This window comes from Anopheles merus, chromosome 2R, assembly GCF_017562075.2.
Source record: "Anopheles merus strain MAF chromosome 2R, AmerM5.1, whole genome shotgun sequence".
NCBI lineage: Eukaryota > Metazoa > Arthropoda > Insecta > Diptera > Culicidae > Anopheles > Anopheles merus.
The window spans coordinates 11,353,652-11,479,920 of NC_054082.1; the positions used below are offsets into that span (position 1 = coordinate 11,353,652).

Here is a 126,269-nt window from a genome sequence, read left to right on the forward strand (position 1 = left end):
ATCCATCCCAGATTGCCTTTAAATTGAAAGGCGAAGCTAATTGCATTAAACCTACGGTGAAAAACTGCTACCATTGCCCTCTCTCAATACGGTGGCAATTCCAGTGAATAAGTGCTTCTGATTTGTAAAACCATTTCTGGTACAATTAGACGCAATAACTGATCTGCCAACCAACAACCATGTACCTTCCATTACGCTTAAGCTACAATTAAACGCAAAATTCCCGTTGCTCCGTTGCTTTGGTAACATCTACAACAACAGGAAGCATCTTCCGATGGTGCCCTCTCTACGTTCAGCCATCCTTCGCCGACGCATCGCCCGCAGTGCAATGTCGTGCAGGCAGGAGGAGCAGCTTAAAGGAAGGCAGCAGCAGCAGTTAAAATCAACCTTCCGCAAGAGCAAGATTGATTGAATCCTATTAGGGGTATTAGTTTTTTCCCTTCCGCCACACCGCCATGCGTGTGCGTAGTATATGGGCGGTCGGTCTCCCAGGACAGGATCGGCCGTTCACAAAAGCCCCTTATCGTTATCGTTCATCACAAATTCAATCAATAATTGCAGGTCTTTTAAGACCTGCGCCACTGAGAGTCGGTACAAGTTTGAGCCACGTTGTACCAGCTGATAGATTAAACGAAACTTGGTCTTGGCATTAGCGTGCTTTATGTGGTTCGACGTTCTTCTGCCTGGATTTGCAAACAGGATGCTTTCGTTTTTTGTGTTGATTTTTGCAAGAAAATGATGCAATTATTTGCAAGAGCAACTAGTTTGCTCTGGCTTGGTATCGTGCTGTATGCGTAGACGTAGTGAGAGTGTTTTACGTTTAATTGAATCGTTCAATCATGGTGCATTGTTTTTTCGAGCCCCCTGCAAGCGGTGTGCTTTCTGCTGCTGCTGCTGCTGCTGCAGAGGAAACTACTCTAATGCAAACAACTGCAGGATGATTGGTACTTCGGCACTTCGGTAAGTGAGGCTTACGCAAAGAATATACATCCACTCACGTGCAATGGGCAAAGTAAATGGATAACTTATTTATTCAATTTTCATGATTGTTTGCCTGCTGCCAGACAGTGCGGAAAGACAGGGGGATCACACTGCGTATCACACATACTGCAAACCATTTAAGACGTGAAAAACTCAAATACACACACACACACACACACACTGCCCGGCTTTTCGCGGAGCGCGGAGAAAGCGTGAAGGACTGTTGGGCAATACGGAAGCATTTTTGCTTCCGTTTTTTTTGCCTCTTCTTCTACACAAGCTGTGTACACCAGCTCCTGTGTACACCCGGTTCCGGATCATTGTGCCGTATTGTGCCGGACTACGGGGTTTGTTGAAAAGCGAAAGCGGATTTGAACATTATCGGATTATTGTTTCTCTACACATATTACCACCGGGTTCCGGGCGGTGGGGCGGAAAGGTTTTGGTGAAGTGCGTTTCGGGAGCGTTTTTTTTTTCTTCTCCCTGTTCTCCTCTCTCCCTTCCCTGGTGGAAGCTTACTGGTGGCTCTCGTACGTCTTTCCTTCCGCTCTACCCTTCGGTCAATCTAAAGCCGTCGTCGTCACCGACCGCTTTATATCCCTGGCGCGCCTATCGGTTGATGGAGCGTATAATAATGGAGATGAATTATTAAAAATAATTCCACACCGATGGTGCGCCCGTCGTCCTCGTCCATTGCTTGCACTTTCTCTTCATTGTGGATTGTTTCCTGTGTGTGTGTGTGTTTTTTTTCTCTCTCTCCCGGTTGGTGCTTTTTCATAATTTCCCTCCTGGCGTTAGCCAGCTCAAACGGGGCAGAGTGCATGGGAAGATTCACCATCGGGAGCATCAAACGACATTAAATTACATTGACAAAGGTGTGGCGAGGTGGCGAGTACCGCCGGGGAGGTGGCACACGCGTAACTGACTCCTCCTGGGCGTGGAACGGAACTGCTCTGTTCCGTAGATTAATTTATGGATATGCTGCATGATTTAGTAGAGCCGGTAGCATAAATTGCATCAACTGCAGCATAATTGAGGATGGGAGCTTTCACGGTGAGATTGATTCACAGTACGCGATACATTTCCATTTTTTATGCCTAATATTTTAAATTAATTTACTTGACATTGCTGTTTTTAAAATGTAAAATCTTGATCGTAGTGTTACAATAACAACATAATAGATAGTTTTATTGATATTGGGCGATCGTTATCGCTGTGATCAATTACTTACAAAACATTACATCTCTTAGTGTGCATCCTTTGCTTTAAAGAATCGCCGAACCATAAAATATCAGCGACCAAAAAGCGACCATAAACCCACCCACCACAGCACCAAAGCTAATAAAAATCGAATCCCTCCCAATTACGCTCGTTCGTTCGGTCACTGTCACAGTGTTCCGGCGTGCGACCGGCGCAAATGTTAAACACCTTCATCAAACCGGGTCGTCGGCGGTTAATTAACAGTGAACCGAACGATCATTAGCTGTTTGTAACCGAGCTTTCTGTCTTTAGCACAGCAGAGAGGGTGTGGTGTGGTGTGTGTGTCCCCCCTATGTCAACAGTGGTAGTTGGCCAGAACAAACTCGTTATTGGTGTCGTTCGATAGGTGCCCCGGCAAATAGCACCGTTAAGTAGAATCGATTAATGAAGCCATTATTTACCACACTGGCAAATGGGGTTCGGGTTAAAGGGGTTCCTTCCTGGAGCGCCCGGGAACCCAAGCAGTAGTGTACCATGTACCAAGAGACGGAAGGCGAACGGGTGCGACTGTGTTGCGGAACGGAAAAGGTTCATTGCATGTTGCTGCTTTATTTGGTGAAAATATAGAGCATCATGAATTCATCTTAACTGTTCGCTAGTTCGAAAAGAGGTCGATTTATTCGTCCCTTGTCTTTCCTGTTTGTCTTGCATCGATGGGGTGTGAAAGAAGGTGGCGTTTCGGATGCTCTCCCACCGGACAAAGATTATTATGTTTCATTAATGATAAAATATTTCCATACTTAAAACGTACCACGTGCGGTCATCACTAGCCAGTACGCACATTGTCGACATGTTTCCTTCTCGGTCAACGTCGGTAGTATCGTTAGCTTAGAGCTTTGATTGGGACTGGGCAAAACAAACCCACAAATTAAGTGGTATTAATGGAAATTTAAAGCTGTGTTATAGTTGATATTTGCTAGCCATTTCTACATGAACTGATTTTTAATGTACAAATAAAAATGTACTGCAAACGTTTCCAATTCTAACCGTCACAATTAATGATGGCCCAATGCATAAGGTGTGTTTGCTTACACTACACAAATAGGCCACCGTACTACGCATGAAATGGTTCACAATTATTTGCTCATCGATTTAATTAGTTAAATGTGTGGGGGCGTTAGTGCCTACGCAACACGCGAGGCGATGGTACAGTTAACGGTTCCTGTCAACATTTGCGCAACCTATCGCCGCGCAAAGCAGCAGCGATAGGGGATGGTTACAACGCAAACAAGATGTCCTGGATGTAGGTTACTGGGCGTTCTCATTGATCGTGATCTTATTGCTATACAGCTCAAGATTTGGGTTTATAGAATAATTGTATATTTGGGTGTTAACAGGTGTAGAGGAGGTATCAAAATAAGTCACTTCGTAACGTGCAGGCGCTTTTTGGAGTTTGTGCTATCAAATGATCCTTGTTGCTAATTGGAATATGAAATAATATGAATTTAGTTTACTATTATCTAGTTTTCATTTAGGAAATTAATAAAATAGATAAAAATAAACATAGCTGCCTTTTCCGTGTAGCAGCGGACCCATTTCATCGAAGTCAAACCTGCTATTATTGTGTGAGTGAACACTTTGTGCTAAGTGGCGGAAAATCGGGAACGCTGGGTATCACCGGAACTGCTCTTAGTGCTTTCCGACAGCCAATTGTTGAAACCACAAACACACATCTCGATGGCGCCAACCAGTCAATGATAGTCGCCACTAATAGCCCCACCCCAACAACCAGTTGCGCCAAACCAATCAGACCAGGCCCCGGACCACGGCGTCTACACACGATAAACCACACCACATCGCAGACATCGAGACACATTGCTTTGCTAGATTGGCAACAGCAAGGCGATGATTAATGTCCTGCCTTTAGCCGAAGCTTTTCTTCGAAGCTGAAAGGAAAACAACGCACAATTGAAGAAGCAGTCCCCCACGTGCTCGCTACAAACAAATAAAAGAAACCCCAAACAGGCCTTACCAAAAATGGTGGATTGTTGGTTTGTGCGGGCAAATGGTTGTGATCACTTAAAGAAATGTCCCACAACCCCCAACTGGGGCAAAGTTTTATCATAATACTTGAGGAAAATGTTTTCCAGTTTTCCTCCGGTCATCATCTTGCTAGTGGAAAATGGAATTTCCATCTAAAACGTTGGCTGCTGGAGGGTAACACAGCACTCTGCACAGAGACAGAGAGAACACAGAAGGACAATGTTTTGCTTTGGTGGTGCCAGTCTGTCGCGCGCCACCGAGTGTATCCAGGCGCACCAGTTCGGCATGGGTGGTCCATAATTATGTTGTTTCATCTCCGGCTGTGCGGGTGCGGGTGTATGTGCAGGGATGATGTTTGTGGGATGATGAGTCAGATAATTATTTCGGTTGCATTGCGGCGCAATGTGTTATTTAGAGCTGTTGTAAGTGGGATTGCTTATTTTAAACTGATTATGTGTAACATGGGAGAAAAATATGATCTGTTTCATTATTTCCACTAGTTAGAATAAAGTAATCGGATTTACATTGCCACTCACAAAAGCACTAAACAATAATCTTCTTCTGTTGTGCAAAAGGAATAAAATCCATCTGCGAAATAAAACCCCCCGATGCACTTTAACGCATATGCATTTACGCCAGCTAAACTGGTGCGAAATCCATACACACACACACGCACTCATACAAATCCCTCCCCAGCAACTGTACAAAGGGGGTTGGGATCGATAGAAATATTAAACAAAAAACAAGCACCTAAGCAACATCGCAATGTAAATACACGTGTGGCAGCATATTTGTGTGCCGCCTGCGGGGGAAAAAAAGCGAAAGTAAAAGGGCAATAGAAAAACACCCCCCAAAACTCAATAAAATATACATACCAAACCGTGTGTCCACTGCCTCACCGTGTCCGTCCCGTGCCACAACCAGTGCCAGTTGTGTGATTTGTTGCATTTCGTTCACCAGCTTGTTTGCTGGATCGTTCGGTACGCAACACACAGCAAGCAGGATCGCAACTATTTTCAACAATTCTTTGTCCACTTTCGGGCAAAGAGGGATGCTTTGTGATCCGAGGGGCGGCAAACAAATACCCCCCAAAAAAAAAGAGGGAGAAGGTGGCAGAAAAATAGTATTAAAATAGTTATTGTTTGTTCGCTCGGTATTTTGTGGTGTGAATTTCCATACGCTGCGCTAGCTTCCACTGTTGGACATGCCTGCGAGAGCTGGAGAATGTCATTGTTTTGTGAATTGTTTCTCTTTCGAAAGGGAGAAAGGGAATACGGAACGGGACGCAAACACACACGTATATATATAAAATGCAATGTTTTAATTTGCATCTCTCAGTGGCGCATCATTTCGGTAGAATAACAGCAACAGCAGTACTAGCTGTTGGCGATGGTTTTTAGCGTTTTCTCGCAAATTCATCCGCTAGTCAGTGGGATTGTTTGTTCATTCTACATGCGCTGTGGCAGCTTTCAGCTTTAGCAGCTAGTTGGATTAGGTGTACTGGAAAGTTTGTTTTGTTTTTCCAGTCCTTTTTCAATGTTTAGTTTAGAGCTATTGTTGTTGTTAGTTTGAGACTATCTAAAATTACGTTTCACTTCAACAGAGCGAGTTTGAGCGAAAGCTACAATAATAAAACCATAAACACTTTTCAATCCACCTAAATCGTGATGCCAGACACTAATCTATGCAGTTGAAAGTTTGATCAAATCACTCAAGCCACTCAAGTGGCTGATGTGTTGAGGTGGTTGCGACAAGCTGCTGTTGTTGTTCATCTGTCAGAGCAACAGCACTAAGCGTTGTTAGGGGAATGGGGTGTGGCAAGTTTTTACAGCGACTTTTGGCACATAAAAGCGTAGTGCAATTGAGATTGAAGTTCAGTAGAGAAGAGACATGGATTGTTCAGACAATAACATGTGACCACTTGTAACAACAAGGGGACAAGTTACTATATCGCGAGTGGATTTACAAATTATTAGAATGCTTCAAAATAATCTTAAAAAATCATGTTTAAAACACTTCCCCCAAAAATACCCAAAACGGATCTATCTTTCAGAACAGCGTTCATTAATATGTTTATAAACTAAAGTGAAGCTGAAGGGAAATGGAATAACTTAGAAAGATTTTTCCATTTTTTAAAGAGCATTATCTTTTAACCCGCAACAGCCACTAGCATTATCCTCTTATGGGCAGAAAATTTCTCCGAATTTCCTTCAAACTGGCAGCAAAAATGTGTAAGAATACTGGGGCACTGCACTGCCACCACCCAAACGATAGGCGATAAAGTTAACCATCGGGTCGGGTCATCGTAAAAGCAAGCTTGCCTAAGCTCGGTACTTCTTTCACGAGCGCCCTGGCCATTACTTTTGCCGCCGCTGGCACTGTCTTGTGGTGGAAATAGGAATGGACGGCAAGAGTGGAAAAGAATAAAAAAAAACCGACCAAAATGAAAGGAAAAGATTATCCTAAAACTTGTGGAGCCTCTTCGCATCGTAGCAGCGGCGGAGCCTGAACAATCTGCTAAGTGATGCGCTACATACCAGACGATGCCTGCCGCCCAGCTGCCACCCACCCGGCAGTGAATCTCTCCAGTGCTTCCTGTAGTTTTGCATCGGAATCTAAGAACCACTCACCACAACATCCTTTCACTTCCGCGCCGTGTGGATGCATGCGTTGGCCACACTCCACACTGTGGAGGAAAGAAGCAGAAATTTTAAACCCCTAAAAAGTAATATGCAAGATGCAAGCATACGCATACGGATATGGTGCATGGGGTTTGGCATGGGTTTACTTACTAGCAAGCCAGCTATTGCCAGCCCAGCACCATCCATAATCGGGGCCAGAAGTTTTGCGCAAAGTTTCCGCCCTTAAAGCTTGTCCCGCTGCAGGCGTGCTCAGATCGTAATCGACGTAGCTTTTTGCGTTCACTACAAGAAATGGCCACATAAAGTTAAGCCAAAAGCTGCAAAGCTTTGAGACTCTCTCTCTCTCTCTCTCTGCCTGTTTTGTGATGAAGCAATGTGGGGCAGTCTTTATTGCGAATTTGCGCGCAAACCGTTAACGCTTACGAAGGCGGAAGAAGCTTCCAGCTACGGTTATTAGTTAACGGATTTGACCCAACAGCATTAAAGCGAGGTTAGGCAAGCAGTTTGGAAAACGGTATATTTTTTTTGGGAAAAGTAGTTCGTAAATGCGACCAGTGGTTGGCTCGTTTCCTTCTGGGAAGGATGCTGTGGTATTGGTAACGACAACGTTTGAAGAGTGTCGTTCTAAGCTGCCAGAAACTGTAACTACTGTGCATACCTGCTAGCTTGGAACCTTCATCGAGCGGTCTATTTAATCCTTGCCGTGCAGAGGCTACAATTTACCAACGACCACAGCAAAGTAAGTTGGTTCGCAAATTGATCAGCAAAATGAAGAGCATTCGGTGGGTGTCTTTTATGCAGGGGTTTTCCATGAATGTTACTGCACAGTTTGTCCTCATTGGAATTTCCACAATTTAAAGCAATTTGTGGGCGGAAGTGTTCTATTTTGTGCCTTAGGGGAAAGTGCAAACACAAGCACAAGATTCAAAAGAAGTTACATCGTCGTACCGTTTTACATTCCTACCATACAATATACACAATGAACGTCTATTTACGTCTCATAGGACGATCATAATTGCGGCACACATTGTTTGAAATTGAATAATTAAAAGGCTTATGAATATATGTATGTACAGGCGGATAGGCTCACTGGCACGCTGCTCAACGCTGTGTGTTGTGTTTGGAATGGTAAGAATGTTACTCCCCTTCCCTGCCGTGCATTATTATTCTGAAGTCAATTTGTATCCTTGTCAGCAGGAAGCACAGTGGCACGTGTACCTAATCAAAGAGCTATTTATTTATAGTACAAAAAACGGGGGGAAAGGACGGGTTCATCATGAAACGGTACCGTTTTTATCAATAACTTACAATTGGAAAGCATTTCCGTCGATCGGGAGAGTATAATATTTTACAAGTGATAGCAATAATCAATATTTGATTCGTTTCACTGTTTAGTGAACCGTGACTCAGCAATGTCCGACCGGGAACGAACTGATCGATGGAGGTTTGTGCCAAACCTACCTATGTGTGCTGTGGTGTGACCTCCAAGAATCCAAGGATCGATCAACAAACAACTTCTCCTTTTTGTGTGTGTTGGTGGGGGGGCGATAGTTTGTGTGTACATAATCACCTTCCATCTCGAGGCGCCACGTCCTCAAGGTGTACCGTACCACGTGCCCCATACCTCGGCCAAACTTGTGTGTGTCATCGGTGTTTAGGTGGACGAGGTGGGTTAATTAAATCGTTTCCCACTTGCTGGTGCTAGCACTAGATGAACGACGGCACAAACGATACACCGCTCCATGACTGGTGCAAGAAACCAGGGTAAAAATTAGGGTAGAAAGGCAGCTGGCCAGCAGTTACTCGCTGATGAAGGTAGCGCGACTGTTTGATTAGGGCTCGTACGTACTTAATTAGTATTGGCCCCGTGATAGCGAACACCCGGGCACGTACACTGACATATCTAATGTATCCGTTGCCGAACACAGCAAACAAAACCGAATCACTGCATTCGGTTCACGGGGGGGGGGGGGGGGGGGGGGAGGGATCTCATGGGCACAGTGCTTTCCTGCTTTCCCTCCTTCTATAGCTCGGGCTGCATCGTAGAGACACGCGTTGTTTGTGTGGCACAGTTTGCTCCCCGCTGGCGGTGAGGGGTGCCAGCCACGAATTTGGAATTAATTAATTAATAAAATTTTGAACTTTCCCCCCCCCCCCTGGAGAGGAGGAGAGGTTGTGTTTACAGATCAAACTAAAAATCCCCCTTCCTCCAGCTCGGAATGGAAAACCGTGTGGCACGTGAAGTCTCGTCCTTCTTCATGGAAGCGTCTGATTGTCCTGTATTGGTTTTGCTTTCTCCCTTTCGCTGAATGTACTTTCAGGTTCAAATCATCTTTACGGGTCTATTTTATGCCCTATTTCCAATTAATTGACTGGCAGGGTAAACAGGATTTTGACGACGAGCGTTTAACCTAAGGGCTCGCACTTTCTCTCTCTCTCTCTCTCTCTCTCTCTCTCTCTCTCTCTCTCTCTCTCTCTCAAACGACAACAACGCAATATGAAGTGAAATCGATTTTTGACCCCATCGCAAAATGGCGTGAAAATGGCACCGGGAGTAGAGATTGACAGCGACACCAATGGTCGGCACCACTTTTTCGGTGCGATAAGATCTAGTAAGCATTATTTCTTTGTTTACACTAGGCTCAAGTAATGTGATTTTATCCTCTTTGCCCCGGTAAAAGGGAAAGAAGGAGGTTAAAGAAAGAACAAAAATAAAAAAAAATACGCCCATACATTCACACTGCCATAGGAATGAGAACCAGGATAATCCACCGATCCTGGTACGGCTGCATGCACCGATGTAAGCCACCTACTTGAGGATTCTTAACGTTTTCGATTGTTTTCACTGTTCATGTGTGTTCGCTGTACAGGAAAGTTCTCGGGCAAGGATTTTCTTACGGCGTGAGGGTGAACGGTCCCAAGCAAGCGGCCCTTTGCCACCTCCCGTGCGGAAGAGCATCGTGCTGCGATGGATTTAATGTTTGCTTAGGAAAAGTATACGTGTGTGTGAGTAGTGAAACCATGAAACGGACGAATGGACTCAGCAGCCATCAAGCAGTTGGTGTGAGGAATGGCTGAGATAATGCACAGCTGCTGTTCGCAAACCGCGGCCCGCTCGCTCGCTTCGTCCAGCCAGGATATGTTTGCAATGAGCCATGGCTTATGTGTGTGTGTGTTCATGTGCTATATGCTCTTGTACTTGACTGTGTTTCTGTGTGTGGGTGCTGGGAGACGGGAAAGGAAATATGATAAAAGCAGGATGTGAAAACGATCATGAGTTCTCACCGTTCGATATCGTTTCTGAATCACCAGCATGCGGTGGGGATCGATTTCAGCTTAGGAGAAAGGATGTAGGGAATAAATATTCGCTTGAATTATATTTTACCAATGGAAGCGATCATCGGCGCTGAAGGTGCTGAAAATGTAGGGAGAGCTTTTATTTGATTTGTAGCAAAAGATTTCTTCGAACTACTGCTACCGGTAAGCTCGTTCGAGTTCGCTGGAAGCATTTTCTGAACAAATCAACTGGAAAGGTATTCTGCTAAGAGAACGTCGCTAAGTAGAAAGTCTTCCCCCCCCCAAAAGTTGATGCTAAACCTTTACCAGTTTGTGTGTCTTACCAGTTGGTATCATTTTCCTTGCCTTGTAAACTTTCGAAAAGAGACACGCAAAAGTTTTAATGATTACACTGTGCTGTTGGTAGTTCCCTGTTAACTGTCAACATCGCGTTGCCTTGTTGCCTGTTAGCCTACAGTGTAATGGGTCTGGTCAGATGCGAGCGAAACGAACGACTGTACTGCACGAGCTTCCCGGGGAAAAGTTGCGTTTTTCTTTCGCAGTGCATATGTGATTGGGAAAGACATGCTGCTAAATGAGCAGAAACGCTTCCTGTCCTGGAAAACAGGATTTTTCTTCCAACCTTCCAACTGTTGTGCTTACATACACAGGTACATTCAATTTCAACCAGCACGTCACATCGTTGCAACCTACCGTTGTGCCGGCAAAGTTTGCTTCAAGGCGGCCCAGTAAGCTTTAAGCTGTAGGGTTTCCCATAGCCTACCGCGATGCACAACGGGGACGAAAGAAGCTGCATCGCTTTCAAGCAGTTTCATGTTACACTTTACGTCCCACTAACGAACGGTGACGGTAGTGCAACCGGTGATGCGGAATTCACTCCACACACCAACCATTTCTCCTGCGTTCCACAGTTCTCGTCCGTTCTACGGACAAAGTTACTCCTGCGCTGCATCATCAGCTGGGTGATGTTTTCCAGCGACAAACCGGAGGATTTCGGCAGCCCGATTGGACCGGGCCCGGGTGGTCCCTCTACATCCCGTTGATACTGGCTGACAGTGGATTTTGCCACTTTTGATATTAAACCTAATCCAACCAGTGCCGGCAGTAGTAGCAGGTGGGCCAGCGAGCCATGGCATCTAACCATGGTGTCGTGTGGAAAGTTCGAACATCGGTCGGTTGCAACGTTTCCGATTCTATTTCCAACAGTGACTTGTTTGGCACAGTGTGATGAAAATAAAATATCAAAACGAGCGTTTTTCAACTGCCGTCATGTCAGGTTTATAATGCGATTCGTAAAGAATAAATCACGTTTTTCAATTAAGCCTTACACAGCCGTACCGTGTTTGTTTTTCACTGGTTGCGTGATGGAAGAGGCGGGTGACAACAATATGCGCCACGCAGCGCTTTTGATAAAGGTGAAACGTGACCACAGAGCATTGATGGGGGAAGACATTTTGAAGGGATCAGGAAGCTTAAAGACAAACATATTATGCTTAAACTTGCTTATCAAATTAACCTACACATCTTCTATCTCAATGCCTAGCTCATTAAAATGTCTTTTCTTGCTATGCATTATCTCATCCATTCGATTTCAACCTATTCGAATATTGATCGTCCGGAAACTACATTATCGATGTTTGCAACAAATGGACCAAAATAATTCAACCCCTTTTCGCGTAACTGGGTACTGGTGGGTACGTGGTGGGTCGATGTCGCAGCGCATGCCACTAAAACGATGCAGATTTCAATTTAGATAGCGGCGCACTCGAGCAACTGCTCATAACTGCTGATTTATATGGGCCATCGATTGTATCTGGTCTGTTCTAGGACGTTCTAGTATTGTGTGTGTGTGAGAAACTAGTGATGTGTGCGTGTGTGTGTGTGTGTGTCTTACCTCTAACGGAAGGAAAAACCATTCATATCCCTATTGGAGCCATGATTGATTTTTGTACCAACAATGACTCATTCCGGATCGATATAGTTGTGCTGTAAGATGCGTTTTTAATATGACAGTATACTATTACACACATGTACACAGCAGCTTTTGCATCACAACGTCTTCAAAAAATCATGATGGTGGTGTCAATTTGGAGTTTGTTTCTCTCTATCCCCCCAAACAAAACACCGACAAATGACTAACGAACCCAATTGTGCCCCATGGCAAGAAAGAGGTAAACGAGCGAAAGTTTGTGCCCGCTCGGCGAACAAACGTGGAGCAGGACGTGGAGGGAAAGGAATCGTTGGCCGAAAACTGTTTTCAATTGGGTAAGATTGCATCACTTTGTTATCCCCCTTGTGGGTGTGGGTGGTGATTGCGATTGTTGAACTTCGGGGGAAGAAGTTTCGGTGTTGCCGTTCGACTTTACAATTTCTCTCCATTCCAAGGGGTCTGGCAGGGCGAAAGAAAGGATGAATTTTGGCGTTTCCTTTCTTGATAATATTTTCCACTGTGAATTGTTTGTTTGGGTGGAAAATTTGCTTCTACCAAACGGTAGAACAAAATAAAAAAAATAAAGAAAAAATCGCTCAGACAAACCAAAAACCATCGACAGCACAATTGACGGAACGGAGTGGGAAAAGTCAAGAAGTTGGAGAATTTTGTTTTGAAAAGACCGTTTCCTAATCTGTTTTACGAAACGGTTTCTGTGCCGCTATCGGGAAAGCAATTGGTGACGACTATCAATTGCGTTTTCTGGTGGGTGCGCAGGGAGATTCCATTCGGCATCATCATCATCCTCCTCCTGCCGGCTGGCAAACGACGATCGATGTCGTCACGGTTCGTTCGCTTGAGGAAGCCTTTTCTTTGTTGAACAGCAGGAGGAACAAAAAAAAACAACAAGCTGATGCTTTAGTTAGATGCTATTAGAACCCTGCTGCCTGTTCTTCGCCTTTTGTGTGTGGGGTTTAGTGAAGGACGTGTTTGTTTGTACTGGACGTAAAAGAGCGGGATTTGTAGGACAAGGCAATCGATCGCCTTCCCAAAAGGCTCTTTGTCAAAGCACAATTGTGAAAAGATTTTTTTCCCATTTTTTCTCCTATAAAAACAATTCTAAAAATCAATCGGCCCATGAATGATGCATGATGCTATATTTTAGATGCTTTTTTTATTTATATCCACAATTTGAAGTGGTTGAGCAGGAGGTTCGGTTGTTTTAAATATTTTGAACCTTTTTATTATAATAAAAGGCTAGTTTTCTTCAGACTATTCAGCCACATATATGTAGCTTTTGTGACATTTCCTTTAAAATGTGATGTTTTATTTTATTTGTCTGTGTTTTTGCTATCGCTGTAAAAGCCAGCAAGCTGCAAACAAACAAACAAACGAACCCTTTTTCCTAAAATGTTTTACAAGCTGCTTTACGTGATTGTGTGATTCTATTCATCGCGCGTTGCGTTGGTGGGAGGGTTTCCCTGTGGACTGCCTCATGGGTGAGATAAAGGTTTTTCGATACCAGCGTATGCGGGCTGGAGCTTGGAGAAAGTATCTCAAGGAAAGTCGGTTGATAAATGTCCCGAGCGGTGTGCGTGTGTGTGTGTGTGTGTGGGAGATAAAGCAAACAGCGAAATGCCTGTGGGGTTTATGGAATCCATTTTGCTTTTGATTTTGAATAATTTTAAATCTCTAGCGCTGTATTTCATTGGTGAAATTGTATTAGAAATTTTAGATTATAAATGTGAATTACATGAAATACTTATGCATGGACACAATTTTATTACAATTTTCCTTTATTAAACTTTGTTACGAATATTTGTTTTGTAAAGGTTTTAGAAAAAAGGCTATATATGACGATTGAATACTTTAACTAACATAAATAGTGCATTCTTTTGTAGGAAGCTCTTTCTCCATTCCAAGTGTTTCACCCTCTGGGGGAGTCGTTAACCAAATTTTGTCCGACATTTTCAATGAAAACTAAAAAGCTTTGCTTTTTTCCTCTTTTCACCGAGACACTAATTTGTTCCACGAATCTCGAAACCGAAAAAAAGCGTACATTCCATAAAAGGCTCCTTCTAGTCCAAACATCACTTCCTTGTTAGAGATATTTTAGTCACTAAGTGGACTCTCTCTCTCTCTCTCTCTCTCACACACTCTCTCACTATTGTTTCTACGCAAGGTATTTGCGAGATAGCAAAAACGCCATAACTCCCCGTTGGCCATCGTACGACTGTTCTTTCCAATGTGCCAGATGACAAAACTGCTACGCAAACGTGAAGAACTTGACCAACCGTTTTCAAGTTTCATCCAGTCCAAACAAAGAATGCCAACCGACCGACCAGCCCCCGCCCGGAAGTCGAGTTGACGGTTCGTGATGGTGCGCTAAATGCTTTGCATCGGAAAATGAGCCTTCCAGGCACTTCGCCGGATGTGATGCGCTGCGGAACAGCGCACACTGTGCAGTGGCCGTAGGACATAGGTACGCAAAAGATGGCAAACGCGGTTCAGGTACACACACACACACACACACACACACACACACACACACACACACACACCGGGATTGCTACCTACCACCATTTCGAGCCGAGTGGCCAGTTGAACCGGATTTCCCGCGGCTGTGGAGAGACTACACTTGGACTCGGTGCTGCTGCCGCCTGCTAGTCGAACGTGAAGCCGTGAAGAGTCCTTTACGGCTGCTTGGAAGAACAATCGTTCGAAACGTTCGGCTGTGGGGACATCCGCTTTGCTTCGATGCACCCGGGGCGCGCGCGTTGCGCACAGGAACGGAGATGACATGCGAACAAAGCAGCAGTCAAAGCAATAGCAGCAGCAGCCGCAACACACACAAAAAAAATGTCACTCGTTATGTCATGTTCTTCAAGTAGTGCGAGTGCTTACCTCGCATGGTATGAGGATCATAATTAAAAGTGGCTCAGTCCGTTGGAGATATCTTATTTTTGGATAGCTTCTTCCCTTTCCCGAAATCTGAGTGTACTTCATGCCACTGCGGGATAGTGGAGAGGACGCAGCAATGACGATTGCTTTAAAGCACAGTTCCCGGTGGCCTTTTGTGCCTTTTTTCGAGGAATTGAAATACAATCGCTTTGGCCGATTGTCCGCTAGATGAATTTTCGGACAGGTAACAATAACCGTCCATCATCCGTGCCTGAAAGCGCCTGGCCATTGTGTGCAAAGAAGTGCAATTGAACTTTCAGAATTTGCTATTTTTGGATGTATGAAATCAGTCATTGAAAGTTTTTAAAAATAAACTAACAAATGATACTAATGGTATTCATGTGGAACGAAAAAAAAAAACATCCCAAATATATCCTTCCCATCTCAGGGTGACGAAGAGACAGGCCCCAATGAAGTCACATCCAGCTGCAGTAGAAGGACTTGCTGCCTTTTCTTATACTCTGCTCCACTGCTTGCTGCTGCCATCATCCCGGGTGGATGACACTGATAGACATTTTTCTTTGTCCCTTCCACCGTACAAAGGCTCGTACCGTAGACATTGGCGCTTCGAGCGCATCATTTGCATACTATTTGCAGCGATGAAATTTTGAGGCTCTTTCTGTATTCCTTTTTTTTTTTTTTGGTTGGTTTTGGTTCAAGTGTTCGAGATGTTCGCTCAATTACTTGCAGCAAACGCAAGGAAGATGATGCAGGGGAGTGTTATGCCGTTGTGTCTCCTGTAGTCCTTAGTTCCTTAGGAGACAATAAGGCTTCGTGCTGGCTTGCATCTTTCATCACGTGCGTCAGACACAAGGCGGGAAGGGCTTCGATTTGGATGGTCTCGTTTCGGGCATAAAGTCACACCCAAGCAGAAGCGGTAGTGAAGTGCAAAATTAAGTGAAAAGTGTGCACGAATTGATGGCTGGTTTGGGTGGATGGAGGTTTTATGAAATAACTGGCAAGCCGCGCGGCACGGTTCCGTGTGGCAATCCCGGGATGGCACGATGGGCTGCAGTTGTAAACTAAATTATGCGTCGCCTTTATAGGCCCATTTGGCGATATGAGCGCGACGATGAAACCGAGTGGTAGTGTGACTTTAACAGTAAGATAAAAAAGGAAGAGGAAGCTGAAGGATAGCAACTCTACCGAGAAGTTGTGGACACGTTTGTGTGCGAAATAGTATTTTGCTATTAGACTGCTGTACCAGGGCACGTAGTTCGCTGGAGGTGAATATTAAGCACGCCGGCGACGATGAGGTTGGGTCGGAGGTTTTAGTTTTATGGCACAATTTCGTACGCAGTATGGTTGGTCCCATGCGTATTAGTCATTGTGTAGAATAGTCCGTTGTTTTATTTGCTCTCAGTCTACAGGACTTTTTTGTATTATGATGCTACAAATTTTGAGCTGTTTCTCTTTCCTTCTCCTTCATAAAACCCAAACTGTAAGGGTAAATCAAATAAACTCATTCCACATACCTCTTTCCGATCGAATTTCAATCACTTCTATTCGATTATCAATTTTCTCCGCACAAATCGCATTCTTCCAAATGCAAATACCGTGTCGTATGTTTCGTTAAATAAGAAGTAATGTACATTATTATTTGGCAAAGATCCATTTTATCGATGAAATTATAGCTCATCGAATGGGACATTTATTTCTTCCCCAGCTAAACGGAGCGTAGTGTACACTCTTCCTTGTTCTGCCTTTCTCTGTGAGCATGCTGTTTGCCCTTTCTCTTGAGAGTCATCGACTCACGAGATATACAATACGCTGGGGAATATATGGAAAAGAGGATTTTTTTTTTGGGAGTTTTTCTTGTGCTTCGCTTAAACAATACAATCAATGTGGCAGCACCAACCACCCGTTCGCCTTGCTATGATGGACCCGCATCCGATACAAGAACCACAGGGAAGTTTGGAAAAGAGGTGCCATACCACCGAGCGGCTGGCTGCTCTTGCTTATAATTTAATGTTCATGTTACGGTAAATCAAATATTGACTGAGCTCTTTATCTTGTAGAATAAAATATGTGCCAGCTGAATTTGGGTGTTACGGGGCTGTCCTGCAGCATCATACGCACAAAGACGCCTACCCGCCAGCATCATGATCATCAGCGTTGAAAGGTGCAACTCGTTCGATCCGTTGTGTGGCCTACAGCCACGCAAATAGGGACACTGGTTACGGAAATAACACACGTGTCGTCTTCGAGAACTAACTGTCCCGTGGCTGCACATGTGTGTACTCTGTAACTAGTTTTAGTTCGGATTGCAACGAATCGAGGCCAAGGGAAGGATGCTGGTCCACAAAGTTGACCCATCGTGCTTGAGCAGCTCGAACCGACTTGACCCGGTGGTGATGCTGTTGCATTCTTGTTTTGAGAACGGGGCCATTCCGAACGGTGACATTTGAGCAGTGGTTCGGAGACACATCCATCAAAGCTGCAAAATCATCGTTCCAGGCAGGCAGAGGCGCCTCACACCCTAATCAATCTTGCTGGCCGATGCGTCGTAAACATTCCATCTACGAAGGGATGGAACGAGATCAACCGGATGTTTGCACTTCTACGAAACGGGAACGTGCATCAAACATCAAGAGGTCACCACAGGCCGTAATGACCGAGTTGTAAGGGTCAGCACCCAGCATCATCATCACCACCACCACCAGCACCACCAACATCGTGTTGCATTGTTGGATGATTTGTTTGACTTTTGCAAAGTGAGTTTGGCTCAGTTTTTGCAGTCGAGAAAATAGACCAACTTGAATCAATTCCGACCCAGCACTTGCCTGTCTCCCCTTTGGCCCGTCGGCTGTTCCATTCCATTTCCGTGGAAAGTGAACAGTTTACTCTGGAGGGCATGAGTCACATGTTTAATTGACAGGATCACAAACAATTCCACTGGCGGTGGTAGGAGAAAGAGAGGTCCAAGTATGCTGTGTGACCTGTGCGATACAAGAACGGGAAAGCAGGCGAACGTATCTAGCAAGCTGCCAAGCTGCCATAATTCATCACGTATTTCATCAAACCAAGTATGCGACGACCCTTGGGCGGTAAGCGGAGCTGTCAAAGAGAATCAATATATTCTATTCCGAATGCTGCAGCCAAACCCTGAGTTATTAGTTTTCGATCCCATAAGGACACGTGAAGAATAAATCTGAGTGAGTGAGTGAGTGTGTGCGTATGTCCTTCTCTCGGTATTAAGTGATTGCATTTTTCTACGAAACGAGATTGTTTTGTTTTGGCCCCGCGGGGAAATTGGGAAGGGAAAAATCGTCCCGAATATAAATAGAAAGATTTAGTTTTTAGAAAATTGCATTACGCAAAGCATTAGTAGGGTAAAAGTTTTTACTGATTTACTGAGCGCAGGGGAAGGTTGCGTTTTGAATACGCAAAGTAGAGGAGAGAGGCAGGAGTAAACTGACAAAAAGCAAGGAAACATTCCCAGGGACAGGGAATATCTAAATTGGAACACACTTACTCTCGCAAACGTCGGATCTCGCTCGCTCGGATAGATTTATAGACCGGAAAAAGGGACGCCAAGCAAAAAGGGTAGATAGAGGTGGAATTATCATTAATATTCATTTGTTGGGCATTCCCTTGGTGGTGGTGGTAGTGGTCACAACAGCAGCAGCATCAACAAGGGCGGCACAGTACGGAAAACGGAAATAATTTCACTCTCAACCCAAAGGACGCTCTACAGCTCTCAGCCGAACAACAATACGCATCAAAACAAAACGTGTCATGAATGGTAAGATAAATGTTAGAGCCCGGTTTCTCTTCCACGTGCCTGCGACCCCCCCCCCCCCAAAAAAACGCGCCAATCCCGCTGTGAATATCCTGTGTTTGCAAAAAGAGGACGAGGATAACGAGCGGTGTGTTGTAGGTAGTCAAAAATTACCAACCATCATCCTTTTGCAATGAACCGAACGAACTGTCCCTCTTCACACACATTCATGCGTGTGCCAGATTTATGGTAAAGATAGTGGCAGAAAGTTTAACATTCGGTTAGTTGTCAAAACACACAAAACAACAATGACAAAAGACAGTTGTCCTCGCTTAAATCACTGCTCACTGGGACAGTGCTCGGACCGGCTACCTGGCCTTTGCGAATGGCTGCTACTGACCGCGGGTGAGCAGCTCACCAAACCCGCAATCCGGAAGCGGAGATTCTTGGCGGATGGATGGGCAAAGAAAATTGCCATGCATCACTGAGTCAGGACCTAATTCCCGCATGCAGTGGTTGACACGGGAACACGGGGCCAAACCGTACGGATCATAAAGTATATCATGGTTTTCGGAGAGGGCGCGGGATTGGTGCGGTTTGTTTCGGTTTGTTTGTGTTTCACCTTCGAGCAATCGCGCCCGCCGAAGCTTTCATATTCCAATTTTGGGTTCAAGTCGATTGAATATTCATAGAAAAAGTGTCCTCCGAAACTGAAACCATCGGTCATCGGTGCCCGTGCGTTGTGTGTGGAATACATTTGTCCACACACACATACACACAGTGTGTTCTTAGGTTGGACAAAAGGATGAGTATGAACGACCCACGGCGCGTAAGGGGTGTTTAGGGTCGCAAGCAAATTGGAAAAAAGTTTTTTTCCGAGGATTCCGGTTGCAATTACGATAATTGAAGCATGGCCGTACGTAAGCACATCCTCAGTAAATAAATGTGAGCATTTTTGGCTATTTTTTTTTATTCAAACTGTTGTTGTAAGTTAGCTCTATAACATCGTTTGTTTGTGATTCAGTTTTGTTTTAAACTAAAGTCATTTATAGTATGTCTTACCCGCAGTGTTCTCAACATTCGCTGCTGTTGTTGATGTTGCCATGTGCTTACACCACCGTCGGCATGGACATTCTCGGTCCCTCTCCCCGCTTGCATGCTGTTTGGCTAGTGTGTCAACGGTTTTCTGATGACTGTGTGGCGAAACGTCCAAACGATATCTAGTTGCCATCGCCTCGCCTCGTGAGTTTCAGCGCCAGGGGGGTCGCCCGTTTTTGCACCACCCTCCTCCAGTCGGTGGTGATGCAGAACCCTAAAATGACTTTGTTTATTAGGAAAAGTTTTCCCGTCAACTTTCGTTTATGTCAGTTGCTTCCGATGACAAACTTTTTTTTTATTATTTCGCTTCAAAACTCCGCAATCTGAACACACACACACACCCGGGTGAGCGCATGCGGGAGTACGCCATCTGTTCACCAGAAAGGTCGTCCCTAACTGCTGCGGTGTGTGGGATGAGTTTCGCGACAGGGCAACAGACCGGCCGCCGGTTCAACACGGTGTCAAATGCCGTTAGAACAGACCCATGGCCTCGCGCTGCTGATCCTGGCAAATGCGAAAAGTTTAATAAGATCAATTTCGTCACACGGCCTACGTGATTGGGTGCAGTGGACGGGCACACAGTGGGCACACAGTTTGCTTGCTGAATAGAGGCAGCACTCGTTGATTGAATGACAGTTTAGCGTTAAGCAGTGGCGCTCTGATTTCATATGCATATGCGACAATGTGCCAAAGTCGCGCACGATTGGCCGTTGGCATAGGAAGCAAAAGGGAAAAAGGGAAGATTTTTCTATCTTGAAAGTTTGCTCCATTGTACGAGCTGTTTCGATCCGATTTATACAACACACCGAGTCTTCACCGAGGTAAAAATTACTTGATAAAAAATATTGGCTAAACAAGAGCAAAAAAAACACACAGTTCTTTTACGGATTGCTTTACCAAAACCCTCTTCAGATGTATTGTAAGCAGAATTGCATCATCTAGCTTCAATTGCATCACTTAAAAAACATGATTTTTCACATCCCGCCAGTGGATGATGAGCTCAAACAGCTTCGCGTCGATACTGCTTGATAGTGCCGCTTAGAGCTTCGTTTCGCTGACTGACGATGATGATGATGATGATGGACCACGTTGGGCGAGGAACACGCACCAGCAAGTTGAACAACTTTTGGCCCCCATCCTTGTACACTTACCTCTACCAACCTCCCCCCTCCTGCAACCGGAAGTGCGAACAGAACGGATTCAGCAGCCGACGCCGCCACGGCAAACAAATTGCTCTCCGGTGAGTTGCCGCTTTCGCTAAGAACACCCATCGGCCCCGGGAAGAGCGTGTAACCTCATCCTTGTTGTTGTTGCGGCGGTGCTGGCGCGAGCACCGTGTTAGCGTGTTTGTTGTTGTTTTTCTCTCTCTTCCTTCTACCGCAACGCTTTTCCGCCTCTGCTAAGACTTCCGCTTTCCGTGCGTAAGGAGCAGAACGCAACGCGCAAAGGGATATGTTACGCAAGAAGCGCGCCCGCGCGCGCGGAAGGAAGGGTGAGGCATTGTTTTTCGTGAGTCAGCAAGTTTTCGACAAAACGCCCCTCCCGTGAAGGTTTGTTGTTGGCTGGTGGAGCGCCAGCTAAACCGACGCATTCGGTGAATGGCGAATAATGGGCTCGTGGAAAGGATTGTGACGTTAATGTACATCTTGGGGAAGATTGTTCGACCAAATTGATGTCGGTTTGGGTAACAATACACTTGAGGGTTTTGGGTATTTTTTTTCGGCTGGCTCTCTCACTCTCTCTCTGTATGTCGGGAAGAAAATTAAGAACCTGTAAAAGCTTATCGGGGGTGGTGTGCAGCACATGAGATCTTTTACGCTTGCTTTCATCGTGCCGGCGTGTGCAAGGAGGCGTGCGAACGGTACATTTATTGCTTAAGTTAGGCATTTCGAATCCTGCGATTCTGACATAATTCTAATTTTTGGGCATGTTTGCTGAGCGAATCAAAGGAATGGGGAATGATTTAGTGTGCGTTTTTGTTTGCTGCTTATTTTTATGTCTATTTTACAAATCATCGTGCGTTGTTTATTTGAACGTTTTTGGGGCATGTTACATTAGAAAAACATGGCCGGCCTTGGCGTGGTCAAATGAGGACGTTACAATTCCGAGAATCTTTTTTTTTACATATATTTCAAACAATTTTGTCTATAAAATCCATTTCGTGCAATTCCACCCCATCTTCCCTGCGCCACTCGTTACGCAACCATATCACGCGTACAACCGAACAATAGTCTGTGACTGCGGTCAGACTATTAATTTATGACTCAATTTTTGTCGACCTTTTTGTCCCCCTCCCAGCGTCAGTGCGGTCATCGCTCGCTTTTAATCTAGCTCAAACCGTTCCCAAACCGCCTGCCATCGTGCGTACAGTATGCTTCATACGCGGTGCATGCAGCCTGTACGGATGATGATGGCCCAATGTACCTGGCCGTCCTTCCGAAAACTTTGGTCCAATGTTTTCGGTGGTCCGATTTTGGCGGGGAACTTTTCGAACCACCACCGTTCTCGTGTCTTCCTCTCTTTCACGTTATGCTATATTTTTCAATCAGTCATCTTCCACCGGGAAAGCCTGCAGGCTTTTTTCCTCCGTTGCTTTTTGGGCTGTCCACCGGGACACGCACAAGGGCTGGGGACAGCAGGTTGGGTCGTGCGATTTATTTATGTGTCTGTGGTCTTTCGCCCGTCCTGCATTGAACAGGCTGTCGACTGTGTAGCTCTATACTGGCGGGAACAACATTAGCCAGAGAGCGTGTTGTTTGTGGGCATCACAATAAAACGATAAATAAATTTGTGCACACACACACCGTCCGCTCCTGTTGGTTTATGTTTATAAAGTTTAAGCTTCATTGCTATTCCGGAGAAGAATAGCAAAAACATGCCTATTTTTCTTACCATAATGGGAAACAGAGCATAATGGTCCGACAGGAGGGAAGATCACTTTCGCTCTCGTTACGGTTAGAGATTGAAATGGGGGAGGACACGTTGGTGCTTATTAAATGATCAACACATAAAAAGCAACATTCATCATGAGTCATTGAGGGTGTGCAAAGGGGGAGTTTGGCAGTTCGGTTACCCTTGTGCCAAAAATCAAATGTTCAATATCAAGGTATTAGATGCAAGCGAACAAAGTCAAGCGACAAAGAGTACAGATTTCATTCCTAACACACCCAGAGCGTCTCTCGTGCGATCGAATAATTGAATAAACTTTGCAATGATTCATGCCAATTCGGTATGCCGGTCGGGACGGTGTTGAATAATTTTTGCCACCAACAGGCGTGCATTGAATGAAGGCAACGAAAACGGAGCGTAACGCGCTTTCCCTCGGACGCGCTTGTTTTGGGTAAATTGCGTAAAATTAAGTGCAGTTTAAATTTTGGGCAGCACAAACAAGAGGGTAAGGAGTATGGTTACAGAGCGGTGGAGAACATTTAGCAAATAATCATAATTCATAATAATGTTGTATGCGTTGAAAATTGAAATTACCATGGCGTGGTGGCCATTTATAGTAAACACCGCAATGGGTGACAACGGGTGAGGGTTGGTGGGCACATTTATGAACTGTTCGGTAGAGGCGATAAATTGTCGAAAGCTGGCCGGTTCAACGGTATGCAAACAGCATTCCCACAATTGCTTTCGGAAAACACTTACTAAACCATTTACCAGTAAACGATCGTAACAAGCTTCTGTGACGAAAAATCGAGCAAATTCTTGCCCATTGCCGGTTTGTAAGCGATAATTAAGATGTGACTTTGTATGCTGATAATCGAACCGAGCTGTAATTAACTAATCTCCCCAATAGCGGAGCTAAAAAAAGAGCCCGATGCGGATGTGCTTCAACGTCCAAGTGGCTGAATGCCTTAGAACACCTGGTGTTGAACACCTGGTTAACGCACTTATCGCAGACTCGTGGCATAGATTTTTTGCTGCTGTTGCGGTTGCTTTATCATGAGAGGTCTCGTGTCGCTGTCGCTGACGCGGCTTCCAAACGGCACACCTGTTCACATATAAATCAAATTATGGATGATACTAAGATAAAAAAAAACCGAGCCAATTGTCAAGATTAAAGCCATATCGATAGGGTCAGTGTACGATGAGTGGCGGTCTGCGTGTGGTATAAAAGCCCGGCGCTTGATAGAGCTGGACATCACTCAAACAGTAGCCAGTTCTATTAACAGCAGCGCTTATAACAGCACGAATTAAACGTTAAGTGAACTGAACAGTGTGACAAAAACCTCTATCAGCAAACATGTTCCGCGTACTGTTCTTGATTGCGTTGGTTCCGGCGTTCGCGTACGGTAATGTGTCCCGCGCGTGCAGTGGAGGACGCCCGCAACCGACAAACGTGGTCATTGAAGGATGTACTGCTCCGCCCTGCAATCTCGTTCGCGGACAGGATGTGATTGGAATCATCGATTTTACCACCGGTAAGCCTCCTTGCCCCTAGAATCCTAGTATGCGCTGAGTTAGCTAACTTTTGGTTTGGTTTGGTCAGATCGTGCCGTTACCTCGATGACTACGATCGCCACCGCGACGGCACTCGGTGTCACTACCAACTATCCGCTAGGCTCGAACGCCATCACTTGCAACTTCCTGCAGGGTAGCAGCTGCCCGCTGTCCGCCAACGAGGATGTTACCTACCGCCTGACCATGCCGATCCTGTCGATCTATCCGCTCGTTAGCCTGAGCATTGAGATCGATCTCGTCGATCAGGATAACAATTCCGTTAGCTGCTTTGTCGTTGATGCTCAGGTTGTCACTGCCAACAAGTGAGTGATTGCATCGTGAAGGATGGAACTGGACATGAGGCTGGGATGTGTGCTATCGATAAGAGTATTAGTTTAGGTTATGGATAAGCCAGCTAAATAAATAAGCGATCGTTTAAAAGAAAATGTCAAAGTGCTTTTTGGTTAAAAACAACTGTCCTATGTATATCATAGTTATAGAGAGACTAATATTTATATAGCTCATAAAACGATTATTTTAAACGATCGTGACAAGAAACAGCCCCATTTGCTTTCGTTGCTGTAGTCCTGCTTCTAGTCAGTAGTACTAAAACGCTACCAATGGCGACCAGCAAGGTACAGGGTTGTTAACCCGGAGCACCCAAACCAAGGCCAGCGCGCGTGTGAAATGCAAGTGCAAGCACATCTTGACGTGATTAAACACTGTTTGGATTACGGGTCAAGTAGACGATCCCGGCAGCCATAACCATACGGTATCCATCCCGTAATGTGATAATTAAGACGGCATAAAACCGCTCCCGTTCACCGCTATTCTACGTCTGCTCTGCTGTTCATCATCTGCACATCATTCCGGTCGATCGGTTGGTAAATTTCACTCGACACAGCAAATAATTGAACGATAGCAAGTGAGGGAAGTAAAAAAAAAAATTTGCAACTTCATCCAAAGCGACCGTTGGCTTGGGCTGAACTGGAGTCGAGCCGAAGAGACGTAGCGGCAAACGATTATCGTAAATATTTCATACGCTAATAAACATGCATGTCTCGTCTCATCGCTGTTCGATAGGGTTCGGGCGTGTATGGTAATCCAACGGTTCGATGCTTGGTTGTCTGCGGTTCTTTGTTTCCATCAGCATCAGGCAGGGATATGGGCATTTCGGGGCAAGAGGAACTTTGGTAGTACCAGAAGAAAGTGGCTTCAGATGCAATGTGCATCAAGTGCTGGTTCATCAGCGGGAAGCTGTTGGTGTGTGCTGGCGGACAGATTCATCTGGCGTTTGCCTTTGGGTAGAGCTTTGCTTCGTTGCTCCGTTACGGCTCGTATTTCATTATTAGCAGCGATATCATTTATCATTTCTCAACTATTGGGGAGGATTGGTACAGTACGGGATGTAGTGGGTCTGTCGTAAGCCTCCCCAAACCAATAACCGATTCTATCTAGCCGAGGTGGTATGAAATTGATACCGGTTCCGGGAGGCTTTCGAGCGCACCTCGTACAAAATACGTGTGCGCCAATGAAAGCGATAGTAATGTTTAAAATGATCTCATTTAACATAAATAATAACCTTAAGCGAAAGGGAGAACATTATCATTTCCTCCTGCCTATGGCTGCTCTTGGAAAACATAGCCCAGCAAATTAGTGCGTGAGGATATCGATCCGTGGCAAGAAGACGCACATTGACGCTACAACGCTGTTGGGCGTTTTGTACGATGCGCACGGGTTGAAAAACGATGAATGGCCACGCGATTGTAACCATCTGCGCACATAAAGCATAAATGCAAGGAAAGGGCAAACAATCTCAATCGACTCGCATTAGAAGGCGATTGCATTTCGGAAAGCCATTAACGGGTGGCTTTTGTTGCATCGATTGACGACGGCCTCGGATCGAACAATTGATACAACGAGCGAGCGAACGTGCTGGGTTGGATCTTGCCCATCAACAACCGATGCGTTCACCACCACAATGCGAGTGCAATCGAAATTAAAGTTTTAACTGTTACGAGCCTACCAAATGCTAGAGCGAGGAGTGTTTGGATCAAGACCATCTGTGATAAACTTCCACTGGCATTGAGATGTATGGGAGTTTTATTTACAAACATTTGGAAAGGTTGCAGTATATTAGTACCCCTGAGGCCCGGCGATGGACTGTTTGATAGATAAATTCGAGTGAAAAACTACTTCCCTTTTTCCTGTCCCTATCGAAGGAGGATCTGTTTCAATAAGCTAAAACAATTTCCCGCTGGTCGAAGGTTAGTGTTGTACTGCTGGCGTTCGTCGATTGGCGTATTAATATTCTAAGCACGCAGCTCAAAACGAACCACTTTCTAAAATCGAACATTGAGGCGAATCAATCGCGAACGAAGTAAAATAGCTCTTCAGTAATACTTCTTAAGGCCCCGGCTATATTAGGTTCGATGCGTGGTTCGATACCTTTCTGGGACTCGCAAAAGAAAAAAGAGGATCTGTTTGCTTCGTTCCGCGTGCGATCCTAAAATAACCAACCCAATTCTCTCCCGGCAGGGTTTGGGGTTGAATTTGGGGTTCTTTCGTTTTCGTTTCCTTTCGTTCCTGTCTGCTTGCTTGCCACTATCCCGACGCACTTGCTTGTGTTTGGTAGGTTCCGGTAGGATACAAGCAAAAAGAATAATGTATAAATTTAGCAAAGCCAGCACACCGTGTGCGAGCTGCTTTGGCGAAAGCAATTTGTCTTTATCATAGACGGAAGATACACTTTTGGGCATTGTGGAGCGTTTGCCCCTTTACTTCCTACGATAAGTTCCCTTTTGTCTAGTGCCCAGGGGGTAGAAACATTGAAGATGTTTTTCTTACATCAGGAAGGTTAAGTTTTATTTGGAAAGTAAAAAAAAGCAACTAGAACTGATAGGCATGCTATACAAAGATACTTTAAAGTGAACCGATACGGATAGCTTCTTCCTTGCTGGGTTTCCCATTTTAGTTCGTGGAAGGACATAGACTTTGGGGCAGAGCTGCTGTACGTTGTAAGGATGGCCAAATGTATAAGCCTCTGTTTCTGATTAAATTTCGTTCAGCAAAATTGCAAATCCAAACAAAACCTTTTCGCCAAAGTCTCTGCCAGGAATGGGCCCAACTTACCGCGGTGGAAGTGGATACAGTCAATCCTCCGGCCCTCCGGCGGGATGGAAGTTTGGACATCACCCCGGTGGCGAAACGAATTCCCCCCCAAACCAAGGCAAACTCTGCTCATTCGATTCAAGGGGCGGCCAAATTCTACGGCAAGGGAGCATGTTTTGGAGCAGCTCTTAATGGTTAGTTGATTGGTTGTTCCGTTCAATTAAATTCGTATTTTGCCGAAAGACTCACGGCAAACCCACGAGCGGGAGGTAAGCGCTCACCAATCTTTACGGCTTGTTTAGTATCGTTTCCGCTTTTTCCCTCCCTTGCCGCCGAAAATCCCGGTGTTCCCGGGGTCCTCCCTTTTTTGCCATTTTTCCTCCCCCTCCCAATTTCCTTTCCCAGCTGCGCGAAAGGATGGGGCGATTTGATTTTGCAGTTTGATTGCAGGTGAAATGCGGAGACGACGGTAGGGGGACGGTACCTGTCAGCGGCACGTTGGTCGGCCGAATCCGTCCGCCGGCCGGATTATTTCGTCGACGGATTTACGGGTTCTGCACAGAAAGTGAATTAGTTTGTTAGCGAATTTTATTTATTTCCACCTCGCAATGGTGCGTTGGTGCCCTCGGGGTGTTGGGTCGCTGTTAGAGCAGCACTCGCGATTGAAGATGAACCTGAACCGGATCGCTCATTAAAGGCTAATCAGGGGCGAAGGGTCGGAGGGTTTGGAACAGATTTGGCAAAAGGGTATGTTTTGATTGATTGCTAGCATGGAAGTGACTGGTTCATGGGCTGCTATCGCTTTGATGCTTTGAGTTTTTTGGGAGAGGTCCAACCTGTTGTTGATTTATTTGCTATTTATTGGTGCAGAAGTGGGCACAAGTTTGACATCGTTTTGTAAATCATAATGCAAGAGCTTTTTCTGAACGCGTGTAGATTAAACATTCGAACGAGTTCCTTTTATTCACAATTACCAGGTAAAACTGTAACCTGTTTTTTCAAAGACAACGAAACACTTGAAAAACTCTAAAAACTACATCCTCTATTCGCTCGCTTTCTGTCGTGCGCGATCTCGCTCTAATCGGCTTTCTGGGAGTGAAAGTTTTGTTCGCTCACGAGCGAGACACTCTGTTCTGAAAGTGCCAAAAACAAAATGGAAATTTATCACCGAACAGGAACAGAAGCACAGCTGAAACATAGGCACTACTGTACGCGTACAATGGTGGAAAGTTTTGTTACAAAGAGAGAATATGGACGAGCCCAAAAAAAAAAAACCTTCGTGCCACCAATACCTAGCCCAGAAAAGTTGTACAACAGCACTACAAATAAATGGAGTCTGGTCAAAGATTTACGTGGATTTCCGGAAACGAACTGAAGCGTTCTACGTAGTTTGAAGTTTAAATTTATTGAAAACTCCTGCCGAACGGACGGAATGTTTTGTTCTTTTTGCTTCTTGTCTGCAAAAAACTGTGAACTGCACTGTGAGTGCATTAAAAAGGCCAGTATGAAACAAAAAACTCCGTGGCACGGATGGGACATGATGTCATTTTAACTGCTTTTTAAAGTAGGTTACTTTATTGCATTACGGCATATTTGCATGTTTTATGTGAATTATATCGCTGATTTGATTACACCTTAAGCAGCTCTACATTGTGAGGAACAAACATAAAAACATACTATTTCCCATGTCAGTCAAAGGTTAAGAATGGTTGAAGAAGTTTAGTATCCGCCTAGAGCCAATTCAGTCCACTTGCCTGGGCCACCCAGTAATTGTACATATTTATCCAGCCCCTCGCAGGACAAACAAACGATTATGGCCTAACCGGAATCCGGTTTGCCGTATCCAGATTTTTCAACGGCAACGGCTGACTGTTTGACTCCACCTAGCCTGGGGCATTGAAAACAGTAGTAAGCGCATCTGGTACCAAATGCTTGCGAAACGGAGTACCAGAGAAAATTTGAAAAAGCCCCGAGGTGTTTCGGTACTTGAAGAAGAGGATGCTGCCGGAAATCGCTTTTCCCCCTGTGTGATGCTTTACTCTTTTCTCCAGTTACGTTTTGCTGTTTTGTTACCTCTACCAAGTCAACCCCCTTTTTACCTTCCGGGCCAACAGCATTCCCGAATGAGGAAATGCGGGCATCGTTCCCAATCGGGAGCTCGGGTGGTGGACGGATGTGGCCCACATTTGATGGTTCGATTTTCGGTCCTTTCTCTCTCTCCAAAAAAAAGGAAACAAAACAAAAATGCAACCAGTACACATACACCTTTTGTGAATAATGAAAATGCATGATTTGGAATATATTTTACGGCGGGTGTAATAACAGTATGAGCATAAAATATTTACACCGCCCCGCACATACACTCTCACACAAAACACAATTCTTAAACCATTCCGAGCGCCACTGATTTGTGCGTTCTAGGAGCATAAAAATCCCACCCAGCATCGCTGTATGTGTGTGTGTGAGTGTGAATGAATCAAGCCCTAGTAAATACTACTGTGCCCTCCCCCATTTCACCTGAAGGCACCAGTGAAATGGGAAGGCTTTCTAAGCAGGAACTAGCAGCGTACAGCGCGGAAGAAGCGCCCAAGGCAATGGGGCACCACGGTTTCAGCGCACCACCAGTGTCGAAATCTTTATGAATCTTTTGGCCTGTTGCGAATTCCCGCAGGGTGGTGAGAAAGTAATCTTGCGTTTCGTGCTCCAGAGCGTTCGTACGGTCCTTTTTTGCTTTCCTGCGTTAGTTGGGCTGGAAAAGTCAAAAGTGCGGAACGAGGTAGATGATTGGTGGAAGGAATGAAAAACGAAAACGAAAAAAAAAACATTCTCCCGTTAAGAAGCAACAATCGTTTGCTTCCGCTTCTGGCAATGAGGATGGCGAACGAGTCCAGGGACAGGCATTTTCCATCACAAAGCCGACGGCACGCGGGGGAAGAAGTTGGAAAATTCGTTATGCTTAGGATTCCTTAGGCAGCCAGCCCGGTTGGATGAGCCAGGGAAGGCACGGGAATGAGCGATGAAAAGTTTGGACAAACTTTCATTGGCCACAGGCGGCTGCCGTTGATATTGGCGAGTGCCGCTTAGAGAATGCCCCAAAAATGCCGGCCTTATCGGTTTGGCACAGAGGAGGACTATGAGGATGATCAAAACATCCGACTACCTACGGCTGCACTGATCCGGGGAAAGTTTTTGATGCTTGGAACTCGCAAATAAATTAAATGAGCACGAGTTTGATGAATATTTTCACAACAATCGGAAGTGTGGCAATATCCCCACAATGAAAGTGTATCCCAACTCAAAAAGGGATTGCTTAAAAGCGTACGTTGCGGTGTGTGTGTCTGCGTGTTAAAATTGATAGTTATAGATTCCGAGAAAAGCGTGCGGGGGGAAGTTTAACAGTCAAACGGAAACGGTTGATTGATCCGCAGCTGCTGGCATTGGGCATTTATAGCAATATTTTATGCTTGCTTCCTCCACAGACGAATCGACAATTCGTGAGCGTCATGCACAAGCTCACGCTGCCAATTCGGAACCGTTCAAAGCTCGCTGGCTAGAAGCTACAGTTCACCACCACGCTTGTAGGGCACGAGCGTGATACGCTTTTCTAGCACACCGAGCACACCCGCGGACAGGTAGCAATCTAATCGGGTGAAGATTTTTGGCTTTGAGCAATTGCCAATCGATGTATCCAATGAAAGGTAAATCACTTTTTATTTATCTTATTCCATCCACCGGAACATCGTCGGGGAGAGATCGCACACTCCCCTGCGTGGTGTATCGCATCCACGTGTGCCCTTTCTTGGCTCAATGCCAGCGCGCTTTAAAACGTTCCTGGAAAAAGGTGCAAAATCTTCAGCTCAGGGATTCGTTTTCCCGGTTGTTGATGTTGCTGTTGTTGTGATGGGTTTCCCTCCTGGTGGTTGTAGATTGAATTTTATTTCACCCCGAATTGGTAACATATTCGGCGTGCTGGAAGCATCGTCTGGGACGTGGTGGTGATGGTGGTATAGATTTGCTTTGTGATGGGTAAAAGATGTTGGGCTGAAAGTGGTTCCATTACTCACGATTCCATTGATGTGGTGGTGTAGGTTAAGTTGGATCGTGTGACTAAAGGAAGGGCCCACATTTTGGCAGCATTCAAGACTGGCGAGAGTTGAGCGTTGAATTGAATTTGCAAAAAATATATTTAGCTATAACTAAATTGTAATAAATGTTGGGAAAGATAGGTAGTACTTTGAGCTTTTTCTTTTATCTAAGCTAAATATTTATTCACGGTGCAGTTTTATGGCAAACCATTATAATCGAATATAACCTGAGACAGAATCAGTGAGCCTTTTGGTTTTATGTTTTAGAGTAAGATTATTTGCGATCATGTTAGTATTGCTGAAGGATCGTTTTGTTCTTCTACTAAGCGTACACACGTTCGTGCGAAGTATTAGATTAACAACCTAATTACGATTTTTGGGGCGGAAAGCAAAAAAATATAGTTTGTAAGGTTTGAGGAATGGTAGATGCTTTCAAACCGTCGAATATTTGGTTTCCATTGGTAAATGTAAATTTTAGATCTTGTGTAATCACGTCTCATTGTTAGATCTTTGTCGGTGGTTCTGTCTCATTAGTTAGCTTTCTTAATGTTAGCTAAAATAGAACCAACTAGTGAGATGCGTCCAAATATGGTATTTCTACAGTACATTTCATAAATCAATGCATCTAAAATATTGCTGAAAGGCCAAGTCCTCACATATTCCCAATATTACCCATTGGCCTAAACTTTGAACTTGAACTTGGCAACGATATTTGCAATCCCGGTGATTGGCAGTTTTTTTTAATCACAATTAATTACCCAATTTGAAGTGACGACTGACGGGGCCAATATAAAATAGAAAACTTAAACTCAAAGCCTCAGCCGCCCATCCATTCCAGTTCTAAAACACTTTTATTTATTTGTGCACTGTCGATTAAGCTTTTCGCTTTTCGATTCCATCACTTTCGGCACACATTTTTCTACCCTTTTGTGCCCGCTTTTCCCTTTTGCGCAGAGCTTTTCGCAATGCACAATCTCAGCAGGCGACGCTAGTGAGGCAGTGCTGCGGTGCTATCAGGCGCTAAATGAAAAGTTAAATTGATTCCACTTCGATCGGTTCTACCCATTCTACCGCAGGCAGCAGTTTGCTGTTCGCACTATGCCATGAACCCAATTTCGATCGATTTTTTTGGCTGTCGTTAAATGAACGCTTCCGTTTTGTCGGTCGTTTGCAGTTTCAAAACCAAAGCTCACCGCCACCGAGCAGCTGAAATAGCGAGCCATTAGGGGAAGCAAAATATGCGACGAAAAGGGGAGGAAAAAGTTTCATCGTGTTCGGTCCATACTCAAACAACACTTTTTTCGTTATCTTTCGGGAAATAATTTACGACAAACCTTGTCCCGTGGCCTTTTGAGTCCTATTTTGGGACGATCGTACACTCGCTCCCGCTATCTCGAAAGTGGAAAGTGCTTGAGATGTAACGCAGCGGGGTTGCGCTTTCACGTAACCCTCCCCTCTCCCCCCAACTAACTTCTCTCCTGGCGGTTGGCCAATTTTGAAGCGAGATTTTCAGTGCAATCGAGTGCACTTCATTGGCAATAGACGTCGGCCGTTCTGGGCCGTTTCCGGTGTAGATCGGCAATCACCGGCGCAAATCAAGGGCCGTCGTTGCTAATTGATCTCGAAGAAGTAATAGAGTTTAATTAAGAGTTGATCCTTTCCGGTGCGAATCTCTTTCCTTCTCGTGCCGAACCAACCGTTTTATGGGAAGCTTTTCTTCCGAGGCTTGAAAGTTTTCAATAAAACTCTTCAACACCGATTTTCATTTGTTAGCCTCTCCGGCGAAGCCCGGAAACTAATCGGCTAGCGAAGTCCACTCTTCATCGGCTACACATACACACCACCTTCGACCAGGGCTTACAGATGGTGAGAATGGGCAAAGTTCTTCTGTGCTCAGGTTGAAAAGCGAATGAATTGCTGTCCCCAATTGCCTTGTTGCAGGCATAATCGGATCGAAACGGATCGCACGGCCTAACGGCTAAGGCTTTGCGAAGTGACAACAAGTCCAGCCCCCGGCTGACAGTATCCTGCTTATGGTTTCGGAGAAGTAGGAACAAAAAAAAAACTCCCAAAAACCCAATTTGCAATGCGCGTTCCGTTGTGTTTGAGTTTTTCCGAGTGCATGAAAAGGTGTTAAATGGTTTGCAATGAAGTGCCTCTTCAGTGTTAAGCGGTTGCGTGACCATTGAAGAGCCCACTTACCGTGCTGAAGAACCGTTTAGCTAATCCTTAACATTGGAAAATGGAAGGCAAACAAAAAAAAAACCCCTGCCGAATGCTGTTTGATGGTTAATCCCGGCAGCTTTTGCGTACGGAAGCAGTTCCGAGAGGTGTTGGACTGCAGCATACGCAGCAAAAAAGGTGAATGAAAGCCCCGGCGTGAAAGCTTTCAATGTACATACATACACATACCCGGGTGCATCAAGCTTCTGTTACGCACGCTGTGCGCAAACAATACCCGACGAAGTCCCAATTATCGCCAAACTCGCACCTCAATACTTCACGCCTAACCCTCGGCTCAACCCCCAAACCAGCAACAACCAAACGTCCTGAAGGCCCAGAAAGTTCAGGGCGGTGTTTGCGATTTCATGCCTATTTGCATAAATCCTTCCCCCTGTGCGGGAACGGGAGAGCGTTCTATGCAGGTCAAACGACCTTCCAGCAATCTACAGTTGCACAATTGCTTGTCGAGTTCGCACCCGCACCTGTGCGCACCGAATCCCGAAAGTTCGGTTCGGAATCGGTTGGCTCGCATCGGGTGTTGTGCAGTAGAGGGTCTCTATTAGCGAAGTACTGCTGCAAATGCTGGAATCAAACATGGGAATGGGAATTGGCAAAGAGCGGGGTAGCGGGGGGGCTTGTTTTTCACACAATTTGCAATCGGATCCACTGTGACACACTGGCAGACATGGTGCAGTAGAAACGGCGTGTGAAACGTTGTTCCCCGGTGGGCTGGTTTCGATTATCCGAGAAGGGAAGGCAGTGTCTCAGTGCGTGTTGGATAAGGACGAGATAGCAACACATGGAAAAAGGGCTAAGAGCTTTGAAATGGAAGTTCGATAGCTCACTGATTGGATTAAACTACATCGTTGCAAAATGGAATGTAATCTGGGTAATAAACTATGGTCCACGTGTGGCTGTTGGGGTCAATCAAATCGATCGAATCGAAAAATGCAAATAACGATGAAAACAATATACTAATACTAAACAACAGATGAAATGCAAATTGCAATAGACCGTCCTAAGCATAAAAGCTTGCCGTTTTGTTTACAATAAAAGCATTACATTTTCATGGAATTCATCACATAATCGCAAAAAGCTGGAAATATCCATGAAAAACATGTTATTTTCCCCGCATCGACCATTTTGCCGCCATCCGTACATAACAATTTGAATGGATATGAAACGAAAGATACACACCTTTACGCCCGCCCCCTACAACAAAACGCAAAACAATACGCAAGCACGTGGGAGCGCGCTTAGCAAACAGCAAACATCTATCAAACGCACATTATGTGGGCTTCTCTCACATTTCCTACCCCCACGGACTGGCCTGGAGTGGGGCAATGGAAGGGCGGGATGGCATTAATCAAACACCGGTTCATTTAAGAAGCAGCTGGTGCCCTAAATCCCCGTGAAAACGATGTTTTTGTGTGTGTGCGCGCTGTGTGTCCTTGGGTGCGCCATCCTTTTCGCGTTTCGTTTTGCCAACAGACAGTTGATGAGCTTCCGGTGTCCGGGTGTACCAGGCAACAGGGTGCCCTCAGGTTAATTTGCAGGTTTCGTGGCAAGATATAAGGGTTGATGGGCTGGTGTGCTCGCGGTTAATACGGCGTCGAGGGTTTTCCTGTGGTACACCTGAGCGGTGGTGGTGTGCGAGATGAAAAGGATTAATCTTGTCGGATGAAAACAAATGGTGGGAAGGAGTACGAAACTTTCGTAAGGTAAGGTGGTTCAGTATTTAGAGAATTGTTTCAACGACTGGGGTTTGATTAAAGTATTGTTTGTTTTTTGTTTTGTTGAAGCTGGGAAAAATGGATGTCTTTTTTTGGATAATAATAGTAACAGTATGAAGGTTACAGTCATTCAATGATACAGCTTAGCACATCAAGGTCAGAGGTCGGCAAACTTTATGGCATGTAGGTCCAAAATATATGAAAATACCTTGGAATAGAGAGAGTTTATCTAAGAGAGACAGCAAACGTATGTGAAATGGCAAGACTCCAACCCACTTCTTATCCATAGGAACATGTGTTAACGACCTGTTATCGACTTGTTTATTGACATTCGAACATGTTTCATTAGATGCAACCTGTATTTCCTGATCTGTTTTCATCTATGCATAGGTTTGGATTGATTGGATAAACCGACAGCACACGAAACTTGTTTGTGTTGTACCTACGAGTGTATAGTTGATATTGAAAATATGATCCAGATCAAAAGGTCAACCAAGAACACGGTCTATGCTCGCTTTTGTTCGCTTTTATTGTTGAGCTGGCGTGAACAGTTTGATGGCAACAACAGAGATTTGGAAGAATTCCTCGTAACGAAATAACATTCTTCCAGTAACATTATTTAGTTACAATATCTTATCAAGTTTTTGGATCTTACATTTTAGCTGGATGAAGCAATAAAGGTCTAAAACACTCGATGTAGCAGTAAAATAGCAGACCGGTTCGTTATAAAAAAAATCTCTCCCAACATCAACACTGCTCCGGTTCAGCGACCATTACTCGATGAGCACGTTCGGTTAATGGGCAAACCATCAGCTCCAGTGACGATTGACGAGGAAGAGTGCCGTCGTCATGCCGGGCGCCATTTTTTTACGACCATTGAATCCTGTACCGCGCTCTGGGGGTGGGAAGGGAGTATGAAGGATAAAGATGAGTATTTTTTTACGATTTCGGACCGTCATCTTCCGACTGGCTGCATCTTCGATTCGATCGATCCGGCACACCACGGCACTCTGGCCTCTGGCCCATGCGGTATGCGAATTACGAGTAAATCCAATTCGAAACGCTTTATTACAATTTGGGGCCACTCGTGGCCCCCATTCATCCATCCTTCCTTTACCCTTGCTCTCTGAAAGTCGTGAAACGATGGAGAATAAGTACACGATCCAAAATAAATCGTCCACTCGAGGAACGCTCCGCGCACAATTGCACCCGGTAATGGGTGTTTTGAATCGTCGCCCGGCAAAACCGTTTGCCGCTACCACCGAGCAGAGGTTTGGTATTTGTATTTTAACTTATTTATGTTTAGGTTTAACGGGAAGGAGGGACGCTCGATGGTTAAATATTTCCACAACACAGTTCCACATTAAAAGCGGTACAGAGAAATGCAGTAAAACGAGCCGGCCCGAATTGGAGAATGTTTTTTTGTTCGCTATACTTCCCGCTCTATTCGGCCCACAAGGAAATAGTGAAAGATCAAAATGTCATATTTCTTGATGCTGAAAGTCTTCTCATTCCCCCCCCACAGCAAAACACTTGTTTGGTGGTACAAAAGTTCAAAATGAGAAAAAGTTTTACCATATTTCCCGTCACCCGGCCCGGCCCGGCGAGGGCGGTTTTTGATTGGTTGGTGGGATTTGCGACCAACGTTCGTTTTGTGTCGGGTCGTGGGGTTGGAAATCAGATAATTAGGTATTTCGCTGCCTTCTGCCCGTTCGGAAGCTCTGGCCAGCCGGGGACCCGGTCTCGGTCGTAAAATATTCGATGTCATTAATAATGTTGGATTTTTTTTCATCCCGCCAACGAAATCAATCATGGGTTCGTTATGGCTGTTTGTAAAGTGGAAAGATATGAGCAAACGGAAAAATCTTGTACCAAAGCAGTATTCTTGTTTTTCCAATATTCTAAAGAATATCAAACATATTCAAACATTGGGCTGATTTTGCATCTCCAGTGCAACCAAAGCCCCTTTAAAGGCTTAAAGCAACTAACAACAACAACAACATCAACACCAAAATCCTTGAACGAAATATCAATTTAATGGCTGTAAACAGCGATTGTAAGGCAAAAAAACAACCACCAAAAAAGTGCTTACCCCCCCAAAAAACGTTGACGATTCTGGGGAAGAAAGCATTTTACTGTTCAATTTAAAATATCCATAAATATGAAACGGATGAGTGCATCCAAATTGAGCGTAGCGAGTTACGTGCATTATCCCTCCCGGGAGCACCATGCAAGGCGCACCCGGATGGAAGCCATATTAACGCATTTTCCCCCACAACTCACCCTTTGCACTCACCATCCACCGCCACTACAGTTCGAACCATTTCCACACCGGCAAGCTTTGCGTGATTTTATGCCGATGAATCATAAATGGGCGACCGACCACCACCGACCTCCGGCCGGATGCTGGACGATAAGCTGAGCAGCACAATGTTCGACACAGCAGCACCTCCCGACCGAACGGTTGATGAATTGTCGAAAATCAACAGCCAATGGCAGTTATATCGCATTATGATGTCCCGTTCCGAGGAGCCATCGGTGCCATCCTCGCCGGTCGATGCCCCCTTCCCAACCCCCCTCCAATTGGAATGTTTCACATAATGCGGCTTCAAATGGTTGCCGAAAATTGAACCTATAATATTATGATTACCATTAACGCGACGCGGTGGTCCGGCGGTAACAGGAAGCGGGATACGGTGTATGTGTGTATCAGGTTCGCACCAGGCTGATCAAGTTTCCACTCCATTCACTCTCTCGTTTTCGCTGTGCTTTGGTGAGAATTTGCCAATCGGCTTTATGGAGGGTTCTTGTTGTTTTTTTTACTCGGGATTTGCTTTATGCATTTTCTCGGTGGTGTGGAGTGTCCTGCAGTGTGAAGAACTGTGTGCTAGTGCGAATACCCGTCGTCGTCGTGGTCGTGGAAAGGATATCCGCTACATTGTTGGCCACCGGGAACAATCGAACCAATGATGACAAGGTGTGGAAGGAGAGTTGTGTCGCATTAAAAATCTCCCCACGCACACCAACACACACACACACTCTCTCTCTCTATCGTTTGATGATAGTTACGGTGATAGGATGATGAAGAGAACGACGCCTGCTGGTGTTAGCAGGATACAACAATGTCTGCAGGACAGCCATGGCAACGGCTGCGAAGTTGTGTGCGATGTGACCATCTGAGTCAGCATCCGTAGACGGAGGGGCGCGATGCCAGGGCCGATCAACGGCCGATAATGGTGGCGCGACTGCAGAAGCATAAATTTTACGCTTTTATGGCCAATCAATAGGCTGCCATCGATGCCCGACCGATCCCGATTTCGATGCGTTTTGTGCGCGACGGGGCCAGGCAGCAGGATGCATCAACCCACACGCCTGCACGCACGCCAGGGGGGCGTTCGCAGGGACGATAGTTACCGCTCTAGCCCTCTTTTCACTCTTTGTTCACACGACCAAGTTTAGGTATGCGTGGAAGAGTATGCCGCAGTTGACAAAGAACATTCACCACGGCTAGACACTGGCGGAAGGTAGAAAACAAGCCGGAACGGAGCCGAAATGACGGGCCCGTTGGCTTAACGCAGCACGACATCGCGAGACGGTACGGCTGCGGTAGAAGTAAGACCTCCGGCATCGGGGTCCTCTGGATGTCCCGTGATGCCTGTGCCTGTGCGTTGCTATAGACGACAACCGGCCATGTCTCAGAATTTCGAAGGTTTGATCTTTTTGGCACGCGTTCGCGCCAGTTCGGTGCGTAGTGCGGTGACGCATTCGGCTCCGGTGCGCTCTAAGGTTTCTGGCGATCGATAAACCGCAGATAGTTCCGGACCCCGGACGGAGAGCATTCAATCCCCCGATGCCTTATACTGCGTGCAGTTTGGACAGACGATGCAAAGGTTCGATTTCAAGGCACGATAATTACCCTCCAGGACCGGGCGTTTGGTCGAATTCGAAAGACTGCTGCTGCTGCTGCTGGTGGCCTCTGATGACAAACACGGCAAAGCCAATCTAGCGTCCCCAAAACGTGCGGTGTTTTGCGTGAAGTTGGTTGATTTTATCGTGTCGCATTTCAACGGCACATTTTGTGCAGGGGGTTTAGATTTCGCACGTTTGTTGGTATACGGTTTCCATGTCTGCCTATAGCGACCAATAGTGTCCCGGAGAAGGTAATAGGTAGTGTGCCGGGAAATTATCGAGCAGATTATTGTGGCGAGGCATCCCGCAGCACCGGCAGGATAATCTGAGCAGCAGGGACGGAAAAATGGACTGACTGTAATATTATTCTTTACTCGGAAATCGGAATGAGAAAGCGGTAATTTCGTGACGCTGTGTTCCGGCTGGAAATTATGTTTTTATTTCACTTCCAATCAGGAGATGTTTTGGCCGGCTTTTGAAAAGATTTCATCTGCGCCGGCTGCCTACAGCCGCAGGCCGGGGTGGCCGGCTTACTGCGATGTCAACTGTTCGATGCTGCTGCTGCTGCTGCTGCTAGACACTCTCATCACCGGGGATCGGTCCAATCTGACCGGTTGCCTGGGCGACGAGCAAATCTGCTTGCGGTGCTAAAATGATTGGTTTCCGATTTTTGGTACGCGTCAGTTAATTACGAGAACGGTGACGCACGTGGTTATCGAATTGTCGGGTGGGATCGTGCTATCGTGCAAAACGGACGGAGTGCTTTCGTTGGATCGATTCGGTTTTGTTTGGCCGTAATTCGACGCGAGTGAAAATGCAACGATGCGAAACACAAAAGGACATCCACGCAAGGGTGTTGGTCAGTCACCGTGGGATGAGATAATTTATGGTGATTATGATGCAGCACGCCAGGCACGTTGGATGGTGGTGGATGAATCTGGCCAGCCCACAGCATCGATGGTGGTGTGTAGGTGCCTGAGGTAAAACTTTATTAACGTGCGGCTTCGGCCGCATGGTAGAAATCTTTTTTGTGTTTTTTCCTTTCCTGAACTGTGATAACAGCAAGGAAAATTGCCTGCTAGGAACGTTCTGGTGAAATGATTGATACGAGCAACTCTAATTGGATCGACATTTTCCAGGTATACTGTTCAACGGACAGTGTCCGCGTATATTTTGCAGTGCTTGCAGCATATTGCTAACGATCGTAATCGGATGCTAGAACTGAAAGCAGAATTGAAAATTACTGTGAAAAGTGATGCGGCATTAGTGAAGGTACAGCTGTAGGTACTAGAGGGGCCCATTATAGAAGATGCAACATAATCTTGGAGGTGTATACTTACTGCAAATAGTGCATCTGTTTTGCGCTCTGTGATTGTCCTTTCGACATCCAGTCTTATGTCTTTTATATTAAGATTATGTTAAAAACCCTAAGTATTTCAAATCTTTTAAAAACGTTGTACAAATCGGATTATTAATGATTTAGCTCTTCAACTTCGGTTATTTAGTTCTTAACAATTCCTGTTTTTCAGTTATTGTATTCAGCTGAACTGTTCAATTTTTAATTTTTTCAGTTTTATAATAATTTAGGATTAATATTATGATAATTAATTAGGATTTGGTTATGTTTGATTTTGTTTACTCCCTACTCCTTATTAAGATTACAAGTTCATGTGCTAACTCCGACATCTTGCACTATGCTTGATCTTGTTTTTCATCAACATTCTCTTTAAATACTTCGTGCAATCCTCATACTTAAAGTCTCAAAACTTCTTGTAAATGTAAATTATGTAAATAATCTATGTGTGTAGTGGAATAGGTAAAGTTTCAGTGAAGGACTGTTCTGTGGCATGTCTGTAAAGCTTACTATATTCCTTGAATGCATGCATGTGTGTTTAGCATTGAATGCTCATTTTTAATCCCAATTGTATCAAAACCAACAAAGCCTCAACCCGCCGATTGATGTTTCCCACATTCACACATTAAACATTTCATTGGCAAATCAAACGAGACAACGGGAGGTCTAGATTTTTTTGGCGGCTGAAAACACCACATGAGGCAAGTGATGTGACGAAATTATGCGTTGATGATGTATTTATGTCGAAGTTAACTGGAACGTCCAGCTAGTGAAGATGAAACGGGAGTCGAGAGCGGAAAGTGTGAACGAATTATGAGTAGCGCTGTTCGGGGGAGAAGCATAAGCTAATATAATGAATTGTTTAACGACGAGCGTGTAACAAATGTGCGTGAAAGTTAGCAAATGGCATGGCAATGAAGTTAGAAAGATCAGATGAATTTTTTATTTAAAATTAAAAATCTTCAAAAACACGGATCGTTTGAGGATTTTTTTAAAATAGTTCTTGGAAAAACAAGAACCATGTTCTAAGCAGAGTCTGTGAAATCTTAATTCAGTCACTGGCGTTAATTTCTTTAACGATGGTCTCAAACCTTCTTTAACAGCTAGTTGCTCATTGCTGCTTTGTTTGTGATTAGAATGGACGATCTTCAACATTCATTTGATCGCAAGTGTCAAAATGTGTGTGCGATTCACGGAGAACCGATGACGTTGTCGTTCGAAACATATGCTTCCTCTCCATTAGCAAAGTGTGCTCTCACTTTCGTTCGCTCTCCTGCTGAATAACTTGCAACCATTTGCCTTTAATTTCCACCAGATGTTGGTGCCAAACGATGCCAAGAAGACATAAGACGCAACGCCGACTTTCGACTTTCACGGCACGGCAAACGATGTTGATGATGCTGATGATGATGTGTTTACTACTGCTGCTGCTGCTACTGCTGCTACTGTGGGATGTCTCCTTCGTTTTGTTGTCCCAATAGTCACTATTCTCTTTGGGGTTTGGGATTTAGTTTGGTGCGGGTGTGAAGATGACACAGGTCCTTCTTCATGTTTGTTGCATAACCACCGACAACAGACAAGTCGTGGGAATATGATCGTGCGTTTTTTTTTGTTCGCTTCCCTACGCTTCCCCTACAAACTAGGGAAGCAGTTGTTAGTATTGGTTCTGCTATTGCTCCAATGGATTTCCCCACTGCCAACACGCGTCTGTGGTTTATCGTTTGACGTTTGGAGCGAGATGTTGCCGAGGGATTTAATCGGGCGACACAGGCCTTCTCTCCCAACCCGGCAATCCATACCATACGTATTTTGGGATGCTATTTTCACTGGCATCCATCCTTTCATCTTGCACACGCGTGTGTTCGGGAAACCAGCTCCACAGTCGGCATGGTTGGCATTTAATTTGAAACACCTTACTGATGATGCCCACCCACCACGCACCGGCGAAGGATGTGCGCACAAGCGAGAAAGCTTAGCAGAAATAAAGCTTCCGTTCCATGAAATGCAGCTCACATTACGTAGGCATTATTCGAATAATTGCTTGCGAGAACGATTTCCTACCCCGTTTCGGGCACCATCCGTGATGCAACTATCCGTACGGTGAGGCTGTAATGCATCTGTGAATATTAAATTTGTAATCATGTCGTTTGGATCGTCTTTTCTCCACCCTATTTCGTAGAATCAAAGGGAAGTGGTGGTGTGTGTACTGTGTACCATCATCCCCATCCGGGGAACGGGGGAGATGACTTGGGGCGGCGGTTTGCCATTGCTCCTAATTACGATCCGACCGTGACACAATATCACCCGAGCAGTAACTCATCGTACCGATGTAATGAGACTAACCCTTCAACCTACACCCTATTGCTGATGGGATCTGCCTTCTTCGTGCGGCAACGTCGTACGCCCGGATTGAACAACATTCTTCCAAGAAAACACTATTCTAATGATGGAACTGGGGAAGGTACGACCGTCCAGACAGGCACGTCCACCGTCTGTACGCCCTCTTGGTCGGTATCTGCTTCCATCGCAAAAGGTGAAAAGAATCACCACGGAGAAGCCACGGGAAGGCCTGTGTAACATTCTGGCCACGTTTTGTTTGCTCCCTCTCGTGTACCGTATGCTCCAGAATTGTCACTATTACCTTTTACGGTGTTGCATCATAAAGCAGGCCTTTGTCTGGACGACACGTTGTGGCTATTGTGGCCGTCGTCGTCGTGGTGGTGTTTTGTGTATTATTTGTCACCACATAAAATGACATTCGTGATTCCCGTGGTTCCGTGGTGTTGTACCCCAAGTGTCCATCGGGATTCCCCCCCTTTCCAGATGGGGTACCGGTACCACCCAACATTCCCGCCGCCGGGTTGATAGTAGTTAACATTGGCCGTTCTGCCAAAGGGACGTGTTTCTAAAATCTCAGCATTCAAGACACTCTCGGTAGGGATAGCTGGAACTCAGGGGCGAGAATGTGACGTCTCCAAGGCTCGTTCCCAGCTTGAGACGTGTCTTATCAACCATCTTCGGATGAAGATGCCCACTAACGGTGCACAGGCTGGTGTCGGCGTGTCGATGTCATTTGCTTCTAGACTGATGGCGGCGCTACAGTGAATTCTCCCTCGAGAATTTTGGAGTCACATCAGTTACCTGCCAGCGGGTTTCGGAGCCCAAACGATGCTCGGGTTGTCTGTTGGGTAGAGCAGCAAATAGTTTGGGGATAGTACCTCGGAGCCGGAAGGGGACTGATGTTTGATATGTCACATACGATTTATGAAGGCTTGCTACTACACCCCTACACGGAAGAAAGAAGAACGGACACGAGGGATCCAGGGATTTTTTTCCCCCTCAGATTTGCGTCATTTTGGACACGAGGGTAATAATCATGTTTCATATGTGTGGTAACATTATGGCCACTCGTCAATCATTAGAAATTAGCTTTTGTTTTGGTGTAGGAGCAGTGAACCAGTGTCAGGAGACCAGTTAGTCGATCAATCAAACGACAGTAACGCGTGGAAGAATCGTTTCCACCAAGCCTCGGGAAAGTTGTGTTCAAATCATTCAAACGTTCGTTTGCAATTTTGTGCAATGAACACTACATATAATGCACACACACCAGAAACAAAAATCCCTCGCCAATGTGCAAAGGCACGCACGCACCGCGAGTTTTAATTAAATTTATCATTCCATGTCTGTAACTCACTGTTCGAATGCTTCGACGCAGAGTTCGAGTGATGCGGTGCGGTGTGTGATGGACAAATAAAGCATTGGGTTTTTTTTTTTCGTTTCACTCCAAACGTGCGCGTTGCGACAATCATTAATTCTTCATTTTTGTTTTAAAATTATGATGCTGTTATCTATTTTCCCCAAGTAGGCGATGGCGTGCGATATTATGGTGGTTGAGTTGTTTTAAATTCTACCACACAAACACGGAAATACGCATGGACCGGTCGTGCAGAAACGTTTTTGAATGGATTTATTGGTTCGGCCGCACTCTCACCCCCATGAATCGTACCCCTTTCGGTGGTTCGATCTGGCACCAAAACGATGCCACCAAAATGCTGGCCAGAGTGTTTATGATTATGGTTGACCCGTGCCGGCGGTTTGTTGCGTTGCGCTGACACGGGACATCACACCTTTCTTCGTTCTTTCACGCAGGGAAAGGGACAGATGTGAACGTGCACACGTGCTGCTGCGTAGTGGGGGTCTGTGTCCTCGCCGGGGGCTTTGAGGTTATTTATTTATGAAATCACTGTAGGCACGTACGGCACATAATACCTCCCACATTTACGCCAAACTTTTCAATCTCGTTCCGCAAAAGCGTAGGAACAATAAGGCAGGAAGAGGGTACGGCGCATGTTACCCCTTCGGGTGGTTGGTTGTTTCAGTACGCCGAATCAGGTATTAAGGTTTGTCGGTCCTCCAATTGATGGCAATGGCAGGTAAGCCGTCCCTCGTGAACCCATCTCCCGACTTCACCTCCCCAAGCTTGTACAGCATTTCTGATGGGAGCTGCAGGGATTTCGACGGGATGGCATTCTAATGCATGATAACCGTGCAATGCACTCAAATATGCATTCGGGATCGTTTCCTTTGATGGGCAGTGAAATTGGAACTGCAGAATCCTTTATCCACCCCCCCCCCCCCCGCCCCTCCTCTTCCCTTCCGGAACATCCAATTGTCCTGTGGCCATTGATGATAAACAGTTGACATCGGGTCTAACGGAATGTGACGGGTGTGTGTATGTGTGTGTGTCTGGCTCCCTTCCCCCTTTGAGTAGGATGATTCAATAATGCACGCTTAACATAAATTGTTTGACGAGCGGTGGTCACTTTAATTTATGAATTTGGAATCATGCGCCGGGGGGTTTTGGGTAAGGGAGTAAGGTTAGGGGTGAATTATAATACGTTGCAGAAGCCATAATTTGCGTGCCATGGTAGCGGTGGTAGAGTAGGGATTTTAGCAGTAAATCCCGAAACATGTGAAATGAATAAGCAATGGTTCGGCTGTAAGTGTGTGTGTGTGAGTGTGTTTGTATGGTAGAGTTTGCATGGAAATGGAAATTTAATTCACACTCAATCATCATGTTCGTATCTACTCTAACGAGTACAGTATAGGCAAATTTAAAGAAAAAGTAATATAAATCAATTTTGGTGTTCTGGAATGAAAAATTTTGTGTCTTGTGCTCTTAAGAAAACAGCATTAAAAAGATGTTAAAGCAAATACAAAGAATATGGCCTATGTTCCGAAGAATAAAACTGTCTAAGGCAGTTACTCCTGGCGGGAAAGCAATAACTCATCTTTTGCCTTTCCCAAAAAGTACGGTATTATTTTACCGATTAGAAAAGTGAAGGCCCTTCCTTTCTAAATCAGGCACGAAATATGATAGCAATTTTTCACCAAACCTACCCGAAACAATTCCAACTCAGCAAAAGCTGAGCTGAGCCCTTCTCCGCGTAGCGCACCCAGCGGATCCAGCGCGTTTCATTGTTAATTATATCAGTCTGCGTTTGCCACGGCGTCCGGCAAACGGCTTTGTCATAAATTAATGCAACTAAGTGATTAATTCAATACAAAAACTTCGATTCCCCGCGTTGTGTTGTGCCAAAAAACGGTACGATGGAACTAGCTTTTGTCTGAGTTTGATTCGGTCGCCAGTCTTCATTTCGTATCTCTACAGAGGTTTTGTACAAACTGCCTAAAATGCCTGTACTCAGCAGCAGCAGAAGGTTGAATTGGTGGTGGTCGTCTACGCTCACTGCCCCGGTGGTTTTAGACACGTGCGGCATACAGAGTAGGCGACGGTATGTGACATCCTGCTCGCACCGTGTGTCTAGAATATTGCCATTTTTCCTGCTTTCTTCAACGATGTTGGTGACAGTACGTGTATCCCTTCTTCTCCATGGCAATCCCATGTATGCGTTCACAGCCTACTTTTCAATGCCCACCTGGAGCGTGTTGTGGAGATTGTAATTTGAAAGCAAGTTGTATACGAGGTGCACGCACAAGACTAATGAGAGTAAAATATCAATTCACTTTCGGTATAGTTTCAAATTCTTTCTTTTACCCTCCGTTTGCACAAAACTGTGAATTTGAGACCTGTTTTTTTGTTGGCTCCTTCGCTATTTTCTCCCCTTCGTGTTGTGGCGTTGCACCGAAACAACACTGATTTGTCGCTCCAGCGTCGGCCCCGCCAGTTGGTATCAACTGTCATTTGAAAAGCAGCGTGAAAAACGGGGTGAAAACGGGGAAGTGCTGCCGAGTTCATTCTCGCCAATGAAGCCTAATGAAGGCGAATGTCCACGTGCGGCGAATATCAATTGTAGGCGGGTGATGATTCCCTGCCCTAACGAGTGTCCTTTTATTCAAAGGGCAGAGAGACAAAGAGCGGTGGAGAGAGAGAGGCTCGGCACAGAGTTTGATCGCACGTTATCCTCTTGCTATGGAGGGGGGGGGGGGGAGAAACCTCGAGAAATGTGAACCGGCGTTCGCATTGTTGGAAAGGTTTCTCTGCATCGAATCAATTCGAAACGACCGTCCCCCATAATCGACCGAGGTAGACATTTAGAATCAGTTACTTACATGAGCTGGCCAAAAAGGTTCGCAAGAAGTTTTCCGTCCCAGTTCAACACTCACCTTTTGTTTTGGTTGGGGATGAAGCTGTAGTAGTAGTAGTAGGTGGCAAGTGTAACAATAGCAGATCGCCGGGTGTAAGTTGCACGTTCGGCAGACGGTGCAGACAGTCTGACCAAACCGCACGAGCGGCATCGATTTTATAGAACATTTCCTTCCGGGTGAAGCTTCACTTCCGATAATACACTTCTAACCAGTTCGCACTCCGAAACTCTCCTCGCGTTCGCCTTCAGGCTGGGGGGCAGGCAGGCTCTGGGTACAGAAAGAACAGAGATGAAAACACTGGTGCCGCACTCGCTACGTTGGTGAATGAAAAATGAGAATTCAATGGACCCACACGGTTTTATTGTTGTGCAAAAAGGGCTAGAAAGGAATCCCATCGTTCCCTTCCGATCGGTTTAAAGTTGAAACACTCTGAAAAAAAAGAGTGGCTACGTGACCGGCATGCAAGCACAGCGCATCGGTCTTACTCGTTTCGTTGCTTGTCACTTTCCTCTACCAGCCTACTTCGACGGTTGGTATCCTTGCCGACCGAGGCGGGCGGCACTGTCAGATTTATTGTTCTACCAAGGCCACAAAAAAATAAAGCAAAGTTTTTGGAGCAAGAGCTTCGTGGAAGGGTTACGATTGCTTGGAATTTACACCGAAAATCGGCGCTGGCGCCCTTCTGCATTACCATCCCGGGATGGGTGATACAACATCCAGCAAGTGAGACTATTTTTATTGTTTCCAATTATTTCATGCGCCAGACAAAAGCGTTACTTCCCGCATTCCAAGACCATGGCTGTTGAGGAAGTGGTTTCGGTGTAAAAAAAAACGCGTTGTAAAATTTAAAACTCACCCGGCGAGTACCAATACCCGAGGGCCACCCGGCACCATAATAGGAAGTCCCTCTTTCCGGCTTATGGGTGGCGTAGGAGTGTATGTCCAACGTTTGGGAATTCATTTTGACAGGGGAGAACAGAACCCACAATAATGCAACTTACGCTTCCGGCTTGCAGCCATTTTTCCTGCTTGTCCCCAGGACCTCTTCAATGACACATTCTACTAAACTGAGTCCCTTTCCACAGCTTCCAGCTCACACACATGCACTCCCCGTCCCTGTGACATTTTCATTCTCTTTGCAGCAGCGAGTGTGTGGCTAGACTTTGAAGGACCGTGCTTGCTGAGCATCAGCTCTTTTGTCTTTACTGTGGGGAGTTGTGTGTTCATTGTGTCTGTGGTGTGGTGGTTGCTTGGTAACAATTGCTTTTTTTGCGTTCGGTTGCGTGGTTAGCCGCGGGTTGGCCGCTGAAGGGTGTAATATGAGCTTTTCGCTGCCCGCCGTGCGGGCGCGTTGGATGTCGTCTTCGTGGGGGGAGTTTCCGGTGTCACAAATCCACTTGCAATACTGCTTCATCTGCATCGTGCGGTGCACTTTTAAATCATTGCTACAAGAGGAGGTGGCTTTGTACTGATAAACTTGATTTGTGGATGGTTGGGTTTGCGAGACGATACATAATTGCATCACGTTTCTAAGGGTAAAGGTGAGAAAGGTAATTGTATTTGCTATTTTTGGCTGATCCCGATGAATATAACTAAAAAACCGGTCAACTCTAATTCCTATTGGAATATACAATTTACCTTCTTTGGTCATATTAGCTTTTATTTACTTTTATCATTCCCTTCTTACGGCCGATCTGGTGGTGCAGTCGTCGACTCGAACGACTTTAACAACATGCCCGTCATGGGTTCAAGGCCCGAATAGACCGTGTCTCTATACGTAGGACTGACTATCCATCCTGCTGCTACGGTAACAAAAAGTCACTGAAAGCCAAGCCCACTTCTCACTAGAGGGTACTGGTAGGCCTTGACTGACAGCGGTTGTTGTTGTGCCAAAAAAAAAAATCATTCCCTTCTTGCGTTGCGCATCTATATGTATTGCTTGATGATTTTCTATACTTTTGTTGGTACTTTAATCGCTTTTGATGTCTTGTTCCTAATTTCGTCCATCATTTCTTCACTCTAGCTGGAGCCAGACTTCTTACAACACTTCTTGTTGGAACATTATCAAAAGAATCTTCCGCACAATGCTTCACTTTTACACACAAAATATCGAAGAACGTTTATCTCTTCTGTGCGGCACAGTAGACACCATTATACCCAAACACATGACATTGACCTTTCACGTCAGAGAACAGCAGCATGGCTACATTGATTTCGATACCATAACCGCGCGCGCAAACGGTTGCTTCCCCGTAGTAAAGTGGCGGTGACAAGACAAGAACCACTTACGAGCCTAATTATCCGATACTTGAAACGGCACGTCGGTGAAAAGGGAAAGCAGCAAACATTCCGTTCTTTCTTCGGTGTTTGTGTTTCCGCGTTTCCAGCCTCGTCCCGAGAACCATAGTGCCCGACGATACGATAGTGAAAGTAAGTATCGGTGAAAGGCATTCCCCTGTACGCTACAAATGGTTCCTTTTTTCTGTTCTGTAGTGCGAGTCCCAATAGCACGGTAGCACACCGGCTGGTGCTGACTTTCTGATTGACCGTACGCACACACACACACACACACCCCGCGCGCACACTGCTGCCACTAATGTCTCATTTATCTTCCGAAAGGAAAACATTGGCGCTAAAAGAAAACACCATAACACCGGGGGGAAATAGATTCCATCGCGAGTCAGCGATTTGGCGTGGCGTTCGGCAGGGCACCCACCACGGTAAAGCACGGTGTGCAGTTAAGTAGCACGTGTGACGCGTACCGTTGCCACACACAACATGCTGACTCGACATTTGTAAACGTGCCGTACAACACGCCGGATATAGTCTCATCGAACGCGATTGTTTTGGATGAATCATCGTTCTCTTCATCCGCCGTTCCATTACCGCTTCCGCCAAGGACGCAAGGACGACGGAAGCGTGGGGGATGTTTCGATTAGTGAGAAATGTATATATTTATCTTCCAGTGAGAGGCGCGCGCTCCTCGCCTGGTGTTAATGGGGGCTCGGGTGGAAGTGTAGTGTAGTACGTGTCCCTGGAACGGTTGCCCAGTGTTGCGGCGTACCAATTAAGACATCTCGCACGCGTGCTGTGGATATAGGCCGGCCCACTGCTTAGGTATGCAGTGAGGAGCGAGCAGACCAAAAATGAGGGAAGCTAATAGCTTGCACTGAAGTGTATTAATCGACTTTTGTTGGCCCCGACAGCTGGCCGAGCTGGGTAAGTTGAGTGGAAAGTTGAAGGTAATACGGACATCTTTAATCTTACTTTAAGATATGTATGTTCCGGTGTTTTGTTACAAAAATAATGCGTTAAATGCTTCAAATTGTTCCCTGTTACTGCTTCCTAATCCAAGTTCCTTATGCTAACTCACTCGACAGCCCATTTTTCTACCGACATTTCTACTTTCATTATTACTTAACGCACAAAAAATACCCTTTCTTCCTCTACCACATGGGACTTCTCCCCGTATATCAACGGGTGTCCGAATCGATCGTTGAATCAACTTCCACCGGAACTGCCAATCAACAACCTGCCCACGCCGCCACCATCATCTCTCCAATAGTTTGACTCTATCTTTGACACAGTTCTCATACAATCGGCGTGTCTGCGCGTGTCGTAGCTGTCACAATCGTCCTGTGTCCTGTGTCTTGTCCGACTTGCAAACTGTGCCAACGCGTGCGATGCCTCAGCAAGACCATTCGGAAACAGATTTCACCAGCGACACGGCGGGATAGTATTCTCGCGGAAACATAGTATCAAGAAGCGATTCAGCTTGCTCCGTCCGCTTGTACGCTCGGTAGTAGTAGTATCCATCCCGTATCCCGGCTCTGACAGGCCATGGCACGGCACGCGAAGGACCTTCGAAAGAATGTTCGCCCCAAAGCACGTACCCGGTTCGGGAAACCGTTATTGGGCCGTCCGAGTGATGGGAATGTCAATTAGAGTGGTGTTTTTTTTTGTTGCTGTTTCGCTGCAGGAGCTTCCAGTGAGAAATTAAGTTATCAGTTTTCTTTTCCCATGCTGCTGTGCGCGGGTTGCGCGTGTATCCTTCCAACAAGGGAACGCCAATAACGATAATCGAACGAACACATCTGCACTGATCGGTTGTGATGGATCCACTTTGCACTTGACTCACGCCTCGGTTGGAGAGGGAAATGGGGTCCTTTCTTTTTTACTTGTTGGCCCCCCAAATCGGACACCACTTGGGATGATTTATCCGAAAGAAACAGGAAAAAATCCCCCCCCCCCTCGCCCTATGCCATGCGATGCAAATACATTGAATTGATCGATGTTTCGATGAATCGCTTAAAATAGTTCCCCGATAGACGGCGGGGGGGATCCATGCCAATGCTCATCTGCCCGGCAGGCGCAGACAGCAACGGCCAATGTGAGTCGGTGTAATGTGGCAGCAATGTATGTGCTGCTATGCCGTCTCCGTAGCAACTTGATATGCGCCGGAAACGGACGTCCCAGCCGACGGATGGACAGCATGGTCAACGATTATCCATGTCAATGTGGCTGTCACTTTTCATCCATTGTTCTTGGGCCATTTGTTGCGAGGAGTAGAGATGATACGGGATTGGACTTTCGCTGTACGGATGAAACCATTGTCCGCACAAAACATAGTCCCGTGTAGTCCAATCGGTCAATTTGTGTTTGTTCGTAGAATGACGTATTAGCAGCAGTAGGGCAATAAGGTTGAAGACGTGTGGGACTCTTGCTCTCGATTGAGCAGATTGACTTTTTGCAGTGGATAGAAGCGTTAGAAATGGGTTGGCAAATGCAACTCAAACCAACCAGTTGCATCTGTTTGGTAAACTGAATGCACAAAAAAGGAAGCTAGACGACATTTGTGATATGCTATCTCAACCTTCTAGCTGATGTTGTGTAGAGTAACCTGAACGAAGCCTACTATATTTTTCTTTTGAATGTTGCCTTTGATTGGCAGAAGTAATTTGAGAGGGAACAGTAATTTGTAACTGGCATTTATGAGAAGCACTAGAATTTTACATCAACGTATTACGAGTGTTTTGAAGGCTTCTAAAATTACACTCTTTTTAAATAACATAGTGCTAGGAATCACTAGAGACATCAGTCCATACATAACATGAATTGTTTCTCCAAAGGTAATTAACTCCCAAAGGCATAACAGAGACGTGAAGAGACGTAATCTGCAGCACAGATTTCACAGTATGCTGTTGAGATTGTAGTGAATCAGCTAAAAAGAATAATTCGAATATGTAAAGTTTCTGCAGAAGACTGATGTTGAATAAAAACGGGGCAAAAATAATATAAATAGAGACTGTCATATGAAACGAAACACAAATAAACCAAAAACTTCAACCAAGGCATCGTAGCGTAATACAAATGCGCCTGCATGCAAAAGTGGAGCTTCCGGAGCAATGCCATCGTGTGGTTTTAGCCACAAAGCTTCTTACACACTTCATCTCGACACACACACACACACACACACATGGTTCACGGCACACGCTGCTGACTGGCTTAAACACCCAAACGGGTAAACCCGTTGGCTCAAACTCATAGCCCGAGACTTACAGCGCCACGGAGCATTAAATCCATTGCAATCCATCGCCCTATCGTGCTTGACTTTTCTTCTCTAATCCCACCACTAACATGTAGCAGTGGAGTTAACATTCATGCGGGCATGTCCGACACCCTTTGCTGGCACGAGCACGCACTAATCAGTGTAAAAGTTTGTCCAACAACGCGTCCCACCAGTCCGACCCGGAGTGAAAGAAATTAGGGAAAAGATTACTTAGAATTTAAATTCGTTCATTAGCACCGCACATCGTCGTCTGGCCGGCCGGCCTTCCTGCACATCGCCATGCCCTTGTTGCTGGTTGACACGTCACACGAACTTTTTTCCTCGTTTTTTTTCGAGATTAAACACCAAATCCAGCGAATGGCGAAATGCGTCCGACCGAATAAATACGGTGGACAACGGTTCTACTCGACGTTCCTGTGGGGCAGAGAAAGTATGAGATTATTTGCACAGTCTGTGTGATGTGCGAAAAAGCCACCATACTCTACACACCATCTGCACGGTTTATTAATGTTGCCACGACGAACACACGGATCAGCTTTATTACATTCTACCCAAAGCAACGCTCTTCGCTTTTAAATTGAATGTTTTATTACGCCGAGCGCAGCATACTCGGATGGTTAGCAACCAAGCAAACCAAGGTCCAGGAGGAGAAAAAAAACCCCGGAAAAGACACTCTATGACCTTTCTCTGGCGGTATCCTTTTGGGAACGAATTATGAAACCACTGTACTACACAACAGCATTGACCTTTGGAGTCGCAGTGTAAAGAGATGGAATAGGAAAGAAGGCTGGCCTTGCACCGCTCTGGTAGTAATCCTTTTGCCGAGTCGTTTCCACACACATACACACATACTTCTCTTTTAATCTGCATGTCGTGTTGATTTGAGCCCGATGGCCCACGACATGGTGACCCTGACGCTGTGCAAAAAAAACAAAAATCCCCAAACCAAGGATATGTGTGCTGGTGGAATTGTGGAGAATGTCACTATGAAAGAGGGATTCTTTTTGACCTTTTTCCCTCCTGCCGCCTCCTGCCGATCACACACACACACATACTGCACCCTGAAATGTGTACGTCCGGTGAAATTAACCTTCACCGTTTGCTGTCATCCTTCGCAATGTTGCATACGGGACCGTGACGGAGTACGGAGATTTTCCTTTTTTTTTATTTTTTCGGATCCATTTTTTCTCCCTTCCAATGGCTATTTAAATGGAACATACCACAACCGGATGAAAAAAAGCGAATGAACCGGAATCGTGGGAGGTATCGTGTGATGCAAATGGTGGATGGAAAGGGGGGGGGGGGTTGCTGTGTGCAACAAAAATGATGCAGTTGATTTCACATAAAAGCCATAAATTTTACACAAATGAATAGATCCAAATATGCAAGTGACAGCGCACATCGCTCCCTTGAGGGTATGATGCGCCCATGTGTGTGTGTGTGTGGGTGGGTTGTGACCAGTCTTCTCGATCCGGTCTGGCGCGAATCCGGTCGAGCAGAATTGATGCGCTGTGCGACACACACACACAGAAAAAAGGGAGGAAAAAGCTTTAAAAAAATTAAAATGGAGAATCATGAACGCAGCGAGTAAAGCAGCAAGGAGCAGGAAGGGACATTTCAAACGCAACACCCACCATAGGGGGCTCGAACCTCGGCGCGTTGGGTGTCGAACCGTGAGCGGAGAGTAAAAACGAGTGGGGATGTGTTCAACAAAATTTGCTTTGTTTTTATTGTATCCTCCCCATTTAGCTTGTGGCGCCCGAGCGTGTTGGGGGCAAGATCAAACGATTGGTCGCGTCGCGTTCCCGCCAGTTCGATGTTTCACTTTGGGAGGCGGTTATTGTTTGCCTGCTTTTTTCGTGTGTCTGTGTGTGTTGTGTGTGTGTGTGTGTGTGTGTTGTGTGTCCGATTAGTGAAAGGATCTTCTTTAGGAAATCCCTTTTTTTATTGGGTCTGCAGTTGTTGCTTCCGGGATTTTCACATGATCCCACCGGTATACGGTAATGCTAAATTTTCGCGCACCACCATTGGTGACCGGCGATCGATCAACATCACTGTTAATAGACCCAGGGTGAAGCTGCTGCTGCCATTGGATGCTAATCCGCCTTCCCAAGAGGGCCAAACGGCGCACAATTCACACGTTTGCAGCGAGAAACGAACGTTTTAATTTTATTCTCCTTTGCTGCAGGACGACGGCCGGAATCGAGCCAAGACCGATGATTGATCGGCGTCTGGCGTGTGTTCGTACGCCTCGCTGCTCGCTGCCATTCGTATTAGAATATATGTGTCCAATAGTATAATTAAGTGTAAGGATTCTGGTGGATTCTGGCTTTCGTCCGTTTGCTTTTAACCATCTTTCGGAGAGGGTACGTGACATTTTGACAGACGACGAGAAAAGCGGATCTCGATTGGGGGGTGAAGCATTCGCAGGGATGCAAGCCATCACTCGGTTCGTTGTGGTGTGTTAGACGGAATGAATTTGGTTTTTCATTTTACATTTAAAAAAAAGCACACACACACAACACCGAGTTGGAGTTTTCTATAAAAAGGGATGATGTTTAATGCTGTCACCCGGGAGCGATGATGATCGATTGGTCCTGATGACAAAAGGTCGTTCTTTGCGTCGTTGCTAATCTTATAGACACACTTTAATTCTGCATTGTGGAAATAATGGATAAACCCTTAATACGGTAAATTAGGACCAAATTTGTACCGGGTGACGATTTGTGAACGTTTGTCAGATTATGTACGGGTTGGGATGGGATTTTTCTTTACCGTTTGCTTGGTGCGAATTTGTAGTTCAAATATTACAGTTAAAAAAAGATACAAACATTCAAAAATGAGCTAAAAACTGAATAATTCCTACGAATCGCAAGCGACGAACCGGAACCGAACCAACTTCCATCAATTTACCGATGTAAAACGATCCAACCAACCCCAAAAATGTAAAACGATCACTTCGCCTCTTCGGAAATGCTGGATGCTTGTGAGCATTATTGTTGCGCAAAACATCAATCTACTCAACTCCCGCTCCTCTGGTAAGCACCCCCAAAATGGCACCCCAAAAGCCGTCCCCTAAGTTTCATCTTTTTCACTCTCTTTTCCTTTTTTCCACTCCACTCCCCCCCTCCTCACGACCCACTCGTCTTCATTTGTCAGTCTCGGCAGCATCAGCACTTTGGCTGTGCAAGCAGAAGCGATCCCCAGTGGTGGTGTGCGTCGGGATGGGATTGAACGTTGGATAGATTGGTACGGCTAGATTCCTGACAGCTTCCAGCCGAAGCAATTCATTCCAAAGTTACAACGGCGTACACCAACCCGCCAAGCATCCTGTGCTCCCTTGGCCCCGCAGAAACGGTTGTCGGTGAATTCATTCAAACGGGTTGTTTCCACGATTTGTTTTTGTTTTTTTTTTGTTGTACATGTTTTGTGTGCATCTCTGAATCGAAGGTTGTGGTGAAATTGAGCTCGTGAACCATTCGCATCCTTTTCCTTCTCCGCAATTCACACAAACAGCGCAAGCCGGAAGCCAACATTAGTTCCTATCATATCATATAATTGAGCCGCCGGCCGTGCTTTGCTGGCCATCAACTGGAGGACGCGTTCTTGTTGCTGTTCCTATTGGCGGTTGTGTGCACCTTTTTGCAATGCTGTGTGTTTGTGTCGTTGCGATGGTGACAGTCGCAAACGATTGGCTAGTGTTACCATCACGTGCTGTCGGGAAGTAAACTGCCAAAAAAACAGACACACACACACGCCAGCCAACCGAAACAACGCAAAACATGCACCGGCGATACAAATATCATTGCATTTACCGGTTGACTGCTGGAGGGATTTTGGTTTGGACAGAAAAACCAACCAAAAAAAAAAAAAATGCATCACACAACACATCGAACACATAACAGGACAAAACACGCAGGAATGCGTTACTGCGCTGCGCGGGCGGGCACGGGGGACGGCGGTTGAGTTTAGAAGGGCATTCCCAACAAAAAAGCCAGCTTCCCTCGTCGTTTGACACGAGTGGAATTTACAGCGGCATAAATGAATTGAAAATGAAATTCCGTACAGGTACAGGTTGAATGTGGTGATGTTGTTTGGATGGGAGAAAAAAAAAAACACAGACCAAAATGGAACGAAAATGTTATTGAAATGTTTCTACATTAGAAACCGTCGTCGTCGAGTGCACCAGCCATAATTCGATGAAACAGTCGCTGCCGCTGGGTTGCGTTTTGTGATTCGCAATAATTAATCTTCATTACAATGGAATGGTGCAACGGTTATGTTGTTCGAGTGTTTTTTTAAAATAAAACGGAGTATTTTGAATTATTCCATCATGACATAAAGGATGACATACCGTGAGCTATGTAACATAGTTGATTGTGCTGGAGATGAAATTGAACCAAAACTGTGTTGTTTTGTGCTTCATAAATTTGAGAATGATACGAAAAGTACACCCCAAAAAAGCATCACGCGTGGGCAGTTTGTCATAAAAATTGCCTACAAAGTGCGCCATATTTTACCATCAAACAGAAGTTAACAACATCGATTGCGATTGCAGCTGAAATCTACCGTGTTTGTTTCCGTCTGAACTTTTCCCACAGCATGATTGTATCATCCGTCAAGGATTGTAGAATCCTTCGATCCGTTCGATATTATTAACCGTTGTAGATTAGTTCCAAGTAGATCGTTTAATGATTACTCCCCAGCTACCTTTTTAACCGGAATCTTTCGCCCGGAAAGGAACGTAAACCTGTGTCACCGCTATTACATATTCCAATTTTTATGATACTCTTCCTGCGTCTGACGGCGACGAGGATGATGATAATGATGATGACCTTCGTGGTGATTGGCTCCGAGCGAGGCGAGCGAATGAGCGAACACTCTCAAGGATATGTGCGAAGATAGACACACCAGTGAGTAGTGCACTCTTATCGGGGGTAGAAAATCTGCCAAGGCCAAGGAATGTGTGGGAAGTTTCATCGGTCGCGATGGCACCACCGTAACCACTCCCCAACCGGCATTATCGCGCGATTTTTATGTGTATCTATCATTTTTCTCATTCTAACATTCAGAAAATTTTTCACTCTGTCTTGCTCTTCTGGGTGTTGGTCACTTTTTGCTCGCAACTTGGCTGTGTCACACCAACCATCCTCATGTTGCATATGGTTCTTCTCTTTCCATCGTTCGAGAGAAACTCTTGTGTCTCGCTTTTCTGGTACTTGTCCAATTTCCCTTGCTACACCAAGCGTTCACGCAAGCGATCTTCTCTCGTCCGCTCTTTGTATCATTTTGCAGGTACTCCCCGATATACGCTATTAATGCGGACCGGAGGCAATAGCGTATCTCGAATATTAGCAAATATCGAGTTTTCAGTCAAATTATAGCTAATTTTCGTATAATTTTGCTTGAAGTGGTAGGATTTACCACTTAATTAGTTATTTGATCTGATTCAACTGAAGATTACAATTGTACACCTTTTGAAATGGTTTTTAATATTCGATCAAAGGGAATTTATTTTGAATGTGATATTCGATGTGTCAAATTAGTACAATTTGCTCAAAGAACTTTCAAATTTAGAAAAAAAGCTTATAGTGAAATCGCGTATATCGAGTATGGCGTATATCGGGGAATACCTGTATAGCCACCCGAGGAAGGCGCTGCTTCGCGTTCACATGAAAATGTGGTAGTGTGAAATCAAGTTTGCAAGCGGTAGGCTACGTCGATGCGTGCCCGTTTTTTTCTCTCGTGAAACCAGTACGGAAAAAAAAACTATTTGGTAAGTACAGCTTTTAATAAAGGATTATATCAATATGTATCAAACTGAATGGTATTAATAATTGGTGATATCTAATCAATTTCGTTTTCTATAGCAAATAACACACGCACAAACGGAAGTGAGCACGGACCACGATAGAAATAATCAATTGGTTGGTAAGTATCATCAAGTTAAATGGAACAGCGGTTTTCAAAATAGATAATATTTCCCTCTTTCACCAGCAGTGCCGAAAACAAAAGGACAGGAGAGGCAGGAACGATCATTCAACGCGTTAGCGCCGGACGAAGGAAAAGCGGCAGGAAGGCAGGAACGATCTTCCAACGTGCTAGCGCCTGGTAGAGGAGAGGCGGCAGGAAGGTAGGGACGATCATCCAGCACGCTAGCGCAGCACCTGGGAGCAGCGAGGGGGAGGCAAGCAGGAATAATTTTTAACGCGTGCACACCATTCGACGAAGACAACGCTGGATGAAAGGAAGGAGGAGGAGAGAAGGCAGGCAAGACGGGTACGTGTGTATTCCGCACCGGTTTTCGGCAGTGTGAATTGTGTGAGTATGTAAATTTGTATGTGCGAGTAAGAAGGTAAAATAAAGAGCGTAAGCATGTGCGGAATCGACAAATGAGAGAAAGAGCTTTGTAGGGAGAATGAAGAGAATGAAAGAAATTGAGAAGGGATGTAGCATACAGAAACCAAATGTATGATACACGCTGTCACACGGTTGGAAAAACCTTCTCTATAGTTCTGCTATAGAGAACGATTTGACCGCGCTATAGAGAACACTTTTTCAATACAAAAAAAACCGGTTGCAACGTGACAATGTCGGTTGGGTTGTAAGCTAGCTGGCGGTTTATAGCGCACGAAGATAAATAGCTATCTCGTGCATGCAGTGTTTTATTGCCAACACACAGCTTGCCACGGTGGTGGAAGGATGGATGGGAAAGTGAAAGGAGTGGGAAGAAGCATCACTACGGAAACGATCGATCATCGATGGGACTGGGTAAAGAGGCAGCATTGCTGCATGCAGACGATACTTTACGGTCGGAAAGCGGCCATTAATTTGCAATCAGGATTGATAATAAAAACTCAACAGGATGCACAGTTGTACCGTGAGGTTACTTTGCAACAATTTTCAAAGAAATAGAGTTAAGTGATATTATTTAGATATTTCGAGTATCAATAGTATGAGATGCGGGTGGTTCTGTGGTACAGTCAGTCAGTTAGTTAGCACGACGACTTAACAACAACTCGCCCGTCGTGGGTTCAAGCACTATTTCCTTCTTCTTTTGGCTCAACAACTGTTGTCGGTCAAGGCCTGCTGTCTGTACCACTTGTGGGGCTTGGCTTTCAGTGACTAATTGATTTCCCCCCATAGCAGGATAGTCATCAGCCCTATTATATATGGCGGCCCATTTGGGGCTTGAAGCCATGACGGGCATGTTGTTAAGTCGTACGAGTTGACGACTGTTCCACGAGACCGGCGCTTCAAACGTGTCATGAATGTTAAATATTAGTCTACAGGAATTGAATTGATCTACAGGAATTGAAGAATTGGTCGCAACATTCCCCTCAAAGGAAGCGGAAGGAGTGAGAGAGGAAAGGATACACATTTCGCTCTATTTGGCGTAACGTCCTACGCGGACATGCCGCCGGCCTGCCTTGTAAAGGCATTTGAGACTTAATTCATTACTATGCAGCCGGATAGGATAGTCAAACCTTTGCTACGAGGGGACGGTTCATTCTAGGCTAGAACCCATGGCGGGCATGTTATTGAGTCGTTCGAGTTGACGACTATACCACGGGACGGCCCCTTACTTCGCTCGTTATCTTTGTTCAAAAAACAACATTTTACAATACATGCTATTATGTTACCAACGTAAAACAAGTACAGAACATTAGATATCGCTCCTCTTCGGAATAAACCATACGAGGATGCTTATGACACTGAATTATGATGCAAATCCAAGCTCCTAGCAAAACGACACGATCCGGTTCGCCTTGGCTTGGGCATTATTAGCAGTAAACTGGAAACGAAGGTAACTCGTTTAGGAAGAAAATCAGTTCAGCAGAAACTCCTATCCGGATGATTTGCCTTCCGGGCCGGATGAAATAAAACACTTCCCAGAATGATGTTTGAAGGATAAAACTATAAACCCGTTTAGTTGAAACACTATAGCGCATCAAGTGGCAGGCACAGTTGTCGTTATCAAAGGGTCGTAATCAACTGAAAGAATCAGGATGGAAATAAAACTTTACATTCCCTACCGTTCGAAGGTATCCCTTCAGCCTGAGATTCTAGCAGAAACCAAGTGTTCAACTCCCCCGGTTGGTCCAGTGGGCTGCAGCAGGTAGCAACATCCTTTTTCCTTAATTATGTCCGTTAACCAAACCAACGGCTGATAGTTGGCTATTCCTTTCATGAAACTTCGCCGAATAAGCCACACATTTCCATTTTCCCCCGAGGCTGCGTTGTACAGGCAAGCAGCACAAGATTCTCACAATCGTTTTGCCACTCCAAGTGTGTGTGTGTTTGATTCCACTCTTTTAAATTGCCGTTTACTATTTAAAGTGGGATGAATCGAAAGGAAAACAACAGCACGCAACCATCGCTGGGCAATGGGCACTGTTCCATGTCAATGTGAGAAAGAGATGGTCACGCAGCGGTGACTGTTCTTGAGAGCTCATCAGGCTCGAAAGCATTTTAAGGAAAAGCAACCTTAGCTCCCTGTGTTGCGTGTGGGAGTGTGGGTTGAAAACCCACGACAAGGATAAAAAGAACCATCCCGGAAAACGGTTTGTGGGTTTCTGTTTAGCTCCCGGGGGTTTTACGACCACATATTCCTGTTTGTGCAGTGTGCGGATTTCTCTGTGTGTGTGTTTGTGTGTCCGTCTGCCTGTCTGTGTCTGGCCCGTCGTAAAGAAATCCGTTGGAGAATGTGTTCCCAATTTAATTTGCACCTTTCTGGGCTGCTCCTTCTTGCTGCTAGAAACATTCCCTTCGTTTGAGTGCGATCGTTTTCTAATGTGAAAATTCCCATCGGAGGGTTCGCTGGGTAAGCGATGAAATTTACCACACATCGAGATTTTTACTCATTGGATTCATAAAAAAGGATGGTTTGGTCGTTTATTACCTTCCGAGCTCTGCTCTGCCAAGGAATGAAACGTTAGCAATCGTCGCAAACACCTTTGCCGTTCGTCCGAAAAGCTCAGGTTGAAGTACCATAGGCAAGCAATGGCCGGGCAGAACCTGCAGTGCAAACGCAGACGTTTTGCTTTCTGAGGTCGTCTGCAAGGATGTGTTGGAATTCAATTTGTAATCCTCATTACTATTATTCCTCTGTACCGCTTGGGTGGGGTTTTGGGTTGTAGGAGATCTCTGCAAGGAAGCTGCACTGTTGCCCCGTGAGACAACCCCCAAGACTATGGCGAACAGTGAGCGAAAGATGGGTTTCAAACATTTGCTGTGAACATCTCTCCTCTATCTCTCTCTCTCTCTCTCTTTCTCCCGAAGGTACGATCAACTTCATTCTCCTCTGGAAAGTTGCCCAATCCTACATTCCAAACGGCGAATTCTTGCACTATTCCCAGTACCCATTTGCGGTAAGTTAGTTTATTATCCCTGCTGCTCGCACAGTAACACACCGGCGAGCCCAAGCAGATTCAGTCGAGTGTTTTTCGCGCGTTTGGTCGATATGGGGGAGGGGAAGGGGGACGCCCCTTATGCCGGAGTTGAGTACGGAATCGGAAAACTTGAAAGCTACTTGAAGTTTTGCTACAGCCGGTAGACACAGAAACAATCACATGCATACTACCACTGCTTCAAGCAGGTATGCTTGAAGTTGGAATACACGCCAAAATACACGAACCTTGACGACTACTTGGGGTCATTTGGAAAGGAAAATCCGATAATCGTTTTAGCACGGAGGGAAAATTCGCCTTATTCTTGCATGACTTATGGAGTGGTTTCTGCGTTTACGATACCCGTCGAGGTCACGAATCGTGGTCGCCGTGGTGAGGAGCACGAAACGCAAAAATCAGTTTCAGCAAAAGCCTTCATTCGAAAGCGGTGGTGGGTTTTGCACCGTTTTATGTCAAATGGTAATGGTAAGAGATAAGGCACAACACTGCAGTAAAACCCGCGGTAAACCATATAAACTTTAATCAGCCCGGAGAGCTAGTCCAGTTTCTAGTTTTTAGTTTTGTAAACTAGTTGAAAGTAATTAGTGCTCATTCACGGCAAAACACGCAATGCGAACAAGCATAGAGACGGTATAATACATACAAACAGAAGAGCAAATTACACTCGCGAACTAATAAGCGGTCATCATTTTTCTTGCACACTATTTCAAATCCACTAAACAAGCTAAAGTTTGAATAAAAAAAATGGTATTTGTTTTGCTTTATTTTTGTTACCTTCGCTTTGCCGTCCATTACACAGTTACCGAATATACATAATTAATAGTACTCATATAAATTGCATTACCTCGTAAATAGAACGAAAGTTTGCCGTACTGCCCGTGCGCCTTATCGCACATTAAAACTATAACTCGTACCCGAACAGAATGAAGCAAATCGATGGGGGCTATGCAGCAGCTCGGTCGCTAACGAAAAGAAACTGGCGTAAACTAATACGCCTCTTTGCGTTACGCTTACGTTGTGAAAAGCACAGATTGCGCGCGGTCGCGAGGAGATACGGAGGGGGGGGGGGGAGAGTGATGTGTAGATTATGAAGTGTTACTAAGAAAGCACACAAGTTACTATACAAAACCGTTACGGGAAAAGCACGAGCTTCTAATTGCTATATTGTGTGTAGCACTTTAGAGAAAATAGACAGCAATTGTACATGTTTTTCCTTGGGACACGTCCAGCGTCCCCGAAACGAACCGTGTGAAAATGAAATCTCTTTTGTGAAGAAAATTGTACAAAATCGTCTTTGCTGGTCGTCCACCACTACAGTTTCGTATTGTTCTATTTAGGAAAAAGATAATCTCTATGCTGTAAGATTTGGCGACTGTTTTTGTTGTGGTTGTCAGGTTTGGATTGTTTCCGTTGCAGTTTTGCTGGTGGTTACACGTTGGGACGAGGTTAAGGTTATTATATATGGGTCGATCGCGTTATGGCGAACAGAAATGAACATGAAATACTAACTAAACGCACCTTGTGTCGGTTGCTTTCGCTCACCATTATTGCTAGAGCGTGCCTTTTCCGGCTTAAATAACTATCTTTGATTTGTTCACGGTACGCTTGATAGGACGCCGCAAAGCTCCGGTGAGCACAGGTGGACAGGTTCTATTCGCATGATTGTACATAAAAGTAGCAGCAAATCAGTGTAGCTCTAAGTACGCGTTGGTATAGTTGAGTAGTGTGTCGTAACCATCGGTTACAGTGTAAAAGCACACATTGTCGCTAGGTTTCGAAAACGGAAAAGAATTTTCACTGTGAGCATTCAGACTGAGGCACCATATCTCGATAAAGAGCAATAATGCATCGTGTAAGTATGTGTGTGTGTGTGTGTGTGTTCCTCTAATCACAAACGAATCAATGCAAACAAACAGATGGCGCAAACAACATCGAGCACGTGCTATTAATGCTGTTTCTGTTGTACGTTATATGAACCTTACGCAATGTTTAAGTCTAATTATTTTAGCATTTTGTTTTTTTGTGTGTTGTCCTACGCTTGACGAAGGCTCTCCCTCTCTTTCTCTCTCTCTACTCTGCTTGTTCCTGTGTTTCTACTCATACTTCTCATACCTATTTTTGCCTACCACCACGACTATACATTATCACATCACGAACGGGTATAGCGAGTAAGTTATTCGAATAAACTGAACGTGGAGAAATAAGAGCCAAAAAAAAAATGCAAACGGCAACAGAAAACAGAATCTCTTTTCGAATTTTTTGTTCTGTATGTTGGCTGCAGCACACAATATGAGTGACACAGACGATACGCAAAGAGACGTAAAGCCGCAGTAGTAGAACAGTGCTTACGAAACTTACGAACCTACGAATGCTGAATTTATGCTCGTCCTTATGGCTTAATACAGAGGGAAGAGGACGAAAGGGAGACAGGTGAGGGAGGGCGTTTACGGCTGACACTAAATATTCTAGAGCTGTGTTTAAATTCTGTATATCAGTGTTTTCGCACGCACACTTTAGTAGCATTATTTTTTACACAAAATGTCTCGCTTTCAATACTTTCATGGTGTGTGTGTATGTACTCATTTCCTTTTGTTTCGAACCCCTGTACCTTTGCCTTTAATTGGTTTTGGTTTTACTTTCTCCTGTTTTGTATTTGCTTACTTCTTACCCATATAGCTTAATTTGTTTGCAATCTTTTCGCTTACACTTACGCACGTGGCTTTCAGTTCAGTTTGCGGGTTGATGGTCTTACAACGAGGCCTAAATGAATTAGTTTTGGCTTACGCATGCTCTGTGTGGCTTACCACCTCAATGGGCCGATTGGGATGGCTGTGAGTTCGTTTCGCATTCGCATCGTCCTGTTGCTGTACTGTAAATGTATATACGTAGCTACATCCCTTTATACTCCCCACAAAACGGACCTAATCGTGGCACGGATGGTTTGTATTTTTTTTTTAAATTGTATGTCCTTCTTGTTATCCACCTCCCACCTTCATCCTGCAAGCGATATATAGCAATAGCTATGATCTTACGAGAGCAATAGTTAATTGTCCTCTTTCTACCCCTGCCTGCGTTCTGGCTGACTACGACGCCGGTTATGATGATGGCGGTGGTGCACGCCCATCGCGCATGGGATCGTGTCGCTGCGAGGAGGACACAGGACGTAGAGTGATAGTAATAGCTGTAGTAGTTTGCAGTGGGTTCCACAAAAGAGAACAAACCGGGGTCACATCCGCCGAATTACACGGCCGAATTTTTGCCAATAATTTCACCGCTCCGCGAGTGTACGACGCGCCCATCATACTCGACGGAAGAGTTTACCTTCAGCGGCGATGCAGCGGGCTGCGGTGTGTTGAGGGGTTGCTTTTCGTCTTCCCTGTAGTTTTTTTTTTGTTGGTTTGATGATGGGTTGGAAAAGGGAACCAAAACACAATGGGAAGAAACAATGTAGAAGGGTTAATGGTACACGTTCGAAAGAGCTTGATTGCATTAGTAGTAACAGGAGAGAGAGTATATGGACAGATGAAGCGAGTAAGGAGAAGCGTTATAAACCTTAAAATTAACTACCGAAAAGTGCTATTTTCAAAACAAAAGTGTTAAAATTATACAGCAACATGCAGCTACAAAACCAATTTAAAGGATTGATGAAACACTGTACCGTTAATGATATTGGCTGTGAGTGTATTATGTTATACAAAGCGTATCTGGTTAGTTTTTCGTTAAGTTTGTGCAAAGTGTGTTGTGGAATGAATTTAAAAATTGAAACTAATGCTTCTTTTTCCGTCGGAATGTAACGCAGGTGTGCCGTAAAAATAGAGGAATGAAAAAAAAACCTTCAAAACTAAGCTAGCAAATGGAAAATTATAAAAAAATACGAAAAACAGTTCAAACCAACGGAATGCATTTAAAATTCAATTTAACCCCTTTTATGCGTTAAACGCTACGGGGCTTGAACATGCCGAAGAATGTATATTCTAGTGTGGCAATGGGCCAAAAAAAATAATCTCCACTCCAGCTTTGTGCACGAAGGTACAACAACAGAGGAGCAGCGCAGCATATGGGGATGCAAATTTGCATTAGCACGAACAAGCAAAGGGATATGCAAAGCTCACCTTGCATTATAAGCGCACAGCGTGAGTGTGTGTGTGTGTGTGCGTGCATGTTCGTGGTAAGAATGATGTGGAAAAGGGGTAGTGTACCAAGCAAAACTTTTTTCATGCTTAATGCAATGCAATAAGTGGGGTAACGTGAAGCGTTAACAAAAACTAACGCAAAAAAATGCTGCTGCTTCGGTAGCTTTTAATGAGAATGAGTTTTTAAAAGCAAGGGAAGTTTTTGTGTTACTTTCATCGTTTAAAAAAGAGAGAATCTAGATTAAAATATGATGAAAGAAGAAATTTGAGGCAAAAACTGCCCTTATTAAAACAAATTTAAAATTCGCAACAAGAAAATTGAGTATGTAAAGGGTGCGCACAGGATTGCTCCAATTTCTATTGTGTTATTCAATGAGTGCGTGTGAATATTTGCACATTGCACCAAACAGGGAATAAATCGTAGATTGTGAGGTTACGGGAACAGCTAAAGCTTATTTAAACAAAATCTGGTATAAAATATTGTCCTCATGGACAATACATTTTTGTAAAATCATAAATCATCAGAGGGGACAAACGCAACGGATACGCAAACAAAGATAAGAAAAAAAGATAAGAAAAATCCCACAATAAATTGTACTAAATGCACAAACAAATCAAGTTTTTGCATGCAAAAACAAAACAAACAAACGAAAAAATACTCTAACAAAACTAAACCAAAAAAACATGCACATTCGTTCCCGCTCGTCGAAACTAAGCACACTTTGGCTGCAGAGGAAAAGCATGCTGCGGCAGTGGAATAGAAGGTATAGTAGCGTAGTGCGAAGGCTTACAGTGGCGTGGTGGCGCCCAGCTTTACAATCGGTGGCGGCAGCGGCAACGGTGACGGTGGACGCTCCTTGATCAGACTGCCACTGCAATAGGGTAGCGGAAAACGCCAACCGTAGAGACTTTGGTTGTGGTTATTTGTATTGTAGCGAAGCGGACGGCACCACAGGACACACGGTTGTATGTGTGGTGGCGGTGGTTGGTCAATGATGGTAGTGTCAATATGGTCGTTGTTTCGGGGACATTTGTTTCAGGAGTTTTTTTGTTTGTTACGATTGTTTTCGTGTGTGTGTGTGAATTGGGATGTTGTCAATGGAAAACAAGGACGCATCGACACAGCACGCACAGACGTGTCCACGTGTAGTACAGCGCGTCAAAACGATGATGTGACGGATATTGCACGTCGCAGAGTGTGGATTGATGGTGGTGGTGGTGGTGGTGGTGGTGTGTGGGTTCGTGAACCATGTTAATTGTTAAAAACACGCGCACGCACACATACACACAGCAAATGTACAAATTGTGGAGCATGGAACATGGAGAAAGGATGAAAAAAAAGAAAGAACACAATAGCACGGTGTAATGAAAAAGGAAGGGAAAATAGTTGTTTTGTGAGTGTACGTGTGTTGTAAATGTACGTATGTTAATTTACAGCCAATCACAAGCGCCGAGAGAGTTGAAAGCAAGGATCCTGCAGATAGTTTGCGTAGGGATCCTTTCCTTCACTGTGCTGCTCAGTGCGATTGTGACGACACAAACACAAAAACGAGGTGTTAATATGTTAAAATGAGACAAAATTGGCCCTGAACCATGTGGTTTAATAGCTCAACAACACAACAAAAAACAAACTATTCACAAGAAGAATGGTGATGGATGAGTAAGAGAAAAAAGGACCACACCGAAACCGGGGGGAGGGAAACGGGAATTGTGACCAGGCTCGAAAGGAGCTGATAACTTACCTGCCAAGCTTGGCTTCGTCGTCCAGGTCCGAGGGAGAGCGCTTCGTTTTCCGGCACAGCGTGGCCAGTATGCCCAGGTTACCGAACGCGCAGCACAGCAGATCGGCGACGAGCAGCAGCAGCACGACGGATCCAATCACAATACCGATCACCGCAGCCGATGACAGCGTTGGACTGTCAACGCGCAGCACCACATCGATACCTGTGTGTGTGTGTGTGTGTGTGTGTGGGGAGTGGTGCGTTGCCATGACGATTCCCACAGCGCAGTCGGGCGCCAGGACGATGCGATGAGATGAGTCGTGAAGGGAGAAATAAACGGTTAAGAAAAAGACAGAACACAGAGAGCAAGATTAGTTTCCCGGGTTTTGAAGGTTGAGAAAAGGGTCGCATCGTCGGTTAGTGAAATGCCCCCCGTCCCCCGGTATACACTATACACTAAGCAGAACGACCCCCACCCCGTCCAAGGGTGATGTTATTTGAATTAACAGCTTTGTATACAGCAGTTTCCGCTAGAGCAACGGGAAAGGAAGAAGGAGGATGCGCACGTGAATAGTTTGTGGCAGATCGGGAGTGGAGGAAAACGAAACAGAATTGGAACAAAGATAGCCGATCAATCAACGGAAAAGCACATTCGCTATATAGAGATAGTTGAGGAGGATTCCACAAGCAAGAAGACATGTAAGTTATATTATCATGTGAAAGTTTCCAACACACACAAACTGCTTTCGTATTTACAGATCAAACTTAATTGCTAACAAGAAACCGTGCTGCTAGAAAGTTTTGCTACAAACATCGATCGAGAAACAACAAAAAAAAACGTAATGTTCCACATTGCAGCAAACAGTAGCAGCAGGGACAGCTTTTTCAACACCGATTAGCTAAAACCGGAATAAGAAAACAGTTGTCCCAGCGAGAACGTTTTGACAGTAAGTGTATGAAATTTCTTCACAAGTGCACAAGGGAAAACTATCTAATTTTGCATCCGTTTTGCGGGGAGAAGAGAGATGCATTTTTCTGCAGTTAGTGGTGATGGGGGTGGTTTGCAAATCGTTTAAGTGTACTTATCACACTACACCCAAAAGGGGCAGTTTTTGTGAGTAGATGAGCGGGATAAAATGTTGCGGAAAAGATAAACAAAAAATAACAAAACAACAAGGTTACAACATGCATGCAAAACAAGCCAACAATTTAACACATACACGCAAACGCAACGACATGCTTAGGAGTTTATTTCCTTGTTTTCCAAGCGGTGAGTGGTGGTGACGTTGAGTAATGTTTTGCGTAAGAGAAACGCGTGCCACATACACGCACTGCTCGTATGGTAGTTGTGGTGTGGTGTAATGATAGTGTGGTGATGTTATTTTTCCATTGAGTTCTTATATCATTTTTGTCTTAAATGATTTTGAAGCATTTTTTTCTGTGGCCCGATTGATGAAAATGTACTGTTATTTGCCTCTGAAGGTCTGTGAAAGTTTGGTGTGTGGAATTGCTTTTATTTCTAACGATTTGCCTGTGGTTAAGTTTGATTGTGTGTGTTTTGAAATTTGGTGAATTGGTTGTCCTGTAGACTCCAAGCTGCTGTAACGATTTCTGTTACTATGTGTTATTGTTTGGTGGTAATGTTGAGTGAGTGAATTTAGTTCGTCTAAAATATGGATCTCTGCCAAGGACGCAACGTTTCGCGTTTAATAATAATTTTGGTGTTTACGGGTGTTTGAGATGGTAGTAATGTAATAATTCGCTTTCCTTCTTTATGTAGTTTTTTCCCCCATTCTAACAGACATTCTGCTACAAGTAAAACACACAGAACATATTTACAACCATTCATCCAAAGTTATTGTGGAAAGAAGTAATTTCGTTATTTAATGGTTAAGTAATTGAAAGTTTTTATTTTTGTTTGAGTAATTCTAGTAATAAACGCCAAAAAGAACGAGGAAAAGAGAGAGAGAGAGAGATAGTGAGAGTGAAGAACAAATGCAAGAAAACTGAGAATTTAGATAGAACAGTTTGTGTTCCAGTAGGTGTGTGGTGGTTGGTGAAAATTAAACGCTTAGTTTTTGGAAACTATTAGAACAAGTGGTTAGATATAGTTCGGTGATATAGCTAAGACAAAAGAAAACAGAACGTTGTAAACTAAACTTTAGATTTAGGGGTGCTACAAAGAACGCTAGAACAAGTTTTGGTTCGTTTTGGGGTGTTGTGTGTTTGTGGGTAAATAAACTTGATTTTGCATAATTACCTTTTCGTTTTCGGACCCTAAGCGTTGGCAAATATATGAGAGGATGGTGGGTGTGATGGGAAGAAGCTTTTAGGCACACACACACACACGCGCACACACAAACACAAACCTCTCGCAGATGGAAGGAGGGGAGTTAGATGCGCAGCTTTTGCGTGTTCTTGTCTTACATTTCGTATCCCTCAATTTGGCAAAGAAATTAATATCAGTTTTAGCGGAAACAACACTGTAGGTGGGTAGTATGTAGTTTATAAGTAAATGGTTTTATGTGTTGTCTGTCACCATAACAATCAAATTAGTGGATAGGTACAGCACAGCAAAATACCTTTGTTTTGTGTGGGTGAGTGTGTTTTATTAGTTTTAGACGGTTTTGATGATGTAGTTTGATTTTATTTCATGGTTTCACCATTCCACAGCTACGAATATAATTAATTGTTATTCTCTATAATGGTCTCCCGCTAGAACCTCTGGTTATGTACAAGCAGAATACACACGTGCTCACCCCTCGTCCTATGCGCGTCTGCTATATGAGCTAAGTGTTGTTATAATTTTCACTCCAACCATCTTCTTCTAGCGAGCTCTTAATCTGACTTTATCTTATCTAAATCGGTTAGGCTAGCATATTTACGTCTACAAAGACTTTTTTGTTGTCAAAAACAAACGCATACACAACACACATATAACAAGCCGTCACCATTCTTTGCAAAGATACTCCATTTTAGTAGACTTTTTCCACACATTTTGCTTTTTGATATTTGATTCGCTCATTCGGTATGCATACACTGTGCGGAAAAAAGCGTTACATATGTGTAACAGTTGTTTAACATTCTTCTCCATCGACCTTCTACTGTAGTTGACTTTTTGACTATTTTGCTATTGAATCAGCGCGGGAAATGTTTCCCATTCGCGTGTGATCGAACGATTTTGATTATCTTTTTTTTCTATACTTTTCGTTGTAGTGAATTTCGACACTCCTTCTCACAACGCTATTCTCATTTTCTCACAGAGCCACACTGCTACACACTTTCTCTTACTGACTTCGAGCTAAAGGACTACACACGCAGCAATGTAGGAACTTAAAACCTTCTTTCTTAACTGCCCTCGCTCCCAGCATGACGAACACGCGTGCCCGCTGAAAAGGAATTAAACCACTTATCTATATGCTCACTTGCAATCCGTTTTGAATAACAAAACAACACGAGTTTATTGTCGTTATAGGTGTGCAACGCGCTTACCATTATCGTCATTTGGTGCACCATATTCTCATCCTATGTACATAATGTGGCTTTGAGCAAGGGATACAAAAGCGCAGAAAAAAACAACTTTCAAACATAAACTTGTTCATTTTCAATGGGGATGTTTTGGTGATGAGAGTGAGAATAATAATTGTATTATCTTCTTTTTTCCCAATGACCTTTGACCTTATTTTTATAGTGTTTACCACTGACTTTAGAGAAAAGTCGTCGTGTTACCGTTCACATGCATACCACGTCGGCTTATTTAAACATTAGTTTGCTTTTCAAGGAAAAAATAAAATTTTCGATGCTCCCAATCATTGGCTTTTATTGCACCAAAGTTTTGGAGGTACGTAATGCTAAAGTTTTCGATAAAAAGGAATCAAAATTAAATATTTCAATCCAAATTGAGCTTCAATGATTTCTGAGAATTATCTCCCATAGAATTAAACACTATTGGCAGTGAATATATGTACACAGCTACTGTTTGACGATACTGACGTATGTACACCGCAGGAATCGATTCGGCTAATAATGCCCATCGTTTTATATCAAATAAAAATAATGTTGCTTGTTGCTTTCTTCGCATTGAGCCTGCCCTTGTTTGTTGGTGTATCACAAAACTGTGTATATTCTACCACCGCACTAATGCATGATATGCGTAAGAGCAGTGTGTAATTCACCGCGGTGCAACAAAGTGATCTACTCACTCAAATCAAATTGACTTCAATGTAAGCCTCTCTCGGTACATCGATGAGCAGCGTGAACGCGGTTTAAGTGGCAGTGTCTGCAACAACTCAACATCGTAAACAACTCAACTTGTAATAAACATTTGCACTAAGCTAACACATCTACACACTATTGTTATATTGCCTCTCGTTCGCTCGCTAGTACACAACGCTAGTTTGATCATTGTTTCTTCTGTACCATTTGTCTACTCTAATGCTAATATTTCGTCTATATAGTTCGATCGGTTAAAAGTAAAACATACAATAACAGTTGTTGCTCTACAGCTAGATAAGAGAGCCATCCTTCCATTCGTACCGTTTCCGTCGCGCGCGCGCGTTCTAAACGCAAGAATGCAACGCTATCAAATCACCGAAGAAATTCATAGGTTCACAATAAAGTCAAGGCATTGGAAATGAATCCGTTTTCACACTAAAGCCGTTTTTTCCGATTGATTTTGCAGTTTTAGTTTAGCTCTTAAATATGCATCCAAATGACAGAGATTTAAGTTTGTAATTAAGCTCATTTTGTTATTACAGATAGTGAGAAATAGTAACAGTTGCGGAAAGCACACAGTCGGGTGTAGTATACCCATTTCCACCCTTTCTCGAGTTTACTGCAGCTTTTGTGTTTCAATCTTTGCTGTCCTGTTGTTATCACGCAAACTAACAAAAACATCGTTTAGAAGAAAACGTTCGGTAGGGTTAAACAGTCTCAATGCTTTACAGGAATGTTTCATTGGTATACAGCAAAAAGGGGTTTTTTCGTCTTAAAAATCAAGAATCTTACTATTATTTATAGCTAATCGGGTTCAGCAAGCATCAATGTTAAAACAATTTCCGTTGGAAAGTTAGTGAACAAAATAGAGAGCAGTAGTAGGCGAAGGCGCTTTTGAAAAGTGTTTGAAGTAACCATTCCCCGATTTGCTAGAACAGATGGTCAAAAATAAAGCAAAATGCTTAGAAAAAAGGGGGACTTTAACTCACCTTAACAAACAACACTTTGTGGAGGCATTTATTCGGAACTGCAGCAGTTTGATTGTTTTGCTAATTTGAGCAGCGTTTTTAAGATATACTTTATGAATGCTTTTTTCTTCTAAACTAGTATGACCCATCAATAACAAGTACAGAAATATTATAGCACTTATAGAAAATAAATCCAAAACATTCCTGTAAAAAGGATCTTAGGAGCTTTCCAACATCCGTATGTAAATCGTATATGTACCTGAATGCGATTAGCATATGTTGGGCTGAATGTTACAAGTAGTCTTTAACCCACAGTGCCTAGACATTGATCACTGTTTTGTTGTTGTTCGAAAATCGTATATCACTCAAATACAAGACAGGATGAATAACAATCTGCTTAAGGTGGGTTGATTCGTTGATTTTTACGTGTAAATTAGTCAGATTTTCTGCTCACCTTTGAAGTGCAATATCAGTTTATCGAAAGCAAAAAAAAAAAAAAAAAAAGAAAGATAACAGTCAAAACACAACCGCCTTCTCTTTTGCGTCCTATTTTCGTTGGTTCTTCAAGATCGTGTTGAGGGTTGTAATCCATTTTTGTTTTACTAGTTTACTGCCTAGCTATTTCAGTTCCGACGTATTTCCCATTCTCGCACGGAGAAATGAACACTGGGAGAGTATTATTTACCCCGTCATTGATTGTTCATTGAACATTACCGATCGTCATTAGCTAACTTACAATAATCCTTACGATGCACTACTGCCCTCTAAAATCGATCGTTTCAAAAGCACTCCATTGTTACTACTGATACTATTGCACTGTTCTGCGCGAACATTGCTATCGATGGGTGTTTTGGTGGTACTGTAGCTGATGTTGGTGCTGCTGTTGCTGCTGCAGTTGCTGCTGCTGCTGCTCCTGTTGCTGGTGGTGGATGGGATCCTGCTACACGACGTGCTACTACTACCACACTCCATGCTGGCACTGATCGTGGCTACCACCGTTGGCAGAGCTGTAAGGACGAAGGACCAACACAACCAACACCACCACCACCAACGATCGGTGCATCCTCCTCCTTTGCACAACAGCACACTCGCACTACCACCAGTGTAATAATTATCTACAGAAGGCAATCCAATCACCACCACCACCACCCCCCCCCCCAACACGTTTGTTTGGCGTTGGCGAAGAGCAGGTCGGGGGGTAAGGTGCAATATTATGCATGGTAGAAGGGGGCACACACACACACACACATATTAAAACACACCCACACACGTTGATATGCCGTGATATGGGGGGTTGATGAAAGTTAGTAGGAGATCGGGGAATCGTCCCGCCCGGCAGATTAGCGCGTACCAAAGGAGGCGAAGATACGTACGTTAGGGGGAGAGAAAAAGAAGAAAGAAAGAGAGAGAGAGAGAAAGAGGAACAATAAGAGAAAGAAAAAAGGATAGTTTATCCTTGAATCAGTGATCATCTCCTATTGATTCCAACTTTGCTCTACTTTGGCTACATTGGCTTTGGATTGGATTTGTATATTTATCGCTACAATACATGGAAACAGGTGTTGTGTGGGTTATTTGCTGTCGCTAACGCTGTGTTGTGATCGCGCTAAATTGCTGTGCGATACGGTACGGAACGTAGCATAACTACATAGAAACGCTATGGTTCAACATGCAAACAATAATGCAGTTTTTCTCCCGCCCTTCTCGGTACTTGTGTACTTATGCATTATCTCTCCTAACGATAGTATTAGAATTTCGAATTCACTTTCCAATTGGAATTATGGTATTTGTTTTTAATTTTAAATTTTGATAAACCAAATAGTCCTATTCAACGAGCTCGTATCGTTAATGAGGAGAAAGAAAACACAAGAAAATAGTAGCAAACATATTCACCAAAATGTTATGATTTTACACTACGATACATATGGAGTTACACCAACATTGAGGGGAATAAAATATGTTACAGTGAGGTTTTTATTTAACCGTGTTATGTATTTTTGCGACTGTTCAGAGTCCTATTGTCTGAGGTATTTCGTTGTTTAGCACAAGCATTATTGAAATCGATTGAATAACATTAACAAATAAAGTATTTTTAAACTACATAGATTTTTAAAGGATTATACTACACACGTAAAAGCTTCTAAACTACTGCCTAGTGACACAGAACATTGTAATATCTAACTAATGAAAAAAATAGCTTATTTTAGAAAACGTAGAGCTGGAAAAAATCGTTTAATTCGCTAAACTTAAGTCTTGGCGTAAGGGAAGCAGACTCTATCGTTCGACGGGCATCTGGCGTTTATACATTTTATCACGTTAAAACAGATCGTAGAAAGCGCGACAAGCGACAATTAGCCGGGCATACAACAAAGTATTCCACTTGCAACTTAGTTAACTGTGTTTATGTCAGCATCATCATGCCTGGCCTGGGACAAGAACCAAATGAACGTGCACAAATGAGTGCAAAAATGTCTTCGTCCACTCGATTGCGGCGAAATGGCCACAAGCCGCCAGGCCATCCGGCTCCAGCTACCATAAACTCCGCGTTCTATCGGGCGATAAAATAAATAAACAATATCGCGCACAAACAAACTGAATTCCTTCCCACAAGCGACCGATTTGGTCGATAAAGGGAGTCGCACCACAGTCTCTATTCCTAGAAAACCCACGACTCGGATCGGGTTGATACTTAACAGCAAGGGTGTATGGTGGTGGCGAGCGATGATGCTTGATTCCATCACTCGTGGGAGATGTGACCGGGTGTGGTCTTTACTGATGCTCATTTAAATGATATGCCCTTCGCGATAGGCGATAGGAGGGAGACAAAGAAAGAGCAAGGGAAGCAGCAGCACAGCACCACGGCTGCACGGATATTAGTGGCCGGAAATTAATTTTCGCCAAAACTGGGACTACAAACACACTTGGAGCGCTTGTTTTGGAATGTTAACTCCGCACCGCCAGCTCCTAAGAAGGCGAAATGAAGAGAATGTGCGAAGCAAAGTGGAAGCAATAAAGAGAGCATAGCATAACGTTAGAGACCATTTTTTTGTGTGAGTGCACAAAACCCATACTACAGAGAATCGAATGGCGTAAATTGAAATTCCGAAAAGCAAAAGAAAAAAGCATACCCCACCCCGGTCGGAACCGAAAAAGTAAAATGGCAACTTTTGGCGAAAATAAAACACGAAACATAAAACTTGCTTTGCCCCTCCTTAGTGAGCTGGGGGACGATGTTGCGATGGACAGGAAACGCAAAATCAAATTAGACACGTCGCCGAAGGAAGTAGGGCGAATGGTTACCCTTTGTTGCAAACTTTGTTTAATTTGTTTAATTAGCGAAAATCTAACGCAACAACAAACATCGATCGTAAAAGCACACAAACAAACACATAGATGATTAGCGTTTCCTGTTCTCACCGTTCAGCAGACGCGATAATAAAACAAGCATAGTGCAACAGTGAACCGAAAACAACGAAGGAAAAGCACGGTTAACGAGAAAACAGGGCGGAATTTGTTTGTTTAAAATATTGTTCAAATTTATTATCATCCTTTCTTGTTTCTGGTTGCGAATGCATCGTCATTCTTCGTTCCCTGGCATTGGGCCACTTCACCTACTACTGCACGCATTGCATTTTCTCCACTTTCCGAATTTCCGTTCTACACTGTTCCGATCACGAGTGAGCATTTTGCGAAAGGATGATAACGGGAAGGGGCAGTTTGTATTCCCTTCGCTCTCTGTTCTGCTCTGTTCCCTACCTTATGTACTACTATACCGGTGTGCACACACACACACACACATACATTTCGGTCCACGACCATCGCTACAACCCTGCATCCTCACAAAAGTGCAACATTCCGAACGGAGCGCAGCGTCGAATGCAGTGAGATGGAGGGGGTGGGCAAGGCGCATTTTAAAACGAAATTAAATACAAAACTTCTAAGAGGATAAAACGAATCTAATTAAAAACTATCACGAAGGATTTTTGTGCATCCTTGATCCTCGGGCCCTGCTGCCTGCGATGCCCCTTCGGGCGATGTTGCCCCGCCTTGCGCGCGTTCTACCGCCTTTGCTTAAGTGAGAGCGGAAGGTACTGTGTGCGGACACACTACGGAGCTAAACGAGCATTCCTCGCCGAGCAATATGTAATGTACGTGGTAATAATGTATTATTGCTAGACGCACTACGGGATGAAAAATTGAAAAAAAAAAAAACGAGCGCACAAAAATCTTCCGCTTGGAATGGACACCGAGCGGTGGCAAAAGCTCGCAGCAAAGAACGAGGGAATTTTTCATTTAGTGTAAAACGATGCCTCCAAGCACCATCATGACTCGATAGCGGGGAAACATCAAAACACGCCACTGAGCGCGGACGCCACACGCGTTATAAGAAAAGTTTTTTATGCGAAAAAATTATTCCAATCAAGCCAGTACACCCGCTAGTAGAGTGATGCTCTAACAGCATCGCGAAAAGAATGCAAACATTTAGCAACATCGCGCACAAGCACGCGCGCACACATACAACTGTGGGAAGCTAAAAGAAAGCAACACGACTGCGTCAGTAAAATGTGGCCCTTACAAACAGGACACGGCTGCTAGCGAACGGTAGTAGAGATGTAGGTGAGTAAAAACCACAGCACGGACAGACAAAGGTAGACAGACAGGACAGGAAAAAGAACGAGAAACAGTATGAGAAAAGCTTTAAAAGTGATGAAAGATCGACAAGAAAAAATCATAACAAGGGCGTCAAGTGAAAAGAAAGAGTGCGAATGAGTGGTGAGAAAATGAGAATAGATCGCCAAACTGATAACAGCATAAACCAGCATCCGTCCGTCATCATCATTAGCTGCTGCAGTGTGCGCTACCAGAAGCGCTTGTTTGTGTAAATGTGTTAACTAGCGTTCCCGTGCTTTATATGCCATTCATTTTGCCATTGCTTGCGGTTGTCTCTCTAATTCGTCTCCTAACCATTGTACACTTTCTTTGTGCTTCTTATCGTCAGTTTTTAACTACACTTTACATTTCTTACACTTTTATGTGCTCAGTTTGCAGAATCATTTTGAAAAATTTGCATGAAATTTGATGCAAACACGTTGAAAGTTGTGCATTTTAAAGAAGTCCGGAGGTTAGCTAGACACCGATCAAAATGTGAATATAATTTTACGTTTTACAATCCGATTTGCTGCTGCAGTTTTGTATTAATGTTAATGCTTAACTCGTTGCATATTTCCCTTCCTTTTTTGTTACCTTGCGGTAAATGTTTCTGCTTTTGATTGACTGCGTTGCGTTTGCACTTTTCCTGTATACCTAAGCTCTCTTATTTGTTTATGTAAAGAGTTGCATTTCGTGAAGGGCGTGCTCACACACACACACACAGCACTAAAACTAACGCTAAATTCGTTCAATATATGAACAGATTTGTGTCCAAATTGTTACGTGTTTTCGTTGATTTCGATTCGTTTTTACGACAGTATTTTATTCATTTGCAACGGAACGCAAGAAAAGGGAAATAAAACAATGCAATGTAAAACACCCGTACACGATACACTATTTTCAACCATGTTCAATTCAACGAACTGAAGGTAAAGCGTAAAATTCGTAGCGAACGAAAAAAGAGATTCACGCATTCACAAATAAGCGATTAAGTTGTCGAACAAGGTATTCTAAAAGATAATATATCTACTAAAAAGATTGAGAAAATGGAAAGATAGCAAGAGCAAAAACAGGTCTTAACATACAATACATCGTGTGTAATTGGAGTTTTTGTTTTGTTTAGCTGCACTCGTCTTTTGTTTTCCTTTACGAATTATATATTACACAGTTTGTAAAGTAAAGAATGTAATTAACAGTTTGCTAAACGCTTAAATACTACGAGCATACAATGATGGGCAAGTCAGTTCGCTTGTTTTTGTTCTCTTCCTTTTTTGTTTGTCGCGATCGTTCGTTGATCTTGGAGCGAAAAATAATTCACGGTGCATAAAATTATGATAAAAATCGCTGTTCAAGCAGCCAAAGTTTACAATCCAAATGAGTGTCTAATTCTACAAAACAAAATACGTTTTAATTTCCGGGCAGCCAGTGAGTAGCTTTAAAATTTTGGAGTCATCAAATTAAACTGTATTATTTCGCGGTACGCCAATTTCAAACATCGGAAACGATTGACAGCGTTTCGTTCGTTCGTTCGTCACTTCACGGAAAGGGGTGGCTTGTGGTACGTCCCCCCTTTGGCAGCACTTGTGGCCAGGAAGCAAAAAAATAAAATCACGCAACATGTTACCCCGTGACGGATAAAACGTTTGCGCAACTAGCCATAATAGTAGCAGTAGCATAGTAGTAGTAATAGTAGTAGTAGGTATAGTAATATCGAAGCAATTAAACGAACACAAATCTACACACAAACGAAACAGTCAACAACAGCAAAATAACGTCCGTAGGCGAGCCGGCGAGCGTGCTGGCCGACGAAAAGCCACCGAAACCGGCCGGATACACGTCATAGGTAGTGCCTAGGGAATGGTCGGACTCACCTCGTGCCGTCTTCATCAGTACGTGGGCCGGCTTCGAGAAGCCGATCGCGTTGTGCGCCATCAGCTCTATCCGGTAGTAGGTGTCGGCCTGCAGGCTGCGCATCTCGTAGTTGGTCATGCGCGCAATGTCCTGCTCGATGCAGTGCTCCTCCATCTCGGTCCAGTAACCGTTCACCTTGGTGCCCTGTGGTGTACGATGAAAACACAAAAAGAAACGTCGAAAGAAAAATTGTCAAAATTATGACGCTCATGGCGTTCGCCACCGATGGTCCACTTACCGGACAGTACTTGATGCGGTACATATCGATCGGCTCACCGTTGTCCACCGGTATGCTCCACCGCATATCGAAATGGTCCGCGTACGGTGAGGTCACGATGGGGTCACTGTCTTCCTCCTCGTCCTGGATGGGTGTGTGCAGGATCCGGGGCGTTTCCGGTTCGGAACGGCGCGGTGTCGATTGGTCGACGTACGCACCCCACTGGCTCAACCCCACCACGTTGCGTGCGGCAAAGCGGAACGAGTAGGCGGTCTGTGGCCGCAAACCCTCCACAATGTACGGGCTGTCGGGCGACCAGGTGCGGTTGAGCGCAAAGTTCCAATCGTTCTGGAACTGTTCCTTCCACTGCACGGAGAACGCGGTCAGCGGTAGGCCGGGCTCGACCGGCGGTGCCATAATGTCGAACGTGATCGAGGTCGCACTGACGATGCGCGGTTTCGCTTGCGGCACCATTTCCGGGATGCGGGCCTCCCGCAGCTCCATGATGTGCTCCGCACTGCCCAGCCTGTTGTTGGCCACACACTTGTACGCCGTGTAGTAGCGACGGTCGCGCGGCGTAATGATCAGATCGCTGCGCAGTCCCTCGGTTTCGATGTGCAGGTTCTGATCGTACAGATCCTGTATGCGGCGATCGTTGAAGCGCCACTCGATCGTGGCGTTCGGGATGGCTTGGGCGAAGCAGCTCAGATTGGCCGGCCGTTCCTCCCAGGTGTAGACGGGCGGTAGCGCTTTCAGATGGTCGAAGATTGGCCGATACTCGACGGTAATGTGACCTACCTTGAACGCCACGTCGCCCCGGTTGCGCGCGATACACTCGTACAGACCGTCGTCGGTGGTGGCCAGCTTCGAGATGCGCAGCGTACCGACCGTTTCGCCCTTCTCGTCGTCGGTCGACTGTTCCAGTATGATGCGATCGTCGCTGACCTGCAAACCGATGGAGTACTCCTCCACGGTGCCGTACCGGCGGAACGTAATCTCGGGCGCGGGGCGACCGAACGCTTTGCACACAAACACGGCCTCCTCATTCTCCGATACAGTGATGTTGATAAATTCGATAATTTTCGGCCGGATTAACACGTTCAGTTTCATCACCGAGTCGGACTGGCCGGCCGGATTGCGAGCGATACAGGCGTAGTTGTCGTGGTCCTGCTGCTCCACCGTGCTGATATCGAGCTGGCCAGTGATGGAGTTGACGGAAAATCTGTCCCGGGAAAAGCACACGGATGGTTGTTGGCGATTATTAAAACATGCATTTCACCACCAATGATGGTAGCCCGGAAATGGTAGTCCACAAAATGACAATCACACGCAACCCAGCTTCCCCACACAAACACACACACACACCCGAAACGTACCTATCTAAATCAGCCGCATTCTGCTGCGTGCCCTTCTTAATCCACTGGAACTCGGGCACCGGTTTACCGGTCGCATTGCACATCACCGAGAACGATTGTCCCTCGACGGCGTCCATGACCAGCGGGAGACGCTGAACTTGTGGCATGATCTGCACCTCGACTCTTATCTCACGATTTTTGAGCTCACCGGTCGCCATAACGGCCGCCCGGCACGTATACACACCATCGTCCGCCTCGGTTATGTTTTTGATAAGCAGTCCCCGGTTTTCGATTACGTACCGACCGCTGGATTTAATCTGGGACATAGAACCGGGCGTATTTGGGTTAGATATGGGACGGCGTGGAAGATGATGGTGGTGATGCTGGGAGAGAATTGTTGGTTTGACTTACCTGATCACCGTTTCGAAGCCAATCAACAGTTGCCGGCGGATTGGCGGTTACCTCGCAACGCACAATATAGTCGGTACCCATGAGCGGTCGCTGATCCGTGGGAGCATCCTTCCAGGTGATGGCAACTGGAGGAGAGCGGCGCAAACAAAACGAGCAAATCAATCAATGGGAATGATTTTAGAACAGTGATTGCGATTGCGCGTGTCGTTGAAATTGGGTAACAGGCGCAATTAAACTTATTCCACAAAAATGTTAAGAAAAATGACCGTCCACAACACACCATGTTGACCTTGATATGTGTCATTTACCAGCGTGTCATAGCACAATGGGTGGAAGAAATGATTTCTCCACACAAAAATAACCAACAATCATCCAAAATCGGCTTATTCTATCACCAGAACGAACGCGAGCCCGATTGCCTTGAACGCTACCTTGAACGTCCCTATCGATCCATACGCGACGTTACACGTTAAATCACTGTGCTTACAGGCACGCTTCCCCGGGGAGACAGCGCCTACTGTTTGACGACAACAAAAGCACGGCACGATGACGGCATGCAGGCACGCCAAAAACCACTTACCGTACGTTTCCACCACGACGGCGGCATTCAGCTTTTCGGTGACGGAGTAGGAAGCGGCACAGAAGTACGTCCCGGCCATCGATTCCTGCAGCGAGTTAAAGATTAGTGCCAGCGCCGTCCCGCCCGCTATCGATTCCGTGTAGATCAGCGGCGATGACTGGCCCGCTCTGGAAAGATGGGGGCAGAGAAATTGAATTTTGCAAACGCGTTATTATTAGGAACACACACATACACACACTTGCACACATATACAGATCTCCAGCGCGACGAGGATGGAGTGTGATCCACCGGTCAATAAGTTTGGGCAACGGTTCGGTTAGCACGTATGAGCGTATCGGACGTAGAATGGAGTGTGAGTAAGAGGTGCTTACAACGGGAGAAAGAGGGAGCGAGCGAGCATCTCAAGATGAGGAACATGGTGTAACGGAAGGATTATTGCCTTTAGCTTTCCGGGTGTGGCTGTGGCTGTGGGGTGATGTGTCGTGCGAGCTACTACTTCCTACATCCTACTATCGGTGTTAGATGGCTTTCGCATTGCAATGGAACGACACGCGATATGACAACCATATCATGAGCACTGCGGTGAAGAGTTTAGCTACGTGACCAACGGTAATCAAGTTGGAGATAGTACGCCGTAGGATAGTGTCTTGATTAGCTGTCTTGACACACAGCCACACACACACACACACACACACACACACACACAGTGCGCACTGAAGGGAGAAAGCAAACAAATCACTCGCTTCGTACTATGCTAATTTTGTCGAGCCTGGTGCAATGTTGCAGGATTCTGTATCAGAAAATCAATCACAACTGCGTTCCTTGGGAAGGATAAGTAAGCGGTAACGAGAGGAAGGCTGTTACATTTTGAAATTAGTACTTCTAAGGTTGTATGAGAGCACAGAAGTTGCAGACTATCATCAAACTCGTTCAACAAACCGATGGCTACCCTTGGGCAGCATTTCCTTTGGGTTCAGTGTACATACTTACTAGGCGGACTGGTGCACCTAGGACACTATAATGTCTCAATTGATGTATTAATACATCATACCGGAAATGGAAATTGTAGCCAAGACATTATTAATTGTTTTAACTCAAGATTCAAGCCCAATATGGTTTGCCAGAAGCGTTACTTGAGCAGTCGAATGCAAATTCGTTAAGTGCGGAGGATGGAATCTTTGCGCAAACCCAACATTGTGATCCATAATTAACTTCTAGAATATCATGGAAACAATGTAAACCAATCCATCTTCTATTAGTAATAGCTAGCTACCAACGAATCTCGTTTGAAGTCACAAAATCCTAACAGAATCAGAATGTACATAATCAGCATACTGTTGTGCGGCTCAGGACGCGAGGCTCAGCAGCAGGACTTGTACTACATCGTACTATTGTCCGTCCCAAGCAAAGGCCATATGAGTTGTGTTGTCCTTAGTCATTTTAGATCGTTTAAGCGCAATGACCGATACGATGGTAACAGGACTGTGCCGAACCCGTTCGCTCAGTGACGATGTTGTCCCGCGAACCAACCAGCCAGCCAGCCAGCATGCTGCCACGATGCAAATGCAATCGAAATTGACCGTTGCTGTTGCGTTGAATGAATAAACGCAGCACGGAATGATGTTTGGTAATGAATGGGGCGTACATTGCTCACTCTTTAGCCAATTTGGAAGCCGGATACGCAACCGCCAGCGATGTTGGAGTTTATCCACAACGAATTTGAGCAGCGCGCTCGCTGCACTCGATGGACCGCCCAGTAGTTGTGCATGGAAATTAGTTTCCACTGCAAAAAGGGAATTTTATGCGAAACAGATAAGGGGATACACTATCGCACTAAATTAGGTTTACTACTTTCGATGCCACATTCCTTTCGCACAGAACACACACACACACATTCTGTACACAATAGGAAGTTATAATTAAGTTTGCAAACAAGAGCCCGGCTGTGATCGCACACAGCTTTTCACTCTGTATGCATTCTTGGGACAGCGTCTCGTGGATGCCGCAGCGGAATAATGCCGCTACACACAGTAGGGTAGCAGTTTCCCACTGTGTGAAAATGTATTTTATAGCAAGAGGACAGCATTTGTGCAAAAATCACATTAACGATTAGGTATTACCGATTAGAAGAGCAGTGTGTGTGCGTGTGTCTGTGTTGTGTAGTACACAGCAAGGGCATTGCAGATGGTGCGTTTGCTACAGCAGAAACCAAACCAAAAAGAAACTTAAAATGAAACGCTACATTTTAGTTGATAATATGATTAGAAAAAAAAAGAAGCTAAACTCAATTAAGATGGGGTCGGACAACAATGACGGAATTAATTACGTACAGTATGCATATGGTGGAACGTACCGACGACGGCCTTGTTTGTTGGTGAATAAGTGAAGAAGTACTAAATGACTATAAGTTGTCTTGTCCTAATACTAGAGCAAAGGAAACTATTTATAAAACAAAACTATACATGATGCAAAGTGAGGGAAAAGAAGAGCAGTAGTAGGTAGATGATTTGTTAAGAAACACAAAAAAGAGAGAGAGAGAGAAAGATAATAAAAACATAACACAACGCAAACCAACTAAAATGCATGGAAAGAGAAAACAGAAACAGCGCCAATAAACAAACAAAAACAAGGGGGTTCGATTCCATTTGCCTAGCGATTGGAAAACCGTGAAACTTACTTCGTTGGAAGCTTACGACCTTTCGAATCGTACAGAGGATAGTAATAGTTCATCCTACACCGGGAATAAATCATTAAAGAAAAACAAAAGGTTAAACCAAAACTATGAGCATAGTTTTATCAAAGGATGATAGAGTAGGTGGAGACGGTTGTTTTGAGAGGGAAGTAAAAGAATGGTACGAGGACAGACTAGCATTTGGATTTAGAAGGACAACTGGATACTGGCGCACCATAGCAAAATATCGGTAGGAAATTAATTAAGTTAAATTCAAGAGATATGAATATCTCATTTCTAATGATCGTCAGCCTTCGAACAATTGCAATGTAAGTCTACAACCCCAAGCAAAAGTATCTTTTAAATGACTTTTTTTTTAGTCTATTACACATAATTGATATAGAATATATATGAAAACGGTTATGTTCCAAGTAGTTTTGCTCACATTGCTACCGAAAACGCTACACCTTCTCGCTTCTTGCTGCCCTGCCACAAACAGTTTAAAGCTTGCAACTGTTTGCACTCATATAGAGAACAAGGAAACTGTTCGAGTGATCGAGTCTCGCAAAGGGTTCGCACCCTGCTAACACAACACAACAAGGCAATACTTACGGTTTCGGTAGAATGGTCATGTTGCGGTTGTCGTTCCATCTGAGATCGGAGATAAGATTAGTGTCCGGAACTTCCGGCCGGCAGGTTAAGAGCAGCGAATGGCCCACCGGTTTCCGCTGGACGGAAGATGCGGGCAGAATCTTTAACCGCGGTTGATTCTGGGAATGTACCATGCCTGGGTGGTGGAAATGGAAAGAGAGAGACGAGAAAATGGAATTATTATACACACGTCGATAGGGTTTTGATAAAGGAGGAGGGATAGTTGTACATGCAGTTGTTTATTATCGCAGATTGTACTCAATTACAATGGCAAACTCCTACCCAGTGCGCTGTCGTAAGTGCAGTAGAACTTTTTCGCCATAACTAGAACCAGAACAATAATTTCCTTTTCTGAATGCCCCACGTAGCGATGAAATCAACAACTTTCCTAATTTGCGCTACACACTTCTCGCAGAATGCATGCTGAAGGATGATGCTGCTGGAGGGTTCACACACACAAAGTGTGAGCTTTTCGGTCGAGCATCATCATCGTTGCCAGGAGCATACAGAGGAATGGTGCACATGATCCGCAAAACATATTGCTACCTAGAAACCTACAGAAGGATCAAGCTCTGAAGTATTAACGGCAGGCTTCTAGTTTGTAGGAAGGAACATTTACACCTACTACACATCTGCGAACCCAACTAGAGCGAGCAACTCCAGCGTTGCCAAAAAGCGGGTCAACTTGAATGCAATGCACTTTGTGGGTACAGAAGAAGTAGGTTTGGAGGGAAGGTTTGCCAGTTAAGACTCATATAATGATGCTACAAACTTAGTGCTCCCGCGTGAGTGGGATTGTTGATGAGTTTATGATGTTATATGCAGTGTTAGGTTTATGACGTTCGCACGCCTTTACGAAGTGAAATTGCATTCAGATGCAGACTTGCGTTTCTAGTTGTACGCACACACGCGCACTGGTTTTGTTTGCTGTTGCTCCTTTTCTTTGCCGTTGAAGGCACCACTCAGAAATGTTGCTTGAAGCTGCTACAGGATGCTCCAGCCAGTTGGTTTCACGAGAGGGAATAGCAAATAATCCTTACATTCAGTTCTTGCAAGCAACGCAACGAGTTGCTGTAAAATCGGATGCATGTTCCAAGTTTTTGTGGCAAGAATTATGCGCTACAAGAATTCCTTTTCTGGTAGCATTTTTCAACTGACACACGAGTGTAAGCTTTGTTTGATATTGTTTTTTATCTGAATAATAATAAAACAATGCCCAATTTTTTTATTATTATCTACATTTTGATAAAACATAGGGGGGGAAAATATAAAAATGTCATCCCCACATCCTCCTCCATTAGGTTTTTATTGCCTTCCGCTAGATAATGGCACGTTTACGACAGCGCACAGGCAACAGTCGGCAAATCCATCATACCAAAATCGTTTCAACTTTGGCAGCAATTAATTACGCACTTTGATGATGGCTTAGTAACACACGCCGGGATGTCCCCATGCTCCCTCCCTTACCTCCTTGCTCGCGGCAATATACGAAACTGCTGCACCATATTGCACATCATCCCCAGAGTCTGATGACATCAGGCAGCTCGAACGTTACAGCGCGTCGACAGTTATTTGCAGTGCATCTTACGGACGAGGCAACATGATGGTGGCCCAGAGTAAAATAGCAATAACGCGGCGTTGTTGCGAACCCAGTGCGCGCCCGGGTTTTTTCTTTTGTCATCATTTTAACCATCTCCTACCTTAACAAGTGTGACAGCAACAGCCACCAAAATGGCTGTGTTCATGGAAGCCAGAATAATGATGAAGAAATGAAAATTTTCAACACATAAGATGATCGTAAAATTGCACTGAAAAATGGCTGTTAGCTGCTTTGGCGTGCTCTGTTAAGTTATAGAACTGTGCCAAGTGGCCAAGGATGCCGTAAAACGACGAGAACTAACGTCGTACCGGAAGTAAACAACAGAAGGTGCATTGAATTTTTTTTCTTTTTCCGCCAAACCTACAATAACTGGAAATGTAACGATCGAGTAAAAATGCTCTGTGTGTGTGTGTGTGTGTGTGTGTGTGTGTGTGTGTGTGTGTGTGTGTGTGTGTGTGTGTGTGTGTGTGTGTGTGTGTGTGTGGTGTGTGTGTGTGTGTGTGTGTGTGTGTGTGTGTGTGTGTGTGTGTGTGTGTGTGTGTGTGTGTGTGTGTGTGTGTGTGTTTGTGAATGTGCTTCGTCCCATCCTCACAGATTCCACACATCTTGAAAAAATACACGGGCTGACTTCGGGAGAGCTATTTATGGTTTTACATAAAATCTTGGAAACCGTAAGGTAAGAGGCGGTGACAAAATACGACAGACAGAGCGTACGGTTGCAGTTAATCGTCAATCGACCATTGGAGGATTTATTTTACGAGAGTCGGGAACGATTTGATGCCCCGAAGGGACATATTCATCGGCAATTAAATGTGATTTTATGAGTCACTGTAAGTGATGGGTATTAATTTTTTACATTCCCTCAGAGAAGGAATTTGCGATTGCTGTAGTTTTGCTGTTTCAGTGCTGTACTATTTAGTGCACGTTAATCACATTTTATTCGTTGAATAAAAAAAACACCCAAAAATCAATAGTACCCACACATCCGTCCCGAGCTGGGTGACGGTAATCTTTGTTTTACGCTAGTAGTGCAGTGCTGACATTCACGAGTGCAAAAAAACTATTCATTTACCAAGCCACGACAGCACCGGCGGTAGCACATCTTCCCCGATCGGTTTTTACAACCGATAGCTGTCGTTTCACAGCGAGCACCCAAGCCGTGAATGTGCCGGGCACGGAAATGTCATGTGCGACCACTGAACCGTACACGGCGAGATTATGAATAGCTAAACATTGAGGTGGAATACCGAATGACGCCTGCTAAAAAGCGAGACGCCCCGACTTTTCCTACGTGTATGTGTGTGCGCGCTATGCAAATAAAACAGGGAAAAAGGGCGACATACATCGGTGACATTCCGGCTGGTTCAATCATCGGTGCCATTGGATCGCCTTTTTTTTTGCTGGTATGTTCATGCGTGCTTGATTTATAGATCATATTGCTAGCAGACGAAGGGCGACAACATTCCCATCTTTTTCTGCTCCTTCATCACCAACGCCCACCGAACGGGAGCCAAAAATGTGTGCTCCCATCCAGCAGGAGGAAACGGTGCACCTGCAGCAAAGCAGTGCCGAGTCACATCCATTCCTGGCCATCCGTACTGCGCTGCCGTCTGCGAGTAGTTAGCTACAGAAAATAGGGAAGCAAAAATACATCAAATTATCTTTTGCCTTTTCTTTTTTTGTTTTATCCCTATCCCTCACAATGGGAGATGCTGCAGAGTTCCATACTGCACCGGCGGGCAAATAGTAGTTTTTGTAAAGCTTCCTCTCATCTATGCTGTCGCACTGTGCACTGTCTGGCTTTATCCTTGGCTCGATGTTTGCTGCACAGCGACCGTCGGTCGCTCCCACACCAAGCGCGAACGGATACGGTTCGAAAAGAAATCCAACCACCGACAAGTGTACACGCTGGCACTATTTGCTTCACCTAAATCCCTCGCTTGGGCGTGAGCTATTGGTGGTAGTGGTCGTCACAGGAGCTCTGGCTGTCAGTAATATCTCCGCCAGAGCTTTTATCGACGAGGATGTGAAAAAGAGCGCAAAGAATTAGCTCGGAAACGGATGTGACTGGATGTGGGACAAAGTGTGGTGATGTGCAGTGAACCAGCGTTAAGCTCGTTTGTGTGTCCACCCAACAACTCGATTGTTTTATTGTAACGCATTGAAGCGAATGTGCAATCTTATTGACATTTGTCCATTTGTACGACAAGCTGCTGGATGAGTAGAAATGTGACATGTGTAAAATTAAATTTCGACCAAATGGTTCCCCTCTTTTCAAACAGTGGATGGTGGTCACTGTTGTAATTGAGGATGTAGTAGTCAGAAGAAGAAGAAAAAAAGCTCCAATGTACGGGTGATCAATCAAGCTTTTGTAAGTAACACAGCAAGACAGGGCACTCGAGGTCGAGCCAGGGGATTAGCTGGTAAATAAAGCTGAAATCAATTGCAAAAAAAGGAGGACGATAACAAAAAACCTATGCACAGGCAGTGAGGCAACTTTTTGCATTGCTACGCCAAAAGCGAACTGAAAGTAGCAGGAGTGTATTAATTTTGATGTTGATCGATGACGGACGGTAATAATGATGGATTTGGTGCTTCCGATGTTTATCGAAATCGTTTTCAGCGCCAGCTGATGTAGGCAGGATATGTTAGTGTCTCAATCTAAAAAAAAAAAAAAACCCAAACTCCCCAGAAAAGCAGGAACCATCAAATAAAGCAAGACAAACCGATGACACATACGGAAATCTCGCGGCACAACAGGAATACGCTTGAATAGGGGAAGCGAGCGCGGCCCGCTCGTTTTCTAACGCCGGCGACATATTATGGGACATTATTTCATCCTTCAGTAAACCCTGAGCGAGGTTGGATTTTATGTCGAGTGACAGTGCGCTCAAACCTTCGTTTGCTGTGCAGACAGACAATCTGACAGCCACGAGACAAAGGGATAAATGGGCTGAAATTGCGGCAAACGGGGGGGGGTTTGTGATAAAACAATTTCATTGCGTTCGTTGTTTGTCCTGTTATCTTTTTGATTTCGTGTTTGAAAGTACAGCCAATTTCACGTTCGAAATGGGAAAAAAGGCTAGCTTTATGAGCATTAGTTAGTAAAATATTGCGTTAGAAAATGTGAAAGACAAATGAATGAACCAAGTGGCGCCAAATTTGAGGCCAAACATAAATCACCACACCTAACAATTAACGTCCCACAAAACGGCTCATTAATGTGTTTTATTTTCAAATCTATCGTCAGCTTACACAGAAGAGGGGCACTAAAAAAACCCGTGTTAAGCTCAAGCAAGCGGTAAAACCTTACGGCTAAGAATAATTTTATGGCTGAGATTAGAGGACACTGTAGGTGAGAGAGACATGCGTTTGACTCCACATGGATGAACTGCGCCTAATGGTTAGAGTGGAAGTCCTGCCACCATTCCAATAATGATTGATAACAATACATAAATTGAAAGGAATTTAAAGACAATGAGATCAGAGAGCGTCTTTTATAAAGTTACGCACAAACATAAATCGGTTGTTAGCGGCGCAACCAAACTCAATTTGGAGATTAGATTTATCCGTTCCGTTGAATGCGCATTCAATCGCATCACACGCACACACACACACACACACACACACACACACAACACACATGGCTCTGGGTAAATTAATATTGCAACGCACGCCTTCATATTATTGCACCGTCACACAATCGATCATGAAATCAATTAAACTCTCAGCCCAATTGCATTCGGAAACTGATTCCACCTTCTCCAAGAAATGCGCTTCACAGGATGACACCCACCACACTACCCCACGCCTTGCTAAGCCATGCACTGGAATCTGCATTGCGGAATTCGTAGTGAATAAAATATCAATTACCACGAGACGGCGAGGGTTCGGATTCGATTATCTCACCAAATCTCGGAAGATAAACAGCGAATAAATACTACGCACGCAGTAATATGATGGTGCAGCTCAGACGGAAAACCATGGAGTGAGAACCGTGTTTGTAAATGGATGGTGCGCGTTCAAACGATTATCAAGCGATAAGACTCTTGTGCAAAGCAAACCAAACCTCCTGCTTCATCGGTACATCGCAGAACCTTGGCAACGAGAGACAACCTAGCTGCATCGTACTCAATTCGTCGTTAAATCAAGTGGAAGCCGAACAATGATTGCAATCACCCAACAACCAACCAACGCAGCAGCAGCAGCAGCAGAAGCCACCAACAAAGTACTTTGTCGAACTAGAATTGCACTTTATTTGCCTGCTCTGGGTGCATGCCCTGCACATCGGTGCATCCATGGATCGTGCCCCATAAAGAATTGCTTGCAATTTCAGTGGCTTCTTTTTCGTGCATACGGTGTGGAAAATTGGATTGCGTAAACGGAATTGTACAGTGTGGCAGGGCAGACACACTTAACATGTCTTGCCCGATAGCTCTGTCTACGCAACCAGAAGAAACCCTTGCACAAGCAGCAAACTAACTAACTCCTATTGCAACAAACCACCGTCGGTAAGTTCTTTCATTCACACGGAACTGCTACTGCTAACCGGCTACCGGCGGTGGCTTTCACCGCAGGAATATAGGAACAATTTTTGTGCTCACGGTACACACAAATTGCACAGCAATGAGCTTTTATCGTCATAAAGAAGTGGTGCTCGTTCTAGAGCCACACACACACACACACACACACACACACACACACACACACACACACACACACACACACACACACACACACACACTGTGTGCGTTCGTTTGGATGACTCAATTTCCTGCACATACGGTACCGGGCACCCCGAGCAGCAGCAGCATCATCGGCGTCCCCAGCGTTTGTGATCCATTGTGCCCGAATCATCAAAGGACTACGCTATCCCAGCATCTGTTAGCATGGATGCGTGGGCAACTTGTGCTGCTGCTGCTTTCTTCGGAGTTATTTTCTGAGATTCACTCAGCTCAACGACCGATAATGCGGGAAATCTTTTTTATCGAGCAAACGAGCCCCGACAACGACGTGACGGCAGTGTGCATCCTTCCGGACTAATGAACGTGCTCAAAGCGTAAGCATCGTGGTCGTTTCAGCCTCGATCCGATCTCATCGGCCAAAGGCGGCAATACCTGGTGCTACACACACACACACTCGTTGTCCCATATCGGTTGCACGATTGAAGGCGAGCTTTGTTGGCTATTTATTTGCAGGATTAAAGCATTAGGCCAGGAAGAAGCTGTGTAATGAATTGGCGCACATTCCCCGAGTTCCGTTTATCGGCACACAGCCACCTGGACAAGGCGGCGACGGTGCACCGATTTGATGTGCATTGGAATAAAAATCCCATCTGGAAAGGTTTAAAAACCAACGTTTCATCCCTCAAAGGGACTATGCCAAGAATAAGCCACTTAACCCACCATCGCTTCACGCTCAACATGAAGTATTAGGAGAAGCGGCTCATGCAATAGGTTATTAGCTTTATAGATGGCTTTCAAGAATGCTGTACTTACTGACTTTTAGGCACATCTTAGCTGCCAGTTTCAGTACTCGATCGAGTGGCCGCATAATCGATTCAATCCTCACATCCGAACCGCAACCAAAAAAAAAAGGAACATTCCTTGCTTTTTGTCAATCAACCCACCGAACGGACATCCGGCGTAGTCCATGATAACGCCACTAATGATAACTCAATTGGTCGGTCTGTGTTTTGGGTGGAACAGCGCAAAATTGACCATTCGATGCGGTACACACACAGGCTGGCGGGGCTCGGCCTTCGCTTATCGCTACAGAATTGGCTATGAATTGACAAACGAAATCATTCTGGAGGCGTGTTTCCCGATTTTCGTACTTTGCCAAAGTCATTCTACGTGACGTGAAAGAAAGCGTTGGGCATTAGACCACACACTAGCACACACACATACACAATCTCTCCCGGTTGTCTGGAGGATATATACTGACTAGAATGATGATACGCCTGGCGATCTATCTATAGGGCCCCCTACGGTGTGCCGCTCTATTTTGGTACTTCATTTGCCATCATCTGACGGCGGAAGACATATTTGATGGTCGTTTGGTTCGTTTCGTTGAACGGAGATGGTCATAGCATTTATCGGGCTTCGCCCACCTTCACGCCCGCACAGCATCCAGGGGAAGCGTTGCAAGCGTGCCGAGCGATGTGAGCGATTGATGGACGAAACGGAAGATTCTTTCCGCTTAGATATGGCGTGGTGCTGCTGCGGCGTGGTAGCTCTGAGAAGAGATTGACGGTTCCAGTGGGAATTCGGTACGGAGTCTTCCCTGCTTTCATTCTCCGGCTGGTGGGGAGGTGGTACTGGCGCTGGTTGCAGGAGAAAGTTAATTTCATTGCAACGGACAGAACACACACACCGCACATCGAGGAAGCCAGGAAACCGACCCTACCCCACAACAAGCAAATGCTGCTGCTGAATTACCGGTACACCCAGAAACGAAATGTTCGCGCCCCCCTCTCCATCAGTTCACCCCAAAATAGCACAGAGAAAGAGAGAAAGTATAAGATTTTCCCAAAAGCCTGATTCCCTCGCCTCTCGCGTCAAGCGCTTTCTGATGGCAATTCTTCTGCAAACCACCTTCCCAGAGGTGGAAAATGCTTTCCCAGTGCTCCCTTTGGATCGCTCCCCCCAATGTACGGTGCAAACTGCCTGACATCGTTAAACTGAACACTGAGATCAGACGGCAGTGAAGGAGATGGCCTACGCGGTTCGCTGGCCGGTGGGAGAGTCTCGGTGGAATATTTGAGGTGAAGAATTCGGACGAAACGCCGTGACAGAATATTTGAAGCCTCGGGGAGGCGTATGCGTGTACGCAGTGCTGGTTTCGCCTGGCGATGATGGTCGGTCTCTGCGTAGCGATTGAGCGTCTACGGAACAGATGCTGACGGTTGATGGTTATCAATTTAGGCTAGTGTGGCCCCAGTGAATGCCCGGGAACCGAGAAATGGCTGTGTCATGGAATTCGGAATGTTTGAGGCATTTTACAGGGAAATGTCGTGCTGTACGCACACCCGACTGATGTTGGGGTTGGTTCGACTTTAAATGTCGATTTTAACACAGTGAAGCGTGTAAGATGGCTCTTGAACGAAAGCATTCATCCGCAAAGTGTCACATTTTTAAGGGTCACACACACACACAGGTATGCAAAAGATGATATGGGTTGCTAGAGGAAGGCTTCGGTTGACTTAACGCTAGTGATCCAGGGCATCGAGCATGCAAAAAAGAAGCTATTAATTCTGGACACAGGAAATTTCTTAAAATGTCCTCCGTATGACGTCAGCAGAACCATCCTTATCAAAAGACTGGTTTCATTTGAAAGGATACGCGCGACACAAGCATTAGAAGCTGTTGTTGAGATAAGGAACAAAAACAGAAAGCTATCTTAACCGTGGAAAAATGCCTCAACAAAAGAATAAGAGTATTTTGATTGATTTTTTCTTTGCTTCTGCAGTGATTGTTGTTATCAATGCTTTCACAAAAGAGCTTCCTTTCTTGTCCTGCTTGAAGTGGCATTTCTGCGGAATATCTTTTCTATCCAAAAACTCGCTGTGCGCTACCACACTTGAACTTGAAGAAGGTTAGCCGAATGACCGAACAATGAATGCGGTTCCTTCCTTCCTTCAGCTTTTATAGGACACATTCAGAGAGAGAGAGTGAGCCATTATTATAATCTGCTTTCGGTCGTTTTACCTTGCGCATTCATTTTTTCCGTGTCGGAAGAAGGAACACTTGTGCTTTTGTCATTAGAAATCATCATTTCCATCAAGTTCGAGTCGAGTAACAAACCGTTCGAATAGATAAAAATAGTCTTTCTCCTGCTGTACAAAGAAACGAACTCTTCGGTCAGAACACCGGACACATCTGGTGACGGGGAAAATGAGAGTCATTTTCATAACGACCGTGTGGTCCCTTTCGCGTTTGTTGGGTGGCTGGGCTGGGAAGCGGCACAAAGCCGAGTAAAGCACAGCGATATGAACAATTGAACCGAGTACGACATACAAAGAAAATGGGCAAAAATTCAATAAACCGGACAGAAAGGCCATCACTCATCGCTGGCGGGATGGTTGGCTGGGTCACCACCACCATCGGGAATGCTTCGGAAAAGTCAGTCAAACGGACAAATGAAGGTCAATGGGACGCGCGGCGTACGCACAACAACACAGCAAGAATTTCACACTACAGCGGCATAATAAATAATGCAATGAGTTCATCTGGAAAGCTGATGAACGCCAGAGGACGGATGGATGGGTCAACAATGTAATAAATGGAGCTGATCGGATGGAAAATTGTACGGCAAATAAGATCCAGTTCCAGTGCAAAATGAACTACTAAATGGTGGCATGGCCGGTGTCTGACTGATGGGTCTTAAATTTGAACTGGAATTTCCCATTTCCCATGCCCAACAGGGCGCCAGGGACAGATGTTGTGGCCAAGTTTTATTTAAAATGTGAGATTCTCTCACGAAACGTTAATCCAAAACCCGCCCGGAACCTCGATTTGATGCTGTGCTCAAACGGAATGGGCTAATTTATGTTGCGCTCATTAGCCACAGATCATCTCCATTCAGTCACACGCACACCTTGGATTTTGCTTTATGAGTCTGGGTTATAAGACCACAAGTACAATCGGTACAGAGTAAAGAAGAAAGTGGCAACACCGAGTAGGAAAATGTAGCACAAACAAAGCAACGAACTGCGCATTGAACCGCATAATTCGTTATTAAAATATCATAGTAAGGGATCTTTATTGTAATAATAACAAACAAAGAAAAGGCCATAAAACAAACAGCTAATATCCTGCTGAGGTCGTTTCATATCAGTTTGAACAAGAAAAATAAAAACATACACAATTTAAGGCGCTTCCATACCGTCCTCTACAATTACAATATTAATTAGACACTCCAGAAGCGGGCCCACGCACGACAACACGCACAAAAGCAAATCCCTCTTCTTCTGAATTAGATCGTGTAATAAATACCGTTGCTTTTCACTCCCACTGGCTGGCTGGTAGCGGTAGCAGCAGCAGCATCCCAGCCTCGTCCCATAGATACAAACGGCTCAGCAGGGTTGAGCTGAAAATAAGTGCCAGCTCAATTTCACTCCTATGCTTTCCAGTCACCAAAAACCCCGTTCGATGATATCTACACCTTTACCGAGCTCTTGACAATGCACATAAAGTGCAGCAAGATGGGGAGTAGCAGTCGATCGCGTCCCGGGGATCATTGTCTGGACCTGCGGGTGGATAAAAGCACCCGTAATACGACACCGTAACAAGCGACGCACGACGGTACAAAGGGCGAGTGTGTTTTGAGAAGGTGCTGGTATAGGGTTTCCCCACATTGGGATAGTTTTTCAGCGTCTTGCCGAAGAGCGGCAAAGATGCACCAACGCACTTTGCTACAAACAATACGCCCTGTGGCTTTGTGGCCATCTTCCAACACGGAAGCAGGCCGTTTCGTGGGGTTTGGGAAAGTACTTGGGACCACCGACCGCTCAGCATGCGCAGCAGGGTAGAAGACGGAAACGAAAAATGCACTGCCCTTTATTAAGAAAACATTGATGAAAAAATATCACCCGCCATGTTTCATTTATCACACCGTGCTAGAACAAAAACAACCCATCGCGCTGAGGAAGCAGGGAGCATAAATCAATCGTCTCCTATCGGAAACTTGTACAAACGCAACAAACACTATCCGGTGGCAGTAAAATTGTTGTAAGATAAAATTAAAACTCGACACACGAGCGAGGGCACCGTCCGTTTGGAGCGTTTCAAGGGCAACAGCAGGGACGGGCAACTTTCCCCAACGCTTCTGCTGCTCCCGGGGCGGGGCTCTCACAAAAGGTATAACAAATGAAGTCGTAATGATACGGCTCAATTTTCTTTTCTGTTGTTGCTTTTGGCTCTTAAAAGGCTGTCGGAGGGAAGAGCGGACGCGCGAGAAACGTACCACATTTTCGGCGTATGAGGCCATGTAGCGCCATGAGTGATGCTATCGATATCTTCCGCGGGGCTGCACTGGGATGATGAGGGGAGAAAATTAGGCTTCTGCTGCTACTGTACCCGGACCCGGAGGTCAAAGCACCGGGAGCACCCAGAAGAGCAGCGCTTTACAACACAGACAGACAGATAGATATGGGAGGAAAATTGCATCTACATGGACTCTTCCCTCTTGAAACATTCCACCACAACAACAAAGGGTCTCTTTCTTTGCATCCGAATTCGGTTCCGCTTTCCATGCTCTCGCTTCCCACACAACGCGGTTCGGTGCGGCGCATATCCATATCCAGACCACTGGATCAAAGTAATTATCTCGGAGATAAGTGGATTAGCATCGTGCTTCTGGCCGTCTTTTTGGGGTTGAGCTGGCTGGAAGCTACTTCACTTCGTACGCGCGCTACTTGGTTCTGTGTGTATAAATATCTCAATTCCAGACAAAGTGCAGATTGAGGTTGAATGCTTCTTCCAGCGCATGATCGTTTATGTCGGGTAATCGGGTTGATTGATCACCGCATAAAACTCCCAACCTGAGAGTGGCTGACGTTCCATTAATCATTTTCCCGTAAAAACTATAGACAGTGTGCAAAATTTTTGTTTATTAAATTTCAATTAAAAACGAAACCACCATACGTTTGAAATCAAAAACGGTTCATAATCCAATTCGTTTGGCATTAAAATCCCAGGAAAAAAAGATAAACCCCGAGGAACGAATCAACACCGGCGGTTCACAGACAAAACGGGGTCTAGCATCGTGGTGCCCACATGTTCGAAACCAACCAAAAACCCCTTTTGCCGTGGGAACGGCACAAGAAACCAGCTGGATCGAGTCACGCTGGACGTGGCAAGCCAATTTTGGATCGCATAAAGAAATTCTCTTGAGAGAACTCACAAACAAACCCACACGAAAAACTTGGGTGACTATTGAAGGGGACACAAACAGTTGGACGAGTCGTTTGGACGAAGTTTATCATTGAAATATTTGTTGAAATTGACATTTTTTTTGTAGCTTCCACCAACACCCCAGCTATGCTGCTGCTGCTGCTACTATTTGCATTTTCCAACACGTGCTCTTCCTACGACCACATAATTCGGTCGTACCGAGAGCGTTCGGGCGAAACGAGCGAATAAGAGCTTCGTATCATTTTCGAAGCTGATCGCAACTTTGCCGTGGAATCATTGCCGCCAATATGTGTGCCACACACAAATTCTTATCCCCACAGATATTTCGCACATACGAATTGGGACGGATAGTATATTCCTTCTTTTTTTTGTCTGACTGTATATGTGTGTATGTGTGGTAAGGATTCATAAGAAGCACAAACATATGTTGCACATATCTCGAGACTCTTGGCTTCTGGGCTCGACTCGAGACTCACACGTTCGCCGTTTAGTGAAGTTTAATACGATCAAAATGATATCGAACGACGGCGACTGCATATGCTGTGGACGGGAGTCGGGTGTCGTTGCACACATTTTCTACCAACGTTATGGTGGAATGGGAAAAAAAACACACACACACAGACGGACTAATGGAAACCGATGGTAGTAGATTATTGAGCTTAGTTTTGGAGGAAATTGAATTTCGCTTGCTTGGTACTTGGTACATTTCGCACCATCCACCACCACATGCAATCATAGGTTAGACACAGGTGGCAAAGCGATAAATAGTGTGGCAATTTGAAGTGTAGTTGTTCAACGCCAAAAGGATGGCTGAATCTTGAACGAAAATAATCGATTTATTAAAAACTTTTACCGTACTGTACAAAAGCACCCCCAAGGGGATTCGTCGTTCGTCGTGTTAGAGCATTATTCACACGCTGGTATTTCAGCTCTATGCTTTCGCACGCAAAACAATCAAGATAACGAGTTGCTCACCATAAAAGCTAAGAAATGGGTATGAATATTAAGGCTAAGAGTTGCAAATCATAAACATTCCATTTTTCTTCCCTCCACTCACCCCATTCACAGTCACAGAACGCTGTTCTGGCGCTGTTTGGCTTTTCGTAATCATTTCAATCTCTTCGGCACTATACACCGCCCCACGACGCCGGCGCAGGGCCCTGCACACACAATAGTTAAACAATCAAGAAAAATCCACCACGGAATGTTCTTGGCTGCTCTGTGACCTCTGCCGTGCGTCACGTCCCATGCAACGTGAACCGGGAGGGGGGGGGGCTGGCTGTCTGCAAAGGGCCATAACACCCGCAGCCGGAGGATGGTTTCACGCCGGGGAAAGGTGGGCAAAGCTTAACGAAGTTCTCGCATTTCTCGTGCGTCGTCGTGCATTTGCATCCCAATCCCGCAGAGGCGACCACTACAACACCAGCCGGAGAAGCTTTCAGTGAGCGTACCGTGTGCCGCACACAGATTGTGAGTGTATATATTTTCGATTTTTATTCACTTATTCATAAATATTTCATGAACAGACGGACGACGGCAAATGGACGGACGGACGCCAATATGAAATATTTATACCTTTAGCATATTGACTGCTATGATGGGGCACTGCTGCCGCTGCTGCTGCTGCTGCTGCTGCTGCTGCTGGTTGGTGTGAATATGACTGGCTCTTTTTGCTTGATTTTACTGAATGTAGAACATGGATAAGGGAAAAGGCAAACAAAACTGTAAAGAAAATTCATCACGAACGTATTTTGCTTTTTTAATGCCGCCTCGCCGCCCTCCCGCTCTGGCGGCGGTCTGGTATGAGATTCTCCAAGATTAAAAGCAAGAGGTCGTACTTTTTTTTTTGTCCAAGATCGATCAGTCCCTCACAAAACGGTGTCAAAGGACGTTGACATTTTTGTGAATGACGTGACAAGAAATGCAAATTTAGATGTGTTTCCATCAGCGATGGAAAATATTGCTGAGTTTTCTTGTACTGGTAAAGCTTTTTTTCGATTAATACGCTATTTGTAGCAACCGTTGTATGCAGACACAAGTTACAGCATTTATTCCAGACAGAAAGTATGATGTAAATATGCATTTTTAATGGATTACAAGAGGACACTGGCGGCAGGATGAGGCAGCTACGTCTGACCGCAGAAACGTATTTGTCGTGTTGGGGAGTTTTGCCCCAACAGCGCACACGATTTTCTGTGCAAATCTGCACTTAAGTGTGGTAATTATTACATCCTGCAGATGGGTAGAATTCGCAAAAACATGTGTGCACAATAACGTGCGGAAGAATTATGGGTGGACATTTGCTACCCCAAGCGATGTTCACCTTTATCCGCTTACCTATGCGACTCGGCTCAACAAGGTTTCCTCTGCGTGAATTTTGGATGACTAGGTAGGGTTAAATGTAACCGGCAGCATTCCAAAAACGACGGAGCACACAGACACACACACAGGCGCACGGGTACACATTTGCGGTGCAATTTAAATCCCACATTCCAGCCAGAGGCGCGAATGGCGCAAAAGGCCATGGGATTGGAGGTAGGTATGCGAGACACCCGGCAGTGCAGCAATGGCGTAAGTTAACCGGATGATTGTCTCGCGGTTGAAGTCGTTCATAAATGATTCATCGGCCAATTGGCTGGCCGGTCGACCGCCATCAGGCCGACGGCTGGTGTGAGGTTTCTGCGGTGTGACCGCAAATGAATTTGATCGCACAAGGATTTTGCCTTCCCCCCTTATGGTACGCTTGCTTGTTTAGCAGGGTGTCGAGCTGTTAACAACGCTTTTCAATGTGCGTAGAAGGTTTTATTAGATCGTTTTGAATTTTCTTTAAATATTCATGCCATCGTTTTCATTTCTTTTTGTGTGTTGTCTGTAATCTTGCTGTAATAATCGATATGAACGAACAGGCCCCTCCCGAACCGCAATATTTCTCACTTTATTTCCGTTCCTATCAACACCGTACATTTTATCACATTTTTCTCGTCTCGCTAAACTGCTTTATCGCACAATTCCTCAAAATTTGAAAACTCTACACAAACGGGAAACGAGCCAAGAAGTTTAGAACCACCGAACTAAACAGGGCACAACGTCCAGTGGCCGAGGGACCGATGGTGTGAGGAAACGTCCTTCCTGTCAGCCGTGCCGGGAGAATCTATGATTTTTCGGAAAAACTCTCCGAACGACTCCCAAGACGATCGTTTCAAGGCCGGAACGACCCGCGACAATCATGATGACGATGATGGTGGTGGTGGTGGCGGTGCTACGCCTGCAACCAAAGACCCTTTCTTCTGCGTTTTGCTCTGTTTGCTTCTCCATCGTCTTGCAACGCAGCAGCAGCAGCAGCAGGTCCAAGTGATGCTCACTTTTCAACACCTTCAGCACATTATCGAACGTACGCCAAACCAAACCCTCGGCGTACGTTGCCACCAAACTGCCGCGATCTTCCGGCTGGAAACGTGTGGGCGCAGCAGGTCGGTGGTGAAACGCCACCGAACACACATAGAGCAACATAAACATAGCATAATAATAAAAAGTTAATTATCATACCATTTGTGTTCTATTCCCTTTGGCGCAGTAAAGACTGCAGAGCAGCGATATGCCCGCGAGGGTTGCAAGGACGGATGGCGTCGGGTTTTGCGCCATACGCACCGATATAGCGGAGGGTTCGAATTTCCTCGCCAGCGGGAAATCTTATTGAACCGCATTGGAAGGTGTGAAGAACGGGCGCAAATGGAACCCGGTGGAATTGGATCAGGAAATTCCGTTTGGGATGGCCAGGCTTGTGAAACAGGCTTGGAAGGTAGATTAGCTAGCAAGCGATTCGAATGTATACGTGCAATGCTTTAGTGGTTGATAATAGCTGATTATCTCACACATTCTATTTGTAAAAACAAAACAAGATTAAAATTGTTGGGGTAGCTAGAAGGTAAAAACACCATTCCTTTTACAAAGCAACAACGGACACTACCTACTACTGCGCCATATTCCAAAGCGGGAGAAACTAAAGCGCCATGCTCTTATGATAGGTGATTTATGCTTTGTATTTTTCAAGCATCTTTTATCCACCGCCTCGCATCTTTGCTATCTGAACCAAACGCTCAATATGCCCATCCAAACTATCCAATTATGAAATGCATTATTCCTGTCTTTCAAGAATGCTTCTTGCCCTTTAGCATTAGAGCTCGCTCCATTTCTTAATGGGGCTCGAGCTGGATTTAAAGAGAATGCAAGCGCGAAGAACAAAGAAGCTTGGATGAAAAACAAGCGCGAGGGAAGATTGTTGCCGCAGCGCATAGTGTAGGTGTGTGTGTCTGTGTGTTATGAAATATATGAGTTATGAGCGCATGTCAGAATGATGATGCTGGGGATGCTCCTTCAATTCAAAGACAGGGAGACACACACAAAAAAAAAATCGTTTCATTATTAGTGTTTTGTTTGCTAGACGCTTTTCTAGACGCTGGATAGTTTATTATTTTTGTTGTGCTAGAATCTGAAAAATTTGTCCTCTGAGAGTTGTGTATAGATTTGCTTCTTTGAAAAGCAAAGGAAATGAATGAATGCACAACAAGAACCAAGTGCGATAGAATGAAAGGAGACGGCAATATATATATATAGAAGAAGAAGAAAAAACTACGATGCTAGAACATCTGCGAGGAGATGAAAAGAGCATCAAGATAAATGATGCATAAATTTAACGCTCATTTTCATGTTTCATGCTGCACGCATAATTTAAGCTGTTATCTATCTACGTCTAGTGTGACGTGGCAGCCTTTTGAACGACATACACTATAAGATTATCTGTAGTATACCAGAAGGACTGCAACACAATGTTAACAAACATATTTGCAAAGTCGTGAAAAATTACAAATCAAAGGATAAAATCTATCCTTAAAATCAAACGATCAAACGGAACTGTGTCGAATACCTTCAAAACCAACACGGTTTTTTCCGAAACATAGTTTGTTGTTGCGGGAAAACCTAAAAGGCTGAGCGCGCCAGACCTTTGATGAATGCAGACAAATCACTCCAGTAAAGGAAAATAGGGCAAACAGGGAAAAAACCACCATCGACATCGGCAAGGTCATCACGGGAACGACACGTCTTAGGGACGTGATTAAGATGCTAGGAAAATGTTTCAATTACTTAGCATTTTTGCTGTTGTTGCTAGTGGTTCGGATTTTTTCTTTTCACACAAAAAAGAACAACTAGCCTGTAAGTAGCGTGGATGAAAGAAGATGAGCGTGGTCCCAACCGAATGGGTGTCGACAGACAGTATATGAAGACAACACACTACTACTACTTAATTGTGTGCGATGCTGTCATGTTTTTTTTGTTGTCTGTGAGAACATCGCAACCATCATCTATCAGGGTCTTGAGGATCAAATAGGGAAATAGGCTAGAGACAAAACAAGGCCTGTCAGCGTCGAATGATTGAACGCTTCTTTGTCAGCGTTTGTGCCTGCAGAGGGTTATACCAAACTTCCCGCAGATCTAAAAACGGGGCCATCCATCCGTTTTAGGCTTAGCGTGAGTGAGGGTCGGGGCGACTGTTTTAACAGTTGATCAGTTCATTTGTCGTCACGAGTTTGACGCTGGTCAAGTTGATTGCTAATAATCGCCACTCAAGCCTTCACCACTAGCGTCTGGAACTTTCTTGCCACCAATTCTAGCGCGAAAGCCACACCGAGAAAGCGTGAAATCAATCATCATATTTTATCTTGCCAAAATAGAAACCTCTGTGTCTGTGAGTGTATGTATTTAACTTCATCCCATAGCAAAAACGCTGCCACACCACTAACGATGTGACACGATTTTTAACGATCCCACTTATTTGGCTTTATGCCCAAAACCATCACTCGCCATCATTCGGCGGTTATGGCCAGCGTGCGGTGAAATACGTACAAACTGCTGTTGCTGCTGCTGGTGCTGCTACACCGGAAACAGGATATGTCATCGCGTACATTCCCCCCGCCCGCACTGTCCTATCATATCGTTAAAGCCCAAATGTGGCTTTCGCTTTTCCGCTAATTTTTCCCTTTCCGTGCATGTCAATTATAAACGTTACACAGCTGTCATTCAAAATAATACAAGCTATATCCCCAAAAACAGCGAATTTCCCGACACCCAAAGCGTATCGAATTGAGTTTCGAAATCGTGAGAGTCTTTTGCACGTGACGGATGATCGGATCAAACCGGTGTAATAGCACTGCCCGCCACCCAACCGTCGTTGGCACATGGTTTGAGCTCCATATTTCGTGAATTTTGTTTACATTCAACTGTCGGACACAGTTCTTTCACTCCACCGCTCGCGGTACCACCACTCCCGTCCCCGTTTCGTGTTCATTAATGATCCAATGTCGGGTGATGTTGTCATGCTGGACGGAAAGCAACGCTTTTTATATGCAGAGAGAAGCGTATCAGAACGTTACCCGCTGACAGAACGGAAAGCTGAGCTGGAAGAGTTTAATCTTTTCTGCCTCCCATTCCCTCCCACCGCAACCTGACGGCCTGGACGGTCGGCAGATCAGTCCAAACGATAAAAAATGGTTTGTTGCACTGGAAAAATTTAAACGATCGCGGTACGTTTTATCTGTGGCACGATCGGGCGCGAGCGCGCGCGTCCGGCCACCAACAAACGCTGCTGCGCTCGCCAAACGTACGCTACCTACTACTTCTTTCTTCACTTTGCGTGCGCTCGCCCCCACGGAATGGTCCCCGACCGCTGCAGTGTCATCGTTTATGAATGAATGAATGTGAAGCTATTATTTGTTTTAATTGAGTGCACGTCGGCGGCTCATTCACGACCTCTCTCCCTCTTTCATCGGGGTAGGAAACAACTCCTGTCCTGGCGCTGCCGCGGTTCATGCCTTCGTGCGAAAGTAATATTATGTGAGACCGCGCACGAAACTGTGTGTCCGAGGAAAAGGGCTGAAAGTATGTATGAATAGTCGAAGCGAAATTAATAAAATACACTGCAAGCGGTCTCATCGAAGGGAATGATGAGCATCATGCTGGGGGAGCAGGCTTCATGATGAGAAAGCATCACACCGTGACTTAACCGTTGATGCGGCGTATGTGCGAGTGTGGTTTTTCGCATGCCCTTTTTGAATGATGCGTTCGCATTGTGCGGCGAGTCAAAAAAGAAATGCATGTTCCACGCAGCGAATGCACACTTTTGTTTTATTGATGAGCGGCATTAACGTAGCAAAAGTTGATGACACACTCAGCGAGCGTACTTAATGGCCGTTCAGTGGGTGGAAGTATTTCGACACCGCCAATTACATATTCCGCCGTCACGAGGGATGATGCTGGCGATTATTGGATGGTGTGAAAGAACGCGTTAATAAAGGTATGAAGCACTTTGCAGCATGTTTCATAAAGTAAAGAGCCAAAACTTGGAAAACACTTTACATACAAAACCCGTTTTGGGTATTAAACCGTTGGCATTTAAATAGCTGCACGCGTGCTCTTGCACAGTTATGTTTGAGAATGGTTCCAACAACCACACAGTTGCAAAGCATAATCGCTTTCATAGCCGTACGGGGTACGATTTGCATACACAGGCAAGTACCAATTGCGCCAGCAACACCGAGCAAATGATTGCAGGCGTCATATAATTTAATGATCGTTAGAGGGAAGAGAGCGCAAATCAACACAGCCGTCATAAGTCACTCAGTGGATGATCGTGTTTGACTGTGCATAATACGATTCGAGCGCAGCTGGCAGCACAACTCGTTTGCGCTTCCAATATATCCATCCACTTGGCGACAAACGACGGCGACTGATGCTGGTGAATTAAAGTCATCTGGCAAATTGGGGCCGTCGCGCACTCGACTGTTGTTCCTGCTGCTGCCAGTCAGCTCGACTGTGCCAAAGACCCTTTCTTTCTCTTCTTCCGAAACTGAATCAAACGATCTCGAGATGCTTTACAGCCGCCAACTAGTGCATCAAAATGTGCTGCTTTACAAACTCGCTTTAAGATGTTGTGCCGTACCGTATAGCAGTTCCGTAGCAATCGCTCTTGCAAAAGATGCTAGAGAAATTCGCAATAAAACTGGGGAGAAGTAGCACACAAACTCGGCCGACTTTTTTTTTGTCTTAGGAGATTTTTTCTGCTTCTCTCTTATACCTTACGAGTGGACCGAATGGATGATGTTCTTTCCTTTCCCGCGACTAGTGTTCAATCTGTTTCCGTCAATGACTTTATTTATGTCTTACCTATGAAATAAAAAGAAAGAAAAAGAAGAAATGGTTTAAATTAAACTAATTATAACCAGCACACTCCAACTTGAGTCATTTAGCAATAGCGCGGATGGGAATAGTTTCAAGAGGCAAAAATAATCGAGTCCCCTTTCGCCCTTCGTGTCGAATGCTGTCGATTTCAAAATACGGTACTTTGAGGTCATTGAGAGAGCAAAACTTTGTATAATTAAAACCACCTAAACACTAAAATTTAACCTTTTTTTCGGAAAACTTAAGCAAGCATTTATAAAATGAACTAAAACCCAGCAGAGTACAACACACGTAAACTGTGTACTCGTTCCAATGTTGTTGCTGGAAAACATGTTCATTTCAGGTCATAATATAATTATAGAGCGATCATAAAATGTCACAATTTCAAAGACAAAACAGCAGTGTAAGCTCAAAAAAGCCTCTCCAATTGATAGAAAAGTAATGCAACAGCTTCAGCGAACAAAAACACCAAATGGAAATAATAATGCGGGATGTGATGTATACACACAATTTGTGCAAATCAATGAAAAATATTGCAGTAATAACAGATTAATGGTCAATTAGTCTAGTAATATTTCTTCGAGTAAGTTTTAATAATTCATATTATTTATGATTGACCATTTTGTTCAAATGTATTATTCAGCGTCGTCAGAGCAAACTACAAAAAAACCGTAATTACGAAACAACTCACAACCCATTGTCACCTTTGCTGAGTAGGAACCCTATTTTAACCTTTAATGGAAGTCTTTTTTTGGTGCTTCAAAAATACAGGATAATTGTAGACGTTTTAACTACCAGGTAAGGTGGTTTTTGTGGTATTTTTGAGTTGAGAGTTAACATATAAACTTCCTCATTTTTTGGGTAGGAAAGAGAGGGTCGATGAAAATATGCTTAGCTTGATATGATACCCGTTCCGGACAGAGGCTCTAAATTCTCAGCAAAACCAAATTTCAAAACTCGACCCTAACCTTTCAACCCAGTTTTCGTATACCTTCTACGTAATCAGTACATACTACTACAACGGAAGCAAGCCTTCGTCATTCTTCCCTGCAACCTGCCCGACCTGCTGTTGTCATTGAAAGGCCGCAGATTTCCGTTTCCGTGCATGAAGGTCGTGGTGTGCTAGAATGTGTATCCCTGTGTCGCGTCGTCGACCACACGCACGCACGCACGTACTGCTACGTACGAGAAAATGGAAAACATCCCGGGACCACCGCGCTCGAGCTAGTGAATCAAAACAGGAAACGAGCAAAAAAAAATCTAGCACAACCAGCCGCGCACAAAAGTGGGTCTAGAACGTACGTATCCCGACTGCGGGAGCTTGGGCAAGAGACCATAGCGGCAATAGTAGAGTTTTTTGCCGCCAGAGACTCGTCGTCGTCTGGTCTTCTGGTGGAGGTTCATGTTTTAATTAGTGTACAACCTCAAGCTAATATGAGAGCCAGAGAAAGTGAATACTCCCTAGATCATCTCTAGAGTAATGCTTTGCTACATCGATAGAATGCTGCCAATCCGTTCCCCGTCAGTTCTGACACAATTTCCCTGAAGGTTCATATCATTCATACCCCCGCCAGTGTATGTGTGTGGGTATTTCAGCCCCGTCTGCTGTGGTTGAGCTTTCAATTAGTACTGTATATAGTATGGCGGTGGTTTCGGTTGCTCCTTCCACCAGCACACGCACAGGTTTTGCTTCACATCGTGCGATCCGGAAATTACAGAAACCACACCATAATGTGCGCGTGAAAGATGAAGGTGTAGCTTTCACAGCCTAGTTTAGCGGTGCAAGCCATCCCGAACGGTGGTGATAATGACGTACTAAAAGCGTTATACTACAGGTGGCGTTGTTACAATTCTACGGAACATTTTCACCAACGGCAAATTTCAGAAGACCACCGAACGCACCAAATGACAGCGTGTTTTGTTGCGCTTATAGGCACGTTTTTCTTTACGAAATGCCGGGACGCATTTAGTTGAGAATGTTTTTTTTTGTAAAACAGTACATGCTAGAGTTCTAAAACACAAATGTTGTAAACTCTTCAAATGTATCTGCTTTTCGATCACAACATTGTTTACAGAATAATCGTTTTTTTATCTTATTAAAAATAAATTGCACATTACACATTTTTTTATTTAACCTGCGTAGTAATTTGTAGCCAAAAACTCCTTAATTTTTGCAGCTACAGAATTTGATACAAAAATGCAACGGAACGGAAACCCTACTACCCGATGGTACCGATGCCAAAGTGTAGCAAAATACCTTGAATTTAGGGGTTTGCATGCAAACTTCACTAATACTACCACCGACCAGCATCATAACTCTGCTGCACAATAACATTCCATCTACGGAACTTTCAGAATAATGTACAGGAATTAGCTAACTACATCCTCACTCACCACGACTACACTCGCCTCCATTTTCGTTAACATTGCTCTTCAGCTTTCGGCACACACACGCGAATAATACGATCGTACAACAGTTTAACGTAGCGAAAAGTATGCCAATATGTGGAAGGAATTCACTATTCAAATATTTAGTAAACTTTATTCGGTAAGCTCTAACTAGCCTCAAATTTGGATGGCAGCCCTGCCAATTTTGAGGAAAGTTGAACCACAAGAGAGAATAATTGGTTTATAAAGCATCACAGACTAGCTGCTCAGTGTTAGTAACAAATCAAACCGCAGCAGCGTTCGGACAGTTTGGGCTCAAACACAAATTGGGGGCTTGGGAAGTGGTGCCGCTCGTGCTATGGCAGGTGGTGTTTCCTTCCCATTTTTCAGTTCGGCTTAGAAAGATGTTTTATTATTTTCATTTTCAGGCTAGGTTGCATGTAGCAGCAGCGAAAGTAGACCAGTAAAAGTATAGTTGTACAATGGCGGAACACAAAACTTTTCCTTACGCGTGTACCAACTATCCTACACGCCCGGTATGTATAAATCGTTCCTGAATTGTGTACAGTAAAAAGTACATCGATTGTGTCTGAAAACAAAAGCGAACACACCCTTCGCCCTCCTCACAGACATCGTTGTTCGGGAGAGATGCATCCGTGATTCGGTCGAACCCTTCATTCAGCCGACAGGTTACACACACCAGTGTGTAATATTAGTTGCACCATTCCACACAAAGGTCCACAACGCCGTCCAAGTCCATTTTGTCGTGCTTTTAATTGCTTCTGGCTTTTTAATTACCCTTCCACCGAGAGCCCTGCGTGAGGTGATGTTATTTCCCGCACGGAAAGTTCTCACGTTTTCCGAAAGAGCTTTTCTTGTCCGGTACTGAACCAGTGTCAGACGTAGCTGCTGCAGCAGTTGATAGCTGGTCAGCACATGGCGGACAACATGGCTTACAGTCATGCGTCCCCCGTCCGGGTCAGCCCGGTCAAATACGAGTTTTATGGTTCTGGGAATTTAACATTTTCACCTCACTTTTCACCTGCCCTAAATAAACGAGCGACTGACCGTTAGTTGCACTAGATTTACAAATTTTAAATGCAATACAACAACAACGTAGCAGCAGAGTAAATGAAGAGAGCGTGCGTGATGTACTGTCTTTAACGCTGCATAAATCATCATGCACCCGTTTCTAATTAAATATTGTGACAAGCCGAAGCTGTACATCCGAATTGATACATTTCCAACAACGCTATAATCCAGCCGTTACTTAACAGTTGGAAGAAGAATTACCATGATATGCGGGGTACGGTACTGTTTAATTAATTCAAACTTCCGCTCCTCCGTAACCTGGAAAAGGCACCCGTGTGCAGGTGGGTAGTTCTCCTTCTCGATGCTCGCGTACATCGTAATATCTAATGAATTAGGTAACTTTCAGTCTAAAATTCCACCGGATCGTGCTGTACCAGCGGATGCTTAACGAACCACTCGTCAAATTGAGCTTCACACACTTGAACATCATGTTACATTTACAGCACACCGAGTTCCGAGTGCCGAGTACACTCCTGTGCATACAAAATTCGCAAACTGTAAGCCACGGGCTAGTACAGCTGGTGGACGCGTGTGGTCCGGTGAACCGGAAGCAAATCTGTCGGAACTTTTGCGCTCTCTCGCTCTCTCTCTCTCTCTCTCTCTCTCTGGACATACGCGTGTCTCGATGGTACGTACCCGCGTATGTGCGTGTTTTGCGGATTGCTACATGTGCAACAGAGTTGGTGCCCTGCAGGTACGTAATCGTATACGGAAAAGCACCCGCTAGAACCCGCAAGTGCCGCCACATCAGCATCACTCGCCCATCACACCTGGCAAAGGAACAATTGATTGCAAGCACCGGGTGCAAAGCACACCGGAAAGTCAGATGCGGTGTGTTGGGCAACGCAACGTGTGTGGTTTTCAGGATATGTGCAACGTTCGTTGCAATTATCGGCAGCAGCGCCCGACATAGGCAGACGAATGCAATTGAAAGGTGTGCGTCCAATTGCGCACGATGCGTACGGATTTTGAATACAGCCAAATTAGTATTTTATTGCCAGTGAGGTTTAATATTTGGGCTTGTAATTTGCAGCGAAATACAATTAGGCAGCCAAATTTACGAAACTGCTGTAGTTTGAGCATTGTGGGGCAGCTCGAAAGCAAGCACTCGCTCATTAGTGCACTAGACTACTGATTAGTGCTCACACGAGAGATTTAATTAAAGGTGTATTTTATCGGCAATCTAATTGGTAGATCTTTCATGGGTGCAGTGGGTTCTGTTAAAACAATCACCAAACGACGCTCAATGTTAAAGAATACCATTTGCTCTTTGCAAGGCAATGCGTCAGCTGCACATGAGTAGTTTTAAAAGTCACCGCAAAAACACAATGCACATGTTGGTTTGTAAAATGTGATCCTGAAAGCTGCTCCGGTATATTGTTCTCTAACAAAACGAAACGTCTGTACTGGAACTCTGGGATATACACACCGCACAGATTCAACCACAGAAACGAGAACAGGTCATGCTGTACTATAGAATGTGTTGTAACACATGCTTTCCGTTGTGTGCGTAGTGCATGCTCACACGCAAAGAAGTAGAGTTGATTGAAAAACTATTATAAAGGGAAGGATGTTAACAAGAGGTGCATCCAGACCAATGCATGGACTAGTTATAAACACGAGTAGCAACTTCTTTTGTACTGGCAGCGCTTAAGAAGCTGGATAAGCTTTACTAAACAACCAAGAGAACAGATTTCCATGCGAAAAATCCTAGCTGAACATAGTGTATGGGTGATGGCGCAGGCAAACACACGAAACGGTTGTGGTGATTTCCCGCCAAACGATGAAGGGGAAAAACGTGAGCTTGTATTATTTCCACACACACACACACACACCCTGCACTGGCCGATCCCATTTCCAGTGCCAGGTGAAAGGCGACCGCGAGTGACACGACCAGCCTTTGCATTCGATGGGAGCGTCATTTGACGTTGAGCGTCGGGGGAGATAGAGGTTGATGCATTTATTATGCTGCCACCAAACCAAATACCAAACACGAGCCATCTTTATACGTGATTGTCGGTGTGTATGTGTGTGTGTGTGGTTTGTAGCATAAAAGCAATTCCAACCTCTTTTTGACAGCCACGAGTCGGATTGAAAAGTACACGCTCACGTTTCCTGCCTCCTTTACCGCGGGTAACACACCCCCTTCGACGACGACGGCGCGTATTTCCGACTGCAAATAATAATGCTTGCCATCTCGCAAGCTAAGCCATCCACTTGCCCTAATATACACCGGAGCTGTGGCGGTGGGTGATGGGACAGTGAATGGAAACACAGAAATCGGCGAACGGGAAAAAAAAGTATGCAGCGCAAAGCTGAATGAGATTTCCACCGTGAGAATGTCATTCCCGAGCGTTTGATCGTTCGTGCCGCAACTATTCGCGATTTTGCGCCCACCTTCTTTCCATCTCTTCGTTGCCTTCAACCTGCTGGAGCTTTGCGGGGAAGCTTTCCTTTCTTCACACGACGAAAAACGCAACCATGGTTCGTTCGTAGTACCGTGGCCGTTCACGATTCTTATGCTGCGAAATAAACGTTTCTCTCCCTGCGTATGCTGTGGGTTTGAGGAGTAGAAAAAGAAAAAAATCACGCTGCCTGCTCATCCGTCCACATCGAGCGATGCAGTGTGCGGATGTGCTTTTAAAGAGATGATGGAGACATTCTGCACTCTGCCTTTTCGTGTGTAACGCTTTTTCCCATAGCATCTTCTCGGTCCGAAAGGAGACGTTTACTTCCGGCAAAGGAAAACAAACACAACCGACGACACACAGAACGGTGTCCCACTTTGTGGTGGCACAGCAGGATAAGACATCAGTGCATATCGTCCATGTGTCAGCAGTGACGAACCCCGATGGATGAGTCGTTTGATTCATCGTGTCAGATGACGATGAAACGATCGCAGCATTCTTTGCGAGCAGTTTGTGGTAACACTGTCAATGGTAAGGTGACAATGATGGCACACCGAACGAACGATGCCGATTCGGTTGGATGGTTTTGTACACTGTACATCGGTGAGTTTCCGGCCAACATCCATCACAGGCCACATCCGTTGGACTCATTGGACTGTTACCGTGCTTCGCTTCAGCAAAGTTCCGTTGTCATTTATAGCAACATTGTGCTTGTGCTGCAAATTATGCGTATGGATAGTGAAGCTGTTTCATTTGAATGTAAATAAAAATGAAAGTTATCTCTTGGCTATCTACTTTGTAAGCGTATTTTGGTGTAAACATTAGCAAGCATGATCGATTAAACTTAACATTGGATATAAGCTATTAAAAAAAGAGGCAGTCGAACACGGTCGTTCAATTGGTTGAACCAAACATTCACCGCTAGAAGCAACACCACTTCTGCCTACCCACAAAATACGGAAACGTAATCAAGAAACGCTTATTTATGTTTGCAAAACCGTTCGTGCACAGCCTCCCCCCCATCCAATGGGTGACTTATTTTGGGGTGCTGCATCGTTGCATCAACACACCGCAACAAACCATCCACAACACCACCACACCAGCCCAGGTTTACTTTGGTGTGCGCGCAAAAACACGATTTGAAAGCGATGCATCACAACAAGTCAAGGCCACAAAAATAGATTACGGTCGCTTTACATCACACACCACAGCTACCAGTCGCAGTCTTCTCCAAGGCGGAATGCTCGATGCGGATGCTGCTGTAAGACGGAAGAATTTGCGAACTTCTTGGTGTATTTTTAGTACGCTGGAAAAATATCATCCGACGCGTGTTTGTGTGTGCAACGACATAAGTGCAACAACAGTTCGGTGGGCTGGTGGGATGGATCGTTAGCAAAACTCCAACCGTATCATGAGCGGGTAAATATTGTGAATGAAGCAGTGGTAACATTGTAAAGTGGTCCAATTGGAGAGTATAATTGTTATGAGAATGAAAACACGTTCTCATTTGAAAAGAAATGTGCATTTTGAACGAGGTCTGGGAATTTGTCTTTAAACATTAAAAATTTGATCATTAATATCATTAGTAGAGCTTCCCAAAACTATCAATTTTTTTATGAAAATCTCCTCCAATGTTCATTATTGATGGATAAGTTGGTCTATCAATTAGCGCGCATTATTCCTCCCACATTATTGGGAATGAACCACTTAAGCATGCATAAGCGTTTTCAAATCGTATGATTGACAGGGCAAAAAAGGTAGTTTCCGTAAGATTCCACTAATAGCACCAACAGCAGAAGTAGCAGCTAATCGATATGTGCGGTACTGCGATGTCACCGTTCACCGCACCATTCATTACGGCATGCCAGTCACACAAATTTTATGCACCTGGGTCGATGATGAGCGAAACAGAAAAACTCAAGAGCATAGAAACAACCACACCGGGGAATAGCTTGAATGTCTTGAGCATTCCCTTTCTCTCTTTCTTTTCCTTGGGGATGAATGGTGGTTTGGCCTGACGGCAATAATGATTGCAGGCCGTGTACAGTGAGCTTAAGCAGCAACCGGAAAGGCTTCTTCTCGCATTAGAAACTAATGGGAAAAAAATGAGCCACCACCGTGCAGTCAGCGACCGGTGTAGTCGCACAGAGCGTGTCGCTGTGGGGTCATAAAACCTAACGCGGCTAAGCTCGGTTGAGCTTGGCTTGGGAAGTCGGAATCCCGTATCTCCGGGGATGACCTTCAGCTGTTCGATTCGGTAACTAAATACATGCCCGGTTGTGACTAGACCATTATTGGTGGTTCCCAGAGAGAGAGAGACAGAGCTAGCTTATTGATTTGTTTTACTTTCTTAAGCTCTAAACCACACCCAAGAAGCTCTTGAAGGGTGTCCGGTGAGACGACAGCAGTTGCATTGCGGTTATTGTGGATGGAATGGGAAATAAGGGACGCCGTTTCAACTAATCAGGTGCAGTCAGGTGTGCTAACAGTCTTGCTGTCGTCTGCTGCACAGGTGTCTACCGAAATCGGTAGCTCTACGCTTCAACTGGAAGGATCGAATGTCATTTGTCGGTGGGATGGCAAGGTTTCAGTTTCTAGGAAGAGAAATAGAGCAATGCACCATAGAATGCATTCTTTTGTAGAAAGTACCGCAGCAGTTCTAATCCAAATATAATGCCTAACACATTATGGTTATGTTGACCTCTAATTGGATATTGAACGCGATAGCTCACGCTTCATTTTGAGATGTTTGGATACTATTCGAGCTACTGTTGTTAATCTATAAATTAGTCCTTCGAACCGGATTCACACAAATACTTTGCCGGTTGTTAGATTGACATACATGAAGAGTGTTTCACCATAGACGCTTAGTTTGAGCAATTCAACATCACGTGTGCTTTACCGTGTATAATTACAGATCCAACCCAGTTGTTAGATTTCAATTTCAATAATAAATTCATAACCCAATTTAAATTGGCATTTTACAATTTCACGGCACCATCAGCCACCACATGCGATACCGCTGACGTTGCAAGTGTGTCGATCAAACGTATTAACATTCCCTTGTTTGGTTTAGAGTTGTTTCATTTCCACTTCATCATACTCTCGCTGTATCGGGTAGTGCTTAGAAAAAAAAATGCTTCACTACTCCATGAAATGTCAGCACGTTGCCGGCCAGTCAGTCAAACCACTGTTGGCGACCGAAGGGCGGTAGCAGCGAGAGTGTACACTAAAAATAGTCCTACATGTCTGACACAAGCGTGTCTATGCATTGGGCCAGGAACATTCGAGTCCATCACACATCGATCGCAAGTCGATTCCAACGTTATCGAATCGATAGGATTTCTTTTTTAAATAGCCAACGTTGCCTTCCCTCGTTGGTTCGTTCCTGTCGTTCTAGCAGCATTGCGCTCGTTTCGTTCAGGTTTGTTCGGCGGAACAGCGGGAGTGTTGTTGCGCTTCGGTGTGGTGTGTGGTGGTGGATTAGTGGAAGAATTTACGCAAGCTGCCAACACACTCGCCATGTTTGGTATGGACTCGTTTTCGGTCCTTGCTCGGGGACTTCATCCGCAAACAGGCCGAAGGGTCATCGAGATGGATACAGTGATCGAAGGATAGGTCACCTCCACACAAGTCCAGTTAGTGGTAAAGGTTGCCACTTCTCTACGACCCACTTGTGGCAGCAGTCTTACGTCTTTTGGTCAACACATCTTTCTTCCAAGACTATCACATTCACCCGCTCCCGGGCAGACGGTCGCTCGTTCGGGGCCGAACTCTTTTCCTAACACTTTCGTTCCAATTTCATGCCATTTCTTCTCATCGTGGACCACCCACCCCCTTTCGTTGCGGCTTCTTCTACCTTGCCTATCGTTGGGCAATGTTTTGGCAGGCGGTCAAATTGAACCGCGTTTTTCCGTTGGCGATGGGTGATCAGTTTTTGCTTCTACTTCTACCATCACACTTCTATTCATACGCGCGCGCCTGAAGGAAATGGAAAACGCAAAGATTTCCACCGCTTTGGGGACACAGGGACGACCCCCGGTGCCGGTGCCACCGTCACTCCGTTCGGTACCGGTATTCGCGACCACGGACCGCGCAGCGGACCTGATGGAATTTTCTATTTCTGTCATCGGCACTACGCGCGACCAGCGAAACCAGCGGATGAGGCGTGCGTTTGCTGCTGGGTGTGTCGTTGTACAACAAAACGACCATCACCGGGTTTCTCGGCGCAATTTCTTTCGCCTTACGCGGAGGGTTGGCTTTACCTCCCTCGTACATGCCCACCAACCAAGCGCGTTCTGTGCTGCAACCGAACGTCCTTTTCCGAAAGTGTTACGGAATACGGCACACACCACTTTCGTCGGGTCAAATGGATCGACGGTAGTAAAGAGAGCGTCGTTTGTATGCTTGGAGCGACTGTGTTAGAGGTGTTGTAAACGTTTATTCATTTTGTGGTGTGAATGAACAAAAAAAAAGGAAAGCAAAACAACTAGCTTCCAGACCAGCTGAGGGAAATGTCCCTGAAAATGTTGGATGGTTGCTCAAGCGAAGACGTCAGGTCCGGGCTCTGCGCTAGTACGGCATTGCGACATTAAATTGATTGGCTTTGGAGCATCACATTTTGCTGCCAAGGAGTGTAATGGCACTGCATTGTATAGAATTACAAGTTTATTTATGTTACCTGTTACAACTCCGAAATGACGAATAATTAATAGAATGTATACTCAAGGCAATGTTTGTTTTTAAAATAAACCTTAATTTAACATTCACAAAAAATCAATCAATAAACTTCAATTCAAAAGTAACCAAATCGCCAAAATCACATTGAGTTCTCAATTATAATGTATTTTAAGGTCAAAATTACCAGATCGTTCCATTCCTCTAAAGGTCCCGATGGTACAATAAGAACAAATACCATCCCTGTGCGACAAAATAGCTTTCAATATGCTGCAGACAAAACCCAATTATCGTTAGCAAAAGTTATAATTGAATATCTACACTGCTCATCGCTTTAGAAAGACAGTTTCCCATTAACTTGCTATTAATAACGGTTCCTTTATCTCAAATGGCGTGCTTCGTACACAACGCAACATTACCAAACCCATTTTAAGTCCCTCCCATTCCAGCCACACCAACCGCCGTAGACGAATCAATTGACATGTCTGCCGTATGTTTTCGCCAAAGACAACAGCACACGTTTGGCACATCCGGCACAATACACACGTCCTGCTGTGCATCGTCGTCACTCGGGCCGCGTCCAAAACCAGCAAAAGATTTCCCCAATCAAAGAGTGCCAAGACATGAGGCAAACGATATTTGCTTTATTAACCCGTACCACACATGCCGGCGAGCATTTTCCGATCCGGCTCGTCTCGTGTTCGTCTCCGCCGTCGACGAGATGGTGAGATGGTGGAAAGAAATGGTTACACAAATTGTTCACTTAATTACCAGCCATCGGAATTCAACAACCTGTGCGTTGTTGCTAACGCAGCCTGCTTTTCTCGGCACATGGTTCAAATTTCCTAGCACGATACAATCGTCGACAGAAGGTCTGTAGGCAAGCGGGCCGCTAGAACGTGCATCGAGGGAAAACATAAGCAAGGGGGCAGCATTGGATGCAAAGGTTTTGTTTATTTACAGTCAAAAAAAAAAAACCGGCTCCCGCATGGAAGATGCAAAAAAACAAGGAAACCGGTAGAATTACCTTACCAGAGTGGGGGTTAGGGTGGTGGTACTTGGTACAAGGCAGAAGAACGTTTTACGCACAGCACCTCGGTGACCACCTGTGCGTTTACGGGGCAATATTTTCTAAACAACTTTTCATCGGCTTGTTTTAACTGATTGAAGGGGACGTGAGAATCGATTCGCATATCCCACACGCCGTCTATCCTTGGCGTACATTGAACAGGCAGTAATTGCAGGGTGTAATTTTATTAGTCTTGATGCTGTTTCCCACTTACCTAGAAGCGTCATCCAAACGAGCAGCATCATCACGGCCGTTGAGCTGACGATGCTACGGCCATATTGAGCTGCCATCTTGCCGGTCGGTTTCCTTATTGGTCGTGCGTTAGCGGGAAAGGGTTCCTCAAATTTGCGCGTTCGCTTTTGCACCCTTACTCGATCAACCGCCGATTGACCGATCAGGAAGTAAAGCAGAATTCACTTTTTATGGGGTGAATTATACAATCTTTATACACGTTTTTTTTTTGTTTCACTATAAACTATAACACGCTGTAAAGTTATGTTAAGCAATCATTTTCACGCAAAGACACACACTGCGCACTGAAATTATTGAATCATTTCGTTAAAATCGCATATTTTGTTTAAAAAAAGTAACTCGATAACCAAATTAAAAAAGCAAAAGACAAAATTATCTTTTTACCAAGCATTAATCCGTTTTTAAATCATAAATAAATAAATCATCCCGATCAAACTCGAGCTTTTGAATTTGTCGATCAACGATCAAACGGAGTCGGGCAAGAGTGAAAATCGATCTACCACCACCACAAAGGCAAACGATCAAAAGCACACCCACTCGTCGCCTCAACCCTGCCACACTTTGCCCCGGCTTTGCGTGAGACGCTTTTATGATTCGCCTCTTCCGTCTAATGTTGCGCCCCTCTTCTGTTCGTGTATCAAACGCATCGCTCACTTGCGTCGTCCGGTTGTACAAGTGTGTGGCCCGTCGACCGTGACGTCACACAGGTGCACAGGTATTCGTAAACATTAAACGCCCTGCTGTTGCTGGTTTTTTTTATATGTTATCTGCTTCGCGTTGTTCATCGCGTCTCGTACCAATACACAAACACATACACGAATACACGCCAAACGATCACACCTTACGCTGGCCCTTCCCTTTGCTTTTCAACTTGTTTTATCTCGCTCCCTGCACCCTGCACCCGCATCACTTTATGAACCTTTTTGTTTTGTGCTCCTTTCGATCGAAGAACACACGCACTGGACGACAGTGGGCTTTACAATTATCTTTTATTCTGCCTTCTTTATCCCACCACCACCCTGGCACACCAAGTGTACACGTTCCGCGGGTTAAGGGTTTGCCGTGACTCCACGTACACCAACACACAGCACTTCGTCGTACGTGCGCTCAGGTTGACTTTGGGCACCGTGTTTTGTGCCCGCACCAACACATCCAAACCGCAGGTGATTCAATCGAATCGATTAGGAACAATTCCTCTCATCTCGAGCAGCTCAAACGGGTGAATTCTTGAGCATTAGTGGACGGGAAACAGCATAGAATAGCTGATCGTGAGATGAAACTAACGCGCACACAGTGTTTTAATCAACTCCGGTCTCCACCCTTAAACAATAACTCACACACAGCACCGATCAGGGTTTTGTTTTTCGGGAAGGGGGGGGGGGGTGGGGGTTGTTTGGGGAGGGTGACAATGCACACCACACCAAGAGCTGGCCCAAGCGACGCACAGCACAACACACAACAATTGCCCCGTCAAGCGAGCTCTACCACCGGCCACGAACGTCGTCGGGTGGCCTGGCCGCGCGTCATTTAATCCAATTTACTTCACACTCGCGCGTACACCCGTCGTTAACTAAGAACAAAGCTTCTAAACGCACCAGGCTCCAGTTGCATATTCCAGCGGCAGGAATTGGCTGCAGGATTGTGCAACGAGCAACGTTCACACAACCGCCCTACGGTGATGGTGGGGTTGATGCTTGCCCACCCCCACTCCTTCACCACTTGCAATTGTGAATGGCTAAAACTAAAAAAAAAAACTTCACGATCACCGTTGATCACAAACCTCCAAAACAATTGCAATTTGAATACACTCACACAAACACTTACACAAATGCTCGGAGAAGTGTCACGGCGCGGTTTCTAACACGCACGCGGCTCACCAAAAATCAACTCAACACACACTGCCAGTAGGCGCTAGCGGCACACACGTCCAGCACGATACGCGTCTGGTTGGCGAATGAATGCGGATGAATTCGAACCGACGGTTGGAAGGCGTTTGAAGCAGACCCGCGTGCGTTGTTCGGTTTGCGTAATGGTTCATTCTGTACGCGATGGATGTTTAGGCGGCAACACAGTGGGTTTGAGCTGGAACAGAATTTCGAGAATGGGATTGTTGAGAAAATGCAAGAAATCTAATTCATGACGAAGGTTCAAATTTAGATATTTTTAAAATAATCATTAAAAACCATTTTTAAATTACAGATGATTTTTCCGTCTTATCCATGAATTCTTAAAATAATAGAGCGTATCTTAAATAAAAGAATAATATGTCAACAATTTGGTAGTTTTGGATGTATTGTAACAGTATTTTACGATCGTTAAAAGCGTTCGTTTGCGGGAAAGTAAAAGAAACGCAAACAGAGGTAAACGTATCTGAAATGAACACCACATGAACAGCGTACACAACAACATCGTGAGCAGGGATGAACCGGTCATGGCGATGTTTTCCTGTGCGGTTCCATTCGACGTTTGCTTTCTCTTTCTGCCCCCATCGTCATGAAGCAAATTCATTCAACGGATGAAACCGCTTTAAACCGTTGAAAAGAACCACTTGTGGGAATGCAGCAGTTCTTACTTGTGCATTGCAATAGCTATTTGATAGTGTACGCAGATGCAATTGCACTTTTGTTCCACTTTTCTGTATGTGTGCGTGCTTCTAGAGACTGATTTATTCTGAACGAGTGAACGGGTAGCAACGAATGCTGAACATAGTTGTTGACCGTGAATGCAATAGCGTCGTACTGGATCTGCCTGTCTGATAGATTAGACTTTCGAGTAGCAAGCAATGGGTGAGTCATGAATGGATGTGGCGAATTTGTATCGATTCATCGCTTTTGGTGGTGTCCGGAAATGTTTTTGATTGTTAAGATTAAAAATGCGATTCACAAATTCGACACATAAGAGTATGTTTTGGGAAACCCTTTTAAGGTGTTTCACAATTTTACACATAATTTCTATTACACTCCAAACACAGTTCACAAATTAGCACGGTACAGCCCTCCGATTCGCTACACACGTAACATCCTCACCGTGGAATAAAGTCGCAGCAGTGCGCGCACACAAACAACAGCAAATCGAGGATGTTATGGGTAATTTACGACATTTTTTCGATGCTTTTCCCCATTCCTGATGTGGACGCGCTACACTTACTGCAAATCTTTTGCTTTATTTGTAACAGTATAAAAGCTAATGATTTATTTTCCACGCTCAAACAAGTCCAATAAAGAGAGAGAAAGAGAAAGAAACGAGAACAGAAACATTTTCTTATGGGTAGGGCTTTATTTATTAGAGAAACCCTCGAATAATCGATGCAATATTGTGCTAGCGCGCGTGTGGCTTTTGTGCTCCGGAGCCAGCCACATGCTCACATGCGTTCTAGCGCACTAATAAACATCGTTATTCGCTATTACGAACTGGAGCAGCAGTGCAAACTAACCCACAAATAGGGATGCATCTCGCAGTGAGAGGGAAAAAAAGGAAAGGAAAAAAGCAACACAGTGCAACAACAACAACCATTCTATGCGCCGTAAATATGTTTCCCAAAACATTGATCTTATCAATCGGAGCACCGGACCACGTCCCCTGGTGTTAAAGTGGTATGTTGGCAATGGTTTCTGTAACATTTCCTAAGGGAGTTACACACGCACACACACACACACACAGGGCGTCGGTTCGATTTATTGGCAAGTTCCCTGCACCCAACCCCCTCTCTGTCCTACTGCTCGTTGGGCTTGGTGCGTTTTGCGCATCATTAGGGAAAGCAGAAGTTCTCTTTCGGAAGGACCCTCCTCCCCTAGAATAGTTGCGTACCCCCCTCTCCTTATTAAATGGTTTTCGTGCTAAAAGTCACATTTATCATTTCTCTTTCCGAAATCCCCGTCGCCGATTGTTGTGTTTTTATGTGCATTTTTGAGCACAACGAATATTATTCCGTAACGGACCCCTGCTAAACGTAAGATCGCTCGAAAAGGGGTCAAACGTGGTGCAGACCGAAACCGAGGGTTTGATGCAAAGGGTGCAGAGCATGTAACAGACAGGGGCAGTGCATTTCAAATGCCTCTTGAGCCATTGCGATTAGTCCTCAAAATATGGGTCTTGAATGGAATGGTTTTTTTTAAATAAATTTTTGGATAGCTTGCGTTTGGATGAAATTGCTTTCATTTTTTTTTTTACTTTTGAAACTAAACCATGATCTATGATAGGGGTTGAAAAGGTGAACCCTTGAGCGGTAATTAGCATATCCACATAGGCAGATAGTGGTACCGATCGTGCCCGGGTGCCCGTTCCGTTGTCATCAAATATGTAAGACAAATTGTAGTTGTGTCGGGTTTTATTCTTTTTTTTTTTTTAAGGTATGTTTGGTAGGTTTCAAAATGTTTCTATCGTACGTTTAGCACTGCATATAAATTAGGTACGGGGTGAAACGATTAGACAAAAGAATCATGCTATGAATAACAATTTAACATGGCAGTAGCTGGATATAGGATATGGGTTCGGTGGACGATTAATGTAACAGAATTATTTCAGGAGCTGTTTTTTCCATTAAAAAGGATTAATAATTCCAACAAAAAGACTTACAAACTCAAAATTAATACAACAAAGCATCCTTAAACGTATCCCTGCCATATGAAAACTAAATAGCTCTATGAGTGCTAAGCAAAGGCGCACAATAGCTTAATTAAACCCATCTTTTGCACATCCCAATTTCCCAGCACCATGCTGCTGCGCACAGGTTGTTGCCCCGGTTTTCTGTCCAACCTGACAGAACTGCAAACAACTTTGTTTTCTTAAATAAGTCACCAAAAAGGCACCCCTTTTTTTGGAAGACGCATTCTTCCCCCTTTCCCTGTGTGAGCAGCAAGGGGGCGCGCCAGCCTATAGCCAGGGCGTGTAAGCAATTCGAGAGCATTTGAATCAAATATGGGCCCCTTAAAGTAAACAATCCGTTAATATCGGTACCATCAGTTCCGTCTCCGCGGATGCGCAGACACAGCACACAACCCGCGGGTGGAAAGCAAGCGAAGGGGAGAGGTTAAATTAATTTCCCACACTTTCACCCACTCATATGCGGGCCACGCCGTCGCGTGCATCAAACAAAAGAGAAAAACAGACATAATACATACACACACTGCTGCTTGCTTTCGGAAAGCAAGTGCTATTTCCTCCCCAGAACTGTGGTACAAAACCCCGTGCTGTTTTGGCCCTGGTGGGTGGCGCAAGAGGTGAAGTGAAATTATTCCATTTCGCCAAATCATAACATTGTCCTATCGAGGTACGCACACATGTGTCAATGTTTACTCGCGCGTTCGGTTAAAAGCTACAATGAACGGGCCGCCAGAACAACAAGAAAAAGGGTCACATGTCACATGTTTCGATGGGAGCGGAGCAGCGGAAATCAAAAGGACATCAAATGCGCCCTCGGAGGAGATGGGAGAGACTGCATGCAGAGCTATAGTTGGCATGACAAGGAGTGTCAGCTTATGATATTTGCTAACGCTGTCACCCGCCACCGACGTCCATCCATCCATCAATTGCTGCTGGCAACGGTGAAAGAATGGTGTTTCTTCCTTTTGCCCCCCCCCCCTGCATGGGTAAAAGTCGCAAGAAGCGAAAAAGCTAAAAGCCGATTCGTTTCAGCACACCTCGTTGCCGTCGTTGTCGTCTTCGTCGAAGGCCTTGTGACATTGTGACTGTTTAGTTTTGCCGTTTGAAGATGACAGGCTGAAACAATACACAGGTTTCGTTTCGAGGTTTCCCGCACCGATGGGAGGGAAATTAATCATCCTAAAGGGAAAGTGCAGCTCGAGCGTATCCAGTTGAACGTCTGTATCAAATCCGGAGTCCCGCCGGATAATGGGCAAGCGAAAAGCGAGTGTGATTGAGATTGATTAGAAGAAAAATTATGCTGATAGCGTTGGGTGTGCGGGACTGATATCTTATACTGTTGGGTGGTGGGGGATGTGAAAAGGACACACAAAAAAACCTGATGGATCGTAAATCGAGGAACAATACGAGTGGAAGGGACACTGTACCCTGCAGCGCCCATCCTATGGTCGTGCGGCACACGGCAGACATGGGGTTTGTTTTGTGCTTTTCCCCCGTTTTCCTTAGGGCTGTGTGTGCAGCCAGGATGTCATGGCTGAGTAGGGATGAGATATGAAGGTTGGTGTGCAGAACGGTTTGATTGTCACGGTGTACGCTGGCCCCCCAATAACACCGTAAGCCAAACCTATTTGTAACGATAATGGAGCCCATTCGTTTGCGTTGCTGCTGGGAGCGCGGGAGAGGGCCACGTTTAATTCCGCTACGTCAGTAGCATCACACGAGACGAGTCGATGAGAAGTGTACAGTGTCTTTAGTCGCTAGGTTGGAGGTAATGCTTCATGCAGAGATTTTTTCCCTCGGTTGCCATATAACATATATCAACTCAAGAATACGATTGATCTTCATTTCTTCTAAAATCCCCCTCCGATTTGCTTTCGAAGATGGAGCAGCGGCAGCAGACGAGGCTCAGGTGATGCAATTTAAAATGTATGAGCGAATCACAGCATCAGCAGCAAACGGCAGAAAGAAAAAAAAAACAACCCGGAAGGAAGCCAAAATCTGCACTGCGTGCCAATTAAGCACGAAGCCTGACACCCGCTCCAGCTGGAACCATAAACATCATCGTCAAAACGAGAGCGCTCAATGCAATCAAACTTCACACACACACACTCACACACCAAAGGAAGTACGTGCGCTGAACACCACAACCCCCAACAGCATTCTTTTTATGTTTCGTTTGCTCAGCTGTGATGTGCTGGAAAGCTGCAAAAATATTATCACCTTCACTTTTCACCCGCTCAAATATTTATTCCACCGTATCAGATATTCATGGCGCAATAAGAAATACCCGCCCCGAAGAACAGTGGCGGTGTCGATGTCGCTGCTGTGCTGCCGCTTTCCGCCAGCGCACGGATGCAGTTTTCCGGAGGGGGGAGGGGATGTTGTTATTCCCCCGGTTCTGCTTTATATATGGCTTTTTATTTTTAAGCCCCACCGTGGCCGTGGTGGACGAGCCACAGAGGGCCTCCCCCAAACACAACAGTTGCTGCCCCTTGCACGACGATGACTACGTGTGGTTGATTTTTCTCCTTTGATAACCGCTTGGGAATGTATCATGGCAAGGTTGCTGCTGGGTTTGAAAAATATTAAACCAAAAAAGGAAAAAAAAGGAAATTCAAGAACGCTAGACAAGCCTAACACTAGCTCAAGACGGAGATCCCAGACTTTCCATATCATCGCCAACGTCATCGGCTTCTTCGAAGCAAACGTTGGTTCAAGTATGTGTTTTCTTTTCTCTCTCTCTCTATCTCTCTCTCTTTCTCTCTCTTACTCTCTTTCTCTCTCTCTCTTTCTTTTTCTGTTCCAGTTTGCATATTTTTTTAGCCGTCTCCGTCTGCTCCGTTGCTAGACCGAACTGTCCCGGCCGCCTCTCTCCGAATCGCTTCAATCGAGAATTGCCTATCGGGAGCCCGCTCCATCGTCTGCTGATAAGAATAATATATTATTCATCGGTGGTTCATGATTGTTTGGCTGGATTTGAACCTGGCGTGTGGGAAATGTACGGTAGTAACGCGGGCGAGGGGTTGGAAACGCACGGAGCGTTTGACAACAAACCAGGGTGCTGCTTGCTGTTCACCGATGCTGCTGCGGTACAGTTTCGTCGAAAACAAACATATTTTGCTGTTGATGCGTGTTGCCCGAGGGAGCGCGAGTTCTTTAAAGCGGCCAGGACGGGGGGGGGGCTGGTTTCGGTCGGCATGAATTAAAGATCGGTATCGGGACAGGGAGGTA

General features: G+C 44.9%; 2 protein-coding genes and 3 long non-coding RNA genes across 17 annotated transcripts; 2 read left to right on the forward strand and 3 right to left on the reverse strand.

Moving 5' to 3' along the window:
- Positions 1-9,439: 9,439 nt before the first annotated feature.
- On the reverse strand, positions 9,440-10,673 carry LOC121589519. The gene is made up of 3 exons (XR_006004319.1): positions 10,487-10,673; positions 10,152-10,281; positions 9,440-10,090 (listed from the first exon to the last, which is right to left on the reverse strand). It is a non-coding gene; the product is annotated as an uncharacterized LOC121589519 (long non-coding RNA).
- Positions 10,674-24,003: 13,330 nt separating this feature from the next.
- On the forward strand, positions 24,004-24,762 carry LOC121588534 (NPC intracellular cholesterol transporter 2 homolog a-like). The gene is made up of 2 exons (XM_041906588.1): positions 24,004-24,297; positions 24,366-24,762. The coding sequence occupies exons 1-2, from the start codon at positions 24,120-24,122 to the stop codon at positions 24,641-24,643; spliced, it is 456 nt and encodes a 151-aa protein (XP_041762522.1). The 5' UTR covers positions 24,004-24,119; the 3' UTR covers positions 24,644-24,762.
- Positions 24,763-30,100: 5,338 nt separating this feature from the next.
- On the reverse strand, positions 30,101-53,491 carry LOC121590943. Of its 4 annotated transcripts, none has more exons than XR_006004496.1 (4): positions 53,399-53,491; positions 53,120-53,323; positions 47,359-47,607; positions 30,101-30,176 (listed from the first exon to the last, which is right to left on the reverse strand). It is a non-coding gene; the product is annotated as an uncharacterized LOC121590943 (long non-coding RNA). The 4 variants fall into 4 exon arrangements; XR_006004495.1 differs by lacking the exon at positions 30,101-30,176 and adding an exon at positions 37,629-40,598; XR_006004493.1 differs by lacking the exon at positions 30,101-30,176 and adding an exon at positions 41,670-43,912.
- A 5,109-nt stretch (positions 53,492-58,600) lies between these two features.
- On the forward strand, positions 58,601-59,413 carry LOC121590944. Its single transcript, XR_006004497.1, has 3 exons — positions 58,601-58,685; positions 58,780-58,840; positions 58,910-59,413. It is a non-coding gene; the product is annotated as an uncharacterized LOC121590944 (long non-coding RNA).
- Positions 59,414-63,049: 3,636 nt separating this feature from the next.
- Positions 63,050-120,404, reverse strand: LOC121590941 (fasciclin-2). 10 transcript variants are annotated; one of them, XM_041911144.1, is made up of 12 exons: positions 120,261-120,404; positions 118,399-118,720; positions 85,764-85,938; positions 85,158-85,211; positions 82,481-82,647; positions 81,901-82,025; positions 81,511-81,806; positions 80,156-81,356; positions 79,878-80,061; positions 68,195-68,396; positions 67,244-67,324; positions 63,050-65,695 (listed from the first exon to the last, which is right to left on the reverse strand). In XM_041911144.1, the coding sequence occupies exons 2-12, from the start codon at positions 118,472-118,474 to the stop codon at positions 65,560-65,562; spliced, it is 2,697 nt and encodes an 898-aa protein (XP_041767078.1). In that variant the 5' UTR covers positions 118,475-118,720; positions 120,261-120,404; the 3' UTR covers positions 63,050-65,559. The 10 variants fall into 10 exon arrangements, with proteins under 10 accessions (XP_041767078.1, XP_041767074.1, XP_041767076.1 ...); XM_041911140.1 differs by having other exon boundaries at positions 67,244-67,360; XM_041911142.1 differs by having other exon boundaries at positions 67,244-67,360; positions 120,249-120,404.
- Positions 120,405-126,269: the final 5,865 nt, after the last annotated feature.

What these genes read in the sequence shown, in the direction of transcription:
- LOC121588534 (XM_041906588.1), top strand. Translation starts at nt 24,120, where the DNA reads ATGTTCCGCGTACTGTTCTTGATTGCGTTGGTTCCGGCGTTCGCGTAC. An exon ending in AATCATCGATTTTACCACCG is followed by an intron (nt 24,298 to 24,365) that starts GTAAGCCTCCTT and finishes TGGTTTGGTCAG; the next exon opens with ATCGTGCCGTTACCTCGATG.
- LOC121590941 (XM_041911140.1), bottom strand. Translation starts at nt 118,474, where the DNA reads ATGGCAGCTCAATATGGCCGTAGCATCGTCAGCTCAACGGCCGTGATG. An exon ending in GGCTTCGAAACGGTGATCAG is followed by an intron (nt 81,807 to 81,900) that starts GTAAGTCAAACC and finishes TCTATGTCCCAG; the next exon opens with ATTAAATCCAGCGGTCGGTA. An exon ending in CTGGGCGCCACCACGCCACT is followed by an intron (nt 65,696 to 67,243) that starts GTAAGCCTTCGC and finishes AAAAAACTACAG; the next exon opens with GGAAGACGAAAAGCAACCCC.